A 144,179-nucleotide genomic window follows, 5' to 3' on the forward strand; every position below is an offset into this window, starting at 1 on the left:
GGAAAATGTGGATTTTAGGATCATTTGGAGATCCCAGAGAGTTTAGTCATCACAGGAAAGCTATGCTGAGCAATCTCATTGAAGCAGTTTTTCATTCGCAACCCTTATTACTGAGGACAGTGTGATTTGGTATACTAAAACCAGATGCTTTGTATCAATTTTTCTCTGCATTTACTAATACTGACACTAATAAATGCAGAACGCAGAACAGTGTATGAGGACAGTATCCCATTTTTGAAGAACGTGCATTTCAATAAGTGTCTCAGCTGGCAGGGGAGTCTGAGCAGTGGCTGTGTTCCTCTGGTTAGCCCCTTGGCCTTATGTCCATCCCAGATAACTGAAGGTGAAGCAGGACTGTAACCACCACAAAATCCTTCCTCACTTACCGTGATGCAAAGTGACTGACTGAAAAAGCTGCAAACGATTAAAATCTGACCCTGTTTGGATACTTTGCCCCCCAGTTAAATAGACTCAATGGGAACCAGTTCACCTGACTCGGGGACCAATTTAGGGGATTCATCACACCTAATTTTGCAGGGGGGACTCATCTCCATGTTCAGACTCCTGCCTGGGTGTCTATATGTAAGGAGATATATCAGAGATTAACTGCACCCTAGACCAGGCACATCAGTCATGGCACAGCTGCCTAAGAAGAGAATTCATCCCACCCTATGAGAACTTCTCCTGTTCCCCACAGACAGAAGTCTTCTGGCTACAGATTCTCTATAGAGATCCCAGTAAAAATTCTCACCTCTATTCCCAATCTCCAGACAAAAAATAATCAAAGAAAATTGATGGCCTTTTTTGCAAAACACTAATCTGTTTGAGGTGAAAGCCAAGGCAAGAACACGAAACAGGCAAAACAGGAAGTACTGAAGTTTAAGTAATATAAAAATGGTTTAAATAATGCTGATTTTCTAATATTATCTCACATTTTAGGGCTGCTATAATTGTCTTTTAGGTATCAATTTGGAGAGGATATCAGAAAACTGATTTTCAACATTGCAGCTGTTATAAACTGTGGCCCAGAAAATCTATTATGACCACTGCTCAGTTATGCTTTTACAGAGATGAGAGATAGTAGGCTTTCCAAAGTGGGGTTAATGGTCTGTTTGTGTCTGCAAACACCTACCTTTCACATGAGGGTGTTCCTGCGTGTTTCAAAGATGAAGGAAACAACAGCATAGAGGAAGGGAAAATGAAAGAAAAAATAGACAATGATGTGATTAACCTTTCTCTGAAAGGACAAAAATGCAAGTGTATCAAAGGCATCTAAACTATATAGGTGCTTTCTGAAAATTACATTTCTGTCTCAGGAATCACAGGAGCAGCATGAGAATTTTCTATACCTGTGAAAGGGAAGAAAGGAACAGGAATTTTTATTTTTTAATAAGCATGATCCCACCAAAAGAGCCTGAATTTCTGATATGGGTTGTTAATGCCAGAGCGTTAGATCTGCTTATAAGAAGAGACATGATAAGAGCATGCATAGCAATGAATGATTTAGGGGTAGCAAAAGAGAAATCTACAGCACAAGGCTAATGAGATCGTCAATGAAACCAAGTAGTGGCAAATTTTACACTCTGGAATAGGATTTTTTTTAGATGATTTATCGTCAGTGGAATTCGTGCTCTCAGCAGCACCGTGTGGGCCATAGTGACCTTCAAAGAGGGACTGAGTGATTGCAAGGATAACAAGAATAGCAAGAGAAATCCTAATAAATTAGAACAAAAAAGGCCTTTGTTAGGGCTTTTGAATCTTGTCTTCCAGACATTTAATTTCTCTTTAAATAACAAGAGATCAGACGAGATTTTATCGTGCAGATAGTTTACTGCACTTCTGTCTACTCCATTTTTGGTGTTCTTTGTTTCTTTGGTGGGTGTTTTATGCCACCTGCTTCTCAGCAGGACACACTAACCCAGACCGAGCATTCTCATGCCATGGGTGGGCAGCTCTGGAGCCTGCCTTAATGCATTTAGCCCTAGTCTGGTGGTAAAGTGCTCCAAAGTGTTCCTTTGCCTGTGGGTGAATTGCAGAGAGTGTTCAGACCCTCAGCGGGAATCAGATGTATTTTCTCATCCTTTTTGTCCCCTCCATACAGTTTCCAAATTTCTAAAAGACTTTCTATTTCCAAAAGAATAATTTCCCTTGAGATCCAATCTTAAGTTTTATTATATCCAGGAGTAACGGTCAGCCTGTGGCGCTTGTTATAACGTAATAGCAGATGCCGCAGTACTATGTTATAGATTATTGACATCATAAATTGCAGTGGTGAATTCAAAACTATTATCGTCCATTGTATCAAACTAGGGCACTTTATATGTTCTTACTTAGTGGGGCTTCACATTTTAGAATGGATGTAATATTGGGTAAGCATATTAGTGAACTGATGATAACGCAGAAATTGAAGACATTACTGTTAAAGAAATCCTGGGGAGAGACTTTGCTCAGAATGCCTGCTCAAAGTGCTTACGATCTGAACGTGAGGGCAAGGGACAAGGGATGAATACAGGCAAGCTGGGAGTAGATGGATGAGGGCAAGTAGGCACTAGAAAGCGGTACATAGTTGTTCAGCATGAGAGGCCTGTGTTTCTGCCACAACAGCACTCCAGCTAATGCTAAATCTTTTTCACGGACACCTTACCAGGAATGGTTTCCAAAGTAGAGACAGTGTAGTAGTTTTTCAGATTTCAGGGATGTTCTGCAGAGTCATTCCAAAGGATGTCAAGAGCCCAGAAGAAAAGTGCTGATGGATAACAGCTGGTCAAGACCATCTCTCAAAGCCAAAAAGAAGGATGTTGCAACTAGGAAGAGCCTGGGTCTGGTTTTGGTTGAGTGGATAAGGAAATAGCATTCTATCATGGAGAGGGATGCAAACAGGTCCGGGCAAGTTTGGAGCCTAAAGAAGTACCTATCAGATACCATGTAACCCTAGCAGCTGAATTTGTGTTCATAAGTAAGGGGATCAGGAGGGTGGAGACTATCTTCTCTGTAGAAACCTTATACTTGTAGAAACTGTGAGGGTGTACACAGGAAAAACTTACCTTATGTGGATTCACTTTCTTATATTCTCTCCATAAATACCTGTCCTGGCCACCTTTTTAGATGGGGTATGTGGTTAGATGCAAATTTGTCGTAGGCCGGTGCAGCAACCTCATGTTCTTCTGGTGTTGGCAAGAACGTACACAAACATAAGGAAGTAGCTTTTGCCTTAGACAAGATGTTTTTTGTATTGTAGGCTGAACTTTTTTGGTTTCCATGGCATTTGAGAGAAGATGTGTTGATTTAGGCCTGGTTTAATACGATTCACAGTAAAGAGTTGACTTCATTTAGTACCTGGACACACAGATATTATCTGATTCATGAGTGAAGAAGGAGTCCCTGGAGGGGAGCCAGGAACAGAACTGTAGGGTTTTTTTGGTTGATCATTTACATCTTAGCAAGGTACTACACAGTGAATGACCTTACTTCCATTCAGTGAAGGCAGATGATATTTTCTTATAGATTTTGATCAATGTGATGGAAAAAAAGTTTAACGTTTCTTACCTTATGGATACAAAGTCTTTGAGGAGGAATGGCAGGACAATTAAAAAAAAGATTTTTCATGTTTGAATGGCTGGAAAACCTGAGCCCAGAGTTTTTGACAGTTGGGGGAAAAAGGAGAGCTTGAGAGTTAAAAATATAATTATCCTTCTGTGCATGTTTCTTTTCTCAGCAAGTTCAAAATCTGCTATTTAATTCCATTTAACTTATCACATGCAGCTAATATTCCTCTCTGAAGTGGCTGAGAAGATGTGGAAAGAAAATCACCAGATGCTAATTCTGTATTTCTAACTGATTATGTCTGCTGAAATCAAGGTCCAGAGAATTTTTTACTCTGGATGTTAACAGAAGAACAAAATTAGTATTCATATTTCCTTTCTTCCTTTTGTTGAGATCCACCCTTGCACTGTATCTTTTCCTTTTTCCTGAGAAAGAACTTCTGCTCGTTAGGACTGACAGCCTCAAGACTCTAAAGTCCTAAGGCTACAATTTATTCAGCAAATCCCTTCACCACAACGTCTAAGAGGATCTTGGATGCTTAAATCCAAGACAATCTGATTATACCAGACACCTTATTCCCATCTAGCAACTGGTGGGCATTCACTCTATATTTCTGGCGTTGAGAAGTCCCTCCCATATGAGTTAAGCTTATGTGGCATGTATGTGTTTTGGGTAGGACTGGATAAGGGATTTCCCCTCAGTCATGGAAATCCAGAGCTTGGATTCATCTCACTTTATGTAGAGCAAAAATTGAAGCACTTAAGTTAGAAACCTCTCTGGGTAGTCAGTGGAGAGAGATAAGCATAGGATAATCTGTCATACATGGATGTAACAATGATATAAGCCCCTGGCACAGCTCTGCTTCTTTCAGAACCTCAGGCACATGCATCTAAAAATGGGTAGGCTAAATTTGAAATTAATGCCAGGTTAAGCATTCAGAGAGATGACCCTGTTCTCTGTTTTATACAAATGCATCGACAACTGCTTTCGGTCCACGGAAATTTGACTGGATCTACACAGAGCAATGAAATGCATTGACACGAGACTTTGCAAATGCAGCTCAACCATTTTATTTCACACGACTGTCCCCCAAAGAGAGAAAATACATGCACACTTATTTTCTTTATTTGACAAACCTTTAATTAGAAAATCAGTCTTTTCTTTATTATAAAATTTCACAGGCTGATAAATCTTGGTAGGTTATAGAGAGAATATTTTTTCCATGAACCTAATATAAAAGTTAAAATAAATAACAGCATTCATCAGATTATCTCTCCCCCCCTACTATGTTACCTATTACAAAAAATCCTATAATCCTCAATTTTTATTTAAAAATCATAGATGTATATTGCAGCCTTTTATGACTTGAAGGGATTATATTAATAGTTGATGATTTATTAATCATTTTCTGTGACTCTGACTGGCAGGAGTGGAAATGCAGCAGGCTTGGATCTAAACCCATACATGGAATTTTAATGTTCTGAACTCAGCAAAACAACTATCTGCAGGGGAGCACATAGTCAAATTTAATGATTATAACACTGTCTTTTAAAAAAGAAAAATCCAAGTCTACATTAGCATTAAAACATTAAAATTAATTACACAGTAAAGCTTGCAGTTTTTCATACAGTTTTCGTACCGGAGTGCTGCTAACATTGTGCTGGTGTGTTGTGCTGTCTATGAGGTGTGGTCGTGCCTATGAACCAGGACTCTCCAGCTGAACACCGTAGGGCTTCCATTCACGTGAGACTGGCATGAAAAGACTTTGACTAAAGGCGCAAGACTGTAACCTGGACATTTTTATAGAACTGCATTAAATGACATGACCACTACTTAACTCAACCATGCACTGACATGAGAGGGTACTTGAAAAAAAGCCCAAAGTTTGTTTACGGTATGTTTACAAAGCAGCTGCTTCCCTGGAAAGAGGTGTCCAAGCGATGGAATGAAATCTCATGTGAAAAATGGACATACAGTAACTACATTAACTTATGCTCCTCATTAAAATTATGAACAGTTTATCATTTGTATCTAATTAATAGAATGGAGTCTAAAGTCTGGGATTTTGTATCTATTTTGCATAGTCCATTTCATGCCCAGTATTTTCTTGCTTGCATGATTAGTGTCTAAGAGAAACAGTTAAATAAATACACAGTCATTTGCATAATGTCACAGTTTATTTAAAGCATTTTGAAGCTGAAATGATGAAAAGACGACTGGGTAAATTACTTGGCAAACTGCACATAATTTATTACTACACTGAGTAAGTATATTGCACTGTCTAAAATAGTCACTGTTAAATTACCAACTTTTAGAGACTGTCTAGAAAATTTCCTGTGATTTTGCACATACCCCCCCCCCCCCCCCCCCCATGCTACAAATAAATATACAGTTTTAAGTCTGGATTTTAATGGAAGCCCACTGAAAAGAAGTAATTGTTGTCATCCCAAGGTCAGGATCAGCAATGATTATAGCAATAATGCAGCTCTTCGTGTTAAACACTTCGTTGCTGATTCCCCTGTATGTATCCACACCTCTTCTGAGGTGGATTTGTCAACACGTTCTCTGATTTCTCTCTCAGTAGGCTTGTTCCAAAGCCCACTGATGCTCATAAAAATATTCTTCTTGTTGCTAGGCTTCAGGCAGGTCTTATATGTGCCTCATCCTGATCTTTGTAGTTTTCCTGCTACTCCCTGGGAATAAAGTTTGCTAGATATTTGGCTGTACTCATTGTTCTGTCTGTTGGCTGCCAACCTCAGAGGAGATGTACTCCAAAGAAATCACTTCAGAATCACAGAGGACTTATTCACCTCACCTCTGCAATGTCAACATCTATGCCTGAACTAGACCTCTCAAGCTTCCTTCCTCATCAACAGAAAGAAGTAGGTACTTTTAGGGCACAATTCATTTGTCCTGGTTTTTTTCACCTTTGTTAGGACACAATGGATTGTGCCCATGAAATGCCTACTTCCATCTCTTGGCCAAACATGGGCTCTACAAAAGTCCTTGTTTTGGTCAGAATGTTGTCCCACAAACTGTGGGACAACAAGAAGAATCCCAGGCTCTCATGTTGGAGTCTTGGTTCATATTTATATTCTTGGGTTGGAAGTTTTAAAAGCAGCCATCACTTACTTGTTGACTCTGATCAAGGTCAGACAAAGTTTAACTGCAGAAGCCAGTGAGGTTGTTTAGCTCAAACATATTGAAAAGTCTGATTTTAACACTTTTCAGGAAACTGCTACCTTGAAATTGCACATCGTTTCCTAACCACATGATTTGCTGGAGGATGAATTGGTCTTAGCTAAGAAAATACAGCTGGGTAGGAGATTCCATCAAGAAAATAGAATGAAACTGGGATCTTTTTTATTTTTCACTAACTAATCATCAAAAGAATCAACATTATGGTGTACAGGTGCTTTGGCTAAACATGTGGATGCATTTCAAGCTCTTCCACGTGTTTCAAAATGCTGAATGTTTCATAACTAGGAGTACTGTATACTTAAAAAACTGTAAGACAAATCTTATATATTGGAACTTTTGATGGTAATGAGACTGAAGTTTGGGCTTCATTGTGCTGGTGTTCAATTTCAAACATGAAATTGAAGATTTTTGAGTTCAGAAGGTAACTTCATGTAATAAATGCAACACAGTCTTGCTTCCTAATTTATGTCCTGAAATTCAAAAAGAGCAATGAAAGGTCAAAATAAAATAGATTAGAAAGCATGGCATTATCTCCTCTTTGTCCTGAAGATATCATTAATAATTGAATAGATATTGGGAAAGATTTGGACTCAAAATATAAGATTGATGGAAGTGATATCACCGTGGGGATTATGCTAGCATTTGTCCTTGTATTGCTGTTCAGTCTATCTACCTCCATATACAAGACTGTGGTCACTTATATTTCAGTCAAATAATACCAAAAATTTTGGAAACATCCCACTCTCGTCCCCCCTGCAGCTGATGCAAAAACCTGCTGAAGTCAAAGGGAGTATTTCCAACAGTTTCAGGAGGCTGTGGAGCAGTCCTCGGTGCAAGCAGGTGAAATACAAATCGTGACACAATGAGCAAAAGTGGGAGCCTGTATCCGAAAGGACTCAAGTCTTAAAAGCTATCATGTAACTAATTCTCTCATAAGCTTTTGTAGGACTCAAAACATTTCACGTTCATATACTCTAGTGATGGTCATGGCATGAAAGCGTGCGTAGAGCCTTACAAACAGATGTTCAACAAGCACTAGACACACCACCCTTACGAGAGTATAATCTAAATGATTTTCCTTAAACACTGGACATTTTAATGCTCAGAGGCAGCTAATATCGGGAAATGCTGGAACACAGAAACAGAAAAGGAGGAGTTCCTCCTTTATGGTTTGCATTGCATTCTGTCTGAATGATGCATGAGACGTCACACTTTGCAATGCACGTGCTGAGAAAGCAGAAACGTTTGCTGATTCATACTGTAAATTTTCATCCTCATGGAGCGTGAACTAAACTCTGGGTCATGAGCTAGTAGAATCTATCATTTGATTACAAACAGCTGCTTAAATATATATACACACATATAAAATAAATTAATCATTTATTTACACTTGGCAATAAAACATGAGGTTCCTCATCCATTATTTATCTCTGCAGTGGAAAACAAGAACAGGGATGCAAAACTTGACTGAAACTTTGCTTGCTTGTGGTGTAAAACACTATGTTCTGAAATGAAATCCCTGGTGTCCTTCCTCCCTTAAATTTTGGGCCAGAACAATCAGCAAAACTTCTGCACAGATGGGAAAACACATGGTACTCCTTGCCCAGGCTTTCAGGCAGAGAAGAAATGACATCTTGCTCCTTTATTTTTGCTATCATTTTTTTGCAGTTTTATTGAGCAGTCTAATTCCACTTGTCACAAGAGAAAACCTAAGACGATTATGAAAGTAAGAGGGAGATGTGAGGGCTGAATCTCTGCTCAATTTTTTTCCCCACAGTAAATCCATTGTAAATCTGTTAACTTAAATTTTACCAATACTGAAGCGACATCACATAGGTAGTACAGTGTGGGAGATTTCATGGGCAACTATTACCAGCACTGTCTCAATATTTCTTCTGCCTCACTCTGCGTGTCTTTATCCATCTGCCCTCCCCAGAGCTGTAGCTGCCTTGGTGCAATCTTTGTTTTTTTTTTGTTTCAAGAGAGCCTAGACAGCAGAGCCCTACGAGCTCTGCTACACAACTAATGCTTCAGCACAAACCAGTTTCTAGTCCTCGGAAATCAACACTTATCAACACTTGCTTTTCTTACAGATTGGGGTGACAAGCTGGATTTTACTATTACTATTGTGATTTACTGTTTAGCAATTATTATTATTAATTTTATTCTTAAATCCTGAAAGAGATGGATTTATAAACGTTTCATTTTAGTGTGTTTGAAATGGGACGGAGCATTTTAATATTTGTGCCTAACAATATTTTGTTTCAGTTTGTTGAACTTACTCAAATTCTTTCAGTTCTTGTCCTTGGGACATTTTACTATATTTCCCTGTCACGGCACACTGCCCTCTCTTCGGCATTATGCCTTCAGCATCCTGGCTGGCTCAGAGCTGGGCTACCTCTCCCACAATGTCAACGCAATTCCCCTGGGATCCAATGCTTCTGTGACCCCTTTCTTATGGGGGGCTTATAGACACACCACCCTGGCACCCCATGAGATGTGCCATTTGGCTGTAAAGCCTGACCAACACACGGTGGAAAAACAGACCTTTGTACAATAACTCTTACAAGATACTGAAAATCATCAGCAAATGGGGTTTAATGCTGAGCTGACATTGAGAAGACAGGTTACTGCGTTTGATTTGGGAAATCTTACCAGCTCTGCTCATGGTTAAAAGCCTTGATGGGAGCTGAAACTCCACTGCTGCCTTGAGAACTTGACAACAGCTCAACTAAGGAGTCTTCACACCTGTGGCCACTGTATTTAGTATTTGATCTTTGTTCAAACTTTACAGAGAAAACTTCATAGGTTATGTTGCTGAGTGCAATGTGATGTAAGACATACCTACAATAAACAAAACCTTAGCTCTCAGCACCTCTTTACACAAAAAATTGGCCTTGACTGTGTGCAAATACACACGCAAGATGTTTACACACCTCTCTCAGGGCAAGAGACATTTACACTGCCAGCAGATAAATAATTGTATCCTTCTATGCAAAAAAGGTTTTCAACAGCTACCGAAGCAAACCTGCTTTGTCCAGGAGAACCTTGTTTCAGAGTTAGGCAGAGTATTCGTCCTTTACTTACAGCCATGCCGAAGCGTCCATGCTAATGTAACACCATGGGCATTGTGCAAAAGCCGAGAGATATGCACATTGAGGAGCACATGAATATCTTTCAAAGAGGCATAATCTCTCACAGGACAAAATAATTCTGTGTACTCAGTAAGCACAACTCCTCACAACTCCTTCAAGAGGCGGCTCATGCAGATTAACAGTCTAACAATGTCCTCTTATTCTGTTGCTATCTACTGTATCTCCCTTCACCTCCTCAATATACTCTTCACTGCGTTATCTGGCATTTCACGCTTTATCTCTGCTTTGGCTACATCAAGGCATTATTTTTCTAGGACTGTCAGTCCATCAGTTTTCACAGCTACTTAGATCACGTAAAAAGAAAGAAATTTCTGATATGCTCTTATCCAAAGCCTCAGGTCTGGCTCTTCACATACTCTAGAAATTCTGAATTCTTTTGTTCCTATTGATCTTAGAGAAATTAATGGTATCTGGACATAATAAACCAAGAGCAACACACCATATCGTAAGTTTTCTCTCTGCCATTCCTGATGACCCTGTGGATGTATTTATTGTGTTGTCAAGTTTCTCAGATGCCTGTGGTCTGCACAGTCCCCTCATTTTTCACAGGTTTTAATTTATGATGTTAATTATGCCAGAGATGCCTGTAGAAATATACGCTTGATAGTGGCTGTTGGTGTAGAACTAGTTTTTACCTTCTGGTTGCTTTATCTAATTAAAAAGTAAACTCCTATTTTGCTTTGCTCTGCTTAAAATTTATCAAGTTTCAGGTTACTGAAAAATTTACTCCATTTCTTGGCTTACTCAGCTAAATGGGACTCAGTGACTTGACATTCTTTGCTCTGCTCTTATTTATGTGGTTTTTCAGCTTCTGACATCAAACATTCAGATCCAGTTGTTCCCAAACTTCAAAACAGAAGTCAGAAGCACAAATCATATATAAGGGCACAGTTTTACACCTAACCCCAAACTCTGCAGTGAGTGAAACCAAGTCCCCAGGTCCAGATTGTCTCCACTTGAGAATGACCTAAATGACAGTATGGATGCGATTCATTTCTCAGATAAGCAACTCTGTAATTTTAAGGTGTAATCCAAAGATTATGGCTGCATGCTGAGTGCTCTTAAGTGATCAGTGAGATCTCTGAAACAATTCCCGATGACCTGAGATGTGTCAGGACAGCGCAGGCCACCTGCAGAACAGAGGGGAGGAGGGCAATGTGCTACCTGAATATTAAAAAGCCCTCCTTTGCAGGGGTTCCTTGCTTTAGCTCATGCAGGAGGGGCTTTTGTAAAGAGAATTTAATTCCTTTTCAACTATGTATGCCCCTTGCCTCTGCTCCACTTACATGCAACTTCCATTGTGTCCTGTCCATTTCCCAAAGCATTTTCATTTTGAGCGTTAAAACTATGAAGTAATCAGGATTAAATTTTTGCTTGGATTTATCTCCAGAGTACAGATTTACTGGTTTTGAATAGCTAATCATGCAAGTGGGTCAGCTTGGGTAGAGCTCTGTATAATGTGACTTATTTCAGTGAGTCTCTGTCTGGATCTAGGGAACAGGATTGAGATTTTCCTTCCCATGAAGGTAGAGGGTTGAGACATCAAAGGAATTCCAACTAGATTTTATAAAAAACCTCTTTAAGTTGACTTTACCTGCATCAGTAGTAGAACCTATACCTTACAATATTAAAAATGAATTACTTTTAAAAAGATTAATACATTTTTAACGGGCTTTGCTTCCCATTTCCTTCTGCAAGGCACTCTTCAAAAGCAGTGAAACTTATTTGGCCTATTTCAGTTTTATTTCTAGGCAATTTCACATTTTTGGGGTTCTCCCATTAACACTAGGATGGCCAGGATATTCAAGCACATCTAAGGATTTTTAAGTCCTTGATTAGATATCCCTTACTGGGTACAAAAGTGGTGAAAATACAAGCTCTGAAAAATGGGCCTCTTGAAGGTCTCAGTTTGGGGACCTTCACTAATGAGGCAATATCAAAGGTGCTGTACAGCCAGGCTTTTCAAAGGCTTTAGAATGATAAAAGGACGCTTCTGCTAGATTTTTAAAAGCTCCTAAGCAGTGATCCTCAATGGGAGCTAAGCACCACCTTTAGGTATCTCTTAAAAAATCTACCTCATTTCCTGACTTTTGTAGGCGTTGGCCACCTTGGGTCATTAGCGCTTTATGGAAGTTGCTTACACTTTTGGCAGTGTTTCAAGGGGGTTTCTGTTACATTGGAACTTCTATTTTGGTTCAGCCACATCTATTTTTAGCAAGTCAACACATGAGTCACATTTGCAGGAACCAGCTGTCAAGGGACTGCTTGTTAGACTTTATGAGCAGGAGATCCCTCACGCTTCCGCGGTCTTAAGAGAGCTACTCCTCTGGGAGTTCCTCAGAAGAATTAAAAATAGAAACTTGGCTAATTGAGAACATAAGTGTAAATTTATGCTACGGAGATGAGCTATTCTCAAGATGACCGAGATGACATGGAAAAACTCTGCTGTTTAGAGGCCATTGCTGTAAAATGTCCCAATGAAGTCTTGAAGAAAGAAGGGCCACCTATGTTTGAATGCCAGGGGGTGAATTAAGTGCTTGAAAAATGAGAAAATAATAACATACAGAAGTACACAAAAATCACATGCTACCAAGCTGTCAGTTGTTACCAATTATGTTCTCTTTAAACTGAGGCTTTTCCATTATAAGGATGTCAGAAAAAATTATGAAGTCACCCTTATTTGTATTCCATCCATGTACAAATTGATTTGGGGAAGAGTTTTAATGTTACAGTGCATTATAGACAGCAATGGATACCTTTTCATTTAGAAAGTTGTTTGTCATCTCTGTGGCTGAACATGGATGGGAAATATGTGCCAGTGTAACTGCAGTTTTATGATCACAGTTACGATCCTAATTTACAGCAATAGCCAAATCATTGCTGATAGCAGAAAAAAGGATTTCAACGAAAGACTAATTATTTTGCCTGGTGGATGTAGCACAGTACCTCCCAGAGGCAACTCTGATCTGAACCGTCTGTAAACATCAAACCTTGAATTTAGTTTCATTCAGAGCTCTCAGAGGTCATGCCCTGCTCTCCATTGACCTAAAAACCAAGGACAATGTTGTGGCTGAGCCTACCCATTACTAATCATGTCATGGACCGTAAGAGATGCTGTTGGTGTTGCCTTTCTTACCGCCAGCCATATTTCATAACTGATCACATAGGATATGCCTCGGGGGAAGGGGAAAAAGAAGGCTGAGACAGTAAAATGAAGTATGCAGCTCACCTACTGCGTCAGGGAGTTGGAACAGCCTATATATCTCCATCCATCACAAGCCTGTGATGCTATCCAGAAGGTGCAGGGTCTATGTGAGAAGGGGTGACTTGACTGGTTTGGGGTGTTTGAACCTCTGTGTAGGAGGGAAAGATGGATAGGAAGGCTGTAGAAGACACCAGGAAAGTGGAGACATAAAAATAACCAAGACTACAGCCAGACTGGGAGCATGGTTCTGAAAAATGCCTATGGGAAACTTCTTGGTTTGAACCAGGGGAAAAGAGGGGACTTTCTGGGAACCAGAGAAGCTTCTGCCTGCTGGGAGGCAGCGTCTTTCGCGTGACTCGTAGGCGAAAGAGGAGGACACTGAAGAAATAGCTGAATTCTTTATCGATTTCTCCTGCCAACAGAAATGACTGCAACCTCTGAAATTTGGATAATTGCCAGGAAGGGAAAGAAAAAAAGAAAATTAAAGCTCTAAAAATAGATCTACTCTTTTCAATTTCTATTAATCTTTTTGTTGGCTGGTGTTAGACATTATATATGTAGGAAGGGAGTGAGTTTTCTCTTGCCTTCTGCAGTTGTAGATTTACTAATATTCTGAGGGCTGTGGACTCCTTCAGAGACACTTTCTTTTAAGACGTACTCTGAGAAAATGGTAAGGACTGTGAACTTCCAGCCATTTGTTGAGACATATTTGCAAGCATCTTTGAAAGAAAATGCTGCATAACTCTGAAACTCTCTATTCTGAAAATGCTTCAGCCTGGAGAGGTTTTCTAGAATAGCAGTTCTGTATTGTTGCAGGTGCATGTTTTATTGAGTAGTTCTAAGAGGGCAGATGTTTAGCAGTATTTTTCAGGGATTTGTTCAAATCTGTTTCTGCTGACCTCTGCTGAGACCATTACCTTCAAACATAAATATTTATTCCTTAACTATCATGACTTTGAGCTGACACAAGAAAGCACTGGCTTCCCAAAATCTCGTGGCCCTTTGGCACAGAAGGCAATAAAAAGTCAGGTGAAATTTGAGCTGGTCGACACACACACACTCAAGGGATTATATTTTGTCAACTACTTAGAGCAGACTGTGATCCGTACAGTATGACAGAACAGAAGCAGAGAGATATGAGCCATATTTAACTTATCTGTGGATAGAAAAAATACGAGCCTGATGTATATGATCAGTTGTAAGTCCTTAGCTTCAAATTTACAGTTATAGTTACTTGATCATTATCTTTGACATTATTTCCTCAGCAAGAAAACCCCTCAGATAGAAATTTTCAAGTCTATCTGAAAATCTGGTAAAACAGGCTCCAGCATGACATGAACTGAAAAGAAGGCACTTCAACAAATTCTGATTTGCTCTGGAGTTATTTCCTTAACTTTATCAAGTGTACTCAGAAACATTTAGTCTTCTAACAAGAAGCCAAGAAGAAACAGCAGCATGGTTATGATATGCCTGTTTCTTTGTATTGCTAAATTTCATTTTTAGCTTTATAGTTTTTTTCCCTCAACCAAGAACAAAGCAAATCCCATTTGCATCTGGTCTTTATTGCTGCTTTAGAAGGAATTAAATATCCAGCTACTTACAGTTCAATAAACTCCTCAAATCCTGCATAAACAAAATGAACAAAGCTCATAAGCACATGCTTCTCTCCCACAGACACCAGTGAGATGTGAGCCTGTGCTTGAAAGATATAAGCAAAAGTAGGAATATTTATGCTTGTAAAGCTATGCCAGGTTAGAGATACCAGTGTTAATTGTAGAGGATCTGTGTAAAGGTATTGGTTTGGTTTTGAAAATGGAATAGTTGTGTTGGTGTGATGTTACTCACATGATAGCCTTATTTCTGAGCAGCAGTGATGAGCTCCAGCGCAGTGCCATGCTGACACAGCTCTGCATCTATGCTTGCAAAGTTGCCTTGTCTTCTCATCACTGCAGCACTACTCAGTGTAGAAGGAGTCTCTGCAAGGCTATAGGTTTGCACAGATTTTGAATTCAGTAAATATATTCCCTTGCAGACTGTAGGATGAGTCTAAGTAAACTATCCTTATATTAGTCAGTGATGTTTCTTCTACTTTATGCCCTGATTTGGCTATTTCCAGCTTTGTCAAACTTGGATTGAAGGCCCAGTGGTTGCAGCTAAAGTGATAAGCAGTAACGCTATCAGCTATGCAGCAAAAGGGATGTTTCAGGACCTTGGTGTCAAGTTTTAAGAACTATTAAGAGTTACTCCAGGGAAGTGTCACTGCTGGGAAGCCCCTGAGACCAACTTCAGGAGCTTTCACAGAGCGCAAGGGAAAAGCTGCTGTAAGGTGTGATACAGCGCTGATTGCAAGAAGCAACGACTGCGTTGTGAGACTGAGCTCCTCTACTTGCTCCTTCAGCTCAAGGGGACTGAAGACTTTCCACACCACATCAGTGATTAAGGTCCTAAAATGCCATTGTTTTGGAAATGGAGAAGAAATGATGCGAAGAATATGTGGCCTTGGCTCCCTCCTTCCAGCCCCTCAGTACTCTGGTATCCAGTTCTCCAGTACCCAGTTCTCCCAAATCACACAAAGCAAGATCATTCATAGGATGAAGGTAAAGGGCTTGTGCCCTGGATCTTGAACTCAGTGTTTTTGTGTTCCTCTGTCAGGAATCGGATGGGTTTCCAATCTCTTCAGCTGAAGAGTAGAAGAGATTGCAATGGTTCTGAATGAAAATGTAGCAGATGCCCAATATCAGCACAAACTTACACAGCTGATAACATCCAGAATAGAGATGATCTCCTTATCTGTCATAGTTCAAGAAGCGTTATGGGATTCCAATTTAATGTGATAAAATGTCATCCTAAACATGAAATTCTAAAGCCATCGCTCAATGATTATAATTAGCCCATGGCAAACTGCTCTAAATACTGAAGCAACTATAAAAGGTGAAATTTCTCTTAATCAGCAAAGATGCAGAAAATGTGTGAGACTGACTCAGGGCTGGGAAGGCTCCAATTAACCTGGCCCAGATTGAGATGATTAGGAGGGCAGCTCCAATTGTGTAAAGGATGTAAAAACTGTTAGTGTGGTGTTAGGTCTTGTAGTTTTCCATCCCTGGGCCTGTTCTTCAGTGCTACCTTCAGGCACATCATCTGTTAACATAAAATAATTTCCTGAACTGGCTGCCGAAAACCAGACCTAAATCCAGCAGACCCTGATGATACTCTGCAAACCTTTTTGGATATCAACTCTTTCAGTGAGTATGATCTGTACAGCAGTTTTTCTGCCAGGATATCACACAGTCCTGTTCAAGCTCTTGTTCAATACTATTGCAGGGAAGTCTAGACCAAAAAGATTGGTAAAATTACCACCACAGACTAATAAAAAGCAAGAAACCATTTCTTTCCATATAGTGGCACCTTGTGGACACACCACCTCACACTGGGTCTCTGATCATTGCGTTGTAGTTGCAAAGCCGCTTAGCCTGGACTGATCTTACACCTAACAAATTCAGTGGCTGCTTCTCATTGACTTCAGCAAGGGAAGATCATGCCACCTCCTTCAGATTCACACCACGGGAGTACTGACCTGTCCTGTCCTGCCAATCACTATACAAAACCAGAGTGCTGCAATGTGTGTGAGAGCCACAGTTTAATTTAGTTTTAACAGCAATAGCATAGTTACTACTGATAATCGGGGCAACGGGGATTTCTGCACAAGCCAATCACGCAGGCACTTACTCAGCTTCTCAGAAATGTTTTGTTTGCGTCCCATACTCTAAAACTCAGGTATGTCTGTATCAGCTGAAGTCATATCTCTGAAATGCATCTGAGGAAAGAGCAGTAAGTAGTTGAATTCCTTTAAAGGAGAAATGGAGAAATAGCCATCAGCACAATTGCAGCATTCCCAAGTAAAATGTACATTACAGCTAAAAATCCAAAAGTGATCATGAATGAGATGGGCAGAGTAAAATATGCTAAGTTTTTTCCTAATCTCTAATGCTTCTACATGCACCCACAAACAGCCGGGATATAGGACAGTTCATTGCAGATGATGGGTTCTTGTAGCAGCACCACCAATAATGGTTCTGAAACATTTCATTCGCTGTGAGAAACTATGCCAAACGTTTGAGTTGCAGGACCATATACATGTTTTTGTTGCGTGATGTGATGAGCTCACAGAAACTTCAAATGCTAACAACCACTGCAAGATTTCTCTGTATGCTGCCATCAAGATACCACCTGTCTTTCACACTACAGACTGATTGCTGAGGTGCGTGGGAGAGAACCAACATCTCATGACAAATCTAAGGTCCATCAATCAACACACCACCAAAATCCATACGGATCCAACGTTGAGAGTACAAGGGAGTTATTTTTGGGAATAACAACAATGAGAATGGACATTTTTTTGGCAGTACTAAAACTAAAAAGTCAATCTGCATCAAAAAAAGGAATTAATTGAAAATCTCATTAATTGGTGACAGTTTAACTTTAGCAGGTCCAAAATTATGTATTTATGTTTTTTTCATATTCAGATCTGTGTTTCCTTTTATTTCTCACAATAAATCGATCTGCATTTACTTTTAGTTTTTCAAAAATTACAAATAAAAATAACTGGAACTATATTATAATTATTATTTTTAGACAAGAACTAGCTAAAATTCTGGAATGAGAACTGTAGTTTTCAGTACAAATTGAGCAAAGACTAGAAATAAGCTGCTACAAATGACTAGAATACAGATTGGAACAACTGTCTTTATCACTGGAGGGCAGTATAAGTACCAATATAAGCTAAAATAGCAAAACCCCAGTATCCTCAACTAAATGACTTTATCTACCAGAACAGTAATTGCTTCTTCTTTATAGTGGCCAGCTACAAACAAGAGAGCCTGCAGACAGCAGGTCAGACCTGCCACTGAAAGACAGAAAGACAGTTTTCTTGTCATCAATTTTTCTTTATCATTAAAATTTCCCAGACCAAACCTGGGTTGGGAGGGAGAAAAACTTTCCGTGGCCAGAGAGCTTCTGGAAGTGAAATTTGTTTGCAAAATTCATATTGAGCTTTTCTCTAATTTTAATAGCAAATATAGAAGCCCTCATCATGTTATGGTTACTACCAAACTTGAATGCAGTCCCAAGCCTTTGGGGTATCTCTCTTGTAGCCAGGCATACACCACCCTTGTTTCTTGGACCTCAGCAGAGTTTAAAGGCTCAGTGGTTGAAACGAGACTCTAATTGTTTCGTTTGCAAGATGCACAGAAAGCTTTGTCAAACTTTTCTGTTCTTGGCAATGAAGAGGAGAATTTCATGCCACAGTTCTGGGCTACCTTTTCTTAATCATAGCAATCTATGAAGTTTCTGGACTAGGCTTTCCTTAGAAAAGAGTGAAAAAAGCACTTTAATTCTCTGGGGTACCTCTGTTTGGGTCAAATTTGCATCCTCCCTCATGAAAGTGAAACTAGCACAGAATCAACACAAGTAGAAATGACAGCACCTAGTTCAGGCCAGGAGAAATAAGGTTGACTTCCTCTGGTATCATGCAAAGCCAGAGCCTCTGAGGCAACGGTAGCTCTCTGTTTAATTCATCTTGGCTGATGTGAATGTCTAGTCCCAGGTAAGACTCTATAAGTAGATATGATATAATCAAGGAAAATTCTTTTATGTTTCCCCTTCAAATAAATCTGTCAGAAGAAGAAGAATGGAGAAAATTGTGTACTTTACACCAAATCAATTACATCAAATGAAAAAAGAAAATGGAAGAAAAAGAAAGAAACTCTTATGGCAATATTAGTAATTTGGTTGGTTAAACATTTCTGGTACGACAGCCTTAAATCAGACACAGAAACTTGAGGACAAAGTCCTCGGTAGGTAAGGAAGTGTGCTTCACTTGCAGCTATACGATTCAGACTGACATATCAGCTGAGATTCTTGGCTGTATGTGCAGGAACCGTTCTGATAAGCTAATTAGCCTGATTTCCAGAAGACCCTGTGCAATGGATTGACAAGAGCGTATTTGAGATGGGACCAGCACAGATACATTGCTACAGCTGTCTATTGTGTAGGTTGCAGTATTTGGTAGTCCTGAATTTCTAGGCAGTAACTTGGTACATTGCCGTAGTATGACTAGTGATTTGCAACATGAGCTGTACAATTTTGATGACAAATAATATTTCAACTGAAGTAATTTCAAGACTCTTGCAGTTCAGCTGAACATCCTCAGTATTATTACACTAGCATGTGTTTTTTGCAGTTGATATTACCCATGTTTGGCAGTGGAGATATTTTGCAGCTCAAAGACACAATAGAGTTACAACTTCACCATGTGAGATGACAACTAGCCACTTTCTTTTCACCAAGGAAAGTTTCTCCAGCAACAACTAGCAGAGGCAATTTTCTAGCAGCATCCTTTTTCAGTGCCTTTTGGGGCCACTGGCTGGAAAACTCACCTGGGGAAATGGTGATTGTTTTAGAAATGGAAAATAAGTGTATCTGTGGAATATAGCCTGACAAAGATGGACAAGTCTAGATCCTGGGTCAGGTGCCCTCTCCAATATGACCGACAAGGTCACGTCCTCTGATCCTGCACCATCCCCTCCTTTTCATCTGAAAGAAAAACAACTCCATGGGTAAGGACAAAGGCTTAGTCCAGTAGGTTCCCTCTAGACAGAGTACCAAGGACCAGGACTTCAGGCTACAGCCAGAAACTTCAAGGCAAAACCCAAAGGTTGCCACTTCCACTTGATGGCGGAAATGTGAATGAATGTGCAATATATTATTAAATGTGTCCTTCTAAGCTCAGTCGTTACTCGAGGGCCTGCGAGATGCTCATGCTGGTACCTCCATTATCAAGAGCAAGAGAAGCGGTAGGACGGAGGCAGCGGCAGATCTCGTAGCCGTGGGGCAGCACTGAGCACAGTGTGGGCAGGTTCCCTCAGGCTTCCCAGAGATGGTCAGACAAAACTTGAGAAAACCATGCCCCGTGCCTTTGCACTGGAAGGGCTTGAACTCCCGACTTCAGCTGCGGGAAGAGGAGCTGAGAGCTACGAGGGTTGCGGAGGAGAGGGCAGAAACCTGAATGGGAAAGCGCAAGAGAACTTGGTGAGAAAGGAGCTGTTGGCATGAGCAGCTGGTGAAGAAAGGAACTGCATTACGTCCTATAGAGACCATTATCTAGTCAGCTCTGTCTGGGAAATGGAAACATTTGGTTGCATTTAGCATAGCTTCAGGGCAACTGTAAATTGTCTATCTGAGGATAATCTGTGAGGGACCATATGCCAGCACAGGGTTGCCAGTTCCCTGACTCTGACGCACTCTTCCCAAGCCCTGAAATGCCCTGCACCTCTTGGGAGGACCAGGGGCCAGTTCCTGGTGCTGCCCAAGGTCTTAGCTCCACATTTGCTCTTAAAAATAAACCTGTTCATTTCCTCCAAAAAAAAAATGTAAGGGAACAGGCACCTGACAAAATAGTCCTGTAATATGCATTAATACTGAATATCTTTCTACTAAAGAAAGGGAAAATTCTAATATTTAACAGTAGTATATTTTATTGAAGATTTCAGTCTTTCAAAGACATAAGTATTTGGTATAGAATTTCAAGCTCAGTAAAAGGATGTTATACAAATACGGTCATGGTATAATCTTGAAAATTATTAACAGTTTTCAGCAACAGGGGAGGTTTACGAGGGAGTAAAATCAATATTGACTTATCGTGTTTATTCGTAGCATAGTAAAGTTGCCTACACCTGAGAAATTCCAGTAATTAAACACCTAATGCTAAATTAATACAAAAAAAGGTTAAGCAAATTCTGCAGCTTAAAGGGAGATAGAAAAGCTGAACATTACGAGCTAAAAAAAAAAAAAAAAAAAAGAACTGGCATTACATTAAAATAGGGTGCAAATGAACATAAATAACAGTTAGAAAAAATGACCTTCATCTTCCCTAAAGTATTTGCTTAATTCAGGCCTTTTTGTAGTGACTCTTGGCTGCTCACAACTGTGTTGTTTGTAACACTTCAGTCACTCAGCTGCCATCCTGGAGCCCTAATCACCCATCTTAACCCCCCAACAAACAAAGTGAACAAACTGATTATTGCCTATCACCTGAAAATTATTTCTCAACAATTTCATTGCAGTTACAATGAACAGAGATGCGTCAGAGGGATTAGTCTGACCCCACTTTAGACACGTGCTCTCAAGAATATGAGCTAGTTATCCTAGGCTGTTCACCAGCTCTGGTAGCTGCCGTCAGATGCGTGCAAAGGCGCTCATCCTAAAGTAGCTATCTATCTGAGCTAGGTGAATTGCAGTACCCATTTCTCTCCTTTGCCTGTAGCCTAGGAGGGGACGTCTTTGATATCTGATTTTTACATGTCCCTTTCCATCTGGTCATGTGCTTCTGTAAAGTATTGGCTACAGACATTACAGGGGAAGACTTATTTAATGAAAAACACTGTTTGTCATTTGACTCTTAAATGCTTATTGCGCCTGTGTTTCTACCGAGCTTATGTTTTAGGGCAAAGTTTTTAAAAAAGCATTGTTCTTGTAACAGAGATCAGTTACACCAAACCTTTTTAAGGGTGTTGAGGAAATGTCTGATTTAACACCCTCCGTCTCCTTTTCAGATTAGAATATCTGCTTATCCCAGTCCTCAGACTGGCAAAGACTTATGGACATATCTTTACACACATCCTGATGGCTCCACTGAAGCCAGAGGGATTATTCACAATGTTTACAGCTTGGCAGTTCCATCTCTTTTTTGCAGGAGTGGGGACTTGATTTCTTTTCCTGGTGTACATAAGTGTTCCTCACCAGATGCAGCCCAAGGACATGTATAGCATGATTCTCCACTTCTGCCCTGTTCATGTCACCATTCACATTTAATTTAATTAAAAAGCAATAGATGATGCCATGGTAAGTTTTACACTAGGCACAAAGCCAGCTTTTCTTTCTTTTTTTTTTTTTTTTTTTTTTTTTTTTTAATTGGCAAAGCTGAATTTAACTTCATCAAGCAATTCCTCTCTTATCCATAATAGAAGCATATCGAGAACTTCAGAGTATCACTTGAAAGAAATAATGAATTACGTTAAATGAAAAGTTTCATTTTTTTCTTTTGGAAATGAGCTTTAACATCATAAAATACTGTATTCTCATTTTGATTCAAATATCTTGTTATTTTTCCAGGAAAAGTGCTCAGCAAGGCTTTGCTCTTGCCTGAGTGTTGCATGATAGTAACAAATCACTAAAATGTCCCTGAGATGTCTCACATCAGGGAAACTGAAACCCTGAAAAATATATGTGCTTGGCACGGTCTTTCTACATATTGTGAAATTGCCACTATAATTGTAGGATTTAGTATGTTACGGGGAAAAGGCCTTTTCTTTTAAGGCCTCTTTTTCTGCAAAGCTCATATTTAACTTGTAGCACAGAGATAAGTACATCCTTATTTAGCTCAGTACTTAAACACATGCTTAAATTTAAAGATGTCCTAGTCCATGAGACTTAAGAATTTGATTAAAGTAAATCATTTACTTGAGTGCTTTGCCAGATTAAGATCTTCAGAAGTAAAATACCAGTATGAATATAGGCTGCATTGTTGTTTGAAGTTATAACTTTGCTAGTAAACCAAGCAATGTCAGGGGTTGCTCTGTGCCTCCGAAGGAGGCTGGCATGGCCTGTCAATGTCCGTACTATTAAACATTCCTGTAGACTAAAAAACGGGTAACTGTAAAGAAGCCATCTGGTGGGAATGGTCCCTGGGCCATGCCAGCACCTAGACTGTGCCCAGGAATTGCTGGGGATAGAGTTGGTTTTATGGACCAAACCTGTGCCAGGGACTTCCCTAGATATTTAATAGTTTTGAAGATTAAATTCCAGTACCTGCGTCATTACAAAACCTGGAATCACCTCTAAAAGTAACTGCCTTGGTCTTAAGAGTTTGCACCCTAAGTTCTGTGCTTCAACTGACTTTATCATGGCCAGGGCTTAGATCAGGTTTCATGGTGCTGTTCAGTAGCGGTTTATTTTTATACGTGTGGCTCTCTGAGGTAGCGAGAAGAGAACAAATTCTTGTTCAGGGCTAGATACTGTCACTGTTTAGGCTTTCACACCTAGATGAGCCCTCCCTGAAGTTCTCACACAGGTACAATAACTGCAGCTCGGCTGGCACCTTGGTCACTCTTTGCTTTTCCACCTCACGGTGGGAAGTTGACCTGGCCGCAGAACTGAATTTTGCGACTACCTCTTCTTTTTCTGGAGAGGCAAAATCACACATGCCATAAATCCTACATATTTAGTATTGGGGTCTACACACTGGAAATGAGGGCCTATGTCTGAATAGGTACATACTAACACTTCTGCTGTGCCAGATGCTGCAAAATCTCCCTTGACATGGAGTTTAAATCAATGGGGTTTCCTCCAAAAGAAAGTCTGCTTCTGGCAGACAGGATGTTTTTGTAGGTCAGGGATTATCTTTGGTGTGATAAGTGTGAAAAAATTCAGTCCTTATTGATGAAAAGAAATAAGATCAGGGAAGCATCATAGCAGAATTGCAAGAGAAATAGAAAAAAAAAAATGTTTTGGACCAAGATTTCTCTATTCATGTCGACTTTTACTCTCTATTCAATTGACATGTCTATTCAAATTCCCATGTAAAAAATTTCTATCCGTGACTAAATCTACAATATTTCATATCCTTTTCTCAAGTGGCTTATTGAAAGAAAAGTGATGCTTTTTGTCCTTTACGGAGGAGCTCAGTGCAACATCCAACATACAGCTGGGAAGCAGTCTTGCAGTAGAGGGCAGCCACACTGCCTTACCTCGGGATATATCCCTTCTCCAGCAAAAGTTGTGCTAATCTGTTCATGATTTTAGTACATAAGCAGGGTAGACTCTGATGCGTGCTCAGGAGAACTCTACAGCTGATATTGCCAAAATAGTGGTGTTGCAAGGAATGGGGAGACCATTATCAATCTGTGTTAGAACTACTGCCCGGAGTATCCAGCAGGCTGAGGCAGAGGGGTTGAAGTTAAGCAGGACACTGTCGAGGTACCACTAATTTTTCTCTAGTTAAGGCTGTATCAGCATTTCTACTAGAATACTTGTTTCCAGAGGCTTGTATAATTCAGCCTGGAAAATGTGCTCTGAACAGAAACTTGGCACAAAATGTTCCAAGCAGGGGCAATATTTTCTTTTTGAGGGCATGAAGTAATGCCCATATTTTTTTGTTGCTGAGACAGAACAGCGGCAAAAAACTAGGCATTTCTATGATAAAAGCTGAAAAAAGAAATGCCTACAGTAAAAAGAACCAGAAAGAGTAGAAGTTTATGAGATAAAAAGTGCAGAAATATGGAAGCTCAAGCTTAATTATTTTCTGAGTTTTCCTACAGACACTTCTCTGTCTGAATAAAGTTTTTAGCTATTTGGGTGCTGTTATAAATTAGCTCGTTCTGTACCAGAGTCTGTACTTTGATGCATCCAAGCATCTTCCATTTATTTCAACAGGGTTATGCTTTCAGACTTTTCAAAAATAAATAGGAAAATTTTGAAGAGGTTGAGAGCACACACAGAAGATTAAAGTACAAAGTAAGTTGAGCTGCAAAGGAAAGATAGCCTCAGGGAGCAGGAAAGAGAAACTTTATTTTCTTTAATGAGGAAGCAGGAAGAAAATGAGAATAGTGTTGTGGGCACATTGGTACGTCAGAGAGGAAACAAAGAAAGCAAGGAAAGATGCAGATCAGAACTGCTTCACATTTACTTGTTTTCAGCAGGATTTTGATTGTCTGTCTGGGCAAGAAGGCCAGATCCCTGTGTTTGGCCTGAAAACCCACAACCCACCTCAACCTTGTGGTTAAGCAATGACGTTTCGCACCACTATGGGTAGGATGAACATCCAAATTTCTCATTGGATCCTTTACTTTTAAGCCATGAAGGAGGTAGAAACAGTTGGGGAAAAGAAAGCCTTGAGGATTAAAAGGAAAGGCTTCCAGAAAGATTTCTTCTGCCTGACAGACGTGTCAGAAGAAGAAGTTGCACTTCTCCAGCGTTCGGGAGATGAGGTGATGTGTGGGGCTCTGTAGTGAGAAATGGGGATCTCTCAAAGAACACCTCTGAAAAAGCTCCTGAAATCTTCTTGGTCAGAAGTGTATGCCGTGAGCTGCTGTGATCACAAATTCCAGATTACTCCTGAAGAAATGATGAATGCCAGCACTCAGTGCCAGGTAGGTACCTCTGCGTATCTCCAGGAGATTGTGGTGTTGCTGCTCATAAGAAGGCAGAGAGCAAACAACGGGGGCATGAAACACCTGTGTTTGCAGCATGGTGTGCACCTTTCAGCTCTCATTCAGAGCTTCGTCAGGTAAGGAAGCAGCTCTAAATTTCCTCCCGAAGGGTGTGAAACCCAAGATGGGATCCCTTCCTTGCTGTACATGGAGAACAGGTCATGGAGAGGCCCATGCTGAGGTGGGACAATCTGCACTCACTTGGTCTGTGACATTGCTTTATTGAAGACTATGGTGAAAAGAAGCATTTTAGATGATGGATGAGCTGCCTTCCATATTCAGTTTCCTTCCCTTTTCAAATGCATGATTGTTTGTGCAAGATGGTATGGAAGAAGAATCAAAGTTTTGACTGTCTAGAATTTGATTATGCTACCCTCCAGACAATGTTTCACTTGGTTTCCACTTGACCTGAATCTTCTCAGATAGCCTTAACATAGTTTTTTATTTAAAGCCTTGTTGGAGGATACGCTGCCTCTTTGTGAAGTATCCCTTTTCCCCAACGCTACAACATGTTTCTTGCTCACTAACTGCCTAACTTTGCTTCCTTTCAGTGTTTCCTAAGACATCAAATGAGAGCTTGAGGTACTCAAAAACCTAGTGTTGCAATGAAAAAGAACTTATTAAAGTTTATAATTACAGAAAAATTAATCAAAGAGACTTAGCATGGTACTTGCATAAAGACAATAAGCCAAGCTCTTGTCACAGTGAAATATGGAATAACTCCATTGAAATAAATCTTAATTATGCTAGAGTCACTACTCAGTGTGACTTAATTAAGAGTAGAGCAGTGAAAGCCTTTTGGGAAAAAAGAACACTGATTACACAACTACTTTACTTCATATTTCTTCCTTCCCCTCTGGTTCTTTTCCTTCCCACTGGAGAAGATTTCAAAACTAGGGTTGTTCAGGTGAACTCGAATAAATATTAGCATGTGGCAGGTTACATCCTAAATAGGAATTGTTTGAAGTAAAAGGTTGAGAACAATAACCCTGAAGATAATCTCTTTAAATTATACATGCAAGGTGCTATGCGTCCATACCTATCTTGGCCATAAAAAGTATGTTGCTTTGTTAGGCAATAAATTTATGAAACATCAAGTACTGGACTACAGAGGTGAAGTCTTAACTCTAATAAAAAAGACAGAAGAATAGATTAATTAAGGTTAAAATAGCCCGCATGGGAAAGTGTAAAGAAAAAATTACAAAAAGAAAATATACCTTCACTGCAGCCTCCTGAATGCAGCATGCAACAATGGCTATAGAGTATAGACAGATATATTGTTCAACAAGCATATCAACAATGTAAGAGGTTCATTTGTCATGATTTCACTTTTTACCAAATAGAAAGCATGCAAAGCCAGATATATCACGGCAATAAATCTGTTGACTTCAACAGAGTTATCTCAGCAATGAATTCAAAACAATAGACTTTGAGGGAATGAAACCAAAACAAGTAGGAAATTCACACAGGGTTCTTGGCAGCTTATGTAGACCATATATAAAACCAGACATTAAATGAATATGCGCAATATCCCAGGGGACTTATGGTAACTTGAAAAAAAGTGTATAATGAAGATCCAATATGCGGCATGTATCAGAGCGCCAAATTGTTTTGCATGTGCTATGTCCTTTCTTCGCAGGTGCTTATGTAGCTCCATTTGAGCTGAACAGGTGCTGCAGAAAAGGGCAGAATTTATTGAAAAGGACTGAAAGCAAAATAAGCAAAGAAAGGAGAAGGATTTAAAAAATATGGACTCCCCATCCCCAAATGATTCCAGTGTGAACTGGAAGGATCCACCTTTCTTGGTGGATCTGGAAAATGGTTGATAAATAAAGTAATAAAATGACATCCATGGAAGATCTCGTTTGTTTTCTGCTCCACTCCTGCACTGATGTAGAAATAAAAAACTTCTAGTCGCAGAGTGTAATCTATATATCTTGTGTCTGGTATATACAAGTGCTACTGCGCATGCATGATATTGAGAGAGAAGCTGGTTTGACATCTCATCAAACTCCGGCTCATTTGTGAGAGCCCACCTTCAATATTGACATCTTCTGATTTCTTAGCTCACCATTATCTGCTAGGGGAATTCCAGTGGCAATTTTTAAACTATCTGTTCTGCATAAAAACCTCATAAGCCAAACATAAAATTTCAGCTGAGTTACTCTTGGGATGTATCCCTAAAATAGATGCTTGGGAGGCAAGTTGAAGGTTTTTTTCTTTTCTCTTTCACTTGATATTTGGTCATTTTAAGTGAGGTTAATCTTACGGAATCTGGATGAGTCTGCATTGCCAATGTCCGTGTCTGAACTAATTGTGCTGAGCTTCCTTTATCGCCAATGGACAGAAATATGCATTTTTTTAAGGTGTGATTCATTTACACCTAATGCGCAACTGTAAAATAGGTCAGAAGTGTCCGTCACTCTCCTATGGCCATAAAGGAAACTCAGGTATAAATATCTACATTGTCAACATCCAAAGTCAGATGAGATGAATCTTGGCTTTGATGGCTTTGGAAAACGCTACTTTCTTCAATACAATGGGTGACAGAGATCCCTGGGATACAACAGGGCAGCACAAGAAAAGACCAGCAACTTCTCCTGTGACACCTCCAGAAGTGATACCCAAGGGTCACAGTTGTGCTGCAACAATCCAGGTCTTGTATGGGCAGTGGAAGAAATGTAAGAAGAGGTATGGAAAACCTGACATTCATAACTGACTGTTCTAAAAAGGATGGATATTGCACAATGCCTTCAAGATGCAAATCAAGGTCAGTGAATACTTCCCAACTAGAGACACATCTGAGCCATAACCCAACATTAAAGCATCCCCTGCTCCTAAACCTTACTAAAGTATTTAGAACTCAGTGTTGCAGCTGGCCCTTGGGTCAAACCAGTAACCTTGATCTAGCTACACCTGAAGTTTCGATCTGGATTCAAACTTTGGAAGCTTTGCCTATCTAGAAAGTTTATCTTTCTCTAAAACCTGTTGCACACAAAAGGTTCCTTGAACAATCAAGAGCTTTGACCACTCCTAAAACACAGAGGTCATTTTTGGCAAATGGTAATGGCAAAGTACAGGATGTATAGAGAAGAGGCGAAACTGCATTCCTTGGAAACAGAAGCAGCTAATGAACATTAGAACTGGCATTCAAATGGCTTTTTGTGCTGCAGGTGAATTTTCTCTGGCTCTCCCTAACCATGAAACAGTAGAAAGAGGTGAGACGTCACATAACAAAGAATCAACTTCTTGCAGAGAGGTTTTTAGTAAAACGTATGTACACACCCTCATCAGCAAACTCTGCAGGTTTGAGACTGAGTTAACCAGCCACAAATAGACATGTATACACATTTTGGAAGGCAAACAGCTTCCAGACATCTTTTAAAGGTACCCACAAGTAAAACAAAGTAGACATAAACACTCCATATAGTGATATCTTTACATAGTGTCCTCATGGATACTATATATTCAGGAAGACGTTGCTCATGTAGGTGATGCTATACAATATTCCAGAGAGTAGAAAGCAAGCCCTTTTAAAATACTGAAAGGGGAGATGGACATGGCAAGCTCCAGTGCAGAACTGGGCCAAGAGCAAACTGAAATGGCTAGATCTGTTTTCATCCCTTCTCTTGGGCTACTAAGCTGTATAGTTTACAAAGCAGAGAAAGTCATTCATAGTTCTTTACAGTACAATTTCTAGTGTCACATAGTAACTGCGGATTTACTGCACTCTTCTGTGAAATTTCAACTGCCATAACAAAGCTTTATGTTGCAGACATCAACACTCAAATATTTAGGAATAATAATAATAATAAAGACATTTCACCCTCCCCTCCCCTTCCCACAGGGGACCGATCTGTCTTCTTACAACTAGGGGTTAATTCAGCCCCGTGCAAACCTTAACAAGGTCTTTTCTGTGTGTGTGGCAAGTATTTGACTGACGTTTTGCTTAAAGAAGGGGAAAATCCCACTTCCTGTAGCATATTGCAGGGACCAGCAAACATATCCCTTCGTCCGTTGGACCAGATATATAATGATAATACTGTGCAGGTGCTCCAGAGCTGACTCAGCTGTTACACGATCACATTATGCCTGTGATATGCAATCCATCATTACGTTTAAAGCGCCTGCTTGATTAATATTCAGTATTTAATGTCAACACAGAATTTAGAATTCAGAAGTGTTACACTGCAGGAACTGCAAATACTGCTGCAGTGGTAATGGCCTGGGTTAGTTTTGTGAGATCTGTTCGTTCAAGGGGGATTTCACAACTCAGAAATACCAAAATGTGTGTACGGTATTAACTACCAGCTGTGACCTCTTGAGATAAAGGTCATGTGTCACATTTAAAGAAACTAAATGTTAAATTTCCAAATGGCTATGATTAATTCTTCTCCTATATGAACAGTACGTCTATCCCTTAGCCGTATAGCTTTGCCATCCATATTCACAATAAAACTCTAATTGTGGTGTTACAGATACGCATGGTACACTAGAACTGGGAAGTACTTTGGCTTAGATTGTTTTTAACATCTACTTCCCAAGTGCATAAGTTTCATCTTAACCAACTTGCTCAAGAAAATAAGAAAAAAATACCATGGCATTTTTTTATCTCTCTTGGTCTTGTTCCCTTTTCTCATTTGAAATGCTGTTGTTCTTTTTCTTTTCCATGGACGATTTTACCAAACAAATCTGCCTTTTTCCCTACTGTTTACTTAATGGTAACTCTTTTTTTCACCTTTGCTTCAGTCCTACATATGACAGATCAGGCAATTCCCATCAGAGCTACAGTTTGAGATTCAGGAACACTTAATGGCCAACAGACTCTTCCCTGGTGGAGAATGAGGATTCAAAGGAAACATTTGAGATTATTTTTACTTTCATTATTTTTGTTAAAAAAAGTTTGCACCTTGATGTGTCATGAATACCCCTTCTTGATCTTCCTTTGCCTTGTCAGACCTGGCCAGCACAAGCAGCTGAGATCTTTGCTCTATTTTCCCTGCATCTCTGTGCAACGCTTTTTTAAAAAGAGAATATACTATTTTTTCTAAGCCTTTCAGACTGCTGTAACATGATCAGGATTCTCCTGAATCTCTATGCATTCAATCTCTTCTCGTTCCTTCCTTTTGGCCCGTTTCTTTTTCTTGTGGTGCTTTTTGGAAGGTGGGAAAAAGGTTAGAAAGACAGGCAAAATAACAAAACAGTGCAGAAGTGTGCAACTGCCGGCAAGCAGCAAGCATTTGAACAGTGTGAAGGTCAAGTTTGAAGGCACAAAGAGAAGGGGGACCAACCCAATAAGAAAAGAAGAAACGTTCTGCAAAATGGCTGTCCCATGCTCTTGGAGGGAGTTCTTTATACACTGAGTTCGGGTGTGCTCTGTAGCTAGTACAAATGTATAAAGCAGGGGTGCACAGTGATCTATGGCAAAATTCAAAGTGTAGATAAGGCACAGTATAGAAATGCAATCCATGTCTACATTCCATAAGGTCATCAAGCCAAGGACACCCAGCTCTATTGAGGTGACACTGAGAATTAACCAGAAATTTCCCAGAGGATGAATAACCAGGAAAAAGGTCAGTATTAACACCAGCAGGATGCCAAAACCAGAAATCAGGACAGGCATAGTTACTGATAAACCATAGTGGTCCATGAAGACAAATGTAGGATTGAACACAATGAACTTGATGCTCTGTATAAGAGAGAGTGGCCTCAGCTTCTCCAACAATTCTACCGCCTCCCTCTGTGTGTTTTCACTAGTCCTGGCCACCAGGTACAAACGAGAAGCAATTATGTTGTTCTCATCTCCAGCTTTGGAGAAAATGATGTCGTTTTTGAAGTGCTGGAATTCTGGCTTTTTTAAAAAGGAGCTCTGGAGGATGCTGATAAAGTCACTTTTGTTGGTTGCACTGATGTTACCCACTCGAAGGTACTGGTAATATTGTTCAATCCAGGAAACCGTATTGAACCCCTGGCTTAGTGTTTTTAGGTCTTCTTGCACAGTGCCATTCCAGTACTCCAGAGGTTCGTAAATGTAGAAACCTATCACTGGGCTGTAGTTGCTGAAATACTTTTGCTGTATGAGGGCATAGGAGACGCTTGGAGACTCGCTGGCAAGAAGGTTGATAATGTTGGCTCCGTCATTAATCTGTAAGCACCCCATAAAGGAGAAAGAGGCATAGATGAGATACAGTATCACCACAAATGGCTTGACATAGATGTTGGTAATCCACTCATTGTAATGCTCTCGGAGAAAATGCTGGATAAAATGATGCTGGTACGGGTTGGTCTCATGATGAGAAGTATGCTGATGGCCATCGTTCATCATGGTCTGGAACCACACAGGTTTCCGGTCCAGGTACTCGGCTGAAGGGATTTTACAGCAGAAGATGCTGTGATAACGGTTCTGCTCCAACTGGCCGGCAAAGACCAAGCAGGAGCCAAAGAAGGAGAAGATATAGAAGTAGTTCAACAGGATAGAGACACACATGTTCTGGCAAAAGACTTTTACAGCTTCAATGTTGGTGAAAGGGCTTGCACCCATGCCGAAGGCTATGAAATACAAGGAGCTTGTCATTGTGTAGGAGACCATGACATCTGAATAGGCATCTGCTACTCTGTCCTTGAATGGCAGATTCTCTCTGGTTCGACGCCATCCTGAAAGAAGTTCAAACACTCCTTTGGTTCCATGACCTGAAATGAGAAAACAAAATGTATACATGTGCATAAATAAAGGGCGTCCCATCATCCTCTAGGTTTTTCATCCTCCAGTAGTCAAAAATTTTGCCAGCTAAGTTTTGTTATGATTTTTTCACCAGTTGAACAAATGGAAAATTGTGAAGTATCTGCCTAAAGCTAGATACCAGAATTCATATGCAGGTGCTTAATTGAACAGCCTGATATTCTGAGACTCTCCATGCTCAGAAATGAAATGATTAAATACTCTTTAAAAGACACTCATTGAATTTAATGGGCATTGAATTAGTTCCCAAATGGACTGCAGATGTAGAGCAAAGGAGAACATGAAGTTTAGTTCAAGTCTGGGGTTCATTCTTGAAGTTCCTTGTGGTGTCCTACTACATCTTTCAGGGTGTAAGGGATTCAGTTTGAAACACTTAAAAATGCAAGTAACAACATTTTCTTCCACAGAGTATAAATTAAAGGCTTTATTTGAGAAATGGGTGTGACCAAGAAAGGGACATCTCGGTTCTTCATGCTGAACAAAGGAAAAAATACACTGCCATTAAGTACAAATAACCAGAATAATTTGTATGATGGTTCTCTACCTACTGAGTGAAACTGGAACTTCTCAGTGATAGTACACAAGTTTCCACACTGTGTGAAATTTGACATGCTGGTGGTAATGATGGAGAGTACAGTAATGGCTAAATCATTGGTCCACAGTAATTGTCTAGAAAATGTATGGGGGTTTTTTTCATGATTATGTCTCCCTATGTCCCTCTTTCTCTCTCTCAGCTTTCCAGAGTTCCTCCTGGTGAGAAGGAACTCCCTCAGCTCATCTGACAGGACATTCAGAAAAGAGTCAGACGTGGTCAGTGCTCCATGACAGGTTCTTACTTTGTATTCTGTCCTGAGAAGTATTTTAGGGGTATAATTTTTTAATAAATTTAAGCTTGATACAGACTTACTTTTATTTTACTCATCACAGTCACAGTCCAGGAGGTCTACAGCTATTAAACTTTGGGACAGAATGGTAAAGTTGAAGCTAATCTTACTGGAAAAGGTTTAACTAGTAAAAGTTATTCCTTACGTATACTTTTTCATATAATTTATATGTTGAATATATATCTGTGTATACACCCCATATTCTTTGATTTCCCATTAGAGAATTTCAGTTTGGGGGGAAATATAAAAACCAACATTAAAAAACACAGCCAAAAGGGTTTGGCTTTCAAATAAAAATTTTGGTCAAAAATTAAAAACACATATTTAGGTTTGGATGAGAAAGTGGAAAGTTCTGTGCACTTTATATCAAGCCCTTACAAAATTCAGGACAATGTAAGGAAACACACTGCTGAGCAGAGAAAGACGTAGAAGCAGATTGCAGATGCTCCTGCCTCTGTTTGTGTGCCTTCACTCTCTGCAGCAGCAGAATTGCATGCAACAAAGCATACACAAAGGTAATTTTCTTGTAACAAAACCAGAAATATGACAACAGGACATTTGCAAATAATCAAGTGTGTAATAGGGAACAAAAAGTCTGTTGAGTTTGTCTTTTGATTTAAATTGTTTAGATTCATATAGCTGCTTATGTTGCCCAAAGCAGACTCCTGACAACCATTCTAGACAGGGAAAATTACAGCATAAACTGTCAAGTTCTGTGAATGTTACCTGTTTTACTGCAAATCTGTGTCCCCAGTGAAAGATAAATATACAATATTACAGAATTCTTGCAGTTAGCAAAAAGCCTGTATGGAAATGTTGCTCTCTTGTGAATCAGCATCTTGGTTCAGGAGGGACCTTGAATTCCCTGGTAAGTTTAGGGTGAGTCTGTTCAAATTCTCAAGGCTCAGCTGTCTTGCACACTGTCACTTTTGGACCATCAAGCAGAAGGAATTGGCTCCTTGGGCTCAGTAGAGCTGCAGAATCCCATGACTCGGATGAAATTTTATATTATGCTTAAAGCAAGCGTGTAAAGTACCCTGCAGGGTGTGGACCAGGCTGGCTGGTTACCACTTCCAGTGCCCATGTCCTGGCATGGCTTAATTTAATGTTATGGGAATCACAGAAACTTTTAGGTTGGAAAAGACCCTTAAGATCATCAAGTCCAACTGTTAACCTAGCGCTGCCAAGGCCACCACTAAACCATGGCCCTAAGCACCACATCTACATGTCTTTTAAACACCTCCAGGGATGGTGACTCCACCACTTCCCTGGGCAGCCTCTTCCAATGCTTGACAAACCTTTCAGTGAAGAAAGGTTTCCTAACATCCAATCTAAACCTCCCCTTGGCACAACTTGAGGCCATCTCCTCTTGTCCTATTACTTGTTACTTGGGAGAAGGGACCGACCCCCACCTGGCTACAACCTCCTTTTGGGTAGTTGTAGAGAGCGATCAGGTCTCCCCTCAGCCTCCTTTTCTCCAGGCTGAACATCCCCAGTTCCCTCAGCTGCTCCTCATAGACTTGTGCTCCAGGCCCCTCACCAGCTTCGTTGCCCTTCTCTGGACACGCTCCAGCACCTCAGTGAGTGTGTTTCATTCTCTTCTGGGGACAGTAGAGCACAATGATGTCCCTCAGATATCTGTGCTCACCCCTTCTCCATCTACGGACTGATTTTTGATGGTTCTTTTCCAGACATTTCTGACAAAGGTCTCTTTAATGTATGACTTTACCACTTAAAACTTGTTCATATCCCATATGTCCATAACACCTCTCTTTCCGAACCAGCTGCTCACCTCATTCTTGCCCCTTTTCTTCCAGCTTTAGGCACCCCTCTTCTTTCTCTCTCTCTCTTTTTATTTTCTTCTCTTATGAGGAAGGCTGAGGGGATAAGTAGTAGCACAGGATTTCTGCTCCTATTGCTGGTGTCATTCCTTCCATCTCCCCATCCCATCAAGACTCTTCCACTGAGGACAGAGTGATCACACTGAGTGGAGATGCTGTTTTCTACCTCAGTTTCCTCTCTTCCCCCACTCTCCCAGGTACCCTGCTGTGATCTAAGACAAAGGGAATCCTTGGTCTACAGACCTCAAGTTGGAAACACTAATTTAGAGTCTAGATGGGACTTTGAGAACATCTTTCCTCTCTAACTTCTCTCTTCTGCCTTTAACAACATGACAGTAGCCACATTGGGTCAAATCAAGGATTGCTCTATCTCTAGTTGACTGGACAAAGTGCAGGGATAGATTTTCAAGAAAAGGATGTTGGAAACAGGACACATAGGGTAATTCTTTCCTATTTCAGCCTCTGAGATTTTTGCATTCAGCCAAGAGGCCTGCCAAAACGAGAGGCTACATTTGCAATGTCATGTTTGGAGGCATTGAGGGACCTTTATTCATTTGTCTAACCCATTTCTAAATGGATGCATACTTTTGGCCACCACAGCCTCCTGCTACCAGAATCTTTATAACTTCATACTTGCTGAATGAAGGAAGGACTTGCCTTTGTTTGTCTCAAACTCTCAGCGAGTAAAACTTTATGGCGGAACTAAGCAAAATGTAAACCTGTTGGTCGATGAACAGCATCTTTAATAAATTTTTTTCTATGCATGTGTCCTTTGTTCCTGGGATCTCCCATCTGAATACTCCCAGCATCCCTCACCCCTCTGACACATCTCATCGACCACATGTCCACAGCTGGGTGTGTGCTCCTTGCTGGCTGTCCAAGATGAATGTGCTAATTTGCCATCTGGATGTTACCAATAAAATATAAAATAGCTGAATTCTGCCTTCTACCTCTAGGAAGTACTAATCTGGGATTTCTTCCTCTTTCTAGACATCAATTTTCACAAAGCTTCTAGGATTGCAGTAGTCTCTGAGATCTCTATCCCTCTTCTAGATGTGACTGAAATGGGCCCATTATTTGCAGGATGTTATACATGCAAATATATGGAAAGAATAAATGTGGGAGTCTCTTGTTAGGAATCAGAGCTAAATGTGATTGGCAAAATCAAACAAAAAATAAAAGATTTTGAAAATGTTAAAACAATAGTGCGGATCTTTGTAATGTAGTTAAATTGGAAATTTATTAAAAGAAGTCCTTTCGCAGAAACGGTTTAAGTTGTGATGGATTGACACTTTCCAAAGAAGCCTTAGGTGAAGCAATGCTCTACTAGCTCTATCAACAATCTACAGTAATATTGACTTTTCTCTGCTTATTCCAAAATTTCACTTATCTGCCCACCTGCAATGCTATGTTCATAGTTGCATATTTGCCATGGTTTTTTGTTATTAATTTATAAATTTTAGTGTATCACATTCTCAGTGATGAGTACCTGGGTGCATTTAATCTTAGGGTAGGTACGTAATGACCAATAGAAAGGGGGTTTATTGTGAAACATATGTGTATGCAAAGACTACCCAAGAGTATAAACTAATGTGTATGCACAAACTTGTGTTAATACTGAAAATTAAAATACTGTAATTAAGGTCTAGACTTTTTTTTCTAATAGAACAAGTAGCATCTTAAGGTAATAAAATATTGACATTTGTAACTTCTTTGAGGCTGAAATTTGGCACTGATTTTCTTAAGTTGATTATTATTACACAAATGTAAAATTTCCATTTATCCCCCTTTTACAGATAACTTCAGCTCTATCACATAAATACAGGAACCGGGGAATACAGTGCAGTAATTCCCTTGCTGCCACAAGAATAAATCTTTGCCTGACTGGTTTTCCCACATCATTACTCTGATAACAAGTTTTCCAGTCGGCCTCTGTTGTTCTCCCCAAATAAGCAGGTCTATTCCCCTTTCCCAAGAAGGATACAAATCCATTTTTTTCTGAACGTTTTCTGACATTTCTGATGATTCAGGCACCACAGTCACTCTGTAAAATTCTGTTCCTTCAGCTTCATCGCTAATGTCACTGACAACATTGAGAGTGGAGTTAAGTTCACTGAGCAGTTCTAGCAAGGTTCACAGGGTCTTTAGCTCTGGGTCAAAACTGCCAAGTTTCTCTGGTACTAACATGACATGAATGAAGTACAGCAACTTTTTATTTGCCAGATAGGCAATGGCCTATGACTACTTAAGCAGAAAGGAGACAACAGAAATTTTTATTCCATTACTTGTTAGGTCAGGAGAGCAAATAAGGGAGGCTGCAGAGAAGGTGGAAATATATAATGCTTTTTCTTCCTCAAATTTCAAAACGAAAGGTTAATTATGAGCAGATATATAAAATAAGTTAGAAGAGGATAGGGATAGAAATGAGAATAGTGAAATAACAGATTAAAGACCACTTGATTCAGTTAAATTTATTTAAGCTGGAAAAGCCTGGAGAAATGAATCAATTAAAAGCTAAGCCAAAGCAATCTCTGAACTATTAGCAGTCACCTTAGAGAATGAATGTAGATGGGATGGTCCAAGAAGAACAGAGAGAACAAGCATAGTATCTATCTTCAAAAAGGGGAAGGAAGATGACCTGCAGAACTTAACGCCCATCAGCTTAGTTCATATCTCAAAAGATCATAGAATAAGCAATTGCAAACCAATTTACCATCACTGGGAGGATAGGAAGGTGATCAGAAAAACCTGATACAGATTCATCAAAACCAGATAATCTCAAGTCAACCTAATTTCTTGCTTTGAAAAGTAACTAGCCTAATGGACAGAAGGAGAAGGAAACAGGCTATCTATCTCAGTAAGGCTTTTAACATCTTTCTACTGGACTTAGCAAGTTTTTAAATACTATTGTACTTAGTATTCTGACAAGCAAATTAAGGGAATACTGTCTAGAGGAAAACAATGGGAAATATATATTCAACTGATCGAAAGTGTGCACATATAGAGTTGTTTCCAATGATCTATCAATTTTCACAGGGACATTGCATCAGAGAGATTGCATCAAAGATCCATCTTGGGCCTGGTTCTTTCTGATTTTTTCCATTAATGATATGGACGCTTATGGAATTTGTGTGTGAGGTTAAACTACGGAGGAGTTCAAACCCTTTGTAGAGCAAGACTTTAAACTTGGAGAAATGGTCAGAAATCAGTAAGATGAAATTTAATGAAGATAGATGCAAGGCACTTTGTGTTAGGAAATCAAATGAAAGAAATGCATAATAAGGAATAACAGGTGAAGGAGAAGTGAGACAGAAGATTGTTTAGAAGATATGGGGAATTCCAAAGGGAAAAAGTAAAAAATATTCCGTTACAACACATAAAAAGCTGAATTAACAGTAATAATAAACATTTGGAGGCAATAATTTTGCTTACTCTAGTATGATGGAGTCATAAACTGGACCACTGTTTTGAAATGGGGCATGATATTTTCATAGAGTCATAGAATGGTTGGGATTGGAAGGGACTTTTAAAGATCATCTAGTTCCAACCCCTCTGCAGGCAGGGACATTTAAATAAAATTTGGAAAAATTAAGGTGAACGCCTTGGGGAATAAAACTAGCAAACAATAACCTGTTTGTGAAATATGAAGAGCACAAAGAAAAACTCAATCTGTTGGCTTTTTTGCTCCTATAGACTGGAATGTCAATGGGGACCCAATAACATTCAACATGAAAAAAGTTATTATGAAGAGGACAGCAATCAATTCTTTCTCATTTCTACTGGTGGGGCCAAGGAATCATTGGTTTCATTTGCAGAAAAAAACATTTACGTTACAAAAACCAAAGCTTTCTTCCTCTAAGGTTCATTAAACACTGGAACACACTACCTAAGGAGGTCATAAAGTCTTCTTCATTGCAAGTCTAAAGGTTAGATTAATAAAAGTTAATGGAGGTGCTAGGTACATCCTGTCTTAATGCTGTGAGGTGGATTCCATACAGATTCCTGAGGTGTCTTACTTTTGTACCATCATACCTAACTTTGACTTAAGATACTTTGGAATACTTAAGCATGGCAACCAGTCTGCCTTCTGTGTTGTCTTAACCAAAGCATGCCTGTTCAGCATTTATCTGTTGCTTCTGCCACAACCCATCAACTTCTTGGGATAGGAATTTCAGCTGCATTTGTCACTCAGCATAATATCCAGAGACCCCAGTCTGAAATCACTAGGCACTGCTGGAAGGAGGGGCTGGGTACTGCCAGGCTACTTTCTAAGAAGACCAACATGACTGTACTTTTTTGGGTCAAGACATAAAGAAGAGGGTTTGCTGCTATAGGTGATAGCAGTCAATGTGGTGATATCGGTTTTGCCTATGCTATATTTCAAATAAAAAAAAGTCTTAGAAGTAAGTGCCATAGCACAGCTTTACTCACCATTTCTGCACTAAGAAACCCAAATATTATATTCAATTTTCATTAACAGCCACACCTGTAATCTTGCCATGTATACACAGGATGCAAGGACAGCTTTGTTTTAAATCATAATGGTGGACGCTAAGTATATTTTTACATTAAAATACCTTGCTGTGAGTCTACTGGAAATAACCTTTCCATTATTTTATCTAGAAAAACAACCTATAACTTCTTGAGGGGGGAATCACAGTTTTTTCCCCTGGGAATAGACAAAAAGGGCACATAGAGATTTTTTTTTCTTCCTTAGCATTAGAGAGGCTAATTCATCTCCTGGAAAAACTGGGGGTTTTTTATCTGATCAATGTCCCATGATAGCAGGGGCCATGGCTATTAGTAGCATATTGACATGACCTATTCTCTGTCTAATTAAATGTTTTAAGACAATATAATTTATTTAGGTGAAACTTAACAGTGTGTGGTACTCAGAAAGTGAGGCTGTGATGTAATATTCTCTTCTGACCTTAAAATTTATGAAACTATGAACTTATCCAGGTTTATTGATTTGAAAATACACCCTCATTTTAGATAGTTTAGGCTCACACAATCATTTTTTTAGAGGAAGAACTTTGCATCTCAACACAGTGCAACGTAGGATGCATTTGTTCTTCTGCTTAATTACTATTATTAGTATCCCCACTTACATTTAGAAAACTAAAGCACAGAGATTAAGCAAATTAATCACAGTCACTAAGGACCATCCCCATTTCAGAAGGGAAGAAGGAATAGAAAGAATGATTAAACTATTTCTTTATGAAGAGTCAGTAAATCCTTGGGGTCCTTAATGCAGAAGGCAAAGAGGATTTGAAACTTGGAGATACCTTAGGTAGCATTAGGATATACGAGGAAATGTGTACCTTAATGGAGATCCTGTTCCATAAAGGTAAATCTCAGCACAATGCGTCCGGGCAAGAGGTGGGCCTTGACCACAAGACCGAGTGTACAACTTCCCAGCTTGATTAAGGATAAGGAGAAGATAGAGTACATTTTTTAAAACTAATCTAAAATAAAGGTAGGAAAAGAATGGTTTTAATTTTATATCTCTCTAGGTACCTTTAAAATGATTGTAATTGAATTGTTCATATAGTTGGATTGTGGACCTTTTCTTCTTTATTTAGTTTTCCCTTAGCTATTGTGCTGTTTTAGAGGTAACTAGAGTAACCAAGGCAGTCTGATGAGGCAGATGAGGGACTAAATCACTCTCACCGCGGTTAGTGGTTTACTCTTTCTCCAGAACCAGTACACAAAGTGAAGTAGGACCTCATCCTGCCAGTAAGATGCCTGGGATGGTTCAGACTTTGGGGACAGAGGGTCTACGGTGGAAGCGATACACTGCTGACTAGCATTATCCAAAGGGAGGAATTTCCTTGAGCTACAGGGATTATCAGTCATATTACAGTATTTACATCTTCTGAATGTCACTGAACTTACCGCAACAAATACATAAAGTCCAGCCAAGATCTGCTGGTGAATCACCTGCAGAATTTTTGTTTTCACAGAACATATGATTCTTTATCTCATTTGATACATGGCATTTTGTGATATTAAAAAGCATCTAAACAGAGAAATTAAATCATTTCTAGGTGCATTCTCCTTGTGATGCCATGGCATACACATTTTTTTCTTTAATCGGATTTATGCAGACATGCTGACAGAGAGGTTTACATCCTGCTGTGCCTTTCCATCTTGAAAAGTATGCAGCGCAGAATTGTTCTTTTAAGTAACAGGTCCCTATCATAATAAATTGGCTAATATACAGAGGTAGGTTTTATAGCAGTGAGTGTTTAACCAAGTGCAATGAAACCTCAGGCAGTTGAACCACGTGTCTTTAGCGACAAGGACCTCAGGGAAATCTCCAGTACTACACAAGGGACTTTGGTATTGCTAGATTTTAGCACTTTCGACAAACACAGCAAATACACTTGAAGCTATCACAAATATCATAAATGAAGTCAAGTTATGCTTAATAGCTATTTCAATTTCCTTAAAAATCTTTCTGCCAGCCTATGACCAATTTGCAGGCCTGAACACATCAGTGACTTCCAGCTCCCAAGTTTTGGTGTATCCCCATTACAATGTGAACCCCATTAAAAAAGTAACAGTGCATCATGGGGCACTTCTGTTAAACATGCAGACTATGACTGATGCCTTCATGTGTGCTCCAAGTGATTGCATTTATTTCTGCTCACATAAGCACTTCTGAAAGCCTTTTAAATAATTCTGGGAATTGCTGATGAGACCAAAATATAAAAGAGTTAGTCTCCTCACGGGCATTTCATTGGAGCCTGGCAGATAGCAACCCTGTGAGTGTTTGAGGCTGAAAAGCAGTGAGGAGAGAGGCAAACATTTGATTCTGTCTGTTGTTTGCTGTATAATGGCATTTCAGAAAAGCTCAGTATAGCCTAACACTGCTCCCATAAAATATTGCCAACTTCTCAACCACAGCCATAGCTGTGGTAGCTGATCTCCCTGCAGTGACTGCAGCAGGAGATGTTGACTGGTTTAGCCTAAGGTTACCTATCTGCACGACTCTCCCAATGAAATGTCACTCTCTTTTCACCTGTTAGAAAGGGAGCTGAGACTTTTAGCCTAGGAGCCTGACTTTTAAAGTGCTAAAATTACATGAGAATAATCATATCTTCTGTCTCCATCCTGTTTTCTTAAATCTTTCAGTTGCAGAAGGAAGTCTATATAGAAACATATGCCTGTAGAGGAAGAAAATGATGTAACGATGTAGCAGTCATAGCAGAGTCCCTCTGTTAAATTGCCTTCCCGGATCCTAAGGAACATCAATCTGTAAATTACATTAACGTGAATCTGTTGGAAAGACAGATGAAAAGTGATGGTTCACTTGCTCTTTTGGTCTCCTTTCTTTTACGTACTCTCTTCAGCTAATCAGCTCCACAGACCTTGACAGCCCCCCTCACTCTTTCTACCCTTTCCCATCCACCTCAAAATAAATGTTGTCTCAGACAACATAAAGAAGCCCAGACATGAGCAAGCAACCACGGGAACTGGGCTAAATCACATGGCGATCATTTACTTACATGTCACATCCCTTCAGCATATCCTCAATCTTTCATCAGTTTCTGTTTCTCATTTCGCAGACTCTCCAAGGCAAACACTGTTATCCCTGTTTGCACAGAGACCAGCATAATGGGACCTTGATCTTGATTTGAATTAAGAATAATTAATGCTAACATGAATTTGGCAGCCCTGATTTTGAATCTTATCCAGTTTTGGATCTTTCATATTGACAAGGCCTTTCCAGAGCTTCACCATGAGCATCCCTGGGTAGAAGCCCAGGGCTGAGCACTGGAGATGAGCCAAAGACCTGCTAGTCCAGCCGCAAACATGTTTCTAACTGAACTGTAGTGACACCACTTTGTATTCAAGGTTTGTTTGCTATAGTTCATTTTAAGGTCAAATTTTACAGTTTTTCATGCCTAGAAGCTCCTCTTCTTCTTTTTAGAAGGAACTGAAATATTAAATAACAACCTCCCCCCGCCCCCCATGCATTGAAACAGAGCTGAACAAGGAGAATGTTCCAATGGATGTGATTAGTCATCAGGCTGCACACCTCATTATGTGAGATTTACATTTGAGCTAATGTATACGGCTTGCAATTTGTATATAAAGTTGGAATCCTGCTTAGTTTTCTGCTGTGCTTAGCAATGAATTAAAATGCTTTTTGCTGCTTCTCATCTAAGCCTTTTAATGAACATTGTAAACAAGGACTGCACATATGGAAATTGCTATTCATTGATAAGAATTTAAGTGACATAGAAGACAAGGGAATGAATTTAGATCAAGCTATTAATGAATTTATTATATAGTCATTGATGCTAAAAGTATAGGATGGATTTATGACACTGATCAGAATGCTTTGTTTGTCACCTGAATTTGATAATCCAGTAACATCCAAAAGAAAATCAGATGAATAAGGTACTAGTGAGTCTCAAGAAATGAAAATGCTTTGATCGAGTGTGGATTCTGGCATCCAGAAAAAATAATCTATACTTGAGTCATTATAGAAACAATGGGTTTGGTCATTTGCTACTTTCTGGCAGAGAGAGCGCAATTGTGGATTCTTCAAAGAAAAGCAACAAAATGGTGAAATAGTTGGAGAAGCAAATAAAAGATGTAAAAGAATATGTGTCTGAAAAATGACTGGTGCATTTGTAAGTTTGAGCAAATGAAGGGAACGCACGAGTGTTTGAGGAGAGTGGGACAAGTTTCTGGAGTTATCCATGAGGGAAGTGTATAAAGTTTTCAGTGGTGGGACCCAGTTATGAAAGGGGAAAACTTTTACCTTTCAGTAACAAGACGCATTTGTCTGCACAATCTGAATTTCTGAACTGCAGGATGCCAGAGTATAACAAGCAATAAGCAGGAAAAAGTGCACCCTTCACTTTCCCCAGTGAAATTAGTCATCTGACCAACTGACATCCCCTTGCTTGAACAGTTGGAAACCCTCCTGGACAAAGCTTTGTGCGGATTTATCTCCCTTTGAAAGGGATATAGTCTGTCTGATCTCAGACATTTCTCATACATCCCCAAAGCCTAATGGGGCACCATCTTTTCACACTGGCTGAAGATCTGGTTCTGTGGCTAGCTTGTGTCCTTGGTTTCAGCTGGGATAGGGTTAATTTTCTTTCTAGTAGCTGGCATAGTGTTATGGTTTGGATTCAGTATGAGAAGAATGTTGATAACACACTGATGTTTTAGTTGTCGCTGAGCAGTGTTTATACCAAGTCAAAGACTTTTCAGCTTCCCATGCCCAGCCAGCAAGAAGGCTTGGGGTACACAAGAAGCTGGGAGGGGACACAGCTGGAACAGCTGTCCCAAACTGGCCAGGGGGATATTCCATACCATGTGATGTCATGCCCAGTATATAAACTGGGGGAAGTTGGTCGGGGCGGGGATCACTGCTCAGGAACTAACTGGGCATTGATTGGCAAGTGGTGAACAATTGCATTGTGAATCACTTGTTTTGTATGTTCCAATTATTTTATTATTGTTATTATTATCATTATTATTTTCTTCCTTTCTGTCCTATTAAACTGTCTTTATCTCAACCCATGAGTTATACTGGGTTTTTTTTTCCCCAATTCTCTCCTCTGTCCCACTGGGTGGGGGGTAGTGAGCAAGCAGCTGTGTGGTGTTTAGTTGCTGCCTGGGATTAAACCATGACAGCTTGGTTCGTGGGGTTTGTAATATGCTAAAGAGCGTGAGTACTGCATCTTGGCTGAAGTAGCTCATTTTTAATTGTTAGCCTAGGGCCAGGTTCCAGCTGAGAAAATCAGGGCTAACTTCTATCTCGATAGTTAAGGCAGGTCAAATCCATTCCTTCTCTAATAATTTCTATTTGGAAATTACTCCAGCCGGTGACACCGTGGTGCAGAGCATAGCACGCCCGCTCTTTACTCGGCCACTGAGGTTTTCATCTAAACTACTTATCTTGATGTAAACCCACACCTTTTCTGCAATGAAGAGAGAGATCCAGACCAAAGAGAACGAACCCATTTGCTATAGGGTGATATTTTTAACAGTGCCGTTAGTGCAGGATTTGCTGACATTTGTTTACTTCAGAAAAGGGATGGGAAGTCAGAGCGGGAGGCAACGTTAGCTTTTCGCTTCTGTTTGCTGGGAATGAAGGAAATACGGGCGACTGACTCAGCAACTTGAAAAAGAGGTATCAAATCTCCCTTTTCCTTTCCCAAAAGCTCAGGTTCTGCATTGCGCAAGGATGTGGCGGAAGGCTGCTCTGCTGCCCTTGCCAAGCCCGAGACGGCGCTCGGGAAGGAGACGTTGGGTGACGTGCAGATGCCCCGTTACAGCATCCCAGCTCTGGCTGGGGTCATCCCGCCGGTGGGACTGCTCGGGCGGGGGAGCATCCTCCCGTGCGGCTGCCAGACACAGGCAGCTGATGCGGCGATGTGGCTGCTGCCCCACGTCGAGGTACACAAGCTGTGCTGCTCACACCGTAACGCTGTGCGGGAGCAACAGCCCTCTCCCATATTCCCAGCTTGTCCCTCTAAATGTAGCCTGGGGATCGCAGGTTGCAGATCCAGGATGTGTAGGTTGCATATATACTTATATTTATCATGTATACATATATTTATCAAACAGCAGTGCCAGGGAATGCTGTAGATGCAAGAATTCATTCAGCTGAGCTGCCAAATGGTTGTAACGGTCCTCAGCATGCCTCTGCGTAGGCAAAAGCCTATCCTTGGACCTAAGAGTTTCCTCTCATTAGACAAAGAGTGAAAAGCAAAATGAACCAAAGAGAGAAGAAATGACTTATCCAAATGACTGGAATAAAACCCTATTCCTTACATTTCATTTTGCAGCTCTATTGAAAAATTACAACTGCAACATATTGATGCTATGCCTGCTGCTCCACAACTCTCAGCTAGGCTGATATCAAAACTGTTCAAAAACCTGTAACACTGATATGGATCATTCAGGAGGTTAAGAGGACTTGTGTATATTCATGGAGGAAAACCGCATAGAAAGGTCATTAAAATCAGAGACAACACATTTGGATGTGGAAGCCAGTGAGCCAAGAAGCAGCTGGAGCCTGAGGGAGTGTTTTGGGAAAGTATGACTTTACACCTGACCTGTTGGAAGTCTCATTTTTAAAGCACTTGCCGTTGGCTACTATCAGAGATGGGATGCTGAGCCGGATGGACCCTTTGGCCTGAATCAGTCTGAATGCTTTTATGTCCCTCTGTATTTATGGGGCTGACTGCATTAAAATCCATATGCACGTGAAGAATGAATGAAAGTTGTGCGACTCCTTCAGCCCTTTATTCTGGCATTTAAGCTTTTGACTTACTAATTTTAGTCTTATAGTAATACCATTTAGAAACCTGTCTTTGAATTGATAAAATACTTGCCTTATTCACTGCATGGTCTCAGGTCCTATTTAACCTCACCATTCGTACACAGCACTGATTACAAATTGATTATTTTGCCATAGGTTGATATGGCAGTGCACGCATCAATTCCCACATGCACTACATACATTAATGAATATCATGACCTCTGTGAGATTGTTATGGATATTACACCAGTTTTATGGCAGGGAAATTGAGGCAAAAAGAAATCTAGTTTTAAAATATCACCAGGATCCATCAATAAGCACTTGGCATTGACTAGGCCTTGCTGTTCTCGTGTAACACAGGAATTTTATTGCAATTTAGATGCTTAAAACCTGATATCAACCAATATATGCATGTTATACTTTGGGGATTCTTACCTTGGGTGTTAGACCAAGACACAGAAAAAGCAAACCGTGGAAACTAATAGGGATCTGTTAAAATATGTTGCTTTCCCAATTTTGAAGATAGCACGTGACTGCTGCTTTTTCCACAAGCCCTAGACTCCTGCCCTTGTTGCTTTTCAGCCTTTTCAAGAGGCAGGGCTGCCACCAGCAAAGGCGTCCTTCCCTGCATGGCTCTGATTCACCCCCCGAATCACTGGCCAGAGGACCCCGTGAAGAGCTGGAATTCGACCAACAAGCTCTTTCCCAGTTTTGTGGTGCATGGCCTCATCTTCAAGCTGCTTCTCATAAAACTCGGTGAAATGGTTGTAAATAAAGCACAAGATGAGCTTTTTTTTCATGGCAAAACTCCCACAGACATCTGATATGCCCAGTGTTGGCATTAAAAATATGAGTGGGCTGGCTTGTGCAGGACTTAAAAAAAAAGCCTTTCCCAGCAGCGTTTAGCAGCTCATTAATGTATCTGAAATCTGACCTTTAGCAGTCTGTCCCAGGGGGGTATAATTAAACTTTCACTTAATTATTATGCTGCCTAAACTCACTGTAGCCTTAAAAGAATATATGAGAAACACTTCTGGTTTGGGGGGGTCCTATTTGCTAGGAATACTAGGAGGAGTAAGCCAGCTGGCTGCCCACCTTTTTCCCAGTATTATTTTGAATATCCATAATTTCAGATGTGAATAATTTTGAACATGAGATTATTTTGAATGTGTACTTTCTTAAGACCTCCAGGAGGAAGAGAGTGGGAAGAGGACTGGAGAGGGAGTGCTTTCTCTGATTAATCTTTTGTTGTGCATAGGTCCCTACAGAGGGGTCATTGGAGATTCCTAATCTACATCCATTCTAACGAGTTAAATTATTTCTAGGGTTAATTTTCTGTCATGGAGGCCAGCTGGTGCATTCTAAGCATCACTATGCTATTTTACTTCTTTATCCTCCAAAATAGAATGGCCACATCCATACCCTAATTTGTACCTGGGAATTATTTGGGAAAGTCCCATGAGCAGGGCAATATCATGCCAGGGAGAGTGCAAACAATTTAATACTGTGTGGACAGTCACAGCCCTGGCCCTGTTCTATTTTCTAGAAAAAGCTTTAACCAAAGGGTGATGCAGCTCTGCGACTGTGCACATGCAAGAACCAAATAGATGCTTAATTTTCTGGTTCTAGTGAGGTACCTAACTTTCATGTTTATATCTATAAACATGGGTGGGGAGTCTTAATTTCTTTGTGGACATGGGAGAAAGCACAATATGTTAATTCAGTTTATCATTCTTTTATAGAGATGGCTACACTGGTTGAAAGTACTTACAGCTGTACTGGTGGGAGGGAGAGGGACTGCTTTACTGCATAGGGTAACTGACACAATAGTATATCACAAGTACCAGCTTTAGGACCAAACCTTCGCCTGTTCTGAGTTCATCACTCCCATCTGACTTTACTGTGTGCATTCATTAATTTCTCCAACCATTAAGAAACAGGGGAGTTTTTCATGGTAATAGGAATTGGTGAGATGATCTCTGCCTCTCTTTTTATCTGATGTGCTGATTCAGCTATCTTTCTTCTCTAAAAAGTCTCACAAATAGGAGATTACCCCTTATAAGAAGCCCAGTGCTGTGAAAGAAAAAGGAGGAATGAGGAAACTGCTAGATCCAACTCCTCCAAACCCTCTGGTTTTAGTGCTTTTCATACACTTTAAAATGTTGCATTGTTGGTCATTGCAATGGGCGTAAGGCAGAGAGAACGTGAACCCCCACTACAGAGCGCATTTGATTGCTTGGTAGATGTAACTGAGACATGTAAAAAGTCTGGAAAGAAGCAGCCTGTTAGTCTGTTACCAAAGGAGGGTTTTGCTTGCTAAGCTCAGGAGAAAGAAAATTACAATCTACACCAGAAGCAAGGTGCTGACTGTTCTCAATGAATCACTGATCTCACGGCATACTTCTTTTTATTACTTCTATGTCAGCAAAGCTTTGTGAGTAGCACTTCACAATGTGCTCTCAGTACATTGAATTTACTCAGAAAGGCAGATAACAATAAATATAAAATGAACAAACTATATATATAAATCACTGCAATTTAAATGCGGGACAGAATGCAAAGTTATGTTTTGTTTTAGAAAGAGATTTTAAGATTGTTTGCCTCCTACAGGAACCAATATATCAGATTATTTTAGATGATTGCTGCTGAGAACGTAGCTCATTCATCCAAACTATGACATTGCAAATTGCTCTTTCCTTTCAGTTTTAAAGAACGAAAAGTGATTTTAGATATTGTCATGAGTTATCATTGTAAGACTGAACCAGAAATTTGTACGGTTTTAGCCTATATCTCTCAAGCTGATAAATGATTGTTGTAATGGTGTTTTCATTCATAAGGCTCCAACTGCACTGTGCAAACTTAAAAGACTGCTAAATACAAACCAGAGCACTAGGGGAAAAGTTAAAAATGTAACAGCAAGGAGTATGAAAATTCATTTTCTTACAACAACATTATCTGGGGTCTGTAAGATGCACCCTGTGTCTTCCAAAGTGTATTTTTCAAGAGAAGCAGTAAGTTACTGAAACAATTGTTTACCCATAAAAAAATTACTACATAATCTGCATTTTGGAACCTCTTTTTAGATATAATCTTATGCTTACATATGTAATATTAACATTAAATATCTTTTCCTTTTAAATGGGAATGTGAAAGCTTCATGTAGCTGTGCTCTCACTATACATGGAGATCTGCTGCTCTAGCACCAGATTATTGCAGCCCCGTGCTGTTTTCTCAGGATTTGCAGTGGCACCCAGGATTCCTCTAACAGCTCCAGTTTCTGGTGTCCCAGGACTGTGCAAGAATCCTGACCCTCAGCTGAGCAAAATGAAGTTTTCTACACTCTTAGTTTGCAAAGAAAGCCCCCAAATTCTGACACCAGACTACCAGGAGAGCAGAAAACATTAAACATTAACATTAAATGTCTCTTCTCAGACTGAATGGCTATTGCTAAATAGTTCTTGACTTTCAAACTATGTCTGATAATCAGTTAGGAAAATCAGAGTTGTCCCTGACCGAAAGCATGCCAAAGACTGTACAAAGGATCCACCGTCCTGCCCTGCCTGCCCTCTGGCACTGCGATTTAGTAGTATACGTGCAGCTTGAAGGTCATCCTTGGGATATTCATTCCACGTAGACACCCTGAGCAGATCTCTTTTTCTCAGTTGATCTCTCTCTCTTTCCTGTGTAACTTAAAGTATTTATCTGAGATGTCTAATCATCCTAAGCTCCCTCTGTAACTGGAGGAATCATAGAATCATAGAATGGTTTGCATTGGAAGGGACCTTTAAAGGTCATCTAGTCCAACCCCCCTGCAATGAGCAGGGACATTTTCAACTAGATCAGGTTGCTCAGAGCCCCATCGAACCTGGCCTTGAATGTTTCCAGGGATGGGGCATCGACCACCTCTCTGGGCAACCTGTGCCAGTGTTTCACCAGGTGGGGTCTCACTGGAGCAGAGTAGAGGGGCAGAATCACCTCCCTTGATCTGCTGGTCACACTTCTTTTGATGCAGCCCAGGATATGGGTTGGCTTTCTGGGCTGCAAGTGCACATTGTTGGCTCATGTCCAGCTTTTCATCCACCAGTACCCCCAAGTCCTTTTCCGCAGGGCTACTCTTCATCCCTTCATCCCCCAGCTTGTATTGATACTGGGCATTGCCCTGACCCAGGTGCAGGACCTTGCACTTTGCTTTGTTGAACCTCATGAGGTTCACATGGGCCCAATTCTCAAGTGTGTCCCAGTCCCTCTGGATGACATCCCATCCCTCAGGCGTGTCAACCGCACCACTCGGCTTAGTGTCATCTGCAAACTTGCTGAGAGTCCATTCAATCCTACTGTCATTGATGAAGATATTAAACAGTACTGGTCCCAACACAGACCCCTAATGGACACCACTTTTCTCTGATCTCCATCTGGACATTGAGCTGTTGACCACTGCCCTCTGGATGCGACCATCCAACCAATCCCTCATCCACCGAACAGTCCATCCATCAAATCCATATCTCTCCAATTCAGAGGGAAGGATTTTGAGGGGACCGAGTCAAAGGCCTTACAAAAGTCCAGAGAGATGACATCCATAGCTCTTCCCTTGTCTGCTGATGTAGTCACTCCATCATAGAAGGCCACTGGGTTGGTAAGGCAAGACTTGTCCTTGGTGAAATCATGCTGGCTGTCTCAAATCACGTCCCTGTCCTCCATGTGCCTTACCATAGCTTCTAGGAGGATCTGTTCCATGATATTCCCAGGCACAGAGGTGAGGCTGACAGGTTAGTAGTTCCCAGCATCCTCCTTTCTACTCTGTTTAAAAATGAGTGCAATGTTTCCCTTGCTCCAGTCACCAGGGACTGCACCTGACTGCCATGACTTTTCAACTATCATGGAGAGTGGCTTGGCAACTACATCAGCCAATTCCCTCAGGACTCTCAAATACATCCCGTCAGGTCCCATAGACTTATGTATGTTCAGGTTCCTCAGGTGGTCACAAACCTGATCTTCTCTTACAGTGGGAGGGACTTCACTCCCCTAGTCCCTGTCTTGCAGTCCATCCACTCGAGAGGTGTGGGAAGAGAGACTGCCAGTGAAGACTGAGGCAAAAATTTGCTGAGTACCTCAGCCTTCTCCTCGCCTGTCGATACCAGTTTGCCAGTCATGTTCATCATGGTGGGTATGCTTTCTTTGATCTTCCTTTTCTGGCTGACACACGTGTAGAAGCCCTTCTTATTATTCTTTGCATCCCTTGCCAAGTTCAGGTCCAGCAGTGCCTTGGCCTTCCTTACCCCATCCCTACACAACCAGGGCAACGTCTCTATACTCTTCCCAGGACACCTGCTGCTGCTTCCACTGCCTGTGCATTTCCTTCTTGCCCGTTAGTTTGACCAGCAGGTCTTGACTCATCCATGCCCATCTCTTGCCTTCCTTTCCTGATTCTTACACCTGGTGATGGAGAGCTCCTGCACTCTATGGAAAGTGCCCTTAAAGATCTGCCAGCTCTGTTCTGCTCCCTTGCTCCTGAGGGCAGTTTCCCAGGATGTCCTATTGACTAATTCCTTGAACAGCTGGAATTTTGCTTTCCTAAAGCTCAGGGTCCTGACTTTACTTTTCACCTGATCCATATCCCTCGGGACTGTGAACTCCACCAGTGCATGATCACTGCAGCCCAGGCTGCCTCCAGTCTTGATGTCACTGATTAGCTCACTTGCGTTGGTGACCATCAGATCCAGTATTGCATCCCCTCTGGTGGGGCTGTCTATTACCTGGCTTAAGCAGCTACCCTCAGTGCTCTCCAGGAGTCTCCTGGATTGTCTACAGCTTACTGTGCTACTTTTCCAGCAGATGTGGGGGTGGTTGAAATTCCCCAGCAGGACAAGAACCTGAGAGTATGATGCGTCTTGTAGCTGGAGTAAGAAGACTTCATCAATAGGGTCCCCTTGATCAGGCAGCCTGTAGTAGATGCCAACCACAAGGTTCCCTTTGTTGCCTCAGTCTCTAATTCTTACCCATAAGCTTTCATCCTGCTCATGGCTATTCTTCAGAGACAGCTCTTCACCATCTATCCATTTCTTGACATTGAGGGCAACCCCTCCACCCCTCCTTCCTCACCTGTCCCTTCTGAACAGCCTGCAGCCGTCAATAGCTGCACTCAAGTCATGGGATTTGTCCCATCAAGTTTCAGTAATGGCAACTAGGTCGTAGCTTTCTATCAGCATGGTGGCTTCCAGCTGCTCCTGTTTGTTGCCCATGCTGTGTGCATTGGTGTAGAGGCACTTCAGCTGGGCTGTCGGCCATGTCACCTTCTCAGAGGAACACACCTTAATTCCTTTGAGGTATTTCACCGGTGTTTCTCTGTTGGCTCCTGTTACCTCAGGAGCCCTTGGCTCATCTCCATAAGACTTCAGGTGTGCTGCACTGTACCCAGCATGTCTCAGAGCAACGAGCTGAGTGCCCTCACTAGCACCCCGTCCCTCCAACCTTGGCTTGTCATCCCACGGCTTGTCACGGGCAGGCCTGATATTATCCCCCTGCCCCTTCAAGTCTAGGACAACATAGCTTGTCTATCTGGAGGCAGCTGTCTGTCTCCTTCCTTTGACTTAGAGGGAGCTCAGGACAGAGCTTCAGATGTAGACAACTCAGTTATGTCAGGTGGGATGAGTCCAGGCGTGTGTAAATAAAGACTAAGATTATCTCTTATGAATTGGCTCATTTGGTGAGGTAGGGATTTGTACTGAAGCTATGGAGGTGGCTGGCGAAGCTGGATTTCCACACCATGAAGTGATCAGGTAGATTGTCACATTTTGATTGTTATGTGTTGGGGTTGTTTCCGTGGAGTATTCTGAGACTTTATAAAAATATGTGCCTGTATGAACTGAAAGTTGTTGTGGACTTGAGTTATTACTGCTAGGAGGTCTGCCTTCTCCATGCCAACAATAGCTAGAAGAGATGCCCTTGCATAGTAAAGAGAGCAATATCTGATTAGCAGGGAATAAAACCATGGCATCAGCAGATCATACAAATGTTATGGTTGCAAACTGCCAAGAAGCCTGTCATCAATTAATTTTCTCACAAACCATTCTGCAGAAAACTCTTCTTTGCCTTTGGCACTAGCAGAACGATGATGGCAGATTTTATTACTTCTGGAACAGCAGAATGGGAGGTGGTGTGTCCAAGCAGACTTGCCAGCAGCCCAGATGAAGGCAGGGTGTGCTTATATATCTCCTCTCTGTCTGCTTCCTGGGCTTTCAGGTATGAGCTAAGTAGAATAGAAAACAAAATGTTCATTCTCATATTGACCCTTTTATCTATTTTTCTTTTTCTCTTTCTTTTAGCATAGGCAATTGAGAGACCTTTCCCAATTGCTTTTCACAGATTTGTTTGTTCAGGTGTAGCTTTCTTCTTCTCCAGTGTCTACTCGCTGGTAGAAGGGTGCTCAGTGTCCCCTGGCGCTTGGCGACTCCCACTGCAGCGATTCTTGCAGCTTGGCAGGAAACCCAGTCCCAGCCTTGCTGTGAATGATTGCACTTCCGCCGTGACACCCATTTTTGTCCGCAAATGCAAAAAGCTTAATGCTAGTCAGTTAGACCTGAGCTTGCCTTAAACAGAAGACAAACGTCTGATGCAAATCACAGGTTTTTGTTCAAAGGAAGTAACGATTGTAAGTTCTTATGCTACACGATTGTAAGTTCTTATGCTACAAGGCTGAAGAACCTAAACTAAAAAACACAAGTATAGAAGTTACTTAAGGCAAGGGTCCTGTTTTGACTATTATTTCAGGTGTGTTAGCCAGGAAACTTGTTTACACAGTAATTTACCCCACAAACACTATCCCTTGAAGGAGGACCTTGGAGACATATTCTAACCTGCACAGGCATAGATGGACTTGAACATCTACTCAAAGATGCAGCTAATCAAAATGAGCTAGCTGCAAACCTTTTTATTGTGGTTATACTTAACAATTTTTATCACTGCTCTTGAAGTACCCTATCGTGTCTCAATAATCCTTCCCATCCACCTCTTATTTTCAACTAAAGAAGAGGAATTACTTTAGCCTTATTGGTAAGTGTTCAGCATCCATAGGAGTGTTTTAGGCTTATTTGAGAGTAGATTTGGAACAATGAGGAATCTTGGTGGGAAATTTTTTCTATCCTTATTCTTTCAGGTCTGAATTGTTGCCATTATATCTCACTCTATTTGCTGTCTTGTACCATAAAGTTTGGTTTTGGTTTGCTATAAATTTACAGAGTACAAATGTAACCAACTAATTTTTTTTTGTAAAAACACATAATTCTTTCCTCTCCTGTTCTTAGGAGTTGGCTTTAAAAGTGTCTTTTAAATGCATAAACCAAGTGAGATGAGACAAAGTGAGAGAACAGAGAATGACTGTCCTGTTTGTCACTTATCTGGGACTGAATCCAGTGACATCTCAATTCAATCACTGATTCAACAAATATTGTCAAGACAGACTAATGGTGCCTAGATGGGCACTGTCTCACCCCCAGTGCTCCCACTGCGTGGTGATGCAGAGACTGTGCTGGATGGTGAACCAAGTGGGCACTGATGCTCTCAGGCAGACATGGGAATTAACCCTGGGTCTGGATCTAAGCAAGTGTAGGCACTCTTTCCATTGATCTACTGACAGGACAGGGATACTTTTCATCATTTGTTAATACAGGGGTTTTTTGCCTTTGCTTTGCTTTTTTTCCCAAGGGTCTAAAAAAGTGCTTTGATTCAGGCCAAATTGAACATTTTATGTCAAAGTAATTTTTTTCGAGCATTTTGGCAAGAAAAGGATGGAGAGTTAGATGCCAGTTTTTCAGACTGAGACTCTCCCCCTTGAACCTGAATTTTACAAATCCATGAAGAATTTGTCCTACAGAAAATCCTTAGGTGCTTAAATGTAAGTTGATAGACTTCAAAGAAACTTTGAAAAGAACTTCAAAGAAATATTTAGAGGACTGTAAGAAGAACATAGACATCTCTCTGTCAGAGAACAGCCCCAGTAAACACTGACTTTCACATGAATTTTAGATGCTTTAATACATGCAGTCCTACTTTAACATCTTACATGCTCATTTTGTTCACGTTCATTTTTCAGTCCATAATTAAGTAAAACAGTAAACCACCAGCCCAATGCTCTCTCAGTTCCCACCCCCAGCTGTTTTCTCTGCAAGGTTGTACATCGTATGCCCTGATATTTCTTGTTTACTCTTCAAAGACACCAAGCCAAAGATAGGCACCTGAGCTTCCTCTGTAGACAAAAAAAATGATTAATTGGATCTTAAAATAAGTGGGATGGATTGTCATCTGGGAACGCCTGCCTCACATCACTGACTATTGAGGGAGTCTAGAAATCTAATTTTCAGACTGCTAACTGTAGGTGAGATAACATAGAGATTTTAGGCACTCATAACATTAAAAAGGCAATTAAAAATGTATGTAGACATCTAAACTGGTTGATAGACATCTAAGTCATTTCTCCATCTACCTCAAAGGCATCTTTGAAAATCCTGCTATGTATGCATGTGTAGACATATTAACATTTGTCAGTTTTCCCCTAGACACTTTTGAGATTTGATTTATGCTCAACTTCACAAATGTCACCCTACCAATTTTCCTGAGAACTATTTTAATCTAAAAAATCTGAGAAAGTACTGACTATCTATATACAGAGAAGATGAGTGCACCAAGCTTATTTAGTATTTTTATATCCTTCTAGCTGCTGAAATCTTTACTGGAAGCCAACTCATAATTCAGTGCAGGTTTCATGTAATGAAATATTATTAGGAGTCCATACTGAAAAGTCCACCATGATAGTACTGGGGAAAAAAACCAAAAAAGTTGAACACTGTAGTCATTTACCTTACAACACTTTTAGCAGAAAAGCATTAAGAGTGAAGCCTTGGGCTTTCAAAAATACTAGTCAATAATTTTCCTATTAAATACTAAGGACTTTGGATTTTCATGAGTCATTTTACTGAAAGCTTCCTTTTGCTCTAAAAGGGCTTTTGAATTTAGTGTTTTTTCTGTAAATCAAGAGCCTGATCCATAACTCTTTTACATCAGCATAGTTTAATGATCACAGCATTCTGAGTACCACTGGAAGTGTTGGGGAAATCAGGCTGATAGCATCATTGCAGAATGAGATTAACTGAGAAATTCTGACCATGATAGAAACAGATGTAAAACTGTGATTCAAGAAGGGGAATCCCTCAAGGATGTGAGTAATTTCTCATGGTGGCAATACTTCCATCACAAATTCTGGTACATATGCCTCATTTTATTCTTGCCAAGGTATGGCAGTTACTGCAGAGTGTCAATTAGCAATATGACATTTTCCTAGGAATGTACCACACATTAAACAGAGGCATTTGCCACATGCAAGATATAAAAAGCACTTGAAGAGAGACTAATGATCTGGCTTCCATTCTTTATAGGAAAATGAAAATAAATATGAAAATCACTAAAATAAATTGCTTTATATATCTTTACATTAAACTTTATGCTTCTACTCCATCATGGAAGGGCATCAGGTTGGTTGGATGTGACCTGTTCTTGACAAATACGTTAGCTGTTTCTTATCACCTTATCATTCTGCCAGTGGTTGCAAAGTGATTGTTCAACAATCTTCTTCTCTATCTTTGTGACTTTCACAGTTATGTTGCCTGGTCTATAAGTTTCTGGATCCTTCTTTTTTTTTGCTGCTATTTAAAGATGAGTATCATGTTTGCCCTACTCCCATCCTCTGGGGCCTGTCCTGGCTTCCACAAGTTTTAAGGGAGTGATTGCTAAAGTTTACAAGATTATTTCAGATAGTCTCTTGAATGTTTGGAAATTAAATTTCATCAGACTCTGCTGGCTTGGAGACATTTATCTTACCTGACAATATACGGTTACTCAAAATCACTAGGGACTCCATTCAGATGCCTAAACATAGGTGTCCAGGGCCTGAGTATTCAAGATATCCAGAAATGACTGACAGGATCCATAGTCTTAGAAAATTGAACTAAGTCCTGAAAGTAGAATTTATTTGTTGATTCAGACACCCACAGAAAGGGGAAGGATTCAGCTACACATTCAGGTATGTAATTTTCAGTATCTGCAGTGTAGGTATGCACCTGGGAGGTAAGTATTAATGATCTCATCATAGTCAGTGGAAGCCCTTTCGATAGTCAGTGTAATCTATGAAAGTATTCAGCACATCCTGAAGCAGACAAATATATTTGATCAACTGAAAAGCTCTCTTGACTATATTTGTTTACTAGTGATGAAATCCAGTTGTGGAAATGTAGACATCCACTGACATTTCAGATACTTTTGAGCATCTGACACACAGACAAAGGTAGGACAGAGTGACACAGGGTCTCTTCATGTCCTTTTGATTTGGCAGCTGGAGGCCAGACAGAATATATCCCAGGGCTTCTTAAACAGCACAAGATGCCTGCATTTAAGCAGCTGAATCCCACCATTGACCTCTGTTGATACGATGGGAACCAAAAAAGCCTTATCTTGATTCAGGTGCCCCTGGATAGGCATCTCATGCCATTAAAGATGTCCTAGGGTAGACAGCCTGGTGGGTTTCTACCTGTGATTCAAGAAAAGCATGAGTTTCCCATAGGTCTCTAAAGTAATGTCCTTTAGCATGATTGGAGCAGCAGCAGACCTCATTGTTTAAGTAACTGAATCAACTTCTGTTGCACAAGATATGTAAATATCTACTATTCCTAATTAAAATTCTTTTCTCCTTTTTTTTTTTCATTTTCAAATATCATTTCTACTGTAATACTATTCCTCCATAGAGAAAGTTTATCTTTTGCAATACTACTGTACCTCTTACTTAAAATAATGTTGATGCTAGGGAAAGCCTGGTAGTAACCATCCAGATCTTGTCTGTTATTCCCCGAGAGCCCAATCTGGCTTTTAATCATCTTGGCACTCTCTTTGAAAGTCTGTATTTTCAGATTGTTCTAGATATTTCTTTTAGTGTTATGGTTGGTGACATTCTTATTCCTACTGCGATCAAGTGTGAGTTGTCAGGACATACCCATTGTTAGACTGGACCACTCACTACTTATTTACTGATGTGCAATATTGTGGAACTCCAGATTTATCCTCTTCTTGACTTAAAAGATAAGCTGTATGCTTAATTCTATGTTGTTGTGATTGCTTCTTGTCGTTATATAGTGATCAGAAATAAATCATGTAGTCATTTTCTGTTCTTTTGGTCTGCTTTGCCTTCAGTTATTTGCCAGTGATCACTTTAATGCCTGTTTCCCTTTGATTGTATCTCCTATATTCATATATACTTAGGTTACCCAGCATATATTCCACTTTATCAGCGCCAGCTGTCATTCATTCTCACTATATTATCACCTTCTTTTGTAGCTTCCAAATCTCTTTTTATATTTTATTGAAAATGGAGACAAGATAACTCAGAGCTGAATCCAACATGTTCTGAGGTGGTTTTTTGCCACTGTCTCTACTGAAGTGTGCTACAGGTTATTGAAGCCCAAATTCTTAAAGCTGTGCTATAAAGTAATTTTCAGTGGGTACCTCCATATCAGTACATTAAACAACGCCCTAGAATGGGCACTGCAAATGTATTTGCCATATTTCTGATTGTCAGAGAGGTCCCTGGCACAGGTTTGGTCTGGGCCAAGTAGCGTTCTCACAAATAGTTCCCAGGCACAGTTTTGGACGTATTATAGGCCAGGAACCATTCCCAATAGGAAAGTTGTATATGGCCGCTCTCTTTTGAAGGCTAGGAGAATTGGAATATATGGATGTTGTCAGAAAATGCCAGCTGGCCCTCAGGATAAAAAATAAACAGTGGCACAGTCTTGGTAGCTGGTATGGATACAGCCATTGCTTCCAGGGGCTATTAGATGCATAAATACTTAAGAGAATGGGAATCCAAGCTACAGATTATTCCTTTTTTTTTTCTTCCTTGCTACATATAGATTCTACTTAGAATTAAATAGATAGTATTTTCTTCCTTGGAATTTCACGCATTTATAAAACATCTGGAGCGGGGTTCATGTGAACACATGTTAACTCTGAGCTAGCTGTTCAGACACTCTTATTAGTCCATGAAAGGGGAATGTTTTTAGGGGACAATTCATTTCAGTCTAGGAGGGCTTCTGAATCAGGACAGATGAATTATGACCCAACAGTGCATATTTCATCCCATTGATTACAAAGGGAACATACGATGACTCGCTCAGGGAACCAGCTCAGACAGCTATACTGTGCATAGCTCATCCTTTATTGTTTCTGGCTTCTGTGAGTTTCAGGATTTCAATTTTGCCTTCTAATTTGGTTTTTACAAAGCTTTTACTGCTCAGTAAGAGTTAGTTGGCATCATAATACTGAAACCAAGAAACTTAAACCAAATAAAACAAGCTCAAGATCAGTCTGTTGTCTTTCTGGTTTTCTGTGATATTAAATGTTCTATGCTGTGTAATTCCTTTTTAGTCCTCATTTAAAAAAAAAAAAAAAAGTCCTTTCTCTAGTTACCTTATTTCTTTCCTGTTCGTCTAGTTTACACTTTGCATAGGAATGATGATCGATGTACATCTTATTTGTTCTCCTTCAGGATTTTCCCTCTAACTTTTTACTGTCTTAATGATTTTATGTTTCAGAGTCTGCATAACAATTCTAGAGCCTTTCCAAATTATCCTTTTCTGTAGATGAAGACCAAAGAGCTATAACATACTAATAAACTTCTCCTTGGAGTAGTAAATTCAATCATGTATTAATAAACACTCACTCTCAATTCACTTCTTGCCTTTAAGCTGTTGAATATTTCTCCCCTATTAGTCAACAGAGACTCCCAAACTGTCTCAATTCAATTGCTTGTTCAGACTGTCAGAATAAATAATTAACACAGTTCAGTACTTCTATGCTTTTTCTCCCCATAACTGATTGGTAGAGGTGTCTTATGAATAAAAAAGCCTCTGATCTTTCCTAAATCTTCTAAGGTGCACAGGAACATAACCGTCACCTTATCAGTGGGTTAAGATATCCAAATAGTTTTGAGGTTCTGGGGTTTTGTCATATTCAATTATCTTTCCTGGGTTGAGTGACATTTTCTCTCTGACTTGAAGGCCTAGAGAAGATGTTTCTTTTATTCATGTGTTTTGCTTGCATGTTGCCGGATGGGCAAACGGTAAACAGCTTTGCAAGCTTAGACACGGCCCCTTGGCAGAATTTAAAAAACAAGTGAATTTTCCTCAAAAAGGCTGCAGTATTCTGCAATGGATAAAGTTGTCAGTTATCCTTTAAAATAGAGGGGGGAGATGCAAATCTCATCTAATAGCTGACTTTGCTTCCTCTGGTTAATTTTCCCCATTTTCTCACCACCTTCTCCTCCCTTGCTGGCCATGATTCTCCTTCAATGTCAAGAAATGGTCTTTGAGATTGCTCCCATACAGATACCATGGTCTGGCAACGAAATTCTATGTAACTTCCGCATGGGGTGCCAGACAACACCACAGACCCTCTTCAGTTCTTCAACACCACTCACTCCTCTATAGCAGAAGCCCCGTATAAAGTTCTCTCCCTGTCAGGTGAAACTTTCCAACTTATACATCATGTATTCCAACATTTATCAGATTGACATTGAGTGTCCTGGAATGTTTTCAGTCCCAGACCTGGAACCAGACTGAATTGTTTCAACAATTGTTGAATTGTTGGGATTGTTTGGCCATCAGGAAGCATTCACAGAAATAAAAACCTTCTTCCTGGAAGATCCCACTTGGAGTATGAGCTTCCTTATCAGGGCTGCCATGACAGACTTGACATTGGAGAGGGACTTATGTAATCTCCATGTGTAAATTTCATACTTAGGAAGAGAAAAATATGTAAGATGAATATATGACTGTTGTGGTTTAACCCCAGCCAGCAACTAAGCACCAAGCAGCCACTCACTCACTAGGAAGACAATTAACTCTATCCCAGCTGAAACCAGGACAGTGACAAAGACTAGAGAAAGTGCCAAGAGCAGAGGTAGATAAAGTAGATAAGAAGTTAATATTGACAGCAGTAGCTGTCAAATAGGAAATACAGGTAAGTGTGGTTGTTTTTGTTATCTTGTCATGCTCTGTTTTATGCCATATTAAACAGCCATGGAGGTAAGAACTAGATCTTTTGTTTCCAGAAGACTGGAATAATCCAAAGGCTCACTGGTTTATGGGGACTATCTGAACATGTTTGGAAGTCACTCTGAACAGCACTAGCAGGTACCAAGTTTCATAAGTGATTTTTCTTTAGCCTATCCACTCATAGGTTATGTTCCCCACTGCTATTTACTTTTCTCTGCCATTGCAGCTCAGGGAAAATTAATACATTTGGCCTACCTTTTTCCTCGAAAGCTAAGAAAGAATGTCTTCCTCCACTTTTTTTCCCCTGGATCTTGCCCTTCAAATGCATAATTAATTTTCTTACTGCAATACATTTTTAGAAAAAATAGAATAAGGATAAGCTGTCAGGACAAGAATAAGTTCTTAGTGCAATATGACAATCTCCCTGGTAACTTTTTAAAAAAAGTATTGTATACCTTATAATAAAAACAGCATCTATCTTAACTAAGATGTCTGGAAGTCAAGTTTTTCAATCAGTGTTCAGCAAGCATTTTCTGTGAGGTCAGCAAACATTGGCAGAGTCTTGCATGCATCAAGAAGAACAAAAAGAGTAAATATAAATGGAAAAGTTTAATTCAGAAAACTCAGGCTTTGCTTGATTTGTAACTGTGGAAAAGAAGACATCAAAGAATGTTATTTTTCTCCTTCCTATCTTTCCAAAGATGAGGTGGAGATATGAAGGATATAATTTTTCACATCTTCTGCAAGCATTTACTTTGATCTGAACCTGTAGTTCAGCTTGGAGATAAATTTACAGCATCTTATAGTGGTTGTGTGCTTTAACATGAGTTCAAATCACAAAAGGTCACAAATTTACTAGAGGGGTTGTTGTCTGAGAGAAGGAGAGGTGACAAAGGATGTCCTACCCGTACCATGGTACAGCCCACTGTACACGTTGTGTCACATGAGGCAGGCAAATCTTTGCAGCCTCTCTTGTGCTTTTCCCTTTTCCCACTTTATTGGATTAGACTGACAACATTTTTTTGAAAGAGGGGATAAGGAAGCCCCGAAGCATTTCTCTTTCAGATATAATGCCAGCAAAACATATTGCAAGCTTTAATAAAAATGGGTTTGGAGAACACACTTTCTGGATTTAAACATCTTTTTATTTCACTGTGTGTTTCTCCTGCAAAACAGATCTAGTTGTACTGGGCAAGAAGGTGTAAATTGGAAACTAAAGCAGGATATCACTCATATCAATTCATTTTTCTTTCTGATGAGGTTACATTCTTGCATAGTGAAGTGCCCTAAATTCAGAAAGAACTCAAATTACCATAAGATACCATTTTTAACAATGGACCATTAACTTGAAAAGCCATTTGGCAGTAAATACATTTTACTAAAATATTGTCCGGAGACATCTGTCAGGATTAGAAATGCATTCACATAGGTTCTTTATAGCTCAAAGGCTATAATATATGTTATTTGAAGACATTCAAGTGCGGGGGAAGGAAGAAGTTATCTTCTAAGACATTAATCTAAACAAAAATCTAATTGCAAAAATAGCCAAGAGTATTCAGCTGCAGTGTTGTGGTAGTGGCACCAGTAATGCTATCAGTTCAGAAATGTGAGGGCGTAGAGAACACGAAGAGCCTGAAGCGTGAAGAAATATCAGCCCACTTTCTTTTCTTATGCAAGATATCTAAACAGATGTAGGTGAACACAGTAGATATGTTTCCACAAAATTAGCTGCACACCCACAGCAAATCTCATTCAGAATAAGATTGCACACTATTTCAAGAAGCTGTGCTTGTAAAGAACAGTTCAGAATATCAGATTCAGTGAGAAAAAAACAAGTTATTTCCTATCAGAAAGCTCATTTTTTTGTTAAATTTTTCAAGGAATGTCTCAACTTTTTCACTGTTTCAAGTTTCAGGTAGCTGGAACTTTTAACCAATTCCAGATAACTAGAAACCACCAGATGTCTAGCAGTCAAAATGTGTTGCTTTTTGCCTAAAAACAAGTGTTTGTTGAAAAGCAGAGACAATGGTTTTCTTTTGTTTTTGTTAAACAAGCATTACCCCAGGGGAAAAGCATGTGCTTTCATGTAGAAATTCAATGAGAATGCTTTCAACAAATTATTTTCTGATCAGCTATGCTTTAGAAAGAAAAAGTGAGGATACAAATGCAAATCCCCAAACTGGCTTGCATAAATACCATAATGAAGCAAGCCTTCATGTCACACTTCCTCAGCTACTGCCTTGTGGCCTCAGAGAATCTAGAAGTGTCTGGAAATGGAGATGCCTCTACTGCAGTGATGGATCTGTCCATAGCGAAGATGATAACGTTATGGACACCAAGGGTGGTTGGGAGTCATCTTCCCTGCCTTCAGCCAAGGGGAAAGGGATCTAGTCCGAGATGATCCCTCTTTGGGATCTCTGCTCCCTCTTTGGTCACTGGAGAGAGAAAGGAAACCCTCCAGGTACCTGAGATAAGTACCTCTTTATACTGAGAAATATTAAGAAGTGATTTGATGATAATAATTATGGCTTATTTATTTTAAAATAATATCCAAAGACTTAATCATGCTAGACAATACACAGTATATAAAGAGATTTTTTTTTTTCTCAAGTTCCCCATCCTTTTGCCTGTAATGACTGATCTTCTTAAAGAGATTAATCTCTCAAAAGAATCTCTATGAAGATTGATGTGTGGGCAAGATCTGAAATTTTTAAGTATCACAAATCTTGCAGTTCAGAGTCTGAAAAAAAATAAATAGATATAGTATGTGTTTCAAGAGAGAGCTTTGTAAATGGTTAGATGTGAAACAAAAGTGGTTAACTCAATAGTTAAAATCTCTGACTTCTCAAGGTATTCCAACAGAACTTTGAAATTCCACGTACATTGTTCACCATATAGCATAGTAACACCTCATTTTCCTTACCATCTTTCCTGGGGTTGTTCAGACCTACTGACTAAGAGTTCAAAACAAAATGGTGAAGTAACTGAAGCTCTCTGGAAAAAAATAAGGAATTTATTTTATTTTTTAGTAGAAAAAAGAAGTCAAAACAGCCTTAAACACAGCGCCACAAGCCAAGTCTGCATAATAAACAGTAAGGTTGTTCTAATGCATCACTACCACTTTAAGTTTCCCATTCTGAGTGCCTGTGAAGTGTGACATTACCTAAATATACTGCACATCATAAAATGTGAACATCACTCTAGACTCTAGGCTGTGATTCAGGAAAGCATCCCATTCAGGAAAATACTTAAGCATGTACTTAAGTGATTGGATTTAAATGCATGAACAGAGATGGAGTTATATCTGTGCTTAAATACTTTTCTGAATTGCCATCTCAATTATACTGTCTTAAACCCAAGTACATCTGCTAAAATTTCTTAAATTACTTTGGATTCACTCCTCTATAAATGAGCTCCATTGGTTCAGCTTCATTTTATTCAAAGCAGATCTCTAGTCATCTAAGATGTTATACCAAGGATGAGGCTGTCTTGATGGAAATTAGGGAAGGGGTGATTTTTTCTCTCACAGCCCTCAGGAAATAAAAATACACTGTCATTTTTAGTAATTTTCTACAGAATTCTTCAAACACGCTTATGATGGAAACCAGAGGTAAAACATTCATCAGAAACATCCTAGAGGAAACCAAAATGATTTTCAGCCACATTTAAAATGGTTGGCGTTTGTTTTGTTTTAAAGACCCCTGAGAATAAAAACATCCAGTATATAGTTTGGCTACTGGAAAAAACTCTTCTTTTGTTTTTTAAATATATTGGATTTAGCTTCCTTATAAAATGTTTGTTATATTCCCTGTTCTTCTTTTAGGCCCATAGGGATTTTTCAACCTCGTTAAAATGTGCCATCTGCTAGAGACGTCCTTTATAAAATTACAACAACATAAATTTATGTGCCTGCTTTATTCTTAGGAGAAATACCAACACCTTGAAGTTTAAAGAAAGTAACATGCTTTTACAGACTGGCCTTCTTAAATTTTCTTTCCTCCATTAACACAATATACAAATAAGGCAAGTTCTCACTAGTACTAGAGAGAAAATAATTTCCCTTGTGAGGCCAGCTAAGATTATATGATTGCTCCCATCCCACTTTCTAGTCCAGAAAAAGTGAAATTTTTGCTTGGCCCCTCAAATTATCCAGTATGACATTAAAAAAAAAAAAAAAGCAGGTATAAATATTCTCAGCTGCATAAAAGTTTGTACCTTTCCTAATACTGTTATTTGATTACATGATAGTCAAAGGCTTGTGCTATTTTGCGCTAAGGAAGACATTTTGCAGTAGCATGGTTTTTGCAAGACCACAGATGTGTCAAGGTATATTTTATTCCATTGCATTTATACGTTCTTCCATGACAGATAAATAGCACCAGAACCACCACAGGATGTTAGAGAACATAAGTCTACAGAGTTAACTGCAAGTATTCCTATTCACGTCTGTCAAATAGCTAATCCACAGATTTTTTTTCCTTTTGGCAAAAACTGGCAACAAAGAAATAGATTGAAGTGATAAATCATGGAATATTCCTTGGTGGTGGTGAATGATGCTAGATGCAATTATCACAGAAGTCTACTGCAAAGCTTAGATGAGATTTTGCTGTCATATTTTAGCCTCCCAGGCTCCAGTTTCATTGTTCATAGTTGTACACATGATTCAGTAATTCAAAAATAGAGCGACTAAAATTCCGGAGAGACTGAAGAATAAGAGATCACCTTCAGCTTGCCAGGAGTGGTGGGAGCTTGGTCTCTTTGTAAAGGAGATCATCTCTTTTCAGCCTATTTTCTCTTAGCTTGAGCTGACTGTCTCTCAAAAATGCCATCAGCAGAACTCAGCAGAATTATTTTCATGGACAGAAGTTGTCACAGTGAAAATTGTTATGAAAATACCAATCTAATAACAAAAAGGACAACAAGATCCAGATACTCGTGTGAGTAGCGATGGAGTAACTAGTGATGGTTCATGCTGAAAAAGACCAGATCAAGCAGGTGGTTTTTGCATTGCGTGGTTTCAAAGAAAGGATCATCCAGTTTAGGTCAGCAATAACCTAAGAGATGGGGAGGGTACAATGTCTGTATGGCTTTTACATGGAATATAGCATTCGGTCTTACATGCTAGTTCCTGGCTTCATCCCACCTAGTTTTAGGCAATTAAGAGGTACCTGCACTAGTAGTTAGTTTCACCAGTCTTCCTTATAATCCCTGGGAAGAGCTAGGTTACTGAGATCAGAACCACCTGCTGGAGATCCCTCTTTCCATTTGGCTATAGAGAGCGCCTTGGGGAAGCAGGCATCTCAGATGAGTGTCTGAAGTTAGAGGAGAGCAGGGGGGGCCTCAGGGTGCATCAGAGAAAGGTGTCGAATAGATGGTATGATGCATTTCTAGGAAACTAACCATGAGTTGAAGAAAGGGGTCTAATTCAGAGGCAGTTCCTGACAACTTTCTGTCTTCAAACCCAGTAAAGGAGGAAGTTTCTATGTCATGCTCTGAGGAAAATAAAAAATGAGGCAAAGAGAATGCAACAATAAATGTCAGAAGAGTATGTACATCAGGGAAGGAACAATATCTGGTCATACCAACCTCACCTTGGAGAATAACCTCACATTTTTTTCCCTGTGCTATGATGGACTATTTTTTTTAAGAAGTGCTTTTCTGAGTAAGGGCTGTGTAATCATTAGAGGAGCAAGGTGTAATACTGTGCAAGTAGTAATGAATGAGAAATGAACTCACAACAGCAAGAAATGCACTTCCCAGCAATGACTAGGATGTCATGCAGCCTCAGCCGTGCTCTCTACAGCCCAAGGACTGTAGGGGAGATCTTGTACCAACAGGTGCTGGAAGTGAGGAAACATCCAAACAGTGATGACAACGGTGGTTGTTTTTTTCAACATGTGGCCGTTGATTGTCAGTGTTACAGGCTATGAGGTGGCTGAGGAGCCTGGAACATGTATTCCCAGTTGTCATCACCTCCATCTCACTAAAAAAGGTTTCCACCTCTATCTGTTCGAGCATCCTGGCCAGCCCTTAAACAAACTCACTTTTCCTTTCCCTTTGGCCTAGTCCTTTTCCTCTGCATGCAAGTTCCTTCTCTATTTTGGTTTGGTTTGGCTTTTTTTCCCTTTGCAAGAGCCAGGTTTCCTTTGGGCTGTCATTACTGACAAATTCACGGGAACTATACCTGCTGCCAAGGGCTTCTCCCTGCTCTTATACCTTCCTCATGAGTGTTTTTATTCCCCATGGTCATATTCCTTCCCAGCTACTCTCTGTCTATTGCCTGTTTTCTTTCTGTCTGACCCAGTGCAGTGGACTTGGGGAATAATAGGATTGCATCCTACATTTTCAGAAGTGTTCACTCACTTTGGGTTACTATCTTGAAAAAATCTCCATCTGTGCTTTTCAGAAGGGCCATGAATCTAGGGCTCACACCAAATTCGGTGGAGTTAAGGTAAGTAACAGCACAAGGATGATGAAAGCATCTTATCTTTCATTCTTTTCTTGCTTTATTCACTTGCTTCAGAAATGCAAGAGTTTCTATTGTCAGTCCTGGAAGGGAGGTCACATCAGAAAATTTCAATGGTCTCTTGTTATTCTGTCCTACAAAGAATTTTACTTGAAAACTGCCAGTGTCAGCTGCTTTTCCTCATGGAGGAAGGATCTTTTAGCACAGACCAATGCAATGTGGCAATAAACCCTTCATAAAACGCCCAGCACTCAGCAGACCTGAAATAATACTCTCCCACCTCTTGGGAGTGGAGGATGCACCGTTACTGTACCAGGAGACCTTCAACCCTCATCTGCAGAGGTTGTGAAATTCCCTTGGTTTAATTAGCCCAGAGAGCATGTTCCTACTTTGTCAGACCTCACATTCAGCTGCGGAAAAAAATTGCAAGGCTCTCACAAATGAAACAAGACACTTTAATTCTATCCTCAGAAATACAAACATGTATTTATACACTTACTTGTATTTTAAGATAATTTTCCCATCTCATTGGATAGAGTAAGTAAATGCCAGCCTAATTAGGGAATTTAAAACTTTGACATCTAGTTGCACTGTGTGCTAAGTTTATGGCAATTAGAGAGGAATCACATTACTTTGCTCTCAAGCAGAGCTTAAGCTCAGGCATGCCTGGACTGTTTTTCCCAGAGGTGACTTTTACAGTGATTTTAAGATGCCAGAGGAAGATGTTCTTCTGAAAAAAAAAAAAGAGAAAGGAGAGGGAAAGAGAGGAGAGGAGAGGAAAGGAGAGGAGAGGAGAGGAGAGGAGAGGGGAGAGGATTTAAGAGATGAATTTCTGTTCTTTTTTTGTTTTCATATATCTGTTTCCTGAAAGTAAGTTTCTTAAGTCACCAGCTGATTCCTTATTAAATTCTGGAACTGACAGTTCTTCTGCTACCTGTTTTTTCTGTGTAATTTTCCAGCATTGTGGTTAGAAAATGGAGCCCAACAATACTTGGTAGTGATTCCATGCTGATACAAATTTGGACACAGTGCTGATATACGTGCTTGTGTCTGTAAGCCTGTGCTGTATGAAGCAATGGGCTCCATTGGTGCATCACCCAGGGCTGAAAATAACGCTCAGGGAAAAATGCTTGGGTAAAACAGCAGAGCTCAATTCATTGTAAGCTTCATTGGACTGAGACTGATTTATACTAGCTCTACCATGCATTTGTGTGCTACTTTGAGCTGGAAATTTTAGCCTAATCAAACTGGAATTGTTTAAATTGTTCCTCAAGAGCATCAGAATTTAAAATAGGAAGGAGAGTATGGAAACATTGCTGCAGAATTTAGGGTCCCAATGTTGTATTACGTTTTCTATGTTATGATAATAGTAGTTAGGCTGACACAAGTCCATTAGGTTACATTTTCCTTTTTGTTATGATCTAGTCCTACTTCATTGTCTTTCTGGTAACTAGGCAGTTCAGATCAAAATCTCAAAAGTGCCCACAGGCAATTATTGGACTAAGCTGAGGGAGGCATTTAGAAAACAGAGAAAGTTGGTGATTACCCTTAGAACTGAGCTGAGACTTTTATCATCTTGTTTTCTTTTTGTGTTATCAGATGGCCTTTGTCCTCCCTTGCACAATGCAAGGGAAACCGAGGCTGCCAGGACATCTTTCAGTGAAGCCAAGTACTTTTTAAAGCCTGTATTTGGAAGTCTTTTTATTTCTTATGAATTACGTGCCATCAGGTTTACATGGCATGCCATGAGAGGATTATCTCACGAGCATGAGATCTACATAGATCTTGCATTATTCTCAGTGACGTTGCAGATGAACAATGGCCAGGTACACACCAGGTTATTTAGCCCACACTCTGCCACAGTTAAACTCAAAAAAGATGCCCGGGCACAAATATTGAGGGAGGATATCTCCACCCAAACAGGAAAGCATGGTCACATGTTTATGATAGGGATGTTATCACAAGCACTTGGTACTGGAGGTGGCAGTCCTCTGCCCTCACAGACAACCCTGGGTGAGATGTCTAAGCTGAGGACAGTCGTCTTTGCAGCAAAGGAACATTCTCTGTATCGTCTTGAGACCATATGAGGGATGATTGCCCTTTGTAGCTGCCTCCTTCTCTGTAAAAACAAGTCTGGGTGAGCAGTAGTTCAGGCATATCCTTGGTACACTATAACAGCTTTTCATGAGAATGATCATTTCATGGTTGTCTCCTCTGGTGTCATCCAAAATGCCTTAATTCAGCACAGCCATTAAGTATGTGTTGAACACATCTTCTTCAGGAGCGTTTTATTTTTGTCATACTTAATGTCAGTATTAAACACTTTCATAATCAGAGATGTTTCCTTGAATTATGGCTATCTTAATGCAAATATTAATTGAAGTTAATAGGATTTCTACTGGCTTCCATTGGTATTAAACTATACTTTTTGCAAGTTCTTTCAGGCAGGTATAATCTTTTAATGACATTTATGTTTAATGTCCAACAAGCTAGAAATTTCAATGTCTTGACAACTTAATGACTTCATAACTCCCCCTTAACAATAGATCAAAAAAATCACACCCCTCCACTTCACCCCCCAGGAGTGCTGTAGAATAGCAGGGTAAAAATATACCCTTTGCCTGCTCTACATGCAATGCAGTTTTGAATTTAGGAGCACATGGAAGATCATCTGCTGCACAGATGGGATTCATCTCACTAATTTTAGAGGTCCGAAAGTTATGCATCTAGTCTAAACTAGTTGTCAGAGTCCATCTACAGTCAGTGGAGAGAGACAGGCACCTCACCATACCACTAAGTAGGTAAAATATGTAGGATTGATCGCTTTCTAAGGTACCTGCTTGACACCAGCAATTATGAAAATTAGTCAAGATAACTAATTAGGCTATAAGCCTAAGTTTTGAATAGCTAAGATACACAAGATGAGCTTTTATGTAGGCTTCTACCTCTCTCCACTGGGTCCAGAGATAGTCACATTCTTTCTGCCCTGAATAATAAGGAGCTCAAATTGCCCTTTGAGCTTCAATATCATGTTAGTTGTTAAAATTCACCTTAGACACAAAGGTAAATCATCTGAATAAAAGTCCAAATGTATTAAAAAAATGGTGGATTAAAATCAAGCACAACTGCATTGATTAGATCAAAAGCCCATGTGGTTTTATTTATCTTATTCCCAATGATGGCTTTAAAATCAGAAAACACAGACTTCCCCAATTTTGTTTTATAGCAGAAACTTTTTCCTCAGCACTGTTGGTGACTCAGCACTCAAATTACCATATTTCAATATATGACCCAGTGTAATAAGGACAATATTTTTTTTTTTAGCTGGTTGTTACTTTTATGCTGTAGCTGAGTCTCCAGAACTAGTAATTTATCTCCAGTGCTGAGACTCTGCCCTCTTTTCAGTATTAAATGCCTCATACGTTGTAGCTGTTACTTGAAGCGGCAGAGGTTGGAAGACTATGGACTGTTCTTTGGAAAGCTCTTTCCTGCCAAATCCCTTCATTTCTGCAATGGCAGATGTTAGTATTTTAAGACCTAGTTTCTTTCGTGAGTTTTCGTATTTAATGGCACTTTTCCTGCGCTTGCAGAGAGCATACAGGAGTTTTTCAGAAGACCCTAAGGATTAAATTAATCTCTCCTAAATTTAGCCACGTAGAGTTTTGTGTATAATCTAAATTTGTTGTCCTTGGCTCCCTCTCTTGTCAGCAAAGAGAGAGGAGAACAACAACAGGGATTCAAAGCTATTTCCAGCTCCCACCTCGGGATGGGAAGAAGCACTCCCTGGAGGTACTGCTCTGTCTGGCCACCGCAGGCTCAGCCTGGACAACTAACTGGCTTAGACTGGATGCCTTGGTTTTAAATAGCTAACGTTAGGGAAGATGCATTCTTGTACAAATCATCTTTACATGGCAAATCAGACCCTCTACTGCACAGGGCTTGGGACGGCCTCAGGGAAAATTGCATAAGTCTTTTTTTTTTCTTGAGGCAGTATCTCCTGACAGATACATGGGGTGCAGAAACATCAAGCACGCACTGACAGGAGGATAGGTAGGTTGAAAAAAGGCATCCCGACACAAGGGGACAAAGGAGTGATTGACAAAAAGTGGGAAGAAACACCATGGAGCACAGAAGGCCTGATGTAAAAAGGAGGCAAAAGCAGCAGTAGACCTACCACTTTCTGCCTTGATATTACTGACCCAGCTCTGGCTGGCAGTTTTCAAGGTTGTATCCTGCCTCGGAGCATTGGTGCAGTGGAGCAGGCAGGGAAGAAGGTAAGAGGTAGGAGGCTACAAGCTACAATGTCCTCCTCGCTGCCTCCACTCAAGGCCACGGAACAGCAAGGTGGGACCTCCAGCAGATTACTGATTTGCAGCTCCAGTGCAGTAACAGGACCTTGGCAGTGGAGAAGGAAAGGTGTTGCCTTCTCCAGGTCACAAGCTTGTTTGATCTGTACCTTGATTTACAAGTTCTCAGTCCAACAGGAGAAAAGCATCCAGTGATTTGATCTGCAGATTCAGCCCAGCCAACTTCATTACCTTATTAAAAATGGATTGATGCAAAACCTCTCCCCAGTGCTCATCCCAGCATCTATGTGGATGCAAAATATTATGTAAATTAGGTAATTAACTAGGTTTTGCTTCATTAATAGATAAATCAGAGCAATAAGAGTCTTCCTAAATACGAGCTATGCATTTCTCCAAAAATAGGACATCTAATGCAATTATTTTTATTAGATCTTTTGTATTTGATCACAGAGCATAAAAAGGAATTAGAGTTCCATGTTTATTGTTATTAAAGAATCCCCCTAGCCTCTTTATTTCATTTGGCTCAAAATAGAGAGCAATGTTGCTATTGTAATCCATTAATTATCAGACTCACATTTCAATTCATAAGTCAAAGATTCCTACTTTCAGCTTGTTCCTAGTTATACTAGAGTTAAGGATGTGTTGGAAGGACAGAAAGATAAAGCTGAAATTGTATTAAAATACTCAGATGAGCTTAGAGGCCATACACTTATACTAATCTGTATTTTTTAGTATTCTATTTAAAACAAATAAGGATGAATGAACCGCAGCTTTTGAGCATAGACCCTTCCATGGAGCTGATACACCAGCTGAAGGAAGACCCATGAATATATTTTAAAAGACATCTGACTTCAGTTTCCTACCAGATCTACCAGTATAGCATCTAATCACTTCAAAAGTTGTCAGTTATACATTCATGGTTGTACACTTCATTACATAAAACTGCTTGTAGAGGGTAATAGCATTTCAATTATGCTGTAATTTTGAAGTTGTTTCTGTATAATTATATTTTAGGTTAAAATACTTTTGTTGTTACTACTTCTCTGCCACAAACTATGCTTATTAAGCATAAAAGAAATAGAGAAAAAAATCAATAACTCCATCACATAGATGAACTGTCAGTTATGTAAAAAATGGGCTCGAAAACTGTCTCAAAGTTAACTGCAATGTAACTATGTTACCGTCTCATCATAACTACAGTGTAATTATAGTAGCTGTTCCTGAGAATATATCACTTATGCCTTTTCTTCTGTCAGAGTAGAAGTTTATTTTTATAGAAAGATATTAAAAATATTTTAACTAACACAAAGAAGAAACTTAAGTCATTAAAACTCATCAGAATAGACAAAAGATACAGGATGTGTGGTTGTTTCTTTTGGGGTAGTCTTTTCTTCTTCTTTTTTTTTTTTTTCTTCTCTCCTGAGCCTTATCTTGAATCTCTTCACCCATCCAAGGACACCCTTTCATCTAAATTATTTCTCCCCACATTTTCTCCATATTAGATAGATGTTCCATTTTTGTCCAAGGAGGTGTTACTGGTGGAAGAGCATAAAGGTGCTTATGGGTGCTTGTTCTGTTCCAGGCCCGGTTCTCAGATCAAAAACCTAGTCAGTAATTTTCTAAAGTTTTAGCCTTCTTATCTACTCAATAAAACATGTGTAAAGGAGAAAATCTGACTTTAATCCATATTTAAGTGGTAACTTTGGGGCTTTTGCTTACCTAAATACATTGCAATGCTGGAGGATGAAACAGGATAAAGCCTTATCGACAGCCTTGCAATGATTGTTGCTGTTTGCCTGTCCCAGATGGGCTGGCAGCCACTGAGACAAAAAATGAGAGTCTCTTCATAAAATCACTACACAACACAGGAACAGCTGTGCAAAACTGCCTGCTGGTGTTTTCTGGGGAGGTAGTGTCTCCTCTGGTGTGAAAGCACATGACAACTGAACTGTGTACTAAGGAAGAATACACCAAATCAACAGTACTTTGATAACCACAGTTAGTTATATAGTACACTAGTATTTTGGTAATCGTGAAAGTATGTACCTGAGCCTCATCCTGCTTGTGACTCTGGATGCACTTACTTCTGGGATGCGAAAAAAATTTCTCTTAAAAAGATTCAGGCCTTGTATCTCACCTTTAACATATTTCATTCCTATAAATGCTCCTATTTAGCTGTGAAATGCCATATGCAAAATTTCTGGCAAGATTTTTTTATGATTTTCCTACTCACATATGTGACAGTATATATTCTTTCAGTGCAAGTCTCTTCAGGACATTGCTGACCTTATAACCCAGCCAAGGTTAATTATGCTGTGACTTCAGCTAGATACTTGAACAGAAGGATGCTGAGATCAGCAGGGATTATTAAAATTATTTGCCATTGCTGTTGCTGCTTCTCCGGTAAAGCTGGCACCTGTAGCAATTCTGCTGGCACCATGACTGATACTCTTGTTCATTTATCTTTTCATTGAGCAAGAGTTTTCCTCTTTTCTCCTTTATCAGCCAATGTCTAGTATCTCTGAGGTATTTCCAGCAAGACTCTGACCTTCCCAATATCATTATGGGTCTCCTAAGAGGATATGGTTATCCTTACTTGCTTGTAGCTCTTCGGGTGAGTATGTCTGGGTGCAGACCAGCAGATAAGCAAGCTGCTTCCCTTCTTTACCCTCTTTCACCTTAAATGCTAATCTGCACTTACATGGAGGTCCCACAGTGCATAGCACAGACATATATAGCATTAGAGCAGCTGTCTCAGTCTTTTTGACAGAGTTTTGGTGGTGGCTCATGGCCAAACATGAAGCAAACAGCTATACCCCAGTGGTGCAATGCACCTCCACCTCTGCAGCAATACCCTCCTTAGCCAAGCAACTCATGGCCTGATTCCAACCCAGTTCAGTTGCATCCATCATGAATAAATGCTTTGTAGTGAGAGAAAATATTTCAATCACAAGTATCAAATTAGAAAGTAGTTTGAGTGGCTTGTTTTTCTCTCTTTTCATGCGGTGATGGCAAGCCCTGGATACCTTCCCAAGCAGACATCTGGCCTCCTCCGTGGTTACTCCCACCCATGTTTTATAGCAGTTGGGTGGCATGGTCCAAAATCAGACTGTGCAAGGAAGACACGAGGGTGACATTACATTTCTAAAGCCAGGTCTCCTCTGTGACATTGGTCAAAATCTTTCCGGTTTCCCTTCTGTCATTTTCCGGAATGAGTTTGTGTTGCAGGGTCCTCAGGGCTTGGAACAGATCTCACTTAACAGGGCCATGCTACAAGCACAGAAATAATAAAAGCAGAAGCCAACAGCACATCTGTTGCAAGCTATCCCAGACAAATTAATTTCCGAGGCAATTCCATTGACTTTGATGGACTCATCCTGTGAATTCAGCCATGACAATGAGAAGCCAGGGAGAAAAGGGCATGATTTCTGCCATTTCCACACAGTTGTGAGAAGAGTTTTGGGAAGGGGGGAGGTCAATGTAGGGTGAGGTAGAGAAGCCCCTTCCCTGACACACCACGGACATATTTTATCTCGCTACAAAGCCAACAATATTTGTTTTTTCTAACAGAAAAATATAAATACATCTTAGTCAAGCATTCTGAAGCATCTGGTACAAGGAGCTCTCCTGTTTCACAATGCTCCTGTTTCTCTGCTCATCCCAAGGCCAAACCAGCAAGTCCTTCCTGACACAGGCATTGCAGGGCTCTTCAGAGCTCCCTCCAGTCAATGGAGGTCCTTACTGTAGGCACTTGACTGCCTGTGATCGGATAAGATGGGGGTCTCTGAGACAAGTAAAACCTAAGAGCTGGACTTTGCCCGAAGGAGCATGAACAGACCCCACTTAGGCAGTTAGCAACACAGCTCCTGCAGCCCATGGCAGATTTTCACCCATCAAAATCCCAAAAGTAAAGTGCAGATGAACAGTGGAACCTAGCTCATTCTACCAATAAGTTTTCTGAAGAGCAATGAGATAATTTCAAAAGATGTAGGAAAAGGTGCCAGGATGCTGAGAGCCGAGTACCTTCTAGTCAGTCAGGTCCTTCAGTGCTCCTCACCGTGGTCCCAGTCCCAGCCCCCCCAGGAAGCTGTGTTTTCCCAGATCCTGGGAGCTGGTGTGGGGAGACACTACAAACCAGCACCTGGGTGAGCAGGCAGCACACATTGCAAGGTTGCTGGGATGGGGCTGGAAGCAAATTCCCCTTCTAGCCTTACTTGCTGCTTGGATCTTCTGCCGCTCCATGCAGATAAGCTGAGGCACTTAGTTGTCACTTGGAAGATTATTGTGTTTGACTATTAAAGGAACAGAGTTAACAAATATGAAGAGGCAACAAGGAGACTATGGATTATGGTTCGACAATGTCACCTCATCTAGGGATTATCAGTGCATGCAGCATGCAGCTGGCACAGAGGGATTTATGACGATGCTGCCTCTAAGAAGAAGATGTAGTGAGGAAACATTGTTATCCTGAATTCTTTAGGAACCAAAGAAGAGATTTGCGAAGCGGTTAGAGGAGGCTTATGGTCACATGTCATACCTTTAATGCAAATAGGAATCAAATGCTATAACTGGATACAGAGAAACAAGAAAGACCACAGTTTGATGCTGAAGAGCCAAGGGCATATAAGGTTGTGGGAAGAAAGGGTGAAGGAAGAACATTTCATGAACCTCATGGACCACAGGAAGCCTGGAGTATAGGAGGCATAGGGTGGAAGAAAAAGGTATGATTAGATGAATCTGTGGAAGCAGGGAAATGATATGGCAATACCTCTAGGAGATGGTCAGCAGCAAGTAAAACTGCCATAATGGGGTTAAAAAGGAAAAAGCAATATAACTGCTTTATTTCCATTTCCCTTAAAAATTGCTCCCTTCTGCTAGTAATTCTAAACATAGATTGCATAAAGCAGCAGTTTCTGATTTCCAGAAAGTGCTAGGTTCCCAAATGATTTGAATATTGCCTTAATCTGTCATACTGGAAATTCAGTATCAGCAGTGATCTGAGGAAGGCAAGCAACGAAAAGAAAGTCATAAAGGGATAGCTGTGATGAAAGAAAACTTGAAGTAGTCTATTTCTGCCCTCTGTTACAGTCTGAGACACTGCATATGGGCTTTACGCTGTTGTGAAATCCAGATTGTGATCACATAACCAGCGAGTGTGTTAAGAAGCAAGTGCTACAACTTGGAGCAAGAAGAGCTTGAATTTGAGGTCTTACTGAGACTTCCTCCGTCACTGCGTTTCATAAAGCCAAAATACTCAGCCTTCTCATCTACTGTACCAGGGTGAAGGGAATGGTGGTTGTGACCAGCTTCACCAAATTGCTGCCCGTTTGTATTGGAAAGACATAAAAAGGGGTGTCAAAAGACTGAAGACGTGAAGAACTAATAATGATGCTGATCTTAAGAGAGTACAGCAATTGCTAACCACTGAAACTAGCTTTCATGTCTAGGCAAAAGGAAAGGTAAGTATTAAAGAGGAATACTGTTAACAAGGTACCAGATAACGGAACTAGGTGAAATTAATCTCTGTGCTGAGAGGCAACACACAATTTAATAGATATATGAGCATTTCACTGGCTCTCTTCTGGGACTCTGCACTAGCCACAAGGTAGAAACACTGGATGGGTTTATGGAAACATGATGTTGTTAAGACTAATGTGTAGCTGGAAGTAATATGAAAATAGAAGCTAATAAAGGAATGCAGTATGTCTTTTAGAGAAAATCCTTGTGATGCAACATCTCACGCAGTCCTACTGTTATATGAGTTCAAACAAAATGTAATCAAAAGCCAGTGAGGCATACGAATAATAATAGCTTTCCAGTATTTTTTTACATGCATTGGATTCATATGAGTAAAAAGACATGTAGGCCTGGAAGAGTTTGCCAGATGAGTCACAGCTGCTCTGAAGAGCCTAAAAGATAGATATGTTCTAGAACAAATGAAGCAAAACAGCAAAACCTTTGTGTATATCAAATCGGTCAGTGGAGCTTGGGCACTTATCAAAATGTACTAAGAAGAAAGTTTTTGGAAGTGATTTTGGATTTTTGATATGTTGGTTGTAACCTGACAGTCTTACCGTTGATTAACGGAGTGGTTTTTATTATCAAAGTCTTGCAAAATAAAAGATACATATGATAGAGATATGAGCGTAAGACTATTCTGTAGGAATATCTGTAGGAGTCTGGTGAGTAAAGACAATTATCTGAAGTTCCCTAAAGTTGGGCATGAAATAGGAATAGTGGGATAAAGTTGAGAAGAAGAAAACTTAGGATAAGCAAGAGCAAAGCCGATTTGTCACACAGACAGGAGACAAAATTTCTGTTCTTCCATAACACAAACTTCATAGGTTTTAAGACTAGGGAAAACTGTTAAGATCACATGCCAAAACCTTTTTAACCTATCATTTCTGCATAAAAATCACAGTTTTTGAGATATAGCCTGTACACTACAGAAATGCAGTCTTAGTCTGAAAGTTTTTAGTCATACAGAGTTCATCAAGCCCTGAAAAACTGTCCCAGTGGTTAGTTGCTTTCAGTGTGAAAGGATTGAACCTTTATTCTGGTATGAAGTGGTTTAACTGCAGCTTCCAGACACTGGATCTTGTTATGTCACCTCCACCTGCCCTATACAACTGCCTGCTGTTGAAAACAAGAACATTGTATTCCTCCCAGTGAATGACTCCAGTTTTGTTGTCTGTTTTGAAACATACTCCAGGAAAGGCCCAACAGTGCCATAGAGATACTGCATACATGATAGACATCTACATTTTGTCAGGTGAATCCCACTCAAAATGCTAATTAACATCTTCCTAAAGTCATTCACCTAACTGATGTCACCTTCCTGTTCTTTCTCTAACACACATTTGCAATTTCATCCTCCCATGTTAACAACAGCAGTACACTAGGAATTCATATTCAATGCATTATCTACTCTGATCTCATCGGTTTTGCTTTCGGGGGATGTAATTGCTCATCTTGCAAATGTGAATACATTCTTTGTTTCTAGATGCATAATCTAGCACTTAACTGTGATGAAGCACATGTTGACAAAATGAGCCTGCCTGATGATGTGCTTGGGCTGCATTTTCATTATTTTTATCTGCCAAACCTTGCATTATCTGAGAATTTTACTACTATTGATTCCTTTTTCACTCCAGAACATGGGGAAAGGTGTTGAATAGCATAGAAGAAATTTTTTTGGCCTGATTATTTGTGTCTTCCCAGAAGGAAGAGTGCACATTTACAAATTAATATTTCATCATTACATTTAATATAAGCTACAGTGATTTAATGTAGTACAAATACATGCACGTACCAAAATGTTGTGCAGGTGTAAATCAAATTACCATTACCTGATTATACTACACCAGCATGGTTTCTTTTGTTGTGTAAACTTGGAGATTAATTTCAAAAAATCAGGTTTATCTAATAAGACCTATTTCCCATTATATAATGGAAATAATTATTGCACCATTTAAAAAGTCGTTTTATAGGATAATATTTACTGATATTTTTCCAGATAAGTATTTGATCTAGGGTGTTAAAACATCTGTTGCCATCATATAAAACATTAAGATTTTAGAAGATAAAGTTGTTGGAACTTTTGTACTTAAAGCTTCTATCTACTAAAATGTGTTCTTTTCTTCCCTGTGTGTTTACAATGTAAAAAGCAAAAGGAACTTCTGGATGTTTTCCTTTCTTTATTTCCTCACACCCTGATTTTTTTCTTCCCCTTTTTCTCTATTTCCCCTTTTCTCAGAAGAAAAATAAAAGGAGGTCTTAGAGTGGAAAATAAAGAACTTGAATGTTATAAATACTAGAGACAGTTATCACTTCTTTTTCCCAGGAAATAAAAGTTTCCTACATTTGGACCAATGACAATTTTTTACAATTTCTTTTCAAAGGAATTTATGAGAAATAACTGTCTAACTCTGCTGACTTTTGGTGAAACTTGAATTGAAAACCTGAAGGTACTTGAATGCGTTCGGAGGAGGGCAACAAAGCTGGTGAAAGGGCCGGAAGGCATGTCCTCTGAGGAGCGGCTAAGGACTTTGGGCTAGTCTAGTTCAGAAAAAAGGAGACCGAGGGACAACATCATTGCTCTCTGCAGCTTCCTGAGGAGGGGACGTGGAGACGGAGGTGCTGAGCTCTTCTCCCTGCGATCCAGTGACAGGACATGTGGGAATGGTTCGAAGCTGCTCTAGGGGAGGTTTAGACTGGACATTAGGAAACATTTCTTTACTGAGAGGGTGGTCAAGCACTGGAACAGGCTTCCTAGAGAGGTGTCGATGCCCCAAGCCTGTCAGTGTTTAGGAGGCATTTGGACAATGCCCTTTAACAACATGCTTTAACTTTTGGTCAGCCCTGAAGTGGTCAGGCAGGCACTTGGACTCAATGATCATTGTAGGTCCCTTCCAACCAATATTATTCTATTCTATTCTATTCTATTCTATTCTATTCTATTCTATTCTATTCTATTCTATTCTAAATTCTCTGAGGACTCTTTAAAATGTAAACTCCAAATTCTTGGGAGAGTCACAAAATGATAGAGGAATATTTTTAATTGTTAGTTGTCTCCCCCCATCAATCTAGATGAGTGGGTAAAGCTCATGTAACCCTCAGTAACTTTGTACTAATCCAGATACTGACAAGGGTCAGTCTGGGTTTTCTGACTACAGAAGTTAATCAGGGGCTACAAAATCTAACTAAGGCCTTTGAGACACTTGAGCAATTTCTTTTCATGATGCTCCATGATGCCTTTGGCTACGTAGATATTGGCAACCAAGTTTTAACTTGGCTATAAGAGTTTAGTTCCAGCTACATTTTTAGATTACAGTGACCGTTTAGCTCTTGTTCTGTGAACTTCCTTTTCTTTTTAAGGAACTCTGAGAGAGAAATTGGTGTTTCTCTGTACATTGTTCGATATCAAAACTTGCACATGAGCTGCGTGTTATGGCTTTGAGCAGATTTACCTTTCCCTAAACTATAAAGTCTGCAGGGTAGTAGTTTCTTTCTTTATGAACTTGATATTCCTGCAAGCATTTGGGTTTGCCTTTTCAAAGAGTTTTCAGAGAAATTGCGTTCCAGGTGTCATTAAAAGGGAATCTAGCATGGCCAAACCCATACAGGGTTGCTTCATATGACAGATGCTTAAACAGATAGGACCTCATCAGCCTTATGGAGGAGGCAATTATAAAATCATGAATGATACGAGGAAGATCTCTAAGGAAGACACGTTCACTCTCTCTTCCTACACAAGAACTAAGGTCATCAGTGAAACTAATTGGTGATACAGTTATGACAGATCTCAGAGACGTAACTCTACACAACATGGAGTTAAGCTGCACTTGTGGATGCTACAAGTTCACATGGCAAAGAAGCAACTCAGCGAAATCCTAGAAGAGCTGCTAAGTGCAGAGAAATTATCCGTAACTCCCTGAACCAGAGGGATAGTCTAGGAACTGTGCACTTGCCCTGTCCTGCTGTTCTTTCCAGGATATCTGTTACCAGGCATTGCAGAGATAGGGCATTCAGTTAGATGAAACCTTGGCTTGATCTGGCAGAGTCATTCTCCGATTCTTTGTCCTAATGATATGAGAAATCACCCTAAAGTTTCAAACAGATGCCCAAATTGTAGAAGGTTAAAGTTAGCTGACATGATACTCATCTACTGAGCTTTAGAATTAAGGCATGCTAAGATGAAGATTTTGCAGTCACAAGGAGTTGGATTCAATGACCTAAAGCTTCCTTTTAATTTCACCCATTAGTCAATATACCAAAATCAGTAGAGGGGTACTAGGCTAAAATTTATCATCCTGAAACATGTCATTTTTGTTTTGTCATGTCAAGTTAAACCAATCCTCTCTATGAGAAAACAAAAGTCATTCCTAATAACTTTGTTTTAAATTTATTATTAAGGGACCTACAATATGACCAGTGCACTCCATTTGCCTATTAAAGTTATCAGTGGATCAGTGATCCAGTTACACACACGGTTAAGGGAAAAATCATGGAAGAACCTGATCTGTAGGTAAAAGAAATTCTCTATTTTTCAACAATTTCTGTGATGCTTTCACTTTTCCTTACTAATGTCAGGTCAAACAATCCCCTCTAAGAGTTAGAAACCTTGCAAAGTGTTCCAGTAAAAGACATTAAAAGGGATATTTGTCTCACTGAATAATGAAACTAAAGGTCTCCTCATCTTTTCAAATAAACATTGAATAAACTCCAAGGAAAATTCGTCAATAGCTAAAATAAAAAAAATTCATAAGGAATACATTGTTTGATGTGTGTTTTGCAATACAGTGTCAGGTCCTAGGGAAGTGGTATGCAAACATGACAGGGTCGGGTAAAAGAGGTCACAAAAGACAAGCAAAGGTCTCCTGGAGTACTGACAATATTCTTGCAATTTAAAAGCTGACAAAGTATCTTTTCCAACTTGTGAGAAAAAACTCCCGAGTGGATGAGGTTTAATGATTTCATTGCTGTAAAAGCCAAGTCATGGCTGTTTACCACATACACAGTTTTTTACTTTTTCTTTCACATTATACATAAGGAAAATGGATTGACATTTTTGTCTTGTTTTGCCCAGTGTTCTATGTTTGTGTATGCATTTGGGTTTTGTTTGTCTGTCCTTGACCACCAACTACTTTCATACTTCCTGACCAATTTCAAAAATTGCAGCAGAGCAGAAGAGGTTTCAATCATAATAAATTTCTACACTTTTTTTTGGAAATAGTCCTCAAAGAGATTCTATTACTTTCCCCTCAGGGAAATAATAAGTATATTAGAGGTCAAAATCCACGTAAGAGGGATCTTTTGAGACTTGCTTCATTAACTACGTTGTTCAGAGCCTGACTTCAAATAACCTAAGAAAGAGGTAGAACATCTGTATCTATGATTAGTAAAGCCTTTTCTCCCTCAACATCCTACCAAGGTTATTCATTTAAAAGCAGGCTAACTGCATGATAAAGTCCTTCCTGGTTCTCAGCTCTGATGGGAGAGACATTGAAAGCCCACACAAGGGATGACAAAGGGCACTGAGCTGTGCTTTTGCAGCGAGCCAAAGACTAGGCGAATCCAGCGGCTCTCACTCCTAAAAGTGGTGCCTTGAAGTTGACTGGAAGTGTGAGGGGAGGGATATTTGCACTGTTTTTTTGTCTAATATATTCAGCTCTTGTGCAGCCCCAACATTGCACTTTCTGGTAATGCTTTCAATAGCGTAGTTAGCATCTCTCCTGTGGGGTTGTCTTCTCTTTCAGCTGCTCCCATGAGAAGATTGTGCCTTAGAAGGGGTTTGGGTTTGCTCTTTGCACAGTTTCTTTTTGCTGTGGTATCTACTCTAAGCACAAACAGGCTTTTTGTTGCCAGGGCTCCCAGTCTAGTTTCAGAAGGTTTAAGTTGCCTTAACCGAAAACTTCATCCTAAACTGTTTTAAGTTACTGTAGGACAAAAGGTTTCATTGCTCTGCACTCAGTATGCAGAGCACCTCTCTGCCTTGCACTTCCACAACTCTGTGTCTCCCTGGAGGATAGTAATTTCTCAACAGTAATAGTGAAAATATCAACTAGAAACTTAAAGAAACACAGAAAATTTCACCCACTAGGGTCTCACCGGGTGTGCAGTAATCTGCCATTTGGTCCTCTTTACAAAGCAATGCAAGTGCTCCCTCTAGTAGATTATACCTGCAGTTTCTGAATTTATGTAAAGTTTGCAAAATGATATAGTACTAATTGGTTTTCATGGCTATGCTAGCAAAATAGTTTTCTTTATATGCATGATATCAACAGCAACGGAGTTCATAACACCAGGAAAAGCTACAGCATTTAAAATTTCTGTGGCAAATTTGAATTTGAATATGGGTTAGGATGTATGGGTTGGGCAGGTCTAAGTGTCATATCAGGCTGCGAAGAAATGCTTTTCTTCCTTGGACTTGAAGAATATAGAGTATGAGCAAAAAATTCTCTACTGCTGAAATGCCAGATTATCGCAGGAAATTGCAATGACAACATGCCAAGGCACAGCTACATATTCTTAGGGAACGCAGAATGATTTTAGAGACTGCTGAGCCACATAATGTGGCCACTGCATTCACGAGTGAAATATAGCCTTGTCTGGGTAAAAACTAGCATCTGCGTAACAGAGCACCACCTGCACGTTGCTCTCAGCCAGGCAGTGCTCACCAATACTGTATCTAACCTGCACGGCAGGGGGAACTTGAAGAAGATAGAAATGCAATTATCCACGCTGAAATTCAGCCAAGACAGTGAGGACAGCATACCCAATCTTGCAGAACAAAAATTAAAGAGTATCTTTAGTGATCCGAAGCTGCAAAGGCCTGAGGTTTTCATCTCATTCAGTTGGTGGTACCACTTGCAGCCCTGTGCCTACGTCTCTTGCTGCTGCAGCTCTCAGTACCGCTTTGAGCATCCGAAAGAGCGTGCCCTTCTTCATCTTGCAGTCAGACAAGCGTGGATGAAACATGACCTGCTTCATCACATCCAGCAGGACTAACACACGGAAAGTCATAGCTGTAATACCCGAGTATGCCTTCGTCTGAAGGCCAGTAACGCAGGTGTATGCCAGTGGCACGGAAGATACTTCTTGAATAATGTAGGCTGCTGCTATCATTTGTTACCACTTGTGGAGCAGCGAACCCTGAGCCAGCGTGGCTTCAGCATGCTGTATGTTACTGCAGGCAGTTATCCTACCAGAGAGGAGAAGTCACTTCATGGAAAAGAAATGGAGTGAAAAAAAAGGATCAGAAATGGAAGGATCAAACTGAATTATTAAAACCTCAACTGGCTAGTGATCGCACAAAAGAGGACATATAAATGATACAATATCCAGTAAGGTCTTTTTAGTTGGTTTTGTATTTGCAATAGACCCTTTAAGCCTTTAATTCTATGCAAAGTTTTTGACATTGCGGATGAATCTAACAGATAAATATTGATTTAGAACATTTGGTAAATGGTCTATTGAGTTCTGTATCCTTTTCCTAACTCTTCGGGGGAAAATTATCAGACTGAAAGAGGGCAGCTATGGGAAAATTTCTTCACAAGTCAAGTTTCTTCGTACCTTTTTTTTAAACTGGGCTTTTGAACATGGTCATTAATTTTTGTATTTCTTCCTTACTATTATGTTTTAGTGTTGCAAAGTTATTCAAAATAATGAAGATATTTTAGCTAGCTGTGTAAAAATCCAACCCTTTCTGAACCAGGCTGAATTCTGAGTCACAACCATAGCTCACAACAATGAGTTCCAGGGGCTATTTGCACACAAAAGGTATTCCAGGAGAAAGTCAATGCCTTTTCTGCCTTTCATTTTTGCTTAAAAACCAGAGGCACAACTTTGGATTTCCCTACAGAGGAACACAGTACCTAAGGCAAGCAGACAGCATGCTTGACAGCGCATAGGATCATTCACTCTATGCTCCCTCTGGTAGCAGAGCCCACCTTTCCTGCTCAGCAGAAAAGAAAGGACAATGCAAGATTGCATTTTCCCATCACACACCAAAGAGCACAGGACACATCCTCAGCCTATCCCACATCTGCACTTTCCTGCAGATCCACAGTGCTCCAGCAGAGACCAGAAACCACCATCAATCTTCCTGTATGGATGGAGCTCACAGGAAAATGTGAACTACAGTAAAATATCAGGGGAAAAAAGATCTGGTAGGAAATTATATCCAAGCTGAAGTAAGCACAGCCCTACGTATAAAATATCCTAAAAGTATTTGCAAGTACATAGATACTGTGAAAAATTACACTCCACAGTCAGGCCAGACAGACTCTGAAGTTATAGGCATAAGCTGTAGCAGTGAAAATATTAAGAAATACCTTTATAAATGTATGACTGTTTAAGCACTGGAACAAGCTGTCGAGGCAGGTTATGGAATTGCTAGCAATGGTGCTATTCAAGGCTGGATTTGTCATTGCCCTATTAGGGATGATATACATGGAGCTAAATCATTTCTGCCACGAGGCAGCTCCTTTCCAGCCCAAATGAGCCAAATGTAAATGTGATGTGCATCGATACATACTAAGTACAAGGAACGAAACTCCTGCTAAATGAGATCAACACGCAGAAAAGGTGCATCCAATAAAGAACCTTAAATAACCCAGTCATAGGAATGAGCATTGCCATGAAAGGGTAGAAAAATGAAAGCAAGTGGTGTTCAGACAAATGCGTGAGACATCTGGAAAGGAAATACCCTTTACTATCTGAACAGAGTTTGTATATTGATTAAGAGTACTAAACATACATTTTTAAGTGCAAAAGAAAAACATTCCCTTTAGCTTTTGACTTTTTAGCTCAAAACATGCTCTCTTCTCTTATCAAACCACTTTTTTTCAAAGGATTGTAGAAATGCTTGCAGCAAATTAGAAGCAGCTCAAATAACAGTTACCAGTCTGTTAGCTGCAGATGGAGAGCCAAGGAAGCCGTTTTAATAATAATAATAAAAATAAAAGACAACTGTATTTGGAGACTTCACTTTGGACAAATGGGTTAATTGGGTTCCCACTAGAGTCAGAAGGAGGAAGAGTTTAGCTGACTGTTCTCAAGCAACAAACCTGGCCAATGTCTTTTGTATTTGCTCTGTCATTAGGGAGGGTCTGGTAGTGATGGTCTGTCCTCGGGCAATGGTCCGAGGATGAATGCTTCAACCTGAGCCGAGCCTCACAATCACTGACCAGCAGACCTGCAAACCCACCTCCTGGGGTGGGGCAACTGCTCTAAGAGGTGGTGACATTTGAGGTGATAAGAGACTTTCTGGTAAGTCTCTACAGAAAAAGAAGAGCTAGAATTCAATCTGTAAGGGATTCAAGTCAGTTTATGCATATACTGTATATGCACACATGTATATGTATCTTGGAGCTTATCTATAGACCTTAGGTGTTAAAGTCTAAGCAGTCACCCTAGCTTTTTCAGAGATGGATAGGAACTTCTACAGATTAGTGCCACTCATCCCACCCACATATGTACTAAGTGATGGTCCAAATGACTTTGGAGTTACCTATTCCTCTCTATCGACTGCAAAGGAAATTGAGATTGTGTCATTTCAGTTAAGGGAGGAACATTTGGGACACCTGAAATTAGGTGCTACAAACCCTGTTGTTAGGACTGAGGCCGGCTCTGTTTCTTTTTGCTTCCCTTTCTGTGGGGCATGAGAAGGCCCAAAGGACCCGGACAGAAATATCCTCATCTGGCTTGTGTTTGAGGAGAGAAGGACAGCCCCAGTCCTGTTGCCTCTCCCTAACCACGACAGCTCCATGACATAGCTGCAAGGCCAGACTGCATGGTGCAAGGGTAGCAGATTATCCCAGAAAGGCTTTGGTCTTCTGCTCAAAATCCAGGAAAGACTGTTCTGGGGAGGTTAACCTTTCCTATAGAAATGAAAAAAACCCAACCATCTGCAACTGGGAATAGACTTGCTAGGGACTATACCAGGTTATGGGGAAATCAGCCTTACAAATACGGAGAAAGTCTAAACCCATTTATATGAATTATTTATGTTATCTGCTCATCCAAATAGGTCATTTTAAACATTTTTATATATTTCCATTTTTTTTTCTCCTGCTGCCCCATGATTTTTTTGTTATTCCCATTTCCCACAGTAGAAGTGAAGAACGGACATATTCTAATTAAGGACAAAGTATTTCCAAGTCCTTAATGATCTGCTGAGTGGATGGGGACATGAACTGCTGTAACATCTAAAATGACAGATTCACTGTATTTCTAAGGCATGGAGTGGTGGAGGTTTATGTCAGTAGGTCTCTTTGCTCTAAAGGGTCATTCTCTTGCTCCTCATACAGATAGGAGATGATCATATACCATGAGGTTCATATGGGATTTGCTTTACTGCTGCATCAAAAGGACAAAACCAAAGTCAGGGTCACTCTTGAAATATTTCTAAGTTGCAGTTGTAATCAGAAAGTCCATTGCTTGAAGCAAAGGTTAGAAATAGTGTGATACTCATGTACAGGTAAACTAGAGATAACATGCACTCACATTTGTCTTCTGAGGTTTAAAAAAATAATTTCCTCACCTGCACTAGGACTTTTTTTTGTAATCTATCACAACTTTACCACTAATGGTAATACTGTGACATTTCAAATTTACTTAAAGGTGATCACCAGCCATTATTTTAACAATTGTCATCCAAAGGAGGTTAGATGGCTTCTGTCTGAAATGCTAATAACTGCCTGGAGTCTCGTCTGCTTTTGCCTTGCTTCCTCCTTCCATTTGAATAACTCAGGGGAAGGAATAACTGGGGATTTTAACAGAAAAGTCTGCACTGTAAGTACAATCTCTGCCATCTATCTTGCATTCTTACATCAGGTATGGGGTTACTGCTAGAAACAGGTAGCGTATTGCTTCCTAAAGTTTTTGTATCTCTTTACTACACCGCTACTAACAGTGTTGTTATTGGTAGTAGTAGTAGTAATAATACTGCAATGTGTTGTAGGGCATCCTCTGAGCTTGGTGGTCTCTAAAGACTCAACAAGAAATAGCCATTCCCATGAAGATCTTAGTGTCTTCATGGTCTGGACTTACAAAGGGCAAGAAACATTTCTTACATCCACTGTGAATAAGCCTTCTAAGAAACATATACTTTATAACCCAAAAAGCATAATTATACTCTAATTATACCGTAGTTATATTTTTAACATAAGATTTCCACTAATCCAAATAACGAGGTACTTCATGGACTGGCCAAAAATAATTACAGTGTAAAATGACATAATTAATATACCTGCATTTAAAAATATACAGTCAGATCCTCAGCTGAGTTAAATCATTATCTCTCTGATGATATCAGTCTGTTTCCTGTGCATTAAAAAGCAAATCATGGGAGCAATAATATCTCAATTATGTAGTTAACCTTCTGGTTATATTAATTAGTGATGATTAGGCATGGGAAACCATAATTATGTCACGTACATAACATCCCTTTGAAATTGCATCATGAATTCAAACACAAAAGGCAGATGTGAACACCTAACCAGGTCCATTTCTGACATCTAGAACAAATCTGAAACTCAATGATTTGACCCTCTATCTCCTATCTGAAACACATCCAGTGGTGATAGCTCTGCTGGTGTCAAACTTGCAGAAGAAACTTCAGTTTGCATGTGTCCCAGAAGAGAAATGCAAGGTAGAGCTGTCCCATATTCTGATTTCACATGGTGGTTACTAAAACCCAACTTAAAAAAAAAAAGAGACAAACAAAACACCTAGGTCCCCTTCAGTTCCTAAAGGAGGAAGCCCTGAAACTAAAGCAGCACCTTTTCTCTACCTCATCACATTTAGCCGTTTGTCTGGGGTATGAACAGCTAAAAATCAGCACCTCTTGCTCCTGTTTGCAGGAGATCCTGGCAGTCAGAGCATTATTTGCACAGGACCTTTCTGAAGACTTGCTCCTCACAGACTCAGAAACCACAGTGGTAGACACTGTGCTGGGGAAACTGGTTTTCCTGAGGCAGCTGTCTGAGAAGACCGTGGTATTGGTGAGTCAGAGCAAGCAGGATTTTCCACCACTGTCCTCATGCCTAACTTAAGACTGAAGTTTTTCACCTTCAAGGATAAAGAGAAAAGCCAATTTGAGCTAACACACTTCCCCCAGTATATCAGAGAGATGCTTAATCCCAGCAGACCATTCCCTCACAGCAGGACTACAGCAAATAATTAATGTGTAGGTCATTCAGTCCAAATTTAGAAAAATATTAAACATTTTACTTTCATATAGGCTTCTACCATATACTCAAACCCACAGAAGCTCTGCACTGCAATAGGAATTAGGGACCTAAACATTTGTACAAGTCCAGGGTTATTCCTGTCATTCAGATGGCAGAATCCTGCCATTTCTGCAGGAAAAAGGACAAGTGCAGAAGAACATCACCAAATTTCCATTAAAATTAATCCTTTGAAAAGTGAATGTCAGAAGAAACTGTGTATTTTTGACCAAACAAATATACTTTAAATGGACAGTTTGCAAATGTCAGGTTGAAGTGTTCCAAAGTTAGGAGCTGCCAAGATTAAGGTTGCCTGTGTATTCTGTGTAGCATTGCACTTGCAGGCACTTTGTGGCTGTTATTACCTGTTTTGCCATTTCTTTTTTTAATCTAAGTAACTTGACTTTGAAAGGCTGACTTGCAAATCTGGCATTTGTAATTCTGGGAAACCCCGCTTTACACACTGTTTCATCTATATTTACTGAATTATTACCTGATGTATTGTGTGCTTTCTGCTGTGCTGGCAGCAAAGGACACTGGTACAACATGGGCCAGAGTTATGGATTGACCCACAGAATCAAAAGTCTTGGGGTCTTCAGTGGATCTACTCTAAGGTGTCAGATCAGTTCACGGTAAACCAGGTTCAGTAGAAAACGCTGCCCTGTGAGGAGCCCAGGTCTGTGAGGTCCTGGCTATATCACAGGCAGAGCAAGGGCTCATTAGCTGGCACTGGCACTTAAGGAACTTTGCAGGATATAACCCAGTATGACTTTGGTAAGACATGCTTCCTGCGTTTTACTTTACCAAACTGTAAAACTGTTGCCTAATATTTACCAGCAGCAGTTCCCAGGCATTGCAAGCTGTTCTCTAATGATATTTCCAATTCAGTCTGAGATTCCTGAATGAAATATCTGTAGAAGGGTTACTTAATTGTTTTCTTTTTCAGCCTGAAGTTTGTTCAATATAATGTTATAGAAGCAATCCTTGCAAATATCTCACTTCAAGAGAGGTGGTTTTTTTTTTTCTTTTCTTTTGCTCTTGGCAGTGGCTGTGGCAAGAATGACAGCGCAAAACACAACAGAAAGTTAGAAACATTACTTTTCCTCAGATAGCAAACAAAATCCTGGATTACCACCATCCTAGATGGGAAACTGAGCCACTCTGCTTTCAGAAACTCCCACCCTTGTCTCACCCTGGGGCTGCAGGGTCTGTATAAATTGAGCGCAATGTTAATGCCATGTCAGTTGATTCTCTTGGCTTGTATGGATGCTGATGCTTTTGAGGTCAGCCCAAAGGTGAGCTTCCCCTACAGCCACTCTTTGGGGCTCCTTGGAAGTGACAAACTGGGGACCTGCCAAACAAAGAGTATGGGCCACCCATATCTACAGCTGCCTAAAAAGGGACACTAGCAGAGGAATAAACAATTGAGGCCATTTGGCCCCACTCTTTGATATGCACCTCCTGACACCCAACAAAAAGGTTGCCATAATCTGGTAACAGGCATGAGCCTCCCCTTCCCCACTGCCATCCTTTTCTCCATTCTGCCATGCAGATTTCTCTTTCCTAACCCCACACCACTCGCTTACGTCAGGATCCATCCCTGTCACAAGTGGGCACGTTCTCTGCTCCTCCTGCCAGTGTTCTTCCCTTCCCCCTCTCAGCACTTTCTTTCCATCAAGTCCTCTTACACTGCAGAACTTTGCACAGCATCTGAAGAGTTGGCACAGGGCAGACCATGCCAGGGGCCGTTGTCACGATTTAACAGTGCAGACGATTGAATTAGGCTTTGGCATGGCTTTTTTTATCACTATTAATGAGGTTGAACCAGTCATGCAATTCCTTGGGGTCTTTTGCCTCAGTCCTCCCTTTCCCTTCTGGAATCTTGACCATCCACTCCATCCCACCTCAGCCAGCTGCTCCAGAGATGCTGGGTGCAGGACTGAGGAGGCCACGGCTCGGCCCCCTTGGTTAGTGACACAGATGCATTATCAGGGGACAGACAAAATAGGAGGCGGGGGGTTGGGGGATGTACACCTACAAGACTCTTCTTGAGGGGAAGAGCAAGAAAATGTAGGGGGTTGGGAGCTGGAGGTTTTTAAGAAAAATATAAGATCCTTCTCCAGATCTTGACTCTAGCTTGTGGCTTTGCTTATTTAATTATCTCTCACCATAGCATAGGACTTGGGCTTGGGTACTTGAAGCATGAATGGAATTTAAGAAATTAACTGTAAAGATACAGAGTTCTGTCCACACGTAAAGTTTCCTGCCATCAAAAAGCAAGCATGAAGGTTTTTGGGTCTGGGCTGCCACTGCTGAGATTTTGCATAGAGTCATTGCTGGGGTTCAGACTCGTGATACGGTGAAACTCTGACAAAATTGGATGCGACTGCACCAAACAACGCTGCCTCAGCAAGCCGTTTTGGGCACGTTTCCCTCTTCCTTTCCAACGTACCTTTCCAGCAAACTCATTAACCACACAGATGCACTAAAAGTGCTTGGAACAGAAATGAGAACAGAAGGAACGAAAACAATTCTTCTGCTAAAAGAGCTGGGTTTTATGTTTGTTCTTCATCTGCACCTTCCCCTGCCTGGGTGCGACACAAAGGAAATCTCTGCAGCTGATCTGGGACTCCACAAACCGAGGGATTATCCGCTACAGATACTGACAGGCCCCTTTGCTTACAGCCTGGCAAACACCACAACAGTAATCTCCTCTCTGAGATAAAGCCCGTCAATCTTATTCTTACACCACCCCGTTCGCCTCTGCCCCTCAGACAGAGCTGGAAGAGAAGCCCTCCTCAGGAAGGATGCTAAAATCTTTCCTTCCTCGGTGCCCTCCTATTTTAACTTACTCTTTCAGCTGGCCTCCCATCAAAGTCAGGTCAACACACATCCATTTTCTGTGCTGAGCTGACTAGTTTTCAATAACAATTTCTCCTTCGTTTTGTAACAGAGATCAATAAAACTGCCCCTTTCTCATATTGGCCGAGATTCCAGCAACGTCATTTGCTCTTTATTGTTGCTACTGCTTTGTTTTGTTTCCTTTTTCTTTTCTTTTTTTTTTTTTTTTGGCAAGGCACAGATCAATTTAACAAGATGAAAATGACTTAGACTTTCACTCAAGGTAAAATCTGCACTTTATAACCCAGGATGTAATTTACAATCCTGTCATTAAGCTCTGTTAATCCTATTATTATGAAGATAAATAATTACCCATAGCGAAGAAAGGGATTCCCAACAGAGTAGAATTATATTTTCCATCAGTAATGAAAAATATCCCTGCCGCAGTGACACTGGAAATACAGATAGTGAGTACTCCCAAGAGTCCCAGGAAAGGTTTGCTACGCAGGCAGTCCTTCATGGAGCTCGAGAGGGTAGCAGTCAGGAGAATCAGCATCAGGCTCACCAAAACTTTGCCCCTGGCCAAGAGACTGGTCTGGTGGAAGTCCTTCCAGAGGCTAAAGGACGCTAGTGAGTAGAGCTGCAGATCTTGGTGATCCAGCTGCATCTTGTGCATCAGTTTACAGAATTCACTTTCCCACTTCTCCCCAATGAGGTCCTGGGTGACAGAGCCATACGTTTGGAGGTAGTAAGTGATTTGGATGGCTCTGGCTGATTTGACTCTCTGGTCCTTGCTGTTTGGCACTTCCATGACCCCTCCGAGCTGGTGGCCAATAAAACTGTTCCTTCCATCCTGGGAGAGAAAGTAAAAAAGATGAGCATGTGGTTATCCTGCGTAAGATGTGACACAGCGATACCGTTTGGCTCTACCTTCCGTTCACAGACATGCCGAGAGCTCCACTCAAAGGCCACTGCAGTCAACAGGAGTCGTGCCGTTCACTTCAGTGGGCTTTGGGACGCATCCCTGTTCCCTGCCACGACTCTGTTTCTTCCTCATTTTAGACTCATTTGCAATTCTGTGCTGCAGTTCAGGGACTGCTCTGATACTCATTGCGGTCCCAGATGTTCAGGGACTGAAACGTAGCATGCAAGCTCCTCACCCTGTGGGAGAGGATCGCTTTCCCACATTTTAACTCTGACAGACAACAAATCTCCAGTTACTGAAGTATGAAAAGTTTGAGATGAAGATCAATTTCTGGAAGATTTGTGATTTCCTGACATTTTGGAAATGTTTTTAAAAAGTTGTAAATGTACAGAAAATGAGGCCTGGTTCCTCAGTATACAGATGTAAATGTAGACGGATCCACAAAGTTTAATAGCTACTCTGGCTCTAGAAAAATATAATTAAAATCAGACTTCTGGAATTGTTTATTTGAGATCTCATGGATTTCTATCAGCGGCACAGAGAAAAGAATCTACCTTACACCTCGATTTAGCCAGGATTTGGTGGTTTTATATTTCAAGAATATGAACCTTACTCTGTTCTCATTTATTTCAGTATATGCTAGGACATAAAATACTCCATGACAATCAGTAAAGGACACATCACTTGCACTCAGGATCAGCCCCTGCCTATTTACAAGACCAGACCATTTTTTTGGTAGAGTTATCTGGTCACATTTAGATGATTTTTTTTTTTCTTTTTTGTAAGAAAGGTCCTGTGAGGAAAGTCCTTGCTTTTAAGTCCCTGGTTATTCTAGTTCTCTAGATTAACTGTGATGTGCCCCTTTCAAGACAGGGGAAGCTTGCGTGGATTTAGAAGATCAAACGCAGTTGCAAACTGAGGAAGAAGACTCAGTAGATATTGGATAAAAATGTCCTAGCACAAGTAATCTCTTTGATCAAAAAACTCCAAACCCAGGGATTAATGTCTGCTGCACACCAAATAACAACATTTTGCTTTTTTTTTCCCCTGTAAATTGGATTATAAGTTTTCAGATTTCTTTCCTCTTGTATTTAATAAAAACATAAAATTTTCAAACCAGTCAATGTATAAAACATCCTGCAGCAGCGAGTTCACATGAGATAATACTCTTTGCCTAGATGGGCTATGGGAGTGAGCTGACTGAGAGCTTGAATTTGGGAGATGCTCTGCTCTACACACGCACATGGAAGCAGTCATCTGCAAAAGGCCAGAAGCATTTGGGGGAGACACATTTAACATCTATTACATCCAACATTAGCCATTTCTAGAAACACCTGTGCTGCACGCAGGTCATTATCTGAAATTGCCAGACCTGCTCGTTGTAATGATTCCCATCCTAAGGAAAAATCAATGAAGCAAGGTACCAGGCTTTATGAAACATAGATGTCTTCCGGCATGTCTGCTCATAGAGCAAATAAATATCAGAAATCGAGAGACAGTGTTGAAAATATTTTATATACTCACCTTGTCCTGTCTCTGGTACGTAAAGGAGGTAATCCTCCCACTGAGAAATTTTTGCCTATGCCTGCTTTCATGGCAGGAGCTCACACTGTTTTCAGCATTTGCCTGCCACAGCCCAGGGAACGTGACAAAGTGCTTTTCAGAAGTTCATTTTTTCCCTATTCCCAGTTGTTATTTCCCACAGAAATAACGGCTTCTGGCGAGGTATCCTGGCACGAGCTGACATAAAAGGTGATTTGCAGTCTAATGCCAGTTTCTCAAATCACCTGAAGCCTCATTGCAAATGTCAAATAAGCAGAGACAGCTAGCACAGAGGGGCAGCTGGTCCTGTTTGGACTCCAAAAAATCCTCTTCTCTGGCATTTTATGTTAGAATCCTGTTTTGATTCATTATTTCTAATTTTTTTTCTAAGGAGGGGTCACACCTAACACTCACACACCCACAAAAGGTACATTTCCAAGCTGGTAATTAAGGTTTGAGCAATGCAGTCCCTGCTCACATCAGACGCAACTTCACAGTTAAAAATCCCCTTTGGCACTGCTTTGAAATTTTAGGGAGAAATGTCATATTTCCTCAGTATATATGCAGTGTTGACATTCAAATGTTTTCAGCCACTGCAGGATACTTTAGCAGCACAGCTCCAAACTCAGACAATGGACTGTAATTCAGGTTTCATTGATTCACTATGCAGCATGCACGGCAAGGTTACGGGAAACTTTGCGATGACCATCTGCCTTCCGCTGTGAAAGGTGCACCGAACGACAGCAACATTTCAAAAGAAGCAACAGAGCAGGCACAAATAAATCATGTTCTGCCGTATCTTCCACGAAACAGAAGATAACGGCTATTTGTTACACTGATGTACAATAGGGCACCCAGCTCATATGTCAGCAAAATAGAGAGCGAGCTTTCAGATGGAATCCAGGAAATCACAGATGCTGAATTGCTTTGAGGTCATTTTGTCCGTCCCTTTCCTTCCAAAGGCAGATTGCTTCCTATCTATGCAAGGGTTTTTCCTTTGCTGCTTTTATAGCATGCAAACACGAACCTGCCACCATGGCATTTGGGAAAATGGGACCCTTTTCTAATACAGCTCATATGTTGTCTTTGCCAAATGCTCTAAGAGAGATAAAGGTCCTGTTGTGCTAGGCAGGGCTGTCACTGCAATGGTTACAATCTCAGCAAGGAAGACAGAAGAAAATGGGGAACAGTATCATCTTTCATCCCATTTTACAGATGGAGACTGAAGTGTGGGAAAATGAAGACCCAGTGCTGCCAACATGACCTTCAGCATTTCCCAGAGGCCTCCAAGCCAGGGACCTAACTACCTCTTGGTGTCTCACGGGCACGTCAGAGGAGTTATTCACCATCCCAAGTTCTCTGTTGTCCTCCAGGACCACGTTGGTGAAAGAAGGAGACATGAACGGCTAAGCTCCTGGGCTAAGCCTAAGTTCTGGGAAACAAAATGAGGCCACAGTGACTTGTATAAATGAGGCCTGAAGACCAGGCAGGTTTTGAACAAGATCCCTCATCCCACCTAGTTCCTCAATGAAAAAAAGCACTTTCTGTTGTCAGCAAGTCCTTCCTGGTATATGCCTACATGATGCTATTTTTAATTTCATAACAACAGTTGCATGTTTCAGACTACAGATCTCTTGCACATTTTACCTACATATGTTGCTACTCTCTGATCTTATATACAGAAAAGCAAACTCAAAAAAATAGAGTAATAATAATTCTTATTGTTTGTACACCATTTTATACCCAGGTATCTCCAGAGGATCTACAACACAAGATGATAACTGTCTTTAGCAAGGTCACTAGCATGGCTGGAGCCTGAATTTCAGATTCCCAGATATCCCAGTCCCAAATTCTATGTGTCTTTCTCTTTCTTTCTTTTTTTTTTTTTTTTTTTTTTTTAATGTCTAACAAAAACTTCACAGTGTCTGTTCTCCCAAAGGACAAAAAAGGCCATCGTCCATTTGGATTGCAGCTAATTCCTTCCAGATCTGAGCATCTTTAAAAATGGCATGAAACACAGATCACTTGCTGGGGCATGTAATATGTGATCTTAAACAGGAGCCAAGCAAAAATCTTTGCTTTGATGGACACGAGTAAATTGTTTTTTGTGTACTCCCTTCTCTTTTTCTAGATGGCCCAAAGCCATTTGGTAAATTTAGATTGTAAAAGGGAGGAGGATGAGAACTAAGGACTCTCAGAGGAGTGACAGTTGCTAGACGTGGACAGCGTCATCCTCCTTTTCCCCCAGCATGATGGACTTTGCCGCCTGCGTATATGCAGACCGGGTCTTGCACATTGTTGAAAATCCAAACTCCTTGTCTGTTCAGCAGTAAAAATCACTAATGGTGAATGGATGGATGCAGAATAAACCCCTACCATATTTCAGGCTAGAAACTTCTCTGTAAAGGATGCTTGGACCTTTAATATCCTAAAAAGATGTGTAAATGGCATGGGGGTGTTTGGCTTGCTCCAGAGCTGAGCGCAGGACCTCTCAGGTTAAACAAAACCAGCTGCTCCTACTGAGCTAAATATCTTTTGCTGGTGTTAATGGAGGCACAGATCCTCTCTGCGTGCAGCCCAGGGGGATACTAGCAATACTCCCTTACTACTAAATTACCTGGGACCTTTTTTGTTTCCTTAATAATGTCAGCGCAGCTGCTGCAGCCCCAGCTCCCATCCCGGGGCTTCCGTGTGGTCACTGCCCTGGGCAGGATGCCTTCTCCTCCCTGCTTCGGATGGCACCAGCCTCGCAGCGTTCCTGCCCTCAGAGCTGTGTGGGTGCTCTTGCACACCCACCAGACTGCTCTTTGTACTTGTCCCCGTGCAGCTATTCTCAGCAACGGAGAGAGAGACCAGGAGAAGTGAGCCCCGAGGGCAAGGCATTTCAGGGAAAACTGCACCTCGGCTGGCTGGGAACAGGGACACAGCAACGGACATGTAGTCTGTTCACTCAGCAAAAATAAAACTTATGAAAGTGGCCATGAGAAGCTATCCAGGAAATAATGCTCTAGGTCTCTGCTGCAAGAAAGAGCAACCCAGTTATTTCCAGCTCTCTGGCAATGATGAGGTTCAGCTCACCAGCTAGTCGAGCAAATTTGTTTTGTAGTCACTGGGAAGAGTCAGGCACATCCAAAGGATGATCTGCCCCATCCTAAGGTACAGGTCAAAACCAGACTTGCCTTCTGCAGTTGCCTGTCTGGCTCCATTTACAGCAGAGGCACAAGATTACTTAAGACTTGATCCTAGCTTTTATCAGGCTAAAAAGCTAGGAGACATTAACCCACCTTCAGTGACAGATGCAAACACAAAACTAGCTGACCCGCCTTGTCATTCCTGGCTCACACGGGCCCCTTCACAGGCATGTCCTGCAGGTTAGCAAACATACAGACCTTGAGCCACCTCCCGGGGAAATCAAGGATTACTACTGTGATTTTTTAAGTGCAGGAGGTGTGTACCCAGAACACCGAAAAGGCAACCAGAACCATCTGGCACCTCTTTCTGATGAGTCTGGGCTCATGCTAAAGCCCAGACCCTTACTGATTTGGGTTTCTCGTTTTAGATCAGGTAATTTGAAAAGAGACAAGAGCAGTAAAAAAGTATTTCAAGACACTTATATACTCTAGGATCAATAACAGGGAATAAGAGAAGTATTCCTAACACAGATCTATTCCTTCCAAGTAAATCAAATTACAGAGGAATTCATAAGGGTGCAATAGCAAAGTGTGATTGCTATTAGAGAACTCTTCTCTGTGGAGGAGCTTCTGGTGCTGGACGTGCTGTATTTCTGAGCGGTCCTCCCCACTTTGTTCTTTTCGTATCACCCTGTCAGGTTTTCAGCTGTCAAGAGAGGGAAAGGCCAGAGGGAAAGCAGAAAAGGCTGTCCCCTCCACCTACTGCTTCCCCTGCACATCCCTCAGGAATAAAAATACAAGATAAGCCCTCTCACTCCCAGACTGGCTCCATTCCACACCAAACCTTCCCTCCTAGACTGTATTTCACTTTTACATTCTTCTTAAACCTCCTGTATTCTTTGTCCTACTGTCAAGTTCTTCATCATTCAAGTAACTCCTTCACTCCCAAGGTCAGACTCTTGTTTGGTCCATCTCAGGTCCCATTCCAGTTCTTCTGGGATGGATTTACTTACTGCCCAGTTCACTCCCAGCCCAACGTTGGCCCCGGTTGTCCTAAACTGCGCCCATGCAGTCAAGGACACAGTGGTGTCCTTGAAGCTGCTCAAGTAATGCCCATGTTGGCTGTGATTACACACCTCCCCTCCGTGGGGAAGGGTACTGCTGGAAGACGGCGGTTTACAGACAGCACAAAGGGGACCACAAGCACTGGGAGGTAATTTTGGGGCACAGCTGGCCTATCTGCCTTTTTCTTCCAGAGACAGAATCACAGGCAGAGCCGTGAAATAGCTTCGGCACTGACAGTTCAGGCAGCGGCAGGTGAATTGGTGGTTGCACCCCAGACCCGTGAGATGCATCCAGGGGTGAAGGGTGCAGATGGCTTTGGGTGCCCAGTGGCCTAGGGACTGGTGAGATGGCAGGATAGGAAGCCCTGCAAGTGGGTGGCTCAGCACAACTTGGTGTCGGTGACACCAGTTCGCTTTCCACAGGAGATTCATGTCAGCAGGACCTCTCAAGTCATTGGTAAGCCTGGGTGTGTAAATCTGCCAGGTCAGATCTTAAAATACTGCTGTCCTCCTGTTTCCAGCAAGCACAGAGCCACAGCTCCCTCCCTGCTTTATATTGTCCTTTGATTTTCTGCTCTGTCCTGTCCAGGATCAAAAGCCCTCGAGGCAGTCACCTTGGGCTCAGCCCTTCTGCTTTTCACAGCCTGTTCCTGCCAGTGGAGCTTCCCTGGTATCACGGAGCAAAAAGTCAGGTTGCATCCTGGCACTGTGGCCCCTAAATCCCCCAGGATGAAGGATGACTGCAAAAACCATCGCTGCACACCAGCACAGAGTTTTCCCTGCCCATCCACAAATGGGTTCCTGTCCGAGGGGTGGCTGTGGACAGACAAACCAAGTGGGTTGTATGCTCTGTGGGGGGATTTGTGTAGCAAGAAAGTGGTCAATGATTGTCCTAGTTTCAGCTGGGATAGAGATAACTGTCTTCCTAGTAGCTGGTACGGTGCTGTGTTTTGAGTTCAGTATGTGAAGAATGTTGATAACACTGATGTTTTCAGTTGTTGCTAGCAGTGTTTAGACTAATGTCAAGGATTTTTCAGCTTCTCATCCCCAGCCAGTGAGAAAGCTGGAGGGGCACAAGAAGTTGGCACAGGACACAGCCAGGGCACCTGACCCAAACTGGCCAACGGGGTATTCCATACCATGGGACGTCCCATCCAGTATAGGAACTGGGAAGTGGGGGCGGGGAATCACCGCTGGGGGACTAGCTGGGTGCCGGTCGGTGGGTGGTGAGCAATTGCACTGCGCATCATTTCTACATTCCAATCCTTTCATTATTGCTGTTGTCATTTTATTAGTGTTATCATTATCATTATTAGTTTCTTCTTTTCTGTTCTATTAAACCGTTCTTATCTCAACCCGTGGGTTTTGCTTCTTTTTCCCGATTTTCTCCCCCATCCCACTGCGTGGGGGGGGACTGAGTGAGCGGCTGCGTGGTGCTTAGTTGCTGGCTGGGGTTAAACCACTACAGTGACGCAAAAGAAGTGGAGTTGGTAGTGGCTGTGAAATAAAAGTGGGAGTACGGAGCTGGGTGCCCTAAAGAGACTGGAGGTATGAAAAAGGAAGCCAGGAGAGGGAAAATACAGGGTGAGGGGTAACAAAAGCAGCAGTTCTCATTGCACCCTGCCCACCCGGGAAGAGGGCAGGAGAAGGCAGGTGGGAGCAAAGTAGCTTTGACACCCTCCTGCAAACAGCAGAGCTGTGTCTCCCGTGCCCTGTGCCACCGTGCCGGTGGCAGCAGACGAGCGCAGCCCTGCACTGCAGTCCCTGCTTCAGCGCTCGCTGCCTTCCCATCCCTCTCCAGCTCCCTCCTGCCCACCTTCCCGCAGGACCCCGGGCTACACTACACGGTAGCACCGAGCAGAGCAGCAGTAATGCAGGGCTGGGTTTAGCTACCCTAAACTGACGTCCCCCTCAACAGAAAAGAGGAAATTTCAAGTATTTCCCCTCCAAAAGTCACGCTTCGGGCTGGGTAGCACACGTGTTTTTTTCTTCCTGCGGACGTCTCCGTGCTCTGGGACGCCTGGTTCACAAGCCCTGTGCTGCCCTAGACCTGTGCGCAGGGACCCACACGGCGCGGGAGGTTTCAAAGCCCATCCCCAGCTCCCAGGGTCTCCCCAATGGCCGGTAACAGGTCGACACGCAAAGGGGGAGCAGTGGGGGAAGAGGGAGAGGCTTGTATGAGTAACTCCATCTCTGCCTCTGGTCTGGAAAGGAGCAGCGACTTGGGTTTTGGGTCAGTGGCTTCCTCTCACCCTGCAGGGGACTATGTCCTGATTACTGGAGATTTTTGAACGGAGCCTGCACGGTTTGCAGGCAAGCTCCAGATCATGGCGAGCTGATTCAGCTAACCAGAGCTTCGCACCGAGGTGTGGGAATTTCCTCAGAAACTCTTTTTCTACCCCAGGACCTCCATGCTTCACACCACCAAGCAGGACAGCATCCATATTTTTCATATATTCAAATCCTGCTTTATGAAAGACTTCTGCAAGGAGGCGCTACATGGCTTTAGGAGGGGAAATCCAAGCTCCTGCATTGCATGGTACAGTTGTGGCCCCCCACCTGTGCAAACTGGGACAACATCTAGGTCTTTGCCAGGTGCTAAGCTGTGAAGAATACCCAGCTCCAATTAAAAAAAAGCTGTGCCTGTCTCCGTGCTCTTGTGCACAGCTACTGTTCATCCCAAAGGATTTTGTTTGTGCCAAGGAAAAACGTAGGAATGAATCACTAAGGAGAGAGCAGTCCTCAAGGGAGATGCACAAAACACTAATATTTGGATATATACAGTTAAACACTTAGACTCATGTATGCAGGCATGTGTATGAAGAACACATTTACCATCTCTCGTATTTGGCAAACTCTAAGAATCTGTAGCACGAGTACTTTATATTAATGAATTCTCCATATTAATTCTGATTTCATCCATAGCTCAAACTCAATGTTAAAAAATGTTCAAAGGAAAGGAAGAAAATTACAAAGAGCATAGAAAGACAAGAAATGCATTTTCAGTGCAGGCCAGTGGTCCATCTAGCCCAATTTTCAGTCTCCGTGCATTTCTAAAGCATGACACACCAAGACAGTGTCCTCCATAACATGGCTGGAAGACACCTTTGGGAGTCTCATAGTTATTGTGGATTTTCCAGCTCTTCAACAAACAGAAAAGTGAAATGAGCTGCTGGGAAGGGGGAGAAATAACACAACTGTTTATTTTTTAACCAAGAAATCCTTCTCCCAAATGCAGGGATTTGAATGAAATTGGCAACAAAAAGTAAACGAGATTAATGAATTGAAGATATCTTGTGCCTCAGTGAAATCCAAGAGAGTTTTGTTATCTGAAGATGGTCATTGCTTTCTCCAAATGGGAGAAAACAGCACAATATTCCACCAGAATACTTTCTGTCTCTTGTGAAGGTCTAATCTTAAAGCTTTCTTGAAGTCTATGGAATTATAGGCTAAACAAGAACTTAATGCTTAAAGTAAAAAAAAAAAAAAAAAAAAAAGACAGCAGAAAACACTAAAAATCAAGAAAACCTCCTTTCTTGTCGTCTTTCCTTATCAACAAAAGCAAAAAGGCACAAAACTGTTTGCAAAATTTCACCACGCACTTCATATGCCCAAGCTGAAGGGTTTTGGGGGGATAAGAATGGGATCCAACAATTGTCCCTAAAAGGAGATCCTAAAGAGGGTCACACGTTTTCACTGCTAGGTTTGTAGGTCCTCTTGTTTTGCATGCACCCCACTGTGTACCTCTTCTACTTGTTTTTCCTACACTGCCTGAAGTCCAATACACACAAGAAATAGGAAGAAAACCTGCTAGGAAGCAAAAGGAATTGGATTTGCCTGGTTTTATTACTCCATCTAAAGGAAATATTAAAAAATAAACAGCAGAGAATAAAAACTGAGGAGTAAAGCAGATCCACGGGAATCATTTAAGCTCTTACAATCTGAAGTTTCAATAATGACACAGAAAAGGGTGCTTTTTTCTTTTTAAATTATGCTTTATGTTGGCAAACATCTCTTTAATTTTCTCTTGTCTCTGCTCTTCATGGTTTCTCTGGGGACCAGCAGCCAAAGTACTGAAACACTGTGATAATGTTTTATCAAAGGCAAGAAGAAAAGAAATAACTGAGAATCAGACAAAGCCAAGTGTGATGTGGCAAGATTTTGGGGCTAGCGTGGTTTTGAGGTTAACTTTCAGCTAAGCAGTTGGCAGGCTTAACTAAGCCCAGCCTTCGAATGCAAGGTGCTGCTCTGCTCTTACCCAAGTCCTATCAGGAGCTTCCGCTCTCGCAGTGCTCTATAAGATAGAACAAAGCACTGCGCAAAGCAGATACAGTTAAGGACACTTAACACTTCCAGCTGAAAATTCCTCCTTTTTAAGAGATAATTAATCAGTTTTCTCTCCCTCTCTTTTTTTTTTTTAATCTCAAATTTGGCATTGTGAAGCAATTTCTCTACCCTGAAGCATCCTTCCCTTCCCTCCAGCACACACTGGTTTTTAATGAGTTTGGACATTTGTTAGCTGGAGAGAGCCAAAAAAATGTCTAATTTCAGATGTTTTTCCTTTTTTTTTTCATAATGTTGGACCAGAATCTGGAAAGGGGGAGTGGGAATTAGGCATTTAAGTAGGCCTGTATTTATGCATTAAAATATAACTGAAGCTGGGGTTCTGGAGCTGCATATGAGACAGCTGACTCCCACCCAAGGTACTTTTGAATTCAGTATGTTCAAAGAGATTTTTCACCCCCACTTATGAACATCAGCAGGTAGATTTTATATTTGTAATATCTGTCTCAAGATCACCTTGTAATGTGTGCCCTTCATGATAAAATCTTATGTTCTTAGTAGCCCATACAGATTAAGGTGCTGTCATGTGTGATTCTCTAACATGTTTTCTTTAATTCTTATTCCAGTCAAAAAAGTAAAGCTCATGTCATTATCTCCACTTTGGTCTTCTCATTGCCTCCCATCACTGGAGAGCTCTCCCACTGGAAGTTTGCTGACTTTACGAGGGCCAGCTTCTCTTTATTTTTTTAGCCATACTCTGTGAGAGAGGGTGTCTCGTGCTGCCTCAGACGGCACAGAGCACATTTGCAATGATAAACAAGTGTTAAACAACAGCGTGCAACAACCTGAAAATTTTGCATCAGCCCAAAACCTTCGTCTAGAGATTGCAGGAGCTGCTAACAACTGCTGCTGACCAAGCTCCACGTGCTGGGAGCAATTCATCTCGATGCAGCCCTTGTGCTGGGGAGGTCCGGGAGGACCCACACAAGGTACAGCAGATGCTGAGGTCTTGGTTCAGACCATAATCCCTGGTCACCAGTGAGGTTCTGGCATGGCCCAGGACCCCGCTGTGCTAGGTGCCATGCAAACACACAACTGGAGAATCTGCCCATGCTCCAAAGATCTTCCCATCGGATGCTGGAGTTTCTTTAGTCGCTGTATTTCGCAGTATGAACTGGTGATGCCGGCAAAGGAGAGGTCCCTTCCCTCCCCTTTCTGAGCCTGCACCTCCTCCCTGCCAGGCTCGGGAGCAGCAGTTCACGTGGCATGTGGTGAAATGGATTGGAGAAATAATCCAGGTTTATGCAAACTCAATGGGAAGGAAAAAAGAAAAAAAAAAGAAAGAATTAATCCCTTCCTTGCTGCCAGCTGGCAGAGGATTTCTTTAATTCCTGTGCTCAAACCCTATAGTCTGGTGGTGGTGTCAGCTATGCAACACCTGAACAGCTTCATCCTCAAGGTGGCTGTATTTCACGGCTGAGTATTTGTCCTTTCGTGCGAGTACACAGTAGCTATTAACTTCAAGCAGAGTTTCTGATTTGGATGTGCCTCTTCAGCCAGAACAAGACTCAAAACATGAAAAGTCAGAATTTGGGCTCTGCGGTCCTGAGTCAGGCTGCCTAACCAAACCTGCCAGGTTAGAAATGCGAGGACTACCAGGCTGCCTGCTCAAGGAGAAGAGAAAAACGGGGCATCTCCAGAGGGCAAGCTTGATCTTAAATGGACTGAATCTCATTCTTAGGATTTGTAGTTCTCCTATAGCCTACAATGTCCCAAACTCTATTTTAAGTACCGTCATTAAATGCTTAAAGTTAGGTTATATGTGTACCTAGATTTGTATGTTAATGTAGTGCTATTGTTAAGAATGAGTTCAAGATACCAAGTAAGATGAGTATTTAGTTACTGTGTATAAGCACTTCTGAAGAAATGTAGTATATTCATTGTAAATATTAATATTAATAATAATAATAATAATAATAATAATAACAACAGCAACTACCACCTTTTCAACTTATCTGAGATATTTCCCTGCAAGACATCAAAACTTTTTTTCCCCAAATAGACATTTTACAGTTACTTCAATACAACACATGTTTTTAAAAAAAAAGGCTTTTCAAAGTCCCCTGGAGTGCAAAGTAATTTTTCAATTTACATTAGTATAATCTGTTTGGAAAGGGTTTGATTCTGGCAGAACAGGAAGGATTGGACTTTTAATTTTTTTAAAAAAGTGCTGCAGATGGTGGGACCTTGTGGTATGTAGCCACTTTTGGATTTCAAACAAATAAATATTTAGGCAAAAATTCTGATAAAATAAGCCAGAGTAATCAGATGGTAAAGCACTTCCAGATGACAGAACCTCAGCATTTGTCTTCTGAGTACTCTGCAAAATCTCAGTCTCCCTGCTGCAATAAAATGCCAATATCTAGCAATCTATTTTGCAGGAGGATGGCATTTAATTCCGGTTCCTTCAGTGGAAGTTAATTCCTTATTCAGATTAATGTATTTTAGTTCTTTTGCAACTGTCTAATAATAATTCCCCAAAAGAGTGTTTCAAAACCCTGTCAGAGATTCGGTGTGAGACAAAGCTGCAACGGACTTGAGAAGAAGCCTTGATTTTCCCCATTAAATTATTCTGGGAAGTTTTTTCTCATGTCAGTACAAACGCAGATTATTCCCTAGGTCATTCGGAAACGCTTCACCTGACATAAGTCCTTTCTATAAAGATCCTCAAATTTAGCATATTCCCATGTGTATGGAACTTTCATGGAACTTTTTTGTTTTTGTGGTTTCAAATAAATGTATGGTGGGATTCAGCTCACCTAATTTTAACCATATGAAAGGTAAATGCATAATATGAACACTCTGGTGTCTCTGGTCCATGATGCCTCTGAAGGGTGAGTTCATCCCCTCCTAATGTAGTTGTTTAGAAAAAGTTAAATGCATTGCTTCTAGAGCTGCACCCTTCTCTCCTCTGATTGCACATTGGGCTCAGTTTAGATTAGATGCTGAACATAAAAGGGCTGAAATTAGAAGAAATATATCCCATCTTTGGGATGAACATTCTGATCGTGACTCTCTGTAGGAGCTTCCACAAACTGCTACATCACGGACCCTCAGTGGCAAGGCAGGGTCACAGCCTAACTCTGCAGACCAGACCGGGTACCATCTGCTGCAGCAAATGCCCTGACGTTGTGGACGTTTGTCAAGAAGAGGAGTGGAAGTGGCCTGATTCCACAATCCATTTCACAAACAACACCAACCTGTTCCTAGAGACTTGGTCTGCAATCACACTCAAGCTGGACGAAAACCAGTAAAAATGATCCAGCTGAATATTTTGTAACTATGCTGCTCAACTGAGTTTTAAGACTGTCTGCTACGAGAATTTTTCCCTGGCACAACCAGAATATAATTAATGAATGACAAAATTCAACAGGGACAAAATGGAGCCAATTTGTGACATTAGGGGTATGAAAAATATTTGAATTTGAAGTGCTGAGGAACAATCAGATGATGCACAACATGGCAAAAAAAAATTGAAGGTTGGCCCATCCCAAATCCGCACAGTCGGCACAAAACTCCAGAAGAAGACCGATTTCATTCTAGAAAGATAACAAAAGGACTAAGGCAAAGCAACAATCTATCAAGGCTTCACTGATCATTTAACACATCATCTCCAGCCTCCAAAGCACCATTCAAACTCAACATACCGAGCTGTCTTTGTCCTGCAGAACTTGATCCGCAAGAAGGTGAAGGATGAAGGACAACACCGAGTAGTGAAATGTCCATACTTGCAAAGCAGTGTCAGAGTCAGAAGTAAAACTAAGTGCCCTTTCTGTGGGGGTTGTAAAATCCCAACTTTAACATCAACTTTGTCTTTGACCTTGGTCATATCATTTCAGCACTGCATTTTCAATTCGAAGTTTGCAAAACTCAGCTAACAGGAATCTGTTCCAAGGGAGAACCCTAGATTCCTCTTTGGGGACCAGAATGCAACCAAAACTCTTCAGAAAACTATTTTCTGTTTGGGTTTCTAACTGCTCCGGTTCTGTCTGTGTAAATTCTCTGACTCAGCTGCTGCTGACATGTCCTCCTTGTTTAATATTATCTGTGAATTTCATTCCTGTGCAATTCAATTCCACTTCCCGATAATTAATAGAGATGTTAGATGAGACCAGGCCTAACACAAATTCTCCAGATACCCTGCAAGATACCTTCCATAAACTTGTTACATTATCATTTATCATGATTCTTCTTCGTTTACAATCTTTCAGCCAGTTTCCAACCCACATGACTGATTTCCCATCCAAGCCGATTTGAATTAATTTTTCTATTAGGATTTCCCCATAATCCTGCACAGGCCAGGGAATGGGCTAGACTGACCTTATAAACTTTTTACTTCTTTGACCTCTTGATGTTACACGGAAGAGGCATGAGATTGCTCATAAAACTCCAACAGCTCTGTGAATTTCTCCAGCGGCACCACAGCACTCCTTTATGATGGGAAAATCAATGTCAGGGAGAGAAGGATCTGAGTTGCAGCAGAATATGAATTCTTGAATACATGGTTCTGCACCAAAATCACCATCCCACAGCCCAAACTGCTCCTTCAGAAAACAGCATCTGAAATGTTGTCCTTTCTGTCCACTGTATCCTCATCGAAGAGGCTGTAGTTCAGCTCAGAGACCCAGTTCAAATGTTTTAAGGGTGCACTTGAATTTCTTTGAGTTTCATTCTGGGCTATTCTCTCTCCTGGTTACCTTTTATTAAGCTGCTCTAAAGGAAGTGAAAAAATGTCCTGTTCTGCCTTATTTTTCCTTGTCATTTTTGCTACTTCTAAGAGTAATTGGGTTTTCCACAAGAAAAGTATCAGAATCATTCCTAAAGGAGCTTTGTTCAGATCTGTTAAGTAGTGACAAATGACCTGTTTTAACCTTCCTTTTGAGGTAAATATTCTGATGAAAAGACCACTGAACATATGCAATGACAGTATTTGGCATTTATGTAACACAAATTTCCCTTCAAGGATGTCCTCCTCTTTCTCCCACCTCCAAAATCCTACACTAGATGCAAGAAGATGGTAAACGTTGTAAGCATACTAGCTTTATTCTTTTAGGAGAACAAAATACTTTTTCTTTAAAATTAATTTCTTCTGAAAAACAAAACATCAAATACTTTATGAGAGCAGGGGAGCTTTTAAGCTTGTCAGGCTTGTGAAATTTATTTTGGGCTATATACCTAAAGCCTAATACTTGTGCTAATCTTGAAGCCTGGGGAAAGAAAGGATTGGAGAGACATTTGTAAAATTTCAGAAATGTTCATGTTTCTTTGCTGGTGTCCCAACTTTCTATGCAATTTACAATGATAAATATGTTGTGCATCAACTGGGTGGCCAGTGTTTTTTATGTGCAGATGGAAAAATCCCTTCTGGACAGGAAAATTAATGTTAGTTAACAAAGAAACACCACTGGTAGAGCATTTATTACCACACCTTCCAGCCAATCCTGAAGAGAAGCAGGTTTGTCATCTGGATCCAAAAGTTTATGTGGTATAATATCTTTTGGAGGATGTTTTGTACTTATCTGTAAATAAATCTTCCCTCAGTGGGACAGGAGTTAAGAACATGAGCAAACTGAAGTGTGGATTTTAAGGAGAAAAATGCACATGAATATTTCCATGTTGCATCTGCTCAGCACTGAATTTGTTAATGTATTTTGTTAATGAATCAAAACCTACTCTAAGAAACCATCCTGGAAAATGGTTAGGAAAAGGGTGATTTATGGTTAAGTCACAAGTCCCATCAAACAAGAGATTGCATTGCATAATGAAGTACTGCTAACAGCATCTTTCTTCTTAATGAACTGCAAACTGTTTTACAAACTAAACCTGCTTGGAAAACTGGAAGTGAGGATCAGTTGGCCCATCAATACAGTGCCTTGGTCTCCAGAGAAAAATGGCATCAACAAGAGCCAGAGCACCCTGTTAGGGGATACGTTCGTGTCCACGGGGACTGGGCTGTGTCCTCAGCCATGCAGGGATCCTGCCAGGCAGCGCTGGTGGGGTGACTTCGTTTCTCTGCGATTTTCAAACCAGAGTGACTTCTCCTTTCCCAAAGTCTGAACATGGGAAAATATTTCCTTTTAAAGTAACATTTTTTTTTTTCACCTTTATTTTCTAATCTAAAGTATAATGTGAGAGAAAAATATTTTGGAAAGAATTTTGAAAGAATACTTTGAAAGAACCATTTCAACACAAAAAAGTGGAAGTGTTTTGTTGGGAGCATGTCAAAATGAAACTATGGGAACGTGCCCTTCTCTTCTCTTCCTCCAAGACAAAATTAAGGGCAAGGTAGACATTGTTTCACAGATGCTTTTGATTTCAAGACTACTGTAACTTCTGATAGAAAAAAAAGTCAGCTGAAATTTTATGGGCTGGCCCTATATGCAGCACAGGTAATGTGTGATTTAGCACAAGTAATGCATGATTTAGGACAGGTAATACATGATTTAGGACAGAAGCAGCAAAATGCTCCATGACCACTTCTGAATCGTAGCACCCTTTACGAAGCTGTTGACACATGTGCAAAACCACACCATGTGAGTGGTAAGAATAACACCTCCCCGTCAGACTGACAACACTTGTGTAACACTGGTGGAAACAATTATGCAAGGTGTAAGAAAAGCAAGACCTGTCTTACACAAGGGCAACTTTTCTGTCTTGCTTAGGTACCTAACCTGGGCACAAGATTTGGGTGCCCACTGAACCGGTCCTATAGGTGATGTTTATGTTCCCTATATATTGCAAGAGGATACACATTAGGTGTTTGGGCTTCCCTGTGGAGGTATTCAATGGCACCTCCAGGGTTTCCCACCGACTGCACAAGGAAACTAATTATGACAGACTGGCCCATTAGGAGCTTGACCTTTAATCTCAATTTGCATACCCTAGGTAGGTGGGCTGCATTAAACTTAAAGTCTTTGCAATGTGCATTGCCTTCAACAGCAAGGGACAGGCAGGCAGGACTGCCCTTTGCCTTCTCAGATGCCCTCAGAGCAGACATGCGGGCTTTAGGGCTTGTGCAATCGGTATTTTCAAAGAATAATTATTCTGGGAGATGCCGAAACATTTGCCATCATATGTATTCAGGAAACATTATACACCTGTGGTGCTGACTGACTTTTTCCATCTTAGTTATAGCCCATTATCAGATCAAAACCTTTCTGCAATATTAGCCAGGTAGTGACATGCTGGACTCACAACCTGCAATCCCCCCAGCAGCTCCCTGGCCGTGGTACCAGTTTGCTAGTGAGAGTGGACCAGAGGAGGGCATGTTTGGTGCCAAAACACAAAACTAGGGAGAAAAGCTGATCTGGCCGACTCAAAGCTGTGGGAGGGCTGTCCGACATCTCACAGAGCTGCTGCTGGGCATGCAGAACTGGCATCATGCAGGAATTACCCACCAATGTGTGAGCGGGGTTAAGGAGAAAAAAAAGCTTGAGCAAAATTTTGGTGCCATACCAGAGCTGCCCACCAACAAATTATTCCCAGTTTGCCCTTGAGCTGGTTCCACAGTAATTCTTTTCAGCTGGAAATAGTCCTGCTGCCACCAGATCACACTTGCTAGCGTCATCAAAGATCTCCAAGCACTTCACCCAAAGCTCCTGCTCCTAAATGGCCTGGCCAGTGTAAAAGTGAGGGTAATTCACACCCAGTGAATCCAGGGCTAGGGCAATGACATGTGCCACTGCATGTGATCATCTCTGCAATGCTCAGGAGCTCTGTCACTGATCTCCCCCTTTGTAGGATGCTTCACAGCCCCACTACCAAGAAGTTCCTTTGCTATCTATTCTCCACGTGAGCATCTTGCGCCTTGGTAGGTAGGAAAACAGAGAACAGGACTAATATAGTAAGCAACAGAGGTATAAAAGACTTTATAGCTTGCCCTTTCTGCCTCCCGTTGTCTTCCCTTCCCTTTTCCATCACACACAGCACCTGCTTTCCTATGTTGTTGAAGACTTTGTTTCATCTATATTTAAAGCTGCTTTTCAGCTCAAGTCCCAGCCATGCACAGCATGTCTCACTGTTTGCACTAGGAGTGTGCAATGGATGTGGGGTCTGCATAAATTAAAATTTTTCTGTAGAAATGCAAGATCATTATTTTAATAACTCAATTCACTCCTCTTGGAAAAACAGTCAGCAGGTTTTTTCACCATGACTTCTGTAATAACTGTGCAGAGCTCTGCATAGGGGTCTTTTATCTCTTAATGGCTGGAAAGGTTTAATACAGGTTTTGTTCTTAGATTATTATTTTCAAAATGTCTAGCACAACCTTATCTACATCATTGTTTACTAAGACAGACCTGTATGTAATATACATACCTACATATACATAAAGGTCATTAAATAATTTAAGAACTTTTCTCAACAAATTTATTAATCTAATTTTCACCTTGCAAAGTTCCTCCCACTTCTCCCACAGAACATATATTTAATCAGTTAATGTTAGTTTAAGGACCTCCTCTCCTCTCCTCTCCTCTCCTCTCCTCTCCTCTCCTCTCCTCTCCTCTCCTCTCCTCTCCTCTCCTCTCCTCTCCTCTCCTCTCCTCTCCTCTCCTCTCCTCTCCTCTCCTCAAAAGCATCTTTCTCTGGCTGGGAAGATCCCACATCTTCTTTACTAAGGCTTGTCAATTGTATTCTCTCCCCTTGCTAGCATGACAGTATCTGAATTTGTTTTAATTCTTATTACAGATAGCAAGAATACCCATCCGCTGTAAATCCAGAAGGAGAAGTTCAGAACCCTCCAACAGCTCACACAGTCACTACAGTAAGGGGCTCCAAAGACATTTTGGGAAGGTATAGGGATGGCTGAGATTAGAAGATGTTATGTCAGCATAGAAACACTGCCAAGCATTAACTGAATATTTAGAAAAGGAAATAACTTTTTTTCCTGTCCACAGCAGAGTAGCTATTGTAGGAAGATGGCAAAGTGCTACTGGACTTTCTACCTTTGGCAAGCGGTTGACATCTATCCCAGATCCACAGCGATGAGCAGTTGTTACTAACTGAAGGTGCTTGCGATTGCATCTTCCTTTTCTCTCTACCCAGACAACCTTCCAATTGCTTCTTTATTATTATTCACATCATGGCAAGGTCTCCAGAAGGCCTGGCACTGCATAAAAGGCCATGTGCCCCAACACGTGCTGACAGAACTAAAAAGTGGAATAGCTGGGAGGGAAAGGCAAGAAGCAGCTGGACAAGGTCGTCTGAGAGGTCAACAGAGAATATTTTCTTTGCGGTCTTTGACATGGCCACTGCTCTCAGCTGCTAGCTGGGAATGAATGAGCCCCACACCCAAGGAACCTGCTGTCTACAGCCCCGGTGGGGTGAAGGTGGAATTTACCCCAGGGACTGGTACAGAAAGTTAAGTTCATAACTGAAGAATGGCAATGCAAAAAGAGAACCCTAAACCCCATCCTTACTTTGATAGGTTTCTGCTTTTTGCTGTTTGTTTATGTTGGGATAGCTTGTCCTCGTACAGGGTAACCTGGTTTCGTGTCCCTGGTGCAGTCAGGGCTCATAGTTTGTCCTGCCTTTTAGGCAAGAGGGTTGTCTTAACACTTGGTCTATCAGAGCTAAGAAAGAGACCTTTCCTAATGTACTAAGTAGAGGAAGGAGTGAAGAATTTTCCTAAAAAATGCAAGGAAACACTTCATTTCTTGCCCACACGGAGCAGGCAGGCTGTCTGATCATGTCCTCAGGAGCTGATAGCTGCAGGGACATCTCCCAGCAAGAGCACGGCTGACACGGCACAGACACCGGCTCCGCTGGTGCCTCCAGGCGAGGAGGGTGAGGAGTCCTTCCTAGTCCTGCCGGACAGTATGGAAACACAGCTGGAAGAGCAAGGGGCTCTTTTTTTTTTTTCTTTTTTCTTTTTCTCCAAATAAGTTTCCTAACCTGTGAGCCAGAAGAGGCAACTTGCCTTCAAACATTTTCCACTTGCTTTCATGCTACTGAGTAGCTACTCCGAGCTCAGCCTGCCCAATCCTGTCTTGATCCGAGAAGCTGAGATGAAAACTATCTGCAGCCTCCAGCCTTCCCCTCCCAATCTTCTCCCTGTTCATGTTTCGTTACTTTGCTTTGACTTAGCAGCTTTTGCCAGCCACAGAGCACTTCACAGGATCCTGAGCCGTAGGCTTGGATTGGGACGGGTGGTATCACAAATGGGTACAGAGCCACATTGCCTCCAAGGAAGCATCTGGTCCTAGGAGTCAGAGTAATCTTATACTTGGACCAACTTTATTGGAGGAATAATCAGTTTGTGGATATTATTGATACACATATGTCTACTCTGATGTAGGTGGGCTCTGGTTTTATATCCTCTCTGTCCCATGGAGGTGGCCAGTGCCTTGGGGTCATCTAAGGAGGGGTTAATCTTAGAGCAGTGGGAAAGACTCCATGAACGCAGACGGAGCAAGAGTCATTTAAAAGTACAGCTGTTAGTGTAAGAAAAATTGAGAATCTGGGCAGTTGCAAATCTGCAGTTACAGGTTTCAAGATGCTACTTGAATGCAAGTAACTTTTCTACTTACACAATAAAGGATTCAATATCCAGTTGATGTGTTTATCACAAATGTGGTAATGGAGATGTCTGTTTTATTGGCTGCTGTTTAGCCTAGTGTTCATAAATGGCTGATACTTAATTAATTGGAGGCGGTATTACAAAAACCAATCTGCTTACAAAGGCTGCTTTTAACCAGCAGTTGTCATATTCATTCTGATCTCAGAGAGAGATAAGTTCTAAGTTATTATCTTTTCTCAGACAAACTAGCAAATAAACATGAAAAGAAACAGTAAAGGTGAAATACCTGAAAAAATGCTTTCATGCCTTTTTTTTTTTTCCTCTGGGTAAGGACTGTGTTCAGAAATAATTTTCATTCTTTGTAGTGATTTTTGTTTTTTCTTTTTTCCTGATAAGGACAGCAAATTTGCTAGGATTATTGGCAAATCAGGGTCAAAACACAATCTCCTTCCTCATATCTGGTAGTACACAAGAAGTAATCCCCATGTAATCAATAATTCTGTCTATACCAATAAATATAATGTGCCTCAGACCATACTCTGGCCCTGGGGGCAGGGGTACAACATATCCAAGCAGATACACACGCTTATCCCCAGAACGGAGTAAATACACCAAGAAGGAACGGACCCTTTCCCATGTTACCTCCCAAGTCATGTCCAGGCACTGTCCTGGAAGTCTTAATTGACAAAAATTATGCCGGGATTTGTCAAAACTTGTGATTTAACAACTTAATGACTGACGGTCAGTGCTCAGTGTAGACTTGTCCAGTCCATGTGGCTAGGGCACAATCCAGACCCCAAGCACAGGAACATTGTTGTTTTGTCCCGGGCTGGGGAAAGCATGAGAAATCTTGCTCCAGGACGTATCTCACAAGTCTTCATCAAGACTTCATACATCCAGCTTTGTTTTCCTGCTCCGCCACGGTCTATCTGCATGACCTTGGGCAAGTCACTCTCCTGGCTGGGCTGCAGACTGCAGCGTAGCGTAGCAATAACGGTGAACAGGCTAGACAGTGTCCCCAAAGCAATGGGAGCAGGTGTTCTCCTACAGCCTGATTCACCGGGCCTTTCAGAAGAGTAAACTAGCCTACAATGAACCCTGTGTTGCCAGAGTGGATTTTAATCCCATCTCAGGCATTTGAAACCACACTGCAGTCTGCACTCTGGATGTAAGTGCCATCTCTCTGCTCTTTATCTGGCAAGTGGAGAGACCAAGACTTCCCAACTTAGAGGGGCAGTGAAGATAGATGTATTCAAGGCTATAAGCTCTCCCAACACTACAGCAAGTAACGATTAAACAATCATTACCCTTCACAGCCAGATTTTCTTAGGAAAAGCCAAGCAGTTTCATTAGATTTTGCAGCCCAGTAACAGCTGTTTCAAAACCGGAGCAGTTTGCTGAAACCTGCTCGTACGGCTCCCACAAAGCTCCCGTGAAAGACCTGGCAAGAGCTCACCCACAGCCAGCCTTCAGCCAGCCTCACCTGAGAGAATCAAACCAATTTGGCCTCCAGCAGGAGACGAGAAGAGGGACAAAATGAGTGGTGCTCACAAGGCTTGAGGGAAAAAACCTACAAGATGATTTTGCAGTTCCCAGATGGAGTAGGAGAGGGGTTGGAACAGCTCAACGTTGTCATTGTGGTTTCCAAACCAGTACAGGCTGACACTTGACCCGTGTCGGCTGCAGACTAAACACATCTGGGACACCTTCACAGTTTGTCAACCCACTGTATTGTTCTTAGAAGAATTTTATTCAATCTGAGGCCATTACTAAAAGAACAAGACAGAGCAAAATCTACCAGTATTAACCAAGCAGCGTGTCCTTTGAGAAACTGAGGCAACCTAGAAGATCCTGGAGGGTCCTTATGGTGCAGGGAAGTTTAGCTGAGAAAGCTCCCAAGGACATGGACTGGTGAGTGTGGTGAACACTGGTCCATACTGAATAAGGGCAGGCAGATTTGGCCCTCTCGTTTACATTCCCATGAGGTCTAGCCACAACCGCTCCTTCATGTCATGACTCAAGTAAAAAGAAATAAAAAACCTCATAGCTACAGCCATAGGGGTTGTTTCCCATTGCTGAACATCCAGAGGCTGATCTCCCCTAGTGGATGGAGCCTCAGAGATGTTTCTGGTTAAACACATCTAGACACCCCAAAACAAGCAGCACAGGCCTGCGTTTCTACAGCCTTTGCTCAGAGGTGCAGGGAGAAGGAGGTCAGTAAATAGCCTTGGAGCCTGGACTAAACCAAGATTTTGGCCATGGCTTGAAGGAGAGCAAGAGACATTTGCCCACAACTTCCTAAGCCTTGGTAGACGGGACAACAGAGATGACAGAGATGACCTAGTGAATTAATCTATACAAAGTAGTAATTTATTCCCAGCAGCTGGAGCCGAAGAGACCGGAGGAGGTGAGTCTCTGAGGATACGCCACAGCTGAAGGGCAATCCGGGTTCGGGGCTCACCACGGTCCCACGACAGAGTCCTTATCGTACCAGAAAAAGAAAAATTGTGGCAAAGTGTGTTTCTCTGTCTTAGTAACACCAGGGACTCTCCCTGTCTGCAGAAATGGGTTGTAATTATTAGCTTTTCTCTAAGGTGCAGTCACGGATTTTGGTGGCTTTACCTCCCTTCACTGAGAAGTGGGTAGAAGGCTGCCTGCTCTGTCCAACTTTAAACCTAGATACTTAAGGGCATTTATTCCTTCATCTAGAAGATGATACACAACAGCTACTTGGGGGACTGGAGGTGCTGGGCTGGTATTCGGCAGTACTCAGAGTCAGACATCAATGCTTTGGGAAAACCTTTCTCTGTGTGAATTATCTACCGATCACTTTTATTCCAATAAATCACGAATCCAGACCACATTATTTTTTCCTTTGCTTTTATCTTTAAAAAAGTAGGAGATGTAGGCACTCTCCTAGTAAAAAACTACATTGAAAGTGACCCCATCCTAGTTTTGCCAAGCTCAGTTAGGGTTTCTCTACACAAGAAAATTAATCTGGATTGTGGGAGTAGAATGACTATTTCTATATAAAGCTGGTTTATAATGATGTTAGTCTAGATTATCAGTGTTCTCCACGGAACTAACTTAATCTTGACTTTAAAAATAAACCAAATGGAAAGAAAGCACTTTAATTCTGCAATAGCAGATTGTCTTCCCAGCAAACTGAAAGATAAAATTTGTTCAGGGATATTTAGTCCAGAACAATTTGTGTTTCTGAGCACTCCTTGCACTCAGGACTTTCCAGCAGCAGCAAGGACACCTTTTTGTTTCCACACTCTCAACTCAAACAGCCACAACTCTGCACAAAGCAATTACTGTGACATCTAGAGCGACGGGACCAAACCCCAACTGTCCCACCTGGCCCTTTTACTGAAGCAAAAAGACCAATAAAATCAATCTATGTCTCTGCTTCAGTTTTTGGGGCAGGGACTAGCTTTACTTTTTTTCCTGGTAAATGAACAGTAAGAAACAAATGATAACTTCAGGATCTGGCCGGTACTTGCAAGAGCACTACCCCGCTCATCCCCGAGGAGCTCTTTGAAAAAAGGGGGACAGGTAACCCCAAGAGCCTCTCTGGTTTACAAGAAGGACCGTATCCTCTTCCCTATTACCTGAGCCATGAGTAACTAGTGTGCTAGGGAGTTTGTTACACTCTGTTAAATAAATCCTGCCTCTGGCGCAATGTCTGGGGGAGCATGCAGATACACTGTAATTCACAGAAACTTCTTTCGGCAGCCACCTGCAAACTTTGCACCTTATTTGCTCACGGCAGGTTGGTCCTGGTGAACTGGATTGCTCCAGATGAAAGGGAAAGCAGATGGGTGCTTGTGTGCCAGGGAAATATTCCTGAGATCATTTGTGCCAAACTGTTTATTCTTTTAATTGGAAGGACTGAAACTTCTTTCACCTTTTACCCTCATTTCGCCTTTGCTGGAAGCCTCTAGCTGATGGGATCCGTCCCAAAACTCCAGCCCATCCATCAGCGGCAGAGTTAATTATTTTCACACCGAGAGAAAAAATTCCACCTCCCATCCCCTTCTTTGCATGCAGGTAAAGAAAAAGAAGGCAGGACACCTGAAATCGCTTCTGGCCCAAACCTCCTGCTGCTCCTACGGCACTCGCAGAGGCAGGGAGATAGAGGAGCTCGCTGTGCATTTGAGGAAAGCCTTTTCTGGCCATATTAAAGACAAATTATCCCACCACGGCAGTGGGGGTGGAAAAGGTGATAGTGACCCCCCCCCCCCCGCCAGCTCTCACCCCCCCCCCGACCTCCTGCCCCTTTTCCCCGACGTATTAACCCTTCAAGGCAATGCAAGGTCTCCCGGTCCCGAGGCTGTTCTCCAGTCCCTGCTTCTCCTGGTTAGCGTACGGTCCCCCCACCCTCCCTCCTCGTACAGAACAATAGCAAGGCACTGGTTTCAGCTGCTTCCCGAGGAAAGCCCAGCTCACACACATTTAGATAGAGAGAGATAGATAAGATTATATTTCTCTTTGCTGCTTAGGACAAGAAATGAAGTGCTGCCTCTTTAATTGGCAAAAGCATGCAGTAAGAGCATACCTTTAATTTAGTGTTGGGATAGCTCACTTGCACCCTGGCTGTTGTCTTATTGGAGAGGGCAGCCTGCCTCAGATCCTCTAGCACTGAAATAATATCATCCAGCACGCATTTCTTATCCTGATTTCTCAACACACACAGATGGGAAAAAGTATAATTATAGCCTTTGTAGTTCACCTTCATTTCCAGCACGGCTCGGTGGATCTGCAGGATCACATCAGCCTGATGCAAAATATTGCCTCCGGGTTTGGAGAGGAGAATCACCCTGCCATACCTCCCCGGGGTGTGCAAGTCCGAATACAGCTGGCTTTTGGATTGATCGAGGGAGAAAAGGCTGCTGGCTAAGCTCCTCTCGATCTTGGCCAGGCTGTGGCTGGGGGCTACCAGGCTCTCCAGGTCAGTGTCAGGCTGGAAGCGGTTGAGCAGGCTGAAGCCGAAGATGATGGTCAGGACTGCGGGCACAGTGAGGAAAAACACCGGATGCCTGCTCACGAATAAGCCCAGCTTGTAGAAAAACGACTGGAGCCCTCTGTGTATCACCTGCCGCAGCATCCTCCACCAGATCCAGCCTGCAGATGCTCCTGGCCGTCTTAGAAAGCACATGTGACATGTGTAGCTCCTTACCCCTTCCTGTCAGTTCCCCTTTCTCTCTCCCTCTCTCTCTACTACTCCTTTAAAAGACTGCAGCAAGTTGCAGCAAGACAGCCAAATATTGATCAATGGGGTGTGTGTGTGCGCGCGTGTGTGTGTGTGTGTCGCGGGTGGAAGGGACCGGGCAGAGGAGGGAGGGAGGGAGGGGGGGGGTCCTTGCCTTTTTTTTTTTTTTTTTTCCCCTCTTTTTTTTTTTTTTTTCCCCCCTCTCTCCTCCCTCCCCCCCAGCCAACTAGCATCTCCCCCCCTCCCCGCCCGGGTGCCCCCCTTTCACCGGCGAGGCTCAGGCGTCGCACCGGGAGCTCTGCCGGCTCTGCAGTGCCCGCTCCGCGCCCGCGGCCGCTCCGCGCAGCCCCGCGGTGCGCACCGCTTCTCCGGGGCGGTGCAGCCAGCGCCGGCAGCCGCCCCCCCGCTTTTCCCCCGGCTCCCCCAGCTACAAAGCACCGCTGCTCGCTTTTCTCCCTCCACACACGCACGCACACACGGGGAATTTGCCGGGGGTGGGAGGATGATGCTGCATTTTAACGTCCCCCGACCCCACCGTGTCCCTCCCTCGCCGGTCCCCCCCTTAGCCCTGCCCGGCCACCCCTGCTCCCCTCCGGCTGCCGGAGGAGGGAGAGCTTTGCCCGGAGACTTTGCGAAGCTCTTTCCCCACAGCAGCAGCAGCAGCAGCAGCCGAGCTTCGCTCTCCGTCCCCCGGTCCCACGGCTGCTGCATCCCCCCCACTCCACGCCTCACCCAGCCCTGCCCCAGCCCCCCCCCCCCCGGGGTCCTTGGGACACCCACCCACCCACCCACCCAGGCAAAGCTCCCAGCCCGAAGTGCCACCTCCCTCCTTTCCCCCATTTGAAGCCCGAGGTCACCCAGGCGGAGCTGCCCCGTGCTCCCACGGGGGGGGACAGTGACTCCGGGACGAGGTTTGGGGCGAGGGGAGGAAGGGGCAGTGAGCTGCTCCCTTCTGCTGCCCGACAGCCCGGTACCTTCTCCCCACCCCAAATCCCCGGCCAGCAGCTCCCCGAGCAGTGACCCAAGAGAGGTAGGACGGGGCTCCTGACACCCTCCAGCTGAGAAAGAGGTTTTTCCAAGCAAAGACATCAGCAGACCATTACATAAGAGGAGAAAAATTCTGCAGCTCCCCAGACCAAAGGAGAGCAGCAGAGAAATGCATGCATTTGCAGCAGGAGAGCTGCCCACCAACTCTCCAGGCAGCAAGCTCTGCTTCTCCAGGAGCTTCAGCCAGGACTGCTTGGGACAGCACATCCAGCCCTAGCAGATCTGACAGCCCCTTGCAGGCAAGGCAGGAGAAAAGGCAGGCTTGCTTTGCAGGAGCTTTCTACTTAACGCTTAAGTCTAAATCGCAGAAATGTAATTAAAAAACAAAACCCGAAAAATGCAGATCTCTGCTCGGTGTCTCCCCCTCCACCAAATTCCTGCTGTATTTTAGCTAGTTTTGTCAAACAGAAAATGATTTATTTTGGGATGGGACCAAGGACGTTGTGCAAAGCCTGAGAGAGCAAGGTTCTTCCACAATAAACCCTTCCCGAAACAGAAGGAGGGAGAGTGGAAACTGGGGAGCTTGAGACCGTCAGTTAGCAGACTCTGCCCGATCCAGGACTAGGCAAACAGCTGGCCATGCTCAGCTTGAAGTAATTATCAGTGTTTTGGAGAAAAAAGGCATATTCAGCAATCCCTTTCATGCTGACACACCTACACGCACACTTCTGTGTGGATGAACAGGACATACAAAGAAGGAGCCCATCTTTCAGGGCTTTGGAGGGCTTGTGTTAGGTCACAGAGAGTGATTCCGATTGGGAGCTCGAGGTCCTGCAGAGGTGCGGAAATGTGAAATTCTTCCAGGGGATGCAACAGAGAGGCTGGGAGCATTGGATTGGAAACCTACCTGTCTGGAATCAGTGGCTAAGATTCACAACTGCTTTGGTAAAACTGGCTTCATTTTTAGACATTTGAATGGGTGCTGCAAGCGCATCACACCTTTCAAATACAGGCTGTTTTTATTTAGTGGCCTAGATGCTGCTCGTCTGGAGGTCCTTGCAAATGTGGGCTGGAGTTCTTACAGGTAACAAGAAGGAGAGGTCGAAGATGGGAAATTCTGTAGAAAAGACCCCATCAGCCTCCTCTTTGCTCATCTTAAAGCATTGCCCGTGATGGAAATCTGCCTCAACAACCCCAGGAAATGCTAAGCTCCATTGGTACAAATTACAGCTCTTTGTCTATTTTATGATGCACTTATGCCAATGGTTGAGTGCTCCCAGTGAATAAAGTCTAAATGCAAAGCCTTTATTGAGCCTTTGTACTTACACACAGAAGTGAGACCTTGAGTGGGAAGTCAGAACCTGATTCCTCATTTCTATACGTGCAGGCTTATAATAGCCTTTGACAGAGTATGTCACTATATCTAAGCTATGGGTGCTCCTGGCAGACATACCTTAGCCCTGTGGGCTTCAGCACAAGCTGCAGAAGCTGTGGGTCCTTGGTACTCATCGCTTCTGCGACTTACACGGTGTTGGTACCTAGTCTGGCAGGGAGAAAGCTGCAATCGCTTCTCTCGGTTGCCATGGCCTTGCCCATAAGCCCTCCACAGAGCTGGTCATTGCTCAGGAGGTTGGCCAGATCTTCCTGTTGACCACGGGGAGAGTTCAGGAACACAGTCCAAGCAATCCGGACCGCCCTAGGAGGAGCAGGTCCCTCTAGTGCCTAAATAAGGTATGGCAATGGATGGGGTTTTAGGCAGCTTCTCCCAGTTTTGGACAACTTCTGTCTGCGGGGATGCTGCAGTGGAGCATTCAGACACAGCATTGCTCAAGCACAGACCGTGCACAGAGAAGGCAAAGAAATACGTGCAATGCAAGGTGCGACTGAGCACACGCCGCTTCCTTCCCGAGCAAGAAAATAAAGCAATATTGCCAAAGGGCACTGGCAGTTGGCCTTGCCTGTCTCTTGGAGTACACAATAAGAAAGTGTGATCTGGCATGAGAGCCCCAGCAGGTAACATGGATGATAAAGTGACCAATGCATTGCATTGGCCATCTCAAATAGCAAAATCCATGGAGGATCTAAAAAGTCAGTTTGAAGTACATCTCAGAAACAAGCAGGGCATCAGCACCAGCGTTGGTGTCATCCAACAGACCTTCTTTAAAGGGGAATAACCTATATGTCAGGGATGTTAGCTGGGGGAACTGAATGATGGTTCACAGAGTCTGGAGCCCAGAGAAATAACAAACCACAGAGAGATTTGAAACACTCACAAACAAGATTCAGCTTGGAAAAAATGCAACTGTATCTGGGGAAAATAATTGGGGTTGCCTACTCCCAGAAGGAGACAACTTTGGGAACAAATGATTCGGCACAAAAAAAACGGGATTACAGCATAGGGCAAGGTAGACATGTTTTCAGAAAAAACATTACAGGGCAGAAAGTCAAAGCAACACAAATGTACTTGCAGAGATATCCTAAAGCAGGGAAGGAACAGCCCCTCTGTGTTACTCTGATGTGGCTGCACTGGGGGACCGTGTTCAGCTCGGAGGGTTACTAAAATGAGCGCTACTAAAACACAGTAAACTTGTCGATAGTTTAAATAAGAATTATTAACGGGCTCGAGGGGTTGGCATAGGTGCACTGATTAGGTACTGAAGAAGTCAGAGTTGGGTGCCTGGGAGCCAGATTGCCATACATTGATTCACAAGCAAGTAAAGCTACACACAGTCCTATTGACATAGTGATTTTAAGTTGTTATGGTTTAATAGCTGGGTGGATATAATAAAAATTAATTGTACAAAAAGACTTTAAATAGTGAAAAAACAGAGGAATAATTTAGAATAGCCACAGAGGCTGTGTATATAAGAGTAAATAAAACAAACTTCAGACCAACTAGCAGTTCATGTTCATACACTTATATGATTTTCTACCTCGAACAGGAAAGAAAAACTCTAGTGTGATATAGGGTTTAGATTTAGAAGTGTGGATTTTAAGAGAAAACCCCTTAGCAATTCTTATTTAAGTTTTGAACTTCCTCGAACGGCAGGGCCAGCACTACACAGGTGCCAGGCAGGGAGGGCAGGGGTGGAAAGAGGGAGACAGAGAGGGTCTGTGCTTAGTACTGGGGGGATGAGGGCACTGGAAAAAGAATGTAAGAGCTGGGGTGACCCTTCAGGGGCAAAAGAAATCAACTCTGCTTACTGTGGTTGAATTTGCTGGTTTGTTTTTGCATTATGTGGTGGTTTTGAAAATAGTTGAGAAAACCGTGCCAGCTGCAGGAATGGAAGGCATGAAACACTGAGGTGCCTCGTGCCTTTTAGGAAGGATGTCAGGCCCTGTAGGACCAGAAACCTGCACCCATTGACTCGGGAGATTTTAAACAGAAACACCTGAGACTGATGAAAAGCAAGGACAGTCAGGCTGTTAGTAAGGGCACAGGAGGCTGTAGTGGTAATAACAAAAGGAGTAGATGTTAGAGAGCCTTTGAAACTCTTGTACGGGAGGAAGCAAGTATCAGATCCTTTATGTATTGATATATTTTCAAATGTTCAGCTTTATTATTGTCTTGGTTTTGGCTGGGCTAGTGTTATTTTCTTCCTAGTAGCTGGTATACTGTTGTGTTTTGGATCTAGTATGAGAAGAATGTTGATAACACACTGATGTTTTCAGTTGTTGCTAACTAGTGTTTATACCAAGTTAAGGATTTTTCAGCTTCTCGTGCCCAGCCAGCAAGAAGGCTGGAGGGGCACAAGAAGTTGGGAGAGGACACAGCCAGGGCACCTGACCCAAACTGGCCAAAGGGGTATTCCATACCATGGGATGTCATGCCCAGTATGTAAACTGGGGGGAAAGCTGGCCAGGGGCCGCTGCTTGGGAACTGACTGGGCATTGGTCAGTGAGTGTTGAGCAATTGCATTGTGCATCGCTTGCTTTGTACATTCTAATTCTTTTATTATTATTATTTCCATTATTATTATTTTCTTCCTTTTCTGTCCTATTAAACTGTCTTTTTCTCAACCCAAAAGTTTCACTTTTTTTCCCAGTTGTCTCCCACATCCTGCTGTGGGGAGGGAAGTGAGCAGCTGTGTGGTGCTTAGCTGCTGGCTGGGGTTAAACCATGAAAATTATAAAAGTTTTATTCCCTAATTAGGTGTTATTTCCTCAAGTAGCTGCAGGGCAGTTGGTGAAATTGCTAAAATACTACTCACATAAGTAAAGATTGCCGAGCCAGTGTTTTCAAAGGGTTAATATTTGTTGAATAAAATTGGTCAATACTTTCACATATGAAAAACAGATTTTGAAAAATATTGGGCATAAACCCACTGTTTTATTCTACATTTAGTAGATTGCTTTGTTTCTCCTACAAAAAACAAGTTCTTTTAGTTTTGGAAAGCAAAACCTGTCAATTCAAAAATCAAGCTTTTGGGAATTGATTTGAAATACATTTTTTTTCTGATTAATTCTGCAACTCTTTTAAAATTCCAGTTTTTCACCAAAAATTGTAAGCTTTCTTGGAAATTTATTAGAAAGAAAAAAACAGGTTTTGCTCCTGTTTAGGTTTTTTTTGTTTGTTTGCAAAAATATACTTGCCATTTTCTAAGCAACTATAGCTAATTCACACTGTTACCTGATAAAAGCCTCCTGTGTCAGCAAGGAGCTGTGAGATCTGTGACAAGTAAGATCATCATCAAATGCATAATGCTAATGTTTTAAATTTCTGGAGAGGACTGAAAAATCAAAATGCTGAAAGAAGACAACTTGCAAAGATAGCTGGGAGCAGCAGGCAGTTAAGTAATATGTTTTGTGTGGGTGGGGAGGTTAAGTTGTGGTTTTGTTTTCTTTTGTGAGAGAGAAAATATTGATTCAGCTGGAGAAAATGGAAATGACTGAGGAAGCTACCTCAGATGAGTGAAAAAATCGAACAAATATGCTCCCACATGTGTTTCTCCTTATCGCTTCTGCAAAAATTAAGCCCAATCTTTTCAGCTCTTGTTACCGTGTTTCCTACTATCATAAAAGACTAACAATGAATATTCATTTCTTCCATTACCATATGTCTTTATTTTCATGTCCCTGCCTATTTGGAAAAGTACTTTGAAAACAAAGGTGTCTGCTACAACCCATCTCTAGATGGAGATCTGTGGAACTGTAAATTATACCTGCTACCCTCATCCCCCTTAAGAGCTTTACACCGAGACAATGTCTATCCTGTGGGTTTTCAAGCTGACGGGGGAAGCTACTGTAATGTATTTTTAATGCTACGGATCCAAAGGAAGCTGGAAAAGAGACTCCTAAGCACAGGAATTTGAGTAAGAAAATAAATGATAATAGTCCTTGGTCTGACAACATCTTGGATACTTGCCTTGTATTATTTCACCTCTTTGTTGAGAATGGAGGGTAGTGTTGTTTTTTAGCCCAAATCAGAGGGTCGTGCCATACGGCAGTGTTATTTTCTGTTTAGAGTGGTGGGTTCAGAATGGAAAGGCAATACTATAGGTCTCACAGAAGAGACCACCTTCATAAAACTCCTCCTAAGAGGTTTCCTGCTTCTCCTTTACTGCAGGCTACTTCTGCTAATTTTGTCAGCCTTTTGTCAGAGATGGCCTCAGATGGCCTTTGCTCTGAGTCCTGTGAGGACAGGGCTGAATGCCGTAAGAGAAGCTGCTACAGAAACTGATGGGAAAGGGCAAAGTGCAGTCAACTTCAGAACTTCATTTCTTTAGACGGACATGAAATCAAGAGATATGCAATAAATCTCACCTAGTGGTGGTGTTGGCTGTTTAATGACATGAAGGGCATGATGGTTTCAACAAGAGGTAAAAAGGAGCATAAAAACTAATTAATTTATTATCTAGGAAAGGAGTCTCAAGATAAAGTACTTTATTATTCCTAAAAGCTGCATTGCCTTAAGATATTTATAATAGAGAGCCAGAGAACATGTTTCGTGAAGAGCAAACCTACATGGTCATGAGTCCATGCAAAGTGTCTCAGCCCAACTTCTTTCTGTTTTTTAAAGAGTAATGCAGAATTAAAACCCAAAACAAACCAAAAGAAACACCACCCCCCCCCCCCCCCCCAAAAAAAAAAAAAAAAACAAACCCCAAAACAAACCAAAACCAAACTGAAACCAGTGGGACAGTGGCTGCAGGAGTGTGAAATATTTGAATGCTGCCTGGAGGGGATCTGGTCCTGTTCCTGCCTCTGCCCCATTGCTCCAACGGGATCCTACTCAAACAGCTTAGATCCAGCAGGGCTGTAAGTCCTGTCAACTTGGGATCACCAGGTCTATTTTGGTGAACCACTGCACGTTCCCAGCCGCAGTTGTGATGGGTGTTGAGCTGTGGATATGACTATCCTTGTAAACTAGGCAGTGCCAGGGCCCGTTTTCTAGCTCTGGGGCCAGCTGGCACAGCCTGGCTGTGTCTACGGCATTAAAGCATCGCAGTCTCCGGAATAGGGTAGCTGCATCCAAATCGACAGCTCAGAACAGTCCCTGGCTGGTGCTGGATCCTGACCCACACTCAGGAAAGTGCTGGTTGTTTTGGGCCAAAATCATTCCAGGCAGCATTCTAAAAATTGAAGAATGTAGATGATTGAATTCCAGGGCTTGGGAATGTTCCCTGGCACCAGTCAATCTACTGACAGAGGTAATTATAGGATGGGATTTGCCTAATCAAATGTAGATGCCTGCATCTGAGACAGTTGTCTGGGTCTACCCCAGACAAAGTATAGTCAATGAAGAGAAGCACTTGGGCATAATTTCTCTCATCATATGAGATCTATTTATCATTAAGTGGATGTCTAATAATGGTCACATGGATTGCACCATAAAAGCTGTATTAGATAACACTGACTGTAAGAGGAGCCCAGAAAGAGTAGGTCACTACATTATGAACAACATAGACCAATATAGACAACACAGGGTAATTATACTCCAAATGTAGGTATTGTAGACAGTGCTAGAAGCAAAACTGGGCAAAAATCTGTGGCAGAACAAAGACTTAGTCTTAACAATCCCTGAACCATCTTTTCCTATATTTTATTAAACTTCTATCTTCCTGTGCTTCCTCAGGTTTTATCTTCTGGCTGCTTTCACAAGATGTGACTAAGTCTGTGTATATCTGAATATATGAGGGCCTGATTCTGTTTGCAGGTCCCTTGGTAGCAATGTAAGAGCAATCGTAACAATTTGCATTTATACACTTCCTTCCACCTGATAGCCTCAGAGTGCTTTACAAATACTGATTGATTATGTTTCACATTACTCCTGTGGGATGGCTATAAAATAGAAAAATAGAAGAGCGGATTATGAATGACTGGAACCGAGAGATAGGCAAAGAGAAAAGAAAAGCATACCGTTAGAAAAAGGAGGGACCATTATTTCTCCATAAAACCAGGAACTCTGTGATTTTGTCCCCATTTACACCAGTTGGAAATTCAATTTTCATGCCCTAAATTCTGGCAAAGCATGAATTTAATTCAGAACTTATCTTGGCCTTGATGAAAACTCTGGATGCTCTTAACTTTTGACACAGTGTATGTGCTATATAGAGTAAAGCTGATTCTCATGTGTGGTATCAGGTTTTTGTGGCACTGGACTAATTTAATGAACTTAATAGCAAGAAAGGCTGCTTAGCCAATACCTGTGAGTGCACAATACAGATTCCCCTATCAGTAGAGACTCTAGATTTATACAGGCCAAGTGGCTTCACAGGGAATGTGATCCAGTTTAGCTGACGCGGTGTCAAGTTCCTCCCAAAAGAAGAGCTGAAATTCCCAACATGGTCAGTGGAGATAGGCAGGGTGCTCTGGAGGCCTCCAAGGAGAGATCTTGCCTGCCTAAATTGAATCACCTAAATTAGATAAAGTGGATCTTCCTTTCAAGGCCTTCAGGGCATCTGTCATCACTACTTGCCTGGGAACTTAGGTACTTACTGTAGGACTGCTCTGATAGGAGCCAAAAATACAGGTGTTGCTTAGAGAGTCAACCCAGGCAAAGTGGATCCCTCCTCAGGAAAAGATATATTAGAAAAATCCCCTGCAAGTGTTGGGGCGGCAATGAAAGGAGAAAAGCGTGTCCTTCGACGAAGACTCACCTCTGCCCTATTTGCTAGCTTGCTCTCTGCAGAGGTTGCAGTCCCTTTCCTGACACGCCGCTGCTCATGTTGAGTGATTCGCACGCTAAGCCCTGACAATCCTCCTCCCCGCTCCTCCTTGTCATTGGCTCCATAACCTTGTCTGGGATCAACTTGCTGAGTGATGTCTATTGCTGTGCACTGTTGCTCCGTTCTCTGCATTATTTAGCATGCTGACAGCCTTTGTGCTATTTGCAAATATTACCGATGGTGATTGCAAACTGCCTTCCAGAAATACGGGATAGCAACAGACCTAGCAACAGTCTATGCAGAACCCTACACTAAGAGCATCCTCTCGCCATCAGGGTTTCCCATTGACAAACCCTTTTGCAGGTTTGCGAATTACCCTGTTCTTATTCTCCTTAGCGTGTGCTGTATTGATATGATGTGGAGCTAATTTTTTAATCAAAATGTTTGCAGCAAAAAGTCAAACATCATACAGAAGTCTAAATAGATTATATCTTTGTTGTTACCTTAATTAGCAAGCCTTGGAAAATCATCAAATATTTAAATTGCATTTGTTTTAAGAGGCATGTTTTCTGTAAAATTTTGGTGACTAGTATTAATTAATTATATTCCCTATTACTTATTTATTCTTTATTAATTTTGTATTTATTTTGCCTTTTTTTTCCTGTATCGGTTCTATTATTGATGTTACACTGGCTTTCCAAGGAGATCTCATTCATCATTTGTAATTAAAGACAGACATCAATCAATCAATTTCCACCCTTTGGAACATCCCCTGGATTCTGTTCTTTTGGAAAATGCTTTTCTAGAAACTCTTGGGCATGAAAGTTGCCTCAGCCTGTAATTTTCCCGTGTTTCGATACATAGCCTCTCTAGTTTTTTGTGATTGCGTGGAGTAGCTGTGTCAAAACCAGGGCTGTCATTTCAGACAACTTCTCTGGGAGATGAGGAATACAGAGGAAAGGAGAGAGGTAGCAAGTGCAGAAAAAATGCTCCAGTCCCCAACGAGCCTGTTAGTTTTGACATGTGAGAATTAGTACAGAGAGCTAGAATAGTGAGAAGGTCAATAGGCAATTATGACCTGACACGAACTGCACCTATCCACGGAAAATTTAACTCTGTCACTTCAGTCTCAGACCATCCCACTACACAAATGCTTCCCTCCTCTCCTTCTTCCCCTCTGTTCTGCTTGTGCGTTTAGAGGTTCTCTAAAACTGTCTACTTTAACCGGCTTTTTCTGCCTTTGGTGGATCCTAGCCCTCGCCAAAGACCTCGAGTTTCTAAGAGCTGTTGTATACGAGGAGAGAGTCCTTCCTCTCAGCCCACATCCACTGCTGCAAGAATCTGGTACTATTCTTGGCCAGGAGAAGGGAAATCTCTGATGGTTTAGTTCATCCCAGGAGGGAATGGACACTGCTGTACATCAAACTCATTAACATTTTCTTAGATTGGATCCTCTTGATCCTTCAGCAAGATGGGTATTTTAGTAAACTGCTTTTCTCCCTCACTTGTTAGAAGCCTTAAGAAGGTTTAAATATTTGATAGCATTTTTCTTCCATTTTCAGCAAGAGGGTCAGGTGTAATCAAATCAGAGAGCTAAAAAAGTGAATGCCAGAAACAAAGGAATAAAAATCAAAGTAGAACAAAAATAGTAGAGGTTGTACGCTTAGATGAATTTAAATTGGATTCTCAGATAATTTATGGAAAAACAGCTTGGTGTTATTGTCAGCTGCCTGTGAACTCCTAGAAGTCAGATGAGGTCCCATAAGATAGAAAACAGCAAATAAAGCGAACATTTTTAAAAAGGAAGAGGAGGAATAGAAGGCCAAAGGATACTGACCAGCCAGCCAACCAGGCATAATGGAACAATAACTATCTGAAAGCTCACAGAGAGAAATGAACAGTAATGTGGGTTTGTTAAGAAAAAAAAAGTGTCAATTCCTTCTACAGCAGGCTTCAGGATAGGTAAGAAGCAGTAGTTAAATACTTAACTTTAGGATGTCTACTGACATTGTTTCATATTATTTTCTCACAAACAAACTGGAGAAGGATTTTCCTGATAAGACTAAAGTAAGGTGGGTGAAAAACTGGTTCGAAAATGACTGCCTGAAAGTAATTGTGATTGGTTCATTTTCCAAATAGATGTACTGTGACAGATTTCTCAAGACTCTTTCTTTGGTCTGGTATTACCAAATATTTTGAGTTATGCTGATGATCAAACAAGGAGTATGAGTATTACACCTGCAAATGGGATTGAGTAGGGCGAGGGCTGAAAGGAGTGGAGAATGGAATAGAAATCAGAACAGGGTGGAAGAAATGCATGCGATTCTACTAAATGCACATTTGTACACTCAGATAATAATCGCCTTAAGACAGGATATGGAATGTCTGGATTAATAGATATTTTTTAATAAAAGGGGGTTTTTACTGCATCACAATCTATGCATGTTTCAACAAAATCAGGGATTTTCCAAAATAGCCAAACATCATATGGGACGTGTCTCTAAGATGTGTCACATAATCCTGCTTACACTTTAAGGCCCGATAAGGTTTAGCCTCAGTGTTGCTGCAAGTTATAAAGATATGAACCAGAAACACACTTGATTTGGCCAGTGTAAAGTGCAGTCCGGACTTGAAGTTTTAATTCTGAGGGCACAGCTCAAGGACCAGACGCTGTTTGAAAGATCCTATCTCAGTGCTGTTTCATGATAGCCAGTCTACTCTAAGCTTTAATTTCTAGCAAAAAAAGGTCACCCCTGTTTCATTTGTTGAAGGACTATTTCCATTGCTTATACATTAGAAACTATGAGGACACAAGATAAGTCGGGTGTTCATGCAATGTGACTGTCACTCTTCTCCCACCCCAAAGGGGACATAAATCATCACTGCCTGTGTACTTTCCTCAAGTTGTAGAAATCTCTATCATTGCAACAGTGCCCTCTTCCTCTCTGCCTTGAAAATTCACATCTGTAGGATAGCAAGTTTCAGGAATCAGTGCTCACCTCTGTCATACCATTTACCCAAGAAACAGCTGCAAGATGCATCAGACTGCTTTCACTACAAGCAGGTTCCACTGCAAGGCATGCGATATCGTACCTCAACAAACCATGAATTGATGCTTCAGTCAATATTTTTCCTCTGATGTACTTTGCTGAATTTAATTATTGGGTTTGACTTCAAGATTCTGTCACCATCAGCATGCAAATGATTGCTTGAGCAACTTACTGCAGCAGAAACCTCATCATTTGATATCAATGGCTTTTAATTAAATTGCAATAAAAGATAAACAAAACTTTCCAAAAGCAAATTTATCTCTGTTTAAATATTTCTGGTTCTATCTCCTGTGAAGTCAAGTTGCCCAGCTGAAATGTCAGTGGCTATGAAACTCATTAGGTGCCTTGTTCACCTTTGCTGAGCTGATTCCAGTTACACATTGTCCCATGGTGAGGGACTATGAAGTAGAATTTCAGTAAACTAATTGCACAGGGCTCTGCTATAAGCTGACCTGATTGCCCTCTCTCTGCTGTGAATGGCTCCATCTTGCCAAAGGGAGAAAATTTGGTTCTCTTTTAGGAATGCCATGCCAAGTTCATGAAGTACTTTGCATATTAGGACCAACTTATTGAATATGATATGATACTCTGACAATATCACACTCCTTCTCCTTCCCAAGTATTTATGAGATTTCTTCCTAATCCTAAACCTTCTTCCCTCTGCAAACTTGTCCATTCTTTATGCTTTAGCTATTTACTTTCCTCTTGAGACAGCACTGCTCCCTTTAAGAAAAATATTCCTTGCAGTATGCATATGCAAAGGCAAGAACAAAGGGGACATTGGTCTTTTTCAAATATATGGAAAGCAGATATAAAAGAAGAATTAATGTGTTTTGCATGTCCTTGGTAACTAGGATAACATGTAATAAACTTCAGCAAGCAGGTTGTTGGATATTGCACCAAAACCTTCTAACACAGAGAAAAGGTAAAGTGCACTAGCACGGGCTGCCCAGAGAAGTGGTCCCATCTCCAACACTGGAAGGTTTTATGAGTCTGCTATGAGTTTCCTAGTAGTTCCTAGCTTGAAGTTCCTCCTAATGGAGGAGTATGCGTGCAAAACTCATCAGCTGTGGAGCAGATCGTATTTCTCCAATCTCACCTTCCTCAGGGATGAAAAAAATTAAAACCTGGATGTTACTTTTTTTCCTAAAACTAGCAGAGAAAGAAAAAAACATTTGTAATATATATATGTATTTATGTTCATTTTCAGTGGTCGGCAGAATCTGGGACACACTTTTGCAAATATTGGATATTCTCTATCTATCTGCATTTACATAAGAAAATACACAGAATAACCCAGAATAACCTCATTTAGGTTCTTTATTTTTTCATTTCTCTTTTGCTGAAAAAGTGTGAATGACAAATTTCTTATTTTCTAAAGATGTAATTAACTTCCCCTCCCCCCGCATAGTAAGTGCCAAAGAGCTTTCACAAGGATCCAGGAATTTAATTAAAGTACAGAAACCAAAGTTTTTAAAAATCATTTTTATTAGTTAAATAAAATTATCTTAAATGTCCTAGATGCATAAGCAGGGTTGGAGAGCTTTTAACAACATGTTTTGCATCTAGGATGAAGTTAAACTATAATCTGTATGAATAAATTGAACAGATTGCTTCAGAACTCCACAAGATTTTACCATAGCATTACAGTAGCAGATCTCATCCTTCCAGATGGGAATAAAGAATTTTCCCCCTTCTTTGATTCCCAGTTGATTTCTTTACTTTGAACATGCTAGAACCTAAACTAGTTGACTCTATCAGTGGTATAAACAGAAAATACTGTGCACTGAGAGCTTAGTGACATTGGCATTAATTTAGCTCTTCAGCAAATTCCACTTCCTGCTACTTGTTCAGTGCTTTTCACAGGTTAAATGATTTCACATTTTCATAACTTTGGTAAGAACCCTGAACTGCTTGAAGTTGTTTTAATTTAAATGATTTATATAAATGGCAGTAACTATATATCTCAGTTCTAGGTTATTCTAAGTAGATTAACAGAAGTGTCAGAATTTAAAATTAAATATTAAGGACACCTATTATTGAAATAAAAAAACATAATTGAAAATCCCATCGTTTCATCTGATAAAATTGGTTTTTAGCATTTTATTATCTATCTATTTTTACTGTGATTTCAGTTTACACAGTGTATTTTGTATTGCAATATTGAAATAATATGCAATAAGAAGTCATGAAATTAATTTATGGGATGGGTTACAACTCACCTAACGTTAGCTGCTTAAAAATTATGTGCCTAGTCTCATCTAGTTAGGTAGGTCCCTTAATAATCATCAAAAAGACATCTTCACCAGGAGATTCATCTTAGATTTATCTTAGAACTTTTTGTTAGATGGGGATGAAATAGCGTTTGGACGCGACTGTCTGCCTCCAGGGACTATTGATGGCTCCTTGATGGTTCGTTCAGACCAGATACGTAACCTTCAGACGGCTGAAGTCGGGTAAGATGAACGGACTCTTACAGATTATGAGGGTCACTTGCGTTGTCAGCTACCATCATTCATCCAGGTGGTCTACCAAAGACATCATTCCTTGCAATGGGGCTGAAAAGCCTGGCCAGGAAGGGCATGGAAAATTCCCTCTGGGCGGAAATTTTGGCGTGTTTCGGTAAGTCTGTCCTCCTTCTGTATTGATGTTAATTAACATGGCTCTGCGAACGAACGCAATTACAGTTCACAGCAATCACAAAGGACTGCTCCTATCTACCATGAGATCATCCTGAAAGAGCCTCCCCATGACAGGCTGGCACTTCCCCTTGGTGCCCAGATCAATCTTCCCCCTGGAAGTGCATTTTTCACACGCCGACCATTGGATGTTCAGGCATTCCGAGGCAGTACATGAGTTAATGTCCAGGCTGCTGTCCAGGGAATATTAGGGCTCATCTCCAGGTGAGCACTCCTCTGTGGAAGGTTTTTATTGTGGGCGTTTTTCTTTCAGTCATAAAGAAAGAAGGAGAGTAAAAAAATGTTAATGTAATACCATTCCCCCAAGAGAAGGTGGAGCAGCCTCAGAAGAACCAGCAAAGGAGGAGAAAGGGACCAGCGGGATGTCTGAAGGTTAACACCTGCCTAACCCTGAAGGTTAACGGCATTCTCTGCATAGGAAAGCTGCCAAGAGTTTCCTTTGTCACACTGCTTTTTCTGGAGGCCTTTTGACTTCACTTAGTTGGTGAATGGAAAGCTGCAGACGAAATAAATAATGTTTTTGAGACCAAATGTCACCACAGCATTCTTCTTGCATGATGGTCTTTACTTCTCAGTGTATTTTCCTTTGGAAACACCCTTTTCACCCCATTTCAGATACTCTTGCTTGCTTCCCTTTAGATCCATTCTCCAGACCCATGCCAGCATGGCCTGTTCATGATATCTTAAACACTACAGCAGCTCTGAACTTTATTTGTTATATGCAGCAGCAAATAAAAGCACAACCAGCTCCTTTTCCACTTCCCTTTTTTGTTCAGCCACATACAAGATTTTTTTTCACTTCCAGACTGTGCCATCTTTTGGGGCAGAGATTATTTTTACCAGTCCGTTCCATAAAACACATACTTATTGTTAAATAGTAATAATAATAACAATGACAACAACAAAAGATGAGTGAATGATGCAAAATGTTCATGTGAGGAAACATATGTCAAGGTAAGAGATTACATTGGATTTACCCAACCCACATCTATTAGCAATGTGGACATAAATGAAGATTTATGTTCTTCATAAACATAACGGGGGAGACCCGTTCTCCCCTTCTAGAAACTTGTGGCCGTTGTACCTACACAAATATATACCTGTTTGACTGCCCACAACCCTCATCTACCCCCTCTAAAGACCCACTTAATGCTTATCTCTGCCAAGCTGATACAGACACCAGTAGTGTAATGCAGGGACAAATGTTTTCTCCTTATTTCCTCCACATGTGCCCCCCTTCACCGAAGTGAAGTTGGTTTAACAGCAACAGGTACTTTATGGTTGGCAGGTAAACACCTCCTGGAAGAGACGGAGGGACTTGTGTTCATCTGAAGCTCACGTGTCAGTGCTTCAGAGCAATGCAGCTCCTCAATAAAGACATACGTTGACATGAACTAATGTCTTGCTGGAGCCGTCAGGCTGAACGGGCTTGTGATTGGCCTGTGGGATACCTCATTCCTTACTGTTCTTTATTCATTTAGTATAATGGAAATAAAGAAATCGAAACAGGAGGGTCTGACAGGATAATAGGCTTGTGATGCTCTGAAAATAAACATCTACCTCTGTCTTGACATTTATTATCTATAAACTGCTTGGCTTCTTTTTGGCAGTTTTATTGTGTCAGGAGACCATTATCCTGTCACAGCACTGCATTGCACTGACATTATCTCTTAAGCAAATTTGGTATTGAATTTACAGTTCTGTGGGTATTTCCAGCCTCACGCTGCTGAAGGCTCAAAGCAAGGTAGAGCAGGTCTTTGAACACACAAGTGATGGGAATGCACCAAGGTTCATGGGATGGACCAGCTCACGTACCTGGTAAAGAAGAATGGCTGCTGGTGGGAAAAGTCCTGGGAATTGGATCGACAGGAGGCCTATTTCCTTCCTTGCACCGGAGCAGGGCTTGCTACATGCACGAACAGCGTGGGACAAACTGTGACCGCAGAATCACAGCCTCTCAGTGTATGCTAATAGTCCTTTTGCTGTGCCTGGAAACAAAGTAAGAGAATAACCTGGTAATACCATGCATCTTATGGGGCACTATCACCCTAAGCATGTGCCCAGTAATGAATTTTTAAAGTAGAATGCAAACAAAACCCGGCATTAATTTGCATCAATTTACTTCTGTATGAAGATAAAAGATTCTAAGACTGGCCAGATACGGTTACTGACAAAACCCATCCAATACAACATGAAAATGATGTTCATTCTCTATAGTGTTTTGTAGCGTTTCAAACGCCAAACAAAAAAAAAAAATTTGAAGGCACTTATTAAATTGTGGATTCAGTGAAAAGCCACTGTTTATAGCCTGCTAACACCTCAAGAAATATGTGCTTCCTGGAAGAAACTACAGAGACAGTTTCTTAATATCTCAAAGATGTATTGTGTTAGGGGAATTGATAACTCCTCTATCCAGAGACCCATAAGAACCATCCCTCTTGTTAGCCTAACTAATGATTTCTCATGTTGTAATAAAAAGAAATCCATGAAAAGCAGTGACCGTAGCCCTTTGCAGCCAATTAATAAAATCCACAGACTTAGTTCCCAGGATAGATGGCTGATGAAAATCTTCTAACACTGAGAGTCTGTAGCAGCATTTTGACCATCTAGTTCAATTTCATTTATAAAATGCACCATAGCTCCTATACAGCATCTCCTACCTCCTTCGTAATCTGACAGCTAGCTTTGCAAGTCTGTTCCCTCTCCAGTTTGACCAGTTTTATTTATGCTTTACCTGCAGCCTAAGTTTCCTGCTTCTGTTACCCTTCATAATCCAAGCATAGAGGCTTCCTGCGAGCCTTCACCCAGAGAACACGAGCCCTACCTTTGGGATTTTGATGTTTCTTAAAAGCAGAGGCAATATTTTTAGTTTTATTAAGACGGCTTCACTTCTTACTGAGGGACTGAATTTCTAGTGTATGATGTGCAGCCACGGTAAGGAAGCTATAGGTATTAATCTGGCAGCTTTACAGTCTCTTCTCTTTAGAGTTTCATGCTATTTCCTACTTGCAAAGACGGCGATCTTGTCACGCTTGCCTCCATCCTTTCTAGTTTCCAGTACCTCAGGTTTTGTTTGACCACCTCCAAATTGCTTATCTGTAGCTCCAGAAGGGGAAGGTTCATCACTAAGGGCTTTGTGGTACTGCCTAGCTTTGACAAATATGCACAGTTCTCGATGGATTTCAGATAACACGTATAGCCACCATACCAGACATAAAAATCTGTCCTGTTTTTCAATGACAAAGTAAGTATTATCTAATTTCCATTTTTTTCCTTATCTCCAATTCTAAGTGCATAACCTTTCTACACTACAACCCTGTCATTTCCTAAATTTGGGATTGGAGGAGCTCGTGAATGTTAGACTCATGGAATTGCTTTTTTAAAAATAACCATTACGTATAAAAACATTCCTTTTTTCAAGCTGTACTGTCCTATTTTTAATAGCTTTCCTATTTTTAAGACAGTATTCCTTCTATTTTCAGCCATCTTCCCTTCTGAAGCACACTAAGGAGTCATTCTTAGGTAGGAGTCAGATGTCAAAAAAAAAAGTCCTACGTCAAGGGAGGAAAATGCTCCAAAACATATTTCCATGGAGAAGGTATAATGCTGCATGACCACGGTGCTCAAGGCTGATATACACATTCACATATATTACATCCACAGAAAGCTCAAGCATCTTAGTGATCTCAAAGTTTCAATGCCAGTGGTTTTCTGACAATTTTTTTTTTCCCATCCAGAAATTTTACCCCAGGCAATTATCCCAGCACCATCCTCTATCTGCCACAAAGCTACTGGAGTCAAGTAGCACATCCGTAATGATTAGGAATCAATTTGATTGACATGTTAGCCTGCCACAAACATTTGCAAAAGCCCTCCTGTTACAAGATGCTTTTATTTTGCACAACAATTCGGAGGTCTAATCTCAATTGTTTTTTTCTGGGCTTTCTCTGTGATCAGTGGAGAGGCAAATGGCCCATGGGGGGAGCACAGTCCATCTTGTGGCAAACTCAGTGGGATAAATTGCCCTCCAGAGATACCGTTTTCCTCCCTGTGACTGGAAACAGCATCATGGCATTGAGTGTAGCATGAGTCAGGTCGCTTTGCAGGTTGCTTGACAGTATTGACTAGGTTCCCACTGAGCATAATGGCAATTTAAACACTTTTATGAATCCACCTAGATGTGGATGCCAACACGTAGATGTCTGAAGCTGGAGTTGAATCCCAGCCTCTATGACAAGCTCAGAGGAGATTCCTGATTTTTAAAGAGATTGGGTGAGGCTAATCCTGCTCTGTACAACAAACCCTACCTGACTCGATATTTGGTCTTTTTCAGGCTAAGACTTTTTTTCTTCAGTGGGCTGCTGAACATTATGCAGTTCCTCATCATTTAATTGATTGTTCTTTGTCCAGATTAACAAATCATCTGCAATTACTTCCATCAGCCAAACTCCTCCAAGATCAGAGATTTTACAACAAATACCTTTGCCTCATTGAAACAAGTTGGTGTTCTGCCAGGGATTTCAATGGAGTCAGGATGTAACTTCTAAAATTTTTGGTGTTTTTGAATATGCTGAGGCAATCTGATTTTTATTTTTTTTTTTTCTTGGTAAACTTCTATCTTCAAAAGAGGATTCTGAAAACTTCACTCTTGCTTTCTTAACTTGGACCTGCCAAAAAAACTTTGGCTGCCATCCAACACTGAAACACATTCCCTTTTCTTCCTCCCTAACTTTCCAGTGACATTAAAGATTATGTGCATTAAAAAAAAAAGCCTAATACATAATGCAAAACACAGCTGGTGGAGGAGGGTGTGGAAGAAATCAATTTAGCTTTAGGCCACTAATCTCTGCTTTATTCTAAATTTTTTGGCTATGACAGCCACATTAACACCAAGTCTCACAGATCAATACATGTCAAAAAACATCAGATGCAAAATTATGTGGGTATTTTAGCCAAAAAAGTAAGCCATGATATGTTTTCATACCTTGGTGGTGAGCGTAACTGTAACAAATCACATGAGTTTGTCTTGCAATGGCAAGTGAAGAGCAGGAAGATGTAAGACAGAAAGAAAACTGAGGGAAGGGAACATCACTGCTTGAAACAACTGTTGGAGAAAGGCACAAAGAGTGTAAAATGTATTTTTTCTTTACATCTTCTAAAAAATTAGCTTAATATGCTACTATTAAAGTGAAAGGGAATTAAAGCAAGAGGTAAATAGGTGTGGGTTTTGGTTTTTTTTAATAACGAAGCAGCTATATATTTTTATATTCTTGGAGGCCACAGCTACTTTTCCTGGATTCAGTGTGTTTGAACGGTAGGAAGAAAGAACAAGTTAACCTGAAAGCCATCCAGAAATTAAAAAGAAGATAGATTTCTGCAGCTAATATCAAAGTTGGTCAACTTTTTTGACTGGGAACAATTTTTACTTTGGAATATGTGTCTTTGTTAAAATAACATACAATCAAATTGAATCAGTGTTAATACAGACTGTCACAGGAATCCATTTCAGTGAAGAAACTAATCCTTCATTGAAAATTGCATTCTCCTGAAGAACTTACATGGCTTCAAAACTGCTGAGGAAAATAGGAGTTTCCTCTACAGGAGGAAATTTTATCCAGATAGTCATGTCTGTCTTCCTAAGAAGGAAGGAACCTATAGGGCCCATAAACTCTGCAGCAGCAGCTGCAGAAATTAATAGCTCTAATGGCAAAGATGGCTGAGCATATAAAGTCTGCACATCTCTCAGATTAAAGCTGATAGGAGTTTCTCAAGTGCAATTGTTTATAGTTTCAATCTCATTGAAAGGCCTCCCTGAAACACCAAGGAAAACATAGTTTACACGTATTTAATCTTCATGATTAGGATGCTACCAGAAAACTGCATGCCAAGGTTTGATTTTAATGGTCAGAATTAAGACCATTACTAATTCACAGAATAAAGTAGGCTCATGGGAGATATACCTTCATCAGGGATATAGGCTGCATCCAGGGACCATGGACACAGGTCGTTGCAGGAGCAAGAAGCGAGAAATGCTGGGGAACTGGAGATCTGTTGCAGGTATTCACTGAGCCTGGAGCAAGACCTTTAGCCAAGTGAGAACATTTTCCCTTTTCTCTGATGGAGGACACAGTCTTTGCAAGCATTTGTACATAGCATTTGTGGAATCTGCAACTGAATAGCAAATGTGAGGTTCTATCCTGAGGGAAATACTGAGATTTACACATTTGGAAACTATTTTCCCAAATGCTTTCATCCTGATTTTAAACAAATTATCATGTAACTCATAATTTTTCAATTTGGAATTGTCACTTAATTGAGAAATGTTAAACCTAAATTACTTTTTTTTTTTTTTTTGGTAATTAAACTTTCCTGAACTATAAATTTCATTTCTGTTTCCATGGCAAGGAACCATGTGCCACTACACTTCTGTCTTAGCTCAGTTTTTTTTAAATTTTATTTTAATGTTATTAACAACACCTTATGCTGGCAGGGATGAGGGAAAGCTTGAACCCTGTGTGAGTATATTATACAGTCAAATTTCATCCAGCAGAGACTCAGTTCCCATATATAGCCACCTTAATGTGTTGTCATGATAAAATATTAAGGAATAATGGTAATATATGTATGCTAATGAATTCAAATAAAGTTCATATTAAATCTTGTTTTAATGAGGGATAAGCAAGGACAGACTTTCTGAGCATCTTGAGTCCATCTAATGTGCGGATCCTGATGGGCTATACCTGCATAAGCAACTTCAACAGCAAAGGTTTTGTGCTTCCAATAGGGCCAAGTATCCAGTCTGTTGTTGCACTGTGCGAATGGCACAAGGTTGTCCTTCCAGGGCCTTTTAAAGGATGAGACTTGAATGACTGAGGTTGAAACATTTGCTCTTTCTCTGTTGCTAAGGGTCAATACTGCCGAAGGACAATGTGCTGCAGCATCTTCTGCGGGCAGACCTGAGCTCATTCAGTGTCCACGCTTCAAGCTGACAAGAAGCTGCAGAGTCACGATCGGTGAGAAACTAGATCTGATGCTATATGGAGAAAAAAGATACCATAATTCAAAGTCAATGTCATGCTGCCATTATTAATAGCTTCTAGCCATTACAGATTGTGGGTTGAATGAACCCATACCAATCTGCAAAAGGCCATGAAATCAGCTACAAAACAAGCAGATTACAAGCAGATTAATCAGGTGTATCTCCAATCCAATGTATTGAAAGTAAAGCCTGTAGTAACTTCAGTGATATTTGGATTAATCCCTACGAGTGTATTACTTTTCTAACGATGGTTACTGAGAATATTTCAGATGAGCAACTTAGAACGTAATATTTGGAATATCATGGACTATTTAAGGTAGATGAGCCCTGACATATTAAGATGTGAGTTCTACTTTGATACAAAGGGTCTCCATAAGCTTGACAAATCCAGACATCATCCTTTAATTGTGCTCTGACTGCTTTTCCCTGAAGCACAGATCTCTTTTGAGCTGGTGATTTGAACACAGTGTCCTGTCCTTCAGAAATGTGCCTGAAAACCAAACTTTGCAGTCAGAACTTAATCCAAAGGCAAATAAAGTCATTAGGAAAGTTTGGATTGTACCCTTTAGACTAAGCAAAGGAGTCAACTAATAATGTTGCTCTAACTTTTTGAGTTTTCTTTTATTCATCTCCTTTAGACAAACATTGGAGTGATCAAGCTTTGTGGTAGAAATTTTACTTGGAAAAAAATGAGCTTGAGGGAAACAGAAAATATTTGCAAAACCAAAATCACAAACCTATAAACATGCAAATTCATTTAAGAAATTCTTCTAAGAGACCATGCGGAGGATCCATCCCACCTAACTGTATCCACCAAAGGAGTATAAAAATTCCACTCTGTATAACACTGGCATAACTCCTGTCCAGGACAAAAAAAAAGTATAAGGTCACATTCAATTTTGCAACGCTAAAGTTATACCAAAAAGCCATTTACTTATTGACAGTGACCAGTATAATGTATAATTGAAAAAAATGTATCACAGAAAATAATAATAATAATAATAATAATAATAATAATAATAATAATAATAATAATAATAATAATAATAATAATAAATGTTGCCCTACCATTGATTTGTTTGATCAAGCACTACAAATGGGGGGAAATCAACTAATAAACAATGTAACAATGCAGACATTTTTCTGTGAAATTAAGAAACAGGTATTGAGATCAAGCCTGTATTTGAGAAATAACCAACCTGTGAAGAAAACGCAAACTTTGTGACTATCAAAATTCGAAGCAAAGCCACAATGAGGTGTAAGACTTGAGTGTTATGATCCAGAAAAACAAAGGGTATTTGCTGAAGCTCCCAGGAGAAATGACCTCACCAAACTTGCTCTGTTTGAGACCCCTCACAGTAAGGAGACAGAACGGACCTCCTTCTACCAAGAGCCCTCCGAAACCCTGCTAAGTGGTCTCATCTATGTTTCCCCCCACTAGGCACCTTGAAATCTCCCTCCTGGCCTCTTCACTCACTCCAGGTCTTTGGAACCTCGTGGAGTCTCCTAAAGTCCTCCTAGTCCTTAACCTCAGACCTCACAAACCCTCACTGGCTACTTCCAGCCCACCCTGCTGTCCCCGGGACCACCTCACCACTGTCAAGAAACCCAGAGCCAGCCAGGCATTTGCTTGATTCATTCTCCAAAAAGCCTTGCAACCGCCTCATCCATCCACTCTTTTTTGTGTCCTGAAACTGGCTTCATTTGGCCATGACGCCAGAAATGGGAATTGTCTTTGCTCTGTCAAGAGTGAGGACTGGAGGGTGCTGCAGGGCCGAGGACTGGATGACAGAATAAGAGAGAGACACAAGAGAAGGACAGAGAGAAGGGCTGGGAAGAAGATTGTTGCAGTGACATTAACGAAGTAAAGACAATTCAGGAATAATACAGGGAATATACAAAAAACATGAACCTGTTTACTGGGAATTAATTATAGAAAAATGCAAAGCAATAACTGTGTGAATGAATTCTTCAGTAAAATTAATTACACAATGAAGCAGTTGTTAGAGCAAGAAAATCTCCAGCTATCAACAAATATGAAGAGCCTACGCAAAGAATGGGAGCTTGCAAAAAAGTATTTTCGGTTCAGGTACTGCCCTGTGACTATATCTAAGCTATATTTTCAGTGTAGATGGACTTGGCATGAAACTTTTAGGTTTTTTTTTCCTTTTCCTTTTCTTCAGATCATGTCATAAGACCAGGAGATGTGGGAACATAATATTTTGGGGTGGGGGTATGGGATACTTCAGTTTGAAAACAAACACTTAGTGTCAAATAAATGTCAGTATTTGTAGTCAAAACCTGTCCTCCAAATAGTATGCAAACTTTCAAACACCTCTGGACCCTTTGGCAAGGAGTCTACCATTTGAAAAATATCATGCAGATGGTGCAAATGTATGATGCTGAGAGAAGGCAACGAATTATTGGTAATGGGCAAAAGAATAGGAAAACAATGAACAGCAAATCTATGGCTGCATAGGATGGGTGACAGCCACAGCCCAGAAACAGGCGTTATGAAAGATGCAGCCTGAAAGTCTCTTCTGGTCACTGAAATACTTTGCCACACCACTCTTCATAAGGAGAAGAGGGGGAAAGCCCTATTCGCTGCTAGTGTGGTCCAACACCCTTGCACCGAACGCCTCTCGCAGTGCTCAGATTCAGCTGTTTCAGTGCACCAAGGCTGCCTCTAGATCTTGTTTATCCCTCCCATCCAGAAACCTCTCCTGCTGAACAATCTACCCACCACATGGAAGTACCTACTGCCTCGAAGGGATGTGAACTTAATTCTGTTCTGCAGCATCTATGCAATCCCTAATGATATCAATGGAGTAGAAATAGGGGTAATTGGAAACAGAATGTAGCCAATTATCTTTGCGATTTCAATTCACAATGTGAATAATGGAAAAAACCACCTCTGAGTTTGTCTTCACTGCAGGGTAGTTCTTCAGATTTTATTTGAGATTTATTTTACTGACTTAAGGGAAGAAAAAATAC

At 41.1% G+C, this 144,179-nt stretch overlaps 1 protein-coding gene across 2 annotated transcripts; it reads right to left on the reverse strand.

Moving 5' to 3' along the window:
• Window positions 1–26,662: 26,662 nt before the first annotated feature.
• PTCHD4 (patched domain containing 4) lies at window positions 26,663–119,415 on the reverse strand. 2 transcript variants are annotated; one of them, XM_030037876.1, is made up of 3 exons: window positions 118,823–119,415; window positions 92,938–93,418; window positions 26,663–32,057 (listed from the first exon to the last, which is right to left on the reverse strand). In XM_030037876.1, the coding sequence occupies exons 1-3, from the start codon at window positions 119,246–119,248 to the stop codon at window positions 30,424–30,426; spliced, it is 2,541 nt and encodes an 846-aa protein (XP_029893736.1). In that variant the 5' UTR covers window positions 119,249–119,415; the 3' UTR covers window positions 26,663–30,423. The 2 variants fall into 2 exon arrangements, with proteins under 2 accessions (XP_029893736.1, XP_029893735.1); XM_030037875.1 differs by having other exon boundaries at window positions 118,649–119,399.
• Between the last annotated feature and the right edge of the window lie 24,764 nt (window positions 119,416–144,179).

Source organism: Aquila chrysaetos, chromosome 15 (assembly GCF_900496995.4).
Source record: "Aquila chrysaetos chrysaetos chromosome 15, bAquChr1.4, whole genome shotgun sequence".
NCBI lineage: Eukaryota > Metazoa > Chordata > Aves > Accipitriformes > Accipitridae > Aquila > Aquila chrysaetos.

What these genes read in the sequence shown, in the direction of transcription:
- PTCHD4 (XM_030037875.1), bottom strand. Translation starts at nt 119,248, where the DNA reads ATGTGCTTTCTAAGACGGCCAGGAGCATCTGCAGGCTGGATCTGGTGG. An exon ending in ATCCCAACACTAAATTAAAG is followed by an intron (nt 93,419 to 118,648) that starts GTATGCTCTTAC and finishes TTTCTCTCCCAG; the next exon opens with GATGGAAGGAACAGTTTTAT. An exon ending in AATCCCTTTCTTCGCTATGG is followed by an intron (nt 32,058 to 92,937) that starts GTAATTATTTAT and finishes TTCTCATTTCAG; the next exon opens with GTCATGGAACCAAAGGAGTG.